The following is a 144,179-nucleotide window of genomic DNA, read 5'->3' as shown; positions in this document are numbered from 1 at the left end:
GTATTTTATAAATGTATGTATTACCTATAAAATCGCATATACTGTGAAGGTAGCAAAACGCGCAATCACTATAGTGCCGAACATTCCCAATAATATAGTAGTTACAATAAAATGCATTGTTTAGAGACGTCATTAAGCCTTATCGAAACTATTGATATTAAGTTCAAACTGTACCGGTCCTAATCGAGACGTGTGATTACGAAGACCAGTTTCACGGCAAACGATTGCGTCTAACGTGATAGCATTGATGAGAATCAGGTTTGCGCTAAGTAGTCTAACAGTACAGGGTTTACGCTTTGCAATCTTCTGCGCAAACTCAAAAAGGATAAGGTTTTTCAATCTGTAGACTTCTTTAAATGAAACAAAATTCCAGAATTTTTGAGATTTCACTTCTCAAGTTTACTCATTATTTTTAGTTTATGCCTATATGTAGGTACTTACCTGCTTATTTCAACCGCAACTATAACAGAGGTGTCGGTGCTGTTTGAGTTAAGTTACTAACTAACTACAAAAATAAATAAAAACTTTACAAATATGAATTGGGTATGTTGTTTAATGATTCAAGAATGTGTGTGGTGTGTTCGTACTAGCAAAGACATATATAACTCCGTATAGACAGATAAAGTCTAAGAAAAAAACGTACCTCACTACCATACAGAAAAAGGTACGGTGGCCTAGATGGCATTACACCTTTGGGGTACGCTCAGCTAGATGGCGCTAATACATATATACCATAGATCAAGCAAATGTATCTACTTAGCGTGTCAAATGAACTCAGTGAAATCCACTGAGTTGTCCGTCTTTGATCGCAGCTTGCAGCTTTCGGGCGTAAATTTTTGTAAGTTGAAGTCAATATAAACATTAAAAATGCCTCGTTACGTGATATTTAATTGATACAACACAAAAATTATTAACACTCAAGGGCCTGAGACAGATTTAAAATCACAGGCAAGTAACAACTTCAGTACAAAATCTGACACGCTCGGCCGCCATACAAATAGATGAACTTGTTTCTTCTACGTAAATCTAATTCTGTGCGCTAATATTAATATTTGACATTTTAAAACATATCAAGCTAAGAATATGGGCCAAATTGTCAAAACGGAGGTTCAAAGTTTTAAGCCTGTGTCAAGAGATGGCAGTCTATGCACTGTGATTACACATTTTACTTCGACAGCAACTCTCTATAATACTCGACTCGATCCTCTTTGGCACTAGTTAAAAATACTCATACAGTTATTATCTTCTTAGGTTTATGTTTAAATGGATATGATGTTGAACACGGCATTTGTTTGTTTTGATACCTTGCCGCAAATCACTGTCAGCACCGACGTATATGGTTAATATGTCTTATGCATCTCGCTCGTACAGACATAATATTGAGATTAGTGCGAACGAGATGTAAAAGGAAATAAGTTTTGTAGACATTTTCGTATGTCTGTGACTCTTGGTAAGGGTAATAAGGTAACTAAAATTGATAAATTATATGTGTTAATAATTGCAAGTATATGAAAATATATTCATTGATGACCTACAATAGCTATTGATAGTTACAAGGAAAAATAACAGTAACAAACTCAGAGATCGTTTAATGGCACTCGTCACCACCAGGAAATCAACATTACGAATATTTGTATAATTAAATTGATAACCTCTAAACACTTATTTCTTATCGTTCTAAATGCACTTTGCCTTGTCACTAGTAGGTATTTTATTATCTTTAGGTATGTTATTGACTGTTATAATAAGTAAGTAGGGTAGGTATACAGTTTATAGTAGATTCGTTAATTATTGGGTACAGTCGAGTTTACAAACATGTTTACAAACCAAAATTACAAATATAATTATGTGTACACGACCTAATTGTCAGTGTTTTAAGAGATGTGTCAATAGATTTTAGGTGTGTGAACTCGACCGTACAAATTAGTTAGATATTTCTTCGGTTGATAAAACATAGGAACATGTTAAACTATTCAAAGCAAAAAGTAGGCACAGCTATTACAATTTAGCTATATTTACCTGTACCATACATTACTTATCAAAGTTTACATCAAAAAACAATATGCAAAAAAGCACTTTTCAACTTGAAGGTAGCTTTTAAAGTCATAACACCACCTACATCATAAAAAAACCCATAATAACGAACATACAAAGTTAAAACCGGTTGTGAATCCTAAATCTTATGTTTCAACGACTTATTAAAATATTCAACTCAACTTACGTGCGTAATTCCATAGCAAAGCAAAACACAGCACTTGTAACTTCATTTTAAACTAAAACAAGGATTTCACGAAGGAGTATTGGTTTGTTTGGTTAAGACGAGTCGAGTAAGCGAGCCGAGCGCGGCAAGTTAGTTGGCAGCGCTTGCCACACTGGTCGTTCACGTTGTCTTCAACACATTTAAGTATAGGATCGGATCATAATTATTATCTTGTTTTTCCTACTAGCGCTCTTGTTCAAAAAACGCGATGATGCAAAAACATTGTATGTAGAAGCTCCACCAATATTACTGGCAAATAAATGTAATAACGTTATGGCTAGATTTAACTTACTTACACCTTAAAACAAGTTTAGTCAGTCAGTACTCAGTAAGTATTTTTATAAGTTCGTCTTGGCTGATTGTACTGCATCTATTGCACTAAGTTTGTAAATAAATAAGTACAAAATACATACATTGACAAATGGAAGGCACAAGAGCCAACAAATGTAATATTTTAGTATGTGCTTATTTTTTGGTGAAAATAATTAACTTAAACATAGCTCCGAATTTTATCCTAACTGATAAGAATCGTGTGTAATAGAGAAAGTATAGTCAATATTGAAAATGTTAACTATAGAATAGTACATTACGATACAAGTGCGTAAAAAAGGAAGTTCGAAACGAGTGGCGATAAATTAAACGTTTTTCAGTACAGATGAGCCTCCGAAGTTTTGACTTGGCATATAATGAACCACTTCTCGCACTAGTGCGTAAAAAAACACCATCTGTACTGAAAAAAATATTAATGTACGTTAATTTTAGATGCCTATTACTAATCATGTTAATATTTAAATAAACATTTAAATACCTAGGTCCGCACGATTTACGATATATTAACAGTATGTAGATAGATTCTCGTCATTTCTTGTGACCTTTTATTCCAAGATGGAGTCCGCGCCCCGCGGCCAGTAACATATGCGTCATCGTCACCTCTAATGAGTACCTAGTATTCGGATTTACCAGTTGAGGATAACGAACGTTTTCCTGCGGTGGCCGGTTCTCAAGTAACTCAAGTATACACATGCAGTTGATGAAACTAATCTGTGAAATCTACAAAAAAATCTAGATATTGTCTAATCAATCATGCTTTTATTTAGGAAGGTTGAGGGGAGTTACAAATGGACACTACAAACGACCGATGCTAAATATTACATAGCATATATCTAACCAATAAATTAACCGCCAGCAAGCTGATATTAATCAGAGCAGAGCAATTTTGGGACCGATCTAAACGAATTTAACTGTGGCCTTCTTGCATTTCCAAAAAAATATATCGATGTCGATCATGCTACCCAACCAGTTTTGTTGCTCACCCAACACAATAAATAAAACAAAATCGAATCGCCAAAATCACGACACATTATTACAATACAAACTAAGGTACAGCGGGGCAAATGTCGACTGGGGGGCAATTATTACTGATCCATTTTTTCCATTATTACACTATAATGTTGAGTTCTACATGTAGTAGTAGTAATAGTAAACACTTTATTGCACAAAACAAATTACAAGTAACAGTGAATAATTATAATAGTTATGTACAAAGGCGAGCTTATCCCTTTAAGGGATCTCTTCCAGCTAACCTTCGAATAACATGTATCCACTGAACACGCCTACCATATAAAACCGGTGGACACTCTATTTAATAATGCAAACATTGTGAAACATGGAGAAAATGGACCAGTTACATTTGCCCCCAGTCGAGATTTGCCCCGCTGTACCTTACTAAGTATGTAATAGGCAGGAACTAACTTTGTATCAGGCACTATAGGTAATTATTACTGATCAGATTTTCTGCGGTTTTATTGTTTTAATATATAACTTATACTTACATACTGACTGATATATATTACGAGTAGTGATGTAAAATATTATCTTTATTATCTTTTGATTGGTAATAAACAAACATTAATCACCAATCATCATTTGAGTGATTATCTTCTTGGTGTTATTTTTAATACATACGTAAAGGTTATTCAACTGCTGGAAATTACATACATAATCCAGCACGCTCCAGAAATTGAGTTGGACCACATAATACCACAAGTAGTTGTACAGTTACCGGCAAAAATATGTGATGATTTCTATACCATGTCACATTAACGTGTTGTTCGAAATGTCATACGAAATTGTCAAACAATTAAAAGCGACAAGGTACAGAGATCATCACGTGTTTATGCCGGTGACTGGACTCCTATCCTACTATGTACGAGAACTATTGTTACAGCCGATACAGACACAGACGTACTGCAACCCTATTGGAACTTGTATGGAACTATGGAAACTGTGCATACACTGATGTCGCAGTTGGCATGCAGTCGGCGCGCAGTTGCCATACAAGATACAGTGGGGTTGCAGTCCGGCTGTATAGGTCTTTAGCTATTAGACAAAGGGGCCCATTTCTCAAAACTGAAAGTTACAAGCGGAAGTTTCAGTTTCTTTCCAACTTGTCATATTAGACATTGATTACTTAACTTGCAGCTTCGAGAAATGGGCCCCAGCATTCCGAAATAGGTAAGGTACCTACTAAGATATTCTATTCTATGTACACAGGATGGTTCATTAAAATCGGTCAGTATGGGCACACCTCGGACACTGGCGATCAAATATATGAAAGAGGCGCGTTCCTAGCACACAGTCTAAGCTCGTGTAGGTGAACGCGTACTATATTTGTATGAGTGAAATATAACAGGTCGACTGTTCGCGTTTTTGATAGGCGGTAACTGTGAGGTAACCGAGAGGGGGTGGGCGGCACTTTCAGCGGGGAGCGGGAGTGTGGCCATACTGTACGATAGTACTCTTTATTATACTGTGGTATGGGAAAGTCTGAAACTTTAGGACATACGAATATCTGTTCTTAGGAAATATGTCATCACCGATTTTATTAAAAAGAAAAACTGCAGTCATACATTTGAAGAACTGTATATTATTATTATTATTATTTAAGCTTTATTTTCCATATATTTTTTGATACATTATATTTATAATTTCTGCTTTTCCATCATGATCTTTAAATGTTTAAATATGTTCTATTTGTGGTTCATCTTGGTGTCCTTTTATATGGATCCCTGAATGGGTAAAAGCCTCCTCTAACCCGTGCCATTTATTTCGATTGGTGGCCAGCTCCATCCAGCTTGGCCCTGCAGCCTTAATAATGTCTTCTGTCCAGCGCTGTTTAGGTTTTCCTCTTTTTCTTTTGCCTTGCACTTTTGGCCCTATCCATGTAGTTGCTTTAAGGGTCCATCTTTTGTCTGTAAATCTTGCAATGTGGCCGGCCCATTTCCACTTGAGACGAAGTGCATGTTGGAGGGCATCCGTTAGTTTTGTTCTTTTCCTTAGTTCTTCATTTTTTGTCTTGTGTATCCTCCTCAAATGTAATAGGCTCCTTTCCATCGATCGCTGACATGTTTGTATCTTATGTTTTATATTTTTGGTATATGTCCAGGTTTGACTGCCATAAGTTAGGCTGGGTAGAATGCATGTACGCGAAGAACTGTATACAAATACAAATATCCGATTATAATAAATCGAGCTTGACAAAATTTGACTTGAAAAATCAATAGGCTTAACAAACATAACAAAGAGAACAAATCTCCTAACAAATAAATGTCACTGTTCTGAACTTAAACGCATGCTGTTCTTCTAAAAATACCAAAGTCACTATAAGTGTGCCGTTCAGATTTGAGGAATTCCGCTCTGATCATCATCAGAAGTTTCACTGCACCAAATGTCACTGTTCTGAACGTAAATGCAAGCTGTTCTTATAAAAGTACCAAAGTCATTATAAGCGTGCCGTTCAGATGTAAGGAGTTCCGTTATGATCTCCATCAGCAGTTCCACTGCACCAAATGTCACTGTTCTGGACGTAAGTGCATGCTGTGCTTATAAAAATATCAATAAGTGTGTCGTTCAGATTTGAGGAGTTCCGTTCTGACCATCATCAGCAGTTCCACTGCACCAAATGTCACTGTTCCGTACGTAAATGCATGCTGTTATAAAAACACAAAAATCACTATATATATGCCTTTAAGATTTGAGGAGTTCCCTCGATTTCTCCAGAATCCCATCATCAGAACTGGGTTCTGATAAAAATGGGACTAATCTATAGGAGCATATACGTTCAATCAAAAACAAAATTCAAAATCGGTCCATCCGCATCCTTGAGATTTGGGTGCAGGTAACGGTTAATTTTTTTAAAATTTTAACACATGGTTACGGGAGGTGACACAAAAACAATTATGTATTATAACAATATCTACCTACGAAAAAAAAAACAAATGTTAATCCTAAATCGGGTAAAAAAAACGTGCACCAATCGACCCAGTGCCCAATCAAGCAATTTGTCGGCAAGTGGGGCGCAATTTCCTCACAATCCGCTTAACGATTAACGACATTAACTTTCATGTCGCGTCTAATTGCATTCGGCCCCCATCTCCAGTACATTGGATTATACAGTCGTTACTTCGCGATAAATATACCTTTAAATATCTTTGAATGTATTTTAGTACGGGATCACTAGAGAAAAAAATAAAGCTAAGTAGTAGTACCTAGTTACTTAGACTTAGTTACTTTTTCAAACACTTGCAGCATTGTTGTTTAAGAAGCATAGCTGTAGTATTGATAGCCGTCGAATATTATGTAATTCTCTTACCGGATCATTGAAGAAAAACTACATTAGTCATTTATATTTAAAATTACAATTGTCAGTAATACTACAATTATATTTAAAAGCTACGATTGTTACTTAGTTAACCAAGAATGTTCATGCAAAACGTGACAGAAATTAACGTAGGAGTAAGTAAGTAGTTTATCTGTGCATCACATAGTTTTTTGTATTATTACGACTACGAGTAATTCGTATTCTATTGATTCTTATCTTATCATTAAGTTTGTTGTGGTATCTTCAGCGCATAATTATTTCACGTTTTTCTTGTATTCCGTTCTACTTCTATCATAAAAGTATGTATATAAGGTTTTATTTCGTGCCTTTTATTAATTTTAACATTTCTCACGAAGAAAGTCAGTAAATTCAGCAACAAATCGTTGTGAAGTAACTGAAGCACGTATTCAATCGAACGCCTGGACAGAGACCGAAAGGACTGGGTGTTACTTTCGGAACGTGCGATAAATATCGCACGTTGGTGTTAGTCGCCCAATATCGTCGTTATGTAGTAAACAGTAAACTATGTGTAGGTTACTTCTCGTAGATATTATAAGGTCAATAAAAATACAAGGTTTTTTCTTCCTCTAGTTACATATTATGTAGCAATGTGCTAAAGCTCATTAAAAGACATTTAAGTAGAATATAATTAGTTACCTAAATATTAGTACCTTCCTATTTAGCTTATTTCTTTGTAAACTTACAAAGCAGAAAGAATCCAGTCACTTGTTTTTTAAATAAGGTATAATATTATGTTATCCCTAATGCTTAATTACTAAGAAATTCAGATTTTAATAATTTTAATATTTTACATAATTATTTTTTCCTCCTTGCTTAGACTTCTCATAGCTTGCCGAAGACAAAACAAATATAAATGTCATGCGCTTCGCTACAATATTTCATTGACATATGCCAAAAGGATATAGGACTTTTGAAGTGTAATATTTTTACAGCCTTCTTATCCTAAACATACAGAATAGTCCTCCGAACGGGCGGACTCCAGAGAATCCATGATAAATTGGCGATCGGCGGCACTGGAGAGGTTGTGGCCTCTTGTGCTGTCTCAAAAGCTTACGTAAATAATTCAGACACGACTACAAGTACTACCTATGACATACCTAAGTTGAGTAAGTATATACTGTGGGTACGGGGTGTATTTACGCCTTATTTATTTCGTTCGTTGCACAATCAGTCTTGTATCTCCTGATGGAGTATGATGCATGGTGATCGGTACTTCCGAAATATTATCATAAATGTGACTCTATTCGCAAATCATTTTCACAACTGGTGAAGACGCTCTTGATTCATCAAAAACATTTATGAGTTTGCATTTTACTCGTACTTATCCACATCCACAAAAGTACAAAGTAACTTCATACAAATTTTAATTTGATGTCCGAAGCGGACTGGTAGAATTGATCTTAAATGATGATTTTGAATCGTCTTTACTTTGATGTTTTAGAGAGTTTGCATTTTATTTGTGTTAATTTAATGAGGTCAAAATGTTGTGTTTCACTCGGTAGCAAAATTTGTTTTAACTTGAAACCCTTGCAACGCTCTAGTATCAATATTAGAACGTGCGACTAAACAACAGCTTTGTCCCCTTGTAAAACAAATAGTTATTCTATTCATTCTGTATAAGTTGTATGATAAAGTCCATAGAATTCTTATCTGCTGTACCTTGTGGGCCGTTGTTTGAGTGGCACTTTGTAGCGGTCTGTGTAAATTGTTTATGTAGTTTTCAATTCATTTCTTTTACCCTTTCTAAGTTTACACTGTTTCATTCAGTTATTTAAAAGCTTTCAATATTTGAAGTGGTTCACAATAAGTAAATTTCAAAATTTTATTTTTAGATCGCTGATGGCTGACAGTAGTGGTAGTAGGTGTAGGGTGTGCAAATAGGTACTAATATTTCGTCACTTATTGTCATTATATGGCCATTTTAAAGTTTATAATTCACTTAAGAGTATTATTATTACTTGAAATAAAACATTAAAAAATATTGTCTAATAACCGGTTATAACCACAAAATTAAAATTTTGAAAAACCTCTGACATAGTGGACCGATCTTCATGAAACATGGCTAAGAACACTCCCAACTGAGTCAGCTTTCAAACAAAAAAAACTAAAACTAAATCGATTCATCCGTTCGGGAGCTACAATGCCATAGACAGACACACACACAGACAGACAGACAGACATACAGACAGACACACAGACAGACACGTCAAACTTAGTGCGTTTTCACATTATCCGATCCGATATTAGATGTCAGACCGCTATCCCGTACATTATAGGCGCCATCTTGGATTTTCTCCATTGAAATCCTTCCGACATCCGATATCGAATCGGATAATGTGAAAACGGACTTATAACACCCCGTCGTTTTTGCGTCGGGGGTTAAAAATAATTGCAATGATTCTGATACGATACGATACTTCTAAAAGCTACTAGTACCTAATTGATTGGCAGCGCCATCTTTCTTGCTAGCTCGGTATCATCTGGTACAGTACAACAGTAAGGTGCGATCAGGAGATCGAACTGATCGAACCATACTATTCTACATTCTACCTTAGGATTGACCAGAGGGCGCCGTAACTGCCATAAGCCTTATAGGACAATTTCCTCGTATGCCGCCGTGACACTTGTGCCATGGTGTGTGGATGAGGCCAAAAAGCTTATATATGCACCTGCCGCGATAGTAGAGGACACCGATTCCAATTAAACCGTAGGCACTGGAGACAGTGGAAACTTTAATAAACTGCGGATCCTAACTATTATGTAAGTATACCCACCAACCCATGCTCAAATGTCATTTAGAATACAGAACTAAACTGATAGAAGCGATCATCAAACTGTCATTTTGGTATTTTTTGCTTTATTGTAATCCTTGACAATCAATCAAATACCCTATAACGCTAAGATTTAAACTGAAAGTCGAAAGCGTCTTAAAATATTGAAATATTTTCGTAACCCGAGGTGTCAGACTTGTTATCGATAGCGTCTTAATATTATTTACGAGCGGCCAGCGCTCAGTGAAGGCGATGTTTGCTCCCGTCTCGGCTTGATGCATTACACTACTGTGCTTGAACGAAGGATTTCTTGATATTTTTTGAGGCAAATAACGATTGTATGCATAAGTATTTTAAGTTTTGTTGCCGTCTCGTATGATTTTTGTGCACACATGTATATACATAGAGGTATGAATCGAGTGATATATTTATATTATCCATTTAAGTGATTCATGATAATTGATACGGTAAGTATTTAGGCCTCAAATTATTTCCCTACAAACTAAATCGATCGAAAATTTTAAATTATTTAAACATAAAACGGTAGCAGACCGATAGCATTAATAATATCAGTAGTAATGAACGTATAACTTTTGAACCGTGAACGAAGACCGTAGAGTTAGAGAATGGGAATAACGAAGTCAAATGAAAACGTGCTGTATAAATAAACTTTTTAACAAAAAATAAAACCGCCTTCAAAAATAAGCGCGTTACAAAACACGGAGAAACTAAAAAGCAAAAAATAATAAACCTTTGAATTCAGATTTCTTATCGGATTGCAATAATCTAAACATCCAAATTATAAACAAATCAATTATTTTTGTAGTCGGTACCAGACCTGTTCATCGCCTTGCTATTTCCTGTTTGCACCACCCAACCATACGCAGGCTGGCACCGACTCCAAAAATAATTGATTTGTTTATAATTTGGATGTTTAGATTACTGCAATCCGATAAGAAATCTGAATTCAAAGGTTTATTATTTTTTGCTTTTTAGTTTCTCCGTGTTTTGTAACGCGCTTATTTTTGAAGGCGGTTTTATTTTTTGTTAAAAAGTTTATTTATTTGTTGATTTTTAGTGGTTCCTATTGATATTCTATGTATCAGTCCGAATATATGTACAGTAGTGAAAGAATTATCCTTTAACTCCTAACCATTGAGGAGTTGACCTTCCATCATCAGCTCAGCCACATAAAGTTATCACTATCAGGCGTAAATACTGGTGTACCTTTGAAAAATACACTAAAAACATTACATGTGCCTATAACATTTGAAGAGTTCCCTCGACTTGGTGCCAATGGGACCATCTCGGGGTTATACCTGATCGAATGAAAAAAAAAAATTTTGAAAATCGGTCCATGATTCTCGGAGATATCGAATAACATACAAAAAAAAATCTGTCGAATTGAGAACCTCCTCCTTTTTTGAAGTCGGTTAAAAATCAGCATCCACGATCATTTTAGCCATTTCGTCAATTGAGTGTTTTTTTTTTTTTTTCAATTTGTCTTTAGGTAGGTATCAACAGCGGCAAGCTGATTCCCACCGGCTTGCCTAAAATTGATTACTAGATGTTAAGGTAAATTTCTTTGTGCTCAGTGTTGCCTAACAGAAATTTTCACCAGCCGCCACTGGTAGGTATATCAGGTAAGTTAGTGTCACGACCAAAGACGTTGACACTGACAATACTAACAACCGCTATGGAATACCATTTTATATGGAATTTGACAGACGACAGCCCACTAACCCTGAGTTAAGTGATTGGTGCAAGTGGCCCTTAATAATTTAGGCACATTTACAGTTTGCTGTAAGCCCGCAAGAGTTGATATTAAATAAATCAATTGTTGCCTAATAATATAGTTAGATTAGTTAGGTACTTGAGCTTTGGAATCTGAAAAACCAGGTATATTCTTTGTCACGCAAACAAAAACACAACAATGCTAAAAGTCAACTAAACATTGTCATTGGCAATGTTTTCGAGCAGGTAGCCTTACACGTAAGTCACGTAACGTACCTATACGGCGCACGACCGATTATTACCATTTTAGTGACATTGCGGACTGTTGACATTTGACACCACTCTGAGCAATCAACGTACTGAAACTCGTATACGAGATCACACACCGTGTAGATAGACCCTAATTCTACGCATCTAACATAAGTATAATTTTTAGGGTTCCGTACCTCAAAAAGGAAAAACGGAACGCTTATTTAATCTAAAACGCATTGGATTGCATTGCTTGCCCTCACTTGCTCTGCGTAACGTCATACACGTCAACACGACAGTGATATTCGTGTTGTATTAATGTCAATATCTGGGCGACCGAGCTTCGCTCGGTTCTATTTTAATATATCACGTCTTTAGATAAAAAGAACTCTTATAAATACAAAAACAAAAAAAAGACAAAAAACAAAAATTTTATTTCTGGCCGGGATTCGAAACCCTGACACCTACGATCTATCTGCGTACATTAGACCGACTTCGTACGACTGAGCTAAGCGGAATCGATGCGCGCGCGGCGAAATTAACGACCATATTTTACGTTTACTACCGCGAAAGAAAAACTCATGAAAACTCGAAAATTCGCGTTTTCCGGGATCTAAGGCTACGCTAGATCGATTTTTCACCCCCGAAAACCACCACATAACAAATTTCGGCGAAATCGTTAGAGCGGTTTCCGAGATCGTCGGTATATATAAATAAATAAATAAATATACAAGAATTGCTCGTTTAAAAGTATAAGATATCAGCATAACATTTCTCTATTCGACCAGTATTAGGTAGTGCCCGAATACTTACGTTAAAAGCTTTCGAGTGCGTGTATTGATACAAATGGGTGTCGTCGGTGGATTGAGCGGGCAGTAAATCAAGTCAGGAGTAGCAACTTTGTTTGTGCAGCGATGTTAATGATTGCGGGCCCGGTTTCTCAATCAGGAGGCCATGTTTGGAGGTAAATAAATGGGTGAGAGTGTAGACGAAATAGACTGAAATTAGAATAGATAATGGCTGTAATAATGGTTACAAATGCTTCTGCGGAAACGGCAATCAAAGCTGAATCCCTTGGCTATGACGATAGGTTCTCATGATAAAGTTAGAACGATTTATTTTTTATGGTGAATTTCCACGTTTTTATTGCATTCTCTACGGTCTCTAGGTACTATAATAATTATGATGATGTTCGTTATTGATGACGCACCATCTCCTCGTCGTGAATCATGACGTAAAGCAAGTACCTAATCGCAAACATTGTTGATGCTATACTAAAACTTGCTTTATGTACTTACCTAAATAAAAAAATTAAACATTATAAAAAAAAATTGGTATTAAAAAGTCTAAAAGAACTGTCGCAGCAGTTTGTGTACCTACTCGTAAAGGGTATGTTGAGTAAAAATTTAGGTAAGTACTAAGTATAAGTAAACGACATACCTGAATGCGCTACTGTAGCATTGCAGCACGACAATACTGCCGCAAAGGCAAAACTCCAGACAACAAACCCTTACATACCCTTACAATCAGTTGTAAAATATACGTAGGTGACGATAAGCAAAAGTCGTTAGCTAAAAAAATCCTTCAATTAGTCAAGCGCACGTTGTTTGTAGACTCAGGTAATTAATAAAAAACATGGTGCGCTTTTGAGCTTAACTTCTATAAATAAAACTTTAGCGAACATTTCCGAGCAAATTTTCACTTAAGTTTGCGTCGGCCTTTCGGAAGTAAAGGAAATAGGAATCATTATTTACCGTCAGCTTTAACAACTGGGTTCATACCGACCGCACAGTCTTATGATTTTGTAATGTCAAATATCACTATTTATTTATTTATGTACAAGAACGGTTTACACCAATTATACTTGCATTACATTTATATATACATACTTAAATAGGTACACACTAATATACTTATGTAACGGTGCAGGAATTTAAGAACTTCAACTCTTCATTCATTCATTCATTCACACTCTCACAGTAAGCGAGGCACCTGGACGCGAGTGTAGTCCATGTATCATAAAAAATATCTACTTGTAGGTCGTTACTCAAAAGGCCGTTTAACAGGTTGATCATGTCGCACAGTGGCGAATGCCGCCGAGCCGCGGTAGCACGTGGTCCTGCGCCGCTCAACAGCTGCAGGTAGGGGCGCCGGCGCGATCTGTTCGAAGGGACAACAAAGCGGCTGAGGCTGTTAATGCAGTTCCATGCTGTTTATTAAATTTCTGAACACCTTGCAAGACGTAGTCAGCCGCGCATTGTCCTACGCACCTCGAGCGAATTGAAGCCCAGCACGCCGAGCAGAAACTGTGTTGGGTACATATATGGATAGTACCCATATATTTTTTTATAGAGAAAACGTAGAAACGTTTTCTGAACTTTTTCCAGCATCAGTTTGTACTTAGCCTCACTTGGACTCCAAACGCAAGCACTAGTCTCTAATTTACTCCTAACCAGGGCTGTATATACTAGCTTTATGACGCTCGGATTGCAAAAGTCCTTCATGTTTCTCGTCACAAATCCTAATCTACGATAAGACTCCTTAGCAAGGCTATTGATATGGTCACGAAAAGTCAACTCGCGATCAAAACTTACCTCACTATGTAAAACTATAGTTCCACTTCCAAAAAATCGAAATAAGATGTCATATATTAAAGAAAAAATGACGAGCACCACCAGTGGTGAAGGCCGGATTCGAACCGGCATCTTTAGCAATCCGGACTAACGCCATGAACCCCTAGGCCACCCCGTCAAATATTTGATAAGAATTATTTGATTTGTTCCCATAGTTGCGTATAGCCTAGAAAAATTGAAAAATTAGACTGCCAATTTGAAAAATGTCCTCTAGTCACCGCTCCCGTCCCGTCACCTATACAGGAAAGCCAAAGGTTTTCCACGTTAAAATTCTGTACTGTCGAAATTTTAAACTATTCTTTCCAACCATCTTGACGAATATGTTGACATTTTTCTCTCTCGCATGACTCTCGTACAATTGACAATATGTAAGTACTTATCTATTCAACACCTTTTTACAATACATTAAATCTAACTAAAAAATAGCTGTAGTGTTTAATGGAATATTTTTGGTGCATTACTAAATAAAAAACTGTTTGTAACATAATATACTGCATTTCACGTCAGTCATCTTTATTCTAACATTTTATTTTCTCTGAGGATTTCCGCAGATTCCTCGATTAACCGCAGGTCGGTCGTCGCGTACCCGACTATGGCTTGCGCCAATGGGCCGGTAATGATGCCGACGCTGTCTAAACCTTAACAACTAAATTAGCTTTCAACATTTACCGGAGAAATTGCTTTGGTTTGGCTTTAACTGCAATTTCTCACAGACTTTCTTAAAAATATTGATATTTGGATATTTTTAAGCAATGCATATTTTTAATGAGCTCTTCAATCTCTTGTATATTTTCCAACCAATACATATTATGTGCAGTCAGCAAATCAATTAGCACAGGTATAGGTACCTCTGTAGTCTGTACACCTTGTATGCAGACATGCTACTAACCCTACTGACTAGTTTCTACATCGTTAGGTACCTATAGAAGTAATGTATAATGATGGAGTTACCTACATTGAAATAATAAATATTTCATCTGCATGCGAGGCATTGCGTAGGACGACATCTGAGGTGAATTGTGAATTCAATGCAGCATTGTTAAATATACGGACAAGTAGAAATGACAGTTGCATACATTAAACAATGATTTTAACATTTTTTGGTACAACGCAACTACTTACCAAGATTTTTTTTACCCAATATCCGCGAATTACCCACTCGTCAAATATCAGTAGACTTGGACACCCTTGACTAAATATAAAATATCGCCCAGATGAATCAGCAGTTGGGCGTGACAATGCTGATATTTTTTATTGATTGTATATTTGCCATACCTTATTGGTACAAATAATTACAGTCCAGGGTCGTACGAAATCCTCGAAAAGAGCATTCGGCGTTTAACAAATGCTGCTCACATTTCTCAATAAAATGAAATAAAATAAATGTAGTTATTATCTTAAAGAGTGTGTCTACAACTTTTGACTATTCAGAATCTCTAATTATTAAGGGTATAATAAATAAACCCACGCAAAGTTGACCCAAAATGAGAAAAACGTATGTCGCCGTTTAGTAAACTTTGTTAAAAAAATTCAATACTTTAGTTATAACATTAAGTGATTCTAAAAGCCAGATAAATGGACTAGAAGTTTTGAGGTTTTTTATATTTTTCCTCTCATGGCCGCTGTACACACATGGCCAACAGTTCCACCAACCCCCTTGGCCATGTGTGTAGAGGGCTACTTGGCCGTAAGTTGGCAGTTGGCGCTTGCGCTTGCCGGCCAACCGATTCGTGTCGGTTTTTTGTCCACACATCAAAGGATCTTGGCGCCAATTGCCAACTGCGTTTACACGTTGGCGCTTCATTCAGTTGGTCGTCAGCCGTCAGAGAGGACGGTAGTGAAATATTTACGAAAATAATAAGTTTATCTATGTCAATAATAGTGTAGATTTTAGGAAATAAAATAACCTTGCAAATGTTTAATGTATTTCCTAAAAAAGATAAATGTTCTTATCATAATATTAAAAAAATTGTTAATATATCAAATAATTAAATTTTACTTCGGGGTTATTATTTTTTAATCAAATTTTTCTGTCAATGTCTATGATCTAGAATTTCCTAGACTTTTCCATTCCACGTCCATCTTTCATGAAGAGCCAATGCCAAGTGATTGGTTCGCCAATGTGTAAACAGCGGCTCTTATCTTGGCCAAGGGGTTTCACAAAGGGCTGGTGGAACCGTTGGCCATGTGTGTACAGGGGCCATCAAAGGCGACACAGAAATTTTACCTTAAATTTAAACTATCGTAAAATTTCCATACATTCGCCATTGCTGTCAGAATTCTCCTTTCGATTAGACGCCGTGAGCGGCTCATCGGAGGCAGACGTGTCGTCGGTCGCTCCGTGTTGACAATTAAATTTGACAAATATTTTGACAGAAAATAGTGTACGTACACGAAAAACCATACCAGTGTAAAACTGTGCTCAAAATAAATAGGGTAAATCAAATATGTCAGGTGGAGATCCAATCTCATTTAAAGTTTAAAGGTGCATGGCTTGTGCATAAAAAATAAATAAAAATATATCACATTATTAAAGAAAATAACGAACACAACCGAATGAGTATAAATTATTTCATTCTAGTTCGGTTAAATTGAAAAAAGTTTCATGTTTTCTTTTACTCATAGGAATACATTTTCATTACGCTGGTATTAACAGTACGTCATTTTAAAAATATATACGACAGCACCTACGTCAAATTTTGTCAACCAAACTTCACAGGTTGTATGTAAACAATTACAATTTAATTTATCCATACATATTTGGATACTTATTAATCGATTCTTACTTAGAATAGAAAAAAAGGGAATGCGAGCGGGTATAGGTATAGTGCTTCTGGTTCAAATTTAATTGTATATATAAAACAATGTCTCAATTTCATTAAAGATTTACTCTGTGCATACCGCGAACACGTAACCGTAAGTTGAAAACAATAATAATTATAAAGTACCTAAATACATCGTTGTTTAGAAAGCGCTTGTTTTGAATGGCACTTCTCCACTCAACTAGATATTCATGGAATACCAGCTGGTGACCAGCATAAAATGACTATGAACGGCCGTGCAAAAATATCTGATTTTCTATAGGGGGCCATAAGTATATGACGACATGTTCCCGGCAAAAATTGGTGATGCTCCGTGACTGTCAAAAACATCGTCTCTCTTTCTAGCGTCTCGCGAGCGTAGCGTCGGGCCAACTGTATGGAAAAAGCCGCCGCGTCAGCCCGGCTTAGTCATACAGTTGGCCTGACGCTACGATCGCAAGACGGTAGATGTGAGAGGGTCCTTATCCGGATAAATATCTGATCGGGTCGCTTAAAAATTTTTGATTTGATTCCTTATAAAAACCTAAATTACACTCTCATCCGCATAAATGTCTATCCATTGTTAAAGCAAATAAATATCTTACGGGCTAGAAATCATTAATATGTAATTAATTTGCAATAACCCTACTTAGTTGCCTTACAGCCGTAAGTTGTATGAGGTGATTTCACAGTTCATGAAAACGGTGTAGACTTATTGTCATTGGATATGTCTGTCTCATCTGTTTTTAAATTATGACAAGTAAACTTATTAGTCATACTTGTTATGGAGAATTTTTGGCCAAAAGCTGCACTTTTGGATGGAAGCAAGCCGCTTTGCATGGTGATAGTAGACATCATAGTAAACGATTTTTTCCGAGGATATCGAAATTTCATCCCTTAGGAAACCGAGCGTAGTGAGGTGTTTTATGAAAATAAAAAAAAATCTATCTTTTTATTGTATCGTCCGATTTTGACAAAACGTATCTCAAATGAAAGATATTGCTTTATATAATTAAAAAAAAATGAAACAAAAATTATTTTAAAAAAAGTAAGAAAAAAATTAAAAAAAGTAAATTTACGTAAACACTGATTTAAACTTTCACGATTATTACACATCATTATTTTTAAAATCGGGACTTAATCGCGTATAACTACATATTAAACTGACCTCCAACGTTTCAAGGACGGCGTTGTCCCCGTGGTCTCGGAAGACTGGCTTGAAATGACATCAACACCTTCTGACAGCCGCGCGAGTTTTTCGAACTACCCGCACTTGGTTTTGATTATCAACTTGAACTGTTTGCGCACTAGGGATGTTACTCTGTCGACATACAACACTGACGATATTTGATTTAACGACTGTCGATATTATTTTCGGCTTACACTTATTAATGACAGGATTCCATGTGGATGAGATCCTAAAACCTTCGTCCCGATTGAAATTGCGATGTTTTTTGATTTCAATGGCTTCACGCACTTTTCTACTGTAGAAATGGCGTTCCGTGGAAAGGACTTTAGGGTCATGTAGTTCGATCCAGTGGTTTGGCCCTGACTCTAACAAATGTTCAGCCACGCGGCCACATCGCGGCTGTGAAAAATCGTCAGGTCAACAAGTCTGCCGTGGCTGAACATTTGTTAGAGTCAGGGCCAAACCAATCGGGACGAAGGTTTTAGGATCTCATCCACATGGAATCCTGTCATTAATAAGTGTAAGCCGAAAATAATATCGACAGTCGTTAAATCAAATATCGTCAGTGTTGTATGTCGACAGAGTAACATCCCTAGTGCGCAAACAGTTCAAGTTGATAATCAAAACCAAGTGCGGGTAGTTCGAAAAACTCGCGCGGCTGTCAGAAGGTGTTGATGTCATTTCAAGCCAGTCTTCTCCGAGACCACGGGGACAACGCCGTCCTTGAAACGTTGGAGGTCAGTTTAATATGTAGTTATACGCGATTAAGTCCCGATTTTAAAAATAATGAAAACATATTTCAGTTGAAAGGTATTGACTCATGTAACTTAAAAAAAAATATTGAAAAAAATTGGGAAAAAAATGTAAAAGTTTAAAAAAAAAACTTAAAAGATTTTCGTATCACACTGAATAACTGCAAAAAACGGTAGACACGATGTATAATATCGATATATGAATTTTTTAAATTAAAGACAAATAGATTCATGATTATAAACTAAAAACCGAATCGAAATGTCTATTACCAATGCATACTTATAACTGTAAGAAAAATATAATGTTTCTGACTTTCTAGCTAAGGAATTTATAAGCGACCATATAAACAAACTAAGCCAACTTTGACAACTCGTATCTTAAAAACTACTGATCCGATTTCAATTCGGTTTTTAGTTTATAATCATGAATCTATTTGTCTTTAATTTAAAAAATTCATATATCGAGATTATACATCGTGTCTACCGTTTTTTGCAGTTATTCAGTGTGATACGAAAATTGAAGTTTTTTTTTAAAAAATCTTACATTTTTTTCCAATTTTTTTTTCAATATTTTTTTTAAGTTACATAAAGCAATACCTTTCAATTGAAATATGTTTTGTCAAAATCGGACGACGTACAAAAAAAACTAGATTTTTTTTTCGGTTTTCGTAACAGACCTCGCTACGCTCGTCGTCCTAAGGGATGAAATTATGATATCCTCGGAATTTTTTATTTTATTTTGAGTTCTGCTGTCACTATGTACTTTTCTGTGTAAGAAAAATATATTATTTCTGACTTTCTGGCAAAGGAATTTCAAAGTGGCCATATAAAGCAAATTTTCCCAACTTTGGCAACTTGTATCTTAAAAAATGCTAATCCGATTTCGATGCGGTTTTTAGTTTTCAACTACGAATTTATCTGTCTTTGATTTAAAAAAACTCATATATTGACATTGTACATTTCGTCTGTCATTCATTGAAGTTATTCAGTGCGAGACGTAAATTTACTTTTTTTATTTTTTTTCTTACTTTTTTATAATTTTTTTTTTAATTACATAAAGCTATACCTTTTATTTGAGATACGTTTTGTCAAAATCGGACGATACAATAAAAAGATAGAATTTTTTTCATTTTCATAAAACACCTCGCTACGCTCGGCTTCCTTAGGAATGAAATTTCGATATCCTCGGAAAATATCGTTTACTAAGACGTCTACTATCACCATGCAAAGCGGCTTGCTTCCATCTAAAAGTGCAGCTTTTTTTTTCATAACTAGTATGACTATATTGCAAATCTAGTATCAGAAGCCTTTATACAAGTTTTTATTCAACGTGCCTTGTTAGTAGGTATGTTAGTTTGAGTCAAAACGTAGAAGCTAAATTTGACCCACTTTCCGGTTTCCGATTGAGCTGAAATTTTGCACACGTATGTAAATCAAGTGACAATGCAATATTATGGTATCATGGAGCTAATCTGATGATGGAGCAGAAAGGTGATCATAGGAACTGTTATGAAACGTCGTATCCCCATTGAGTCAGGGTTTTTTAGACATGTCTCGGAGAGCAATAGATGATTGTTGAATGAAAGGTAAAGTCGGCGATAATAGCTTGTGCCAAAAATGAAATTTTTGCAAAAAAAAACTTATTATAAATTGGGAGGTGTAATTTTTTATTATCTCTTAAGGCTGCTTTCAAAAAAAACGTCAAAAGAATGTAAAATTGATAGTTTTAGTCGGTGAAATACTACACTTTCTGTTATTCAATAGATTTATTTAATTCAAGTTCCAGTTAGAGCATCTTATTATCTTGATTTTTATAAGACTGGATTTTTGAAAACTAACTCACTAAATTAATTATGAATTTTTTTCTAATGCACGTTTAGAAAAACGCACGTATAGAGCTGAATCAGTCGATCTTATTTGTAAAATTTGGACAATTTTGAATATTAAAACGGGTAAATTTATAATTCGTATATCCTGTACCACAATCATTTCAGACTAGATTTTTATTTTAAGTTTTTGAAAAAGAGTAAAGTAGCCTAAGGCGAATTCAATTTTTTTCAGAAATTACCTAAAATTAAGTGACAATTTCTTTGAAAATCTACATCACATCGAAGTAAGTTTTGCACTAAATTAATCTGCAACGTTTACTTAAATTGCTGTTATGCCTTAGTGATTATAAATTGCTATTATTGATTTTTGCGAATTTTTTGAAAACGAGCCTTCACCGGTACAATTATTACCACTTTTGGACATTTTCTCATATTTTGTTAGACCAAGTAGAAAAAGTCCTATAATGTGATATATATTTATAAACTACTCGCAAAGCCCTTTAATTTGATACCACACACGGTATGATCGAGCGCTCGGTTGCGATTTCACTATTTTTAACACGAAAGCCCTCTTAAATAGCATTAAGAAGAAAAACCGATCAAGAGCGCGTCAGTGTAGGGTTCCGTAGTTTCCGACATTTTACATAATGACAATTTAATAAATACCGTATTTTGGGGTGAAAAGGGTTCCGGGGGTATATAATGTTATTATATTTCTAATATATAATGTTATTATATTTCTAATGTATATAATGTTACATATTCCTTCTATTTTCCGCAATCAAAGTAGGAAAATAATATATTTACAGTTTCATGTCTGTCAAAGTTGACGTTCAAATTTATTGGATTTTTACTTATTTTAATCGTTCATTATCCTTTTGAATGTGTATACACTTCTAAAGTTTATGTATAACAGAAAATCATAAGACATATTTTCATTTTTATAATGGTTTTCATGAAGAAAGCGATGCAACTGTGTTGGGAGAATTTTTACGGGATGAATAAATATCCGCGGCCTGAGGGGTGAATGGGATCAGGAATGGGGGAATCGGGTCGCAAAGGGGGTGAATAGGTTTACGAAGGGGGGATTAGGGTCGGATGAGGGGTGAATTGGGATGTATGGTTAATGCTTGTCACATTGTATAAAAGATATATAACTTGTTACCTAAAGTGATATTTTTATGAATGACCTCTCTGTATATGGACGCAATTTATACGTCAATGTATTGCTTCGTAGTTAGACTAAATACAAGAAATTAACACTTAGAAATATTAATCACACTTCTGTCAACCTCTACGTTTCTACTTAAGTCCGCAAAAATCACCCATGGTTGCTATAATATAAACGGATTACTTTAAAATAAAAATCATAAGTATGAAACTATACAACTAGGGAAGAAATAAAATTATTGTTAACCGACTTCAAAAAAGGAGGAGGTTCTCAATTCGACTGAATGTTTTTTTTTGTATGTATGTTACTCGATATCTCCGAGAATTGTGGACCAATTTTCAAAATTTTTTTTTTGATCGTACGGGTATAACCCCTAGATGGTCCCATTGGCACCAAGTCGGGGTCTGATGATGGGATCCTGGAGAAATCGAGGGATATCTTCAAATGTTATAGGCACATGTAATGTTTTTAGTGTATTTTTCAAAGGTACACCAGTATTTACGCCTGATGGTAATAATTTTATGTGGCTGAGCTGATAATGGAAGGTCAACTCCTCAATGGTTAGGAGTTAAAGGATAATTCTTTCACTAGTGTGCATATATTCGGACTGATACATATAATATCAATAGGAACCACTAAAAATCAACAAATAAATAAACTTTTTACCAAAAAAAAAAATAAAACCGCCTTCAAAAATAAGCGCGTTACAAAACACGTAGAAACTAAAAAGCAAAAAATAATAAACCTTTGAATTCAGATTTCTTATCGTATTGCAATAATCTAAACATCCAAATTATAAACAAATCAATTATTTTTGGAGTCGGTACCAGCCTGTGTATGGTTGGGTGGGGCAAACAGGCAATAGCAAGGCGACGAACAGGTCTGGTACCGACTACAAAAATAATTGATTTGTTTATAATTTGGATGTTTAGATTATTGCAATACGATAAGAAATCTGAATTCAAAGGTTTATTATTTTTTGCTTTTTAGTTTCTCCGTGTTTTGTAACGCGCTTATTTTTGAAGGCGGTTTTTTTTGTTAAAAAGTTTATTTTATTGAATAATTTTTGATTTGTTCTTTTTCAAGTTCATATAAATAATAAATTTTCAATTCGCTCAAAGGTTGGATGAGATCCCTTATAGGGATAAGATCGCCTTTGTACGTCATAACTATACTGTATTTTTATGTCCTAACTTGTCTTATGTACAATAAAGTGTCCACATACATACATACATATATTTAAATAGATATCATACACGAAAGAAAAAAACGACAAGGCCCACGGTGGCTGAGCCGGAAATCGAACCCGGGCCTTCAGCTTACGCAGCTAACGTTATTACCACTAGGCCACCAGGCCAGGTTAAAAAAACCGGCCAAATGAGAATCTATTTTCGCACAATTGTAAAACTAAATTATTTTTACTAGTTACCTCCAAAATACCAATTAAAATTGGGCTACATAGTACATCGTTTTCTGAAGATTTTGGGTTCATGGGGTCGGAATGGGTATAAACTAACGTAATTTATTGTGAATATGGCTAAAACCGACTTTTGAACGTCGATAGCAGTTTTTTTATATGTGCCATGCTAATTTTTTACACAAAAAATCTTCCGACAGTGTGAACTTTGGTTTTTCTTTGAAAATATGACGTTTTATTTAGTAATTTTCGCTCACCCTAACGTTGGGGTGAATAGGGTCGGGAAGGGGGTGAATAGGGAAAAGTGCTAGGGTTGACTCTTTCGGATTGCGAACAAAATATGACCTGTCACGAGCATATTATATTTATTTGACCAAAAAATAAGGATTTAATATGTTATGAGTAGTCGGTAATGAAATCTACACATATCATAACGCTTAACCAACCTCTATAGTTAGATGGTGCTCTGACGCGGTGAATAAGTAAGTATGGTCGTGGGCAGTGCGGATAATGTGTCAAAATAAAAGCATAGTTTGTTGCTATTTTTCATGTTTAAATAAACTTCTAAACTAACGAAGTGGGTATTAAAGTAAAAGGTTCACAGTGAATATTAGCTTGCCAGAAATGTGTTTATCTATACCATTGTATTGAATTTTGTATCATAAAGTCAAACTAGGTATTTACTACTAATGATTTACTCTGTGGGGTGTCTTTGATCACTTGCATGGGGTAACATTGACCATAATGACACATAGTTGATTATTGTCTGATTATGTCACGGTACTTGTTGAGTTGAGGCTGATAATTGGATCTCTTCTTATGATAAATATTGAAATAATTGCAAATAAAGTTGGTTTTTTGAAGATGGTAATTTTTATTCTTGATCAAAGTAACCTCAAAATAGCGTTAAAGAGTTGTAATATTTGACTCTGCGAACCATTTTTTTTATCTTTTCTTGAGAAAAATACTTTTGTAAGGAATTACATTCGATTATCATTAAAAAAAATATAGTGTATCAAAGTAACCCCAATGTCAGTTTAAGTTTGATCACATCTTTTTTTTTTCTGCGTACATTATTTTATTTATTTATTTATTCTTTATTGCACATAAAACACTAAGTACAAATGGTGGACATAATGCCTTAAGGCCTTCTCTACCAGTCAACCACTGGGTTAAAAAGAAACATTTGATACGTGCAGGCATCGTGACAGAAAACAATAATCCTGATATCACTTATTTTGTTACCTTTTTATATTTTTAGCAGGAAAAGACTTAAAAAGTTGATAGTCCCATTTTTTTTCTTTCTTAGTTACGTTACGTTGACCAATTTTGGAATTTATAGTTCTCTTACTCCTACATTTAATGGGTAAAAATACCCATTAAATGTAGAAACTAGAGAAGTTTAAATTCCCAAATCGGTCAATGTAACCCCAGTTTACGGTAGACACCGTCAACCTATTCTAATAATTATCTTTTTATTTGAAAGAAAATTCGTTACGATACTAAAATATGCAATCTAAGATAAAAATGCTTTTCATATAGTTACAAACTTAGTTCAGATTTTTTTTGTACAACTTTTAAAAATTGTTCTACATATCAAGTTCAAAATAATTTTCCTAGAAAGTCTTATTAAAATTCTGCTTTTGAGATTTTTTCATATTTGAGAAAACAGCCCTTATGGCCTGAAATACGGCATACGGCAGTTAGTAGGGGGAAATTAGCTAAAATTACGGCATAATTAATGGAAGGTTTTTTTAAATTGAAATATGTACGTTATAGACTGAAGTTATTTTTCATCAACCCTCCCCACTCCTCCCCCCTCTGCGTCACCCCTCTACCCTCCCTTAAAGTGCCGAAAATGCGGTTTTTCTCGATTTCTGACAAAACTGTTGAAGATACAGAAAAAGCGCGTAGGAACGAAGTAATCCTTAATAAATTTACTACAAATCATTCATAAACACTTTGGTTCTAGCACTTATAGTTTTCGCGTGATCCGTCACGAAAGTTGGTCCTTTGCTGCAATTTTCTTTAATGAATGTTAAGTTTTCGCCCAAAATTCTTACGAAATCGTCGAAATTTGTTTGATATGACTAAAATATTGTAACCCATGACTAAAATAAAATTAAGGGGGAAAAATCACTACCATGGGTAGAATTTCCAATATGTCTTGGAATTCCAGTAACTATTTAAGACGTAATATTTTCACGGTAGTAGTCGCTAGGAGTACCATTGATCCATATAGTATATCGATGACTGGGGATGAGCTTTTGGTAGCTGTTGGTAGAGCCCTGGAGTTTCAATCCAGTAGCCGTGAGTTCAAGTTCCACCCATGGTAGTGATTTTTCCCCCTGAAATTCATTTTCAGTTTATAATATTTTAGTAATATCAAACAGATTTCGTAAGCAATTTGGGAGAAAACTTAACATTCACTAAAGAAAATTGCAGCAAAGGACCAACTTTCGTGATGGATCACGCGAAAACTATAAGTGCTAGAACCAAAGTGTCAATGAATAATTTGTAGTAAATTTATTAAGGATTACTTTGTTCCTACACGTTTTTTCTGTATCTTCAACGGTTTTGTCAGAAATCGCGAAAAACCGCATTTTCGGCTATTTAAGGGGGGGAAGAGGGGTGACGCAGAGGGGGGAGAAATGGGGAGGGTTGATGAAAAATAACTTCGGCCTATAATGTACATATCCCAATCAAAAAAAATCTTCCATTAATTATGCCAATATTTTCATACATAACTTTCCAGAAGCAACGTACTAAGTGATATTGACATTGACATATGCTTTTTCGTATTTTGATGGTATTTTGACTGCACTGTATTTTTTGCCATGCTAATTTGAACCTTATCTTTGAGCGATGTTTTTTTAATTTTCAGTTACATCACAGATGTTTATGACATGACATCTAGGTATTTAGCCATTTAAAAGAAACTACAAGGGGCTTTACAGACGTGGCGACTGCAACTGGTACAGGGCCTAAGCCATAATTTAAAATTATATTGTGATTTTTATATGTATTTGTGTTTTATTTAATACTAAGTATGAGTTTCAACATTTTCAACTCAAGGAACTGAAATTAAGAGAAGAGACTCGGAAATTGGGTGAGATCAAGAGTCTGATGCAGATGGCGATGGCGGTATCGGTATTGGATAAGATATGCGTCGATATTCCTTGTCTTTCTTTGTGTCTCTGACTTGACTGCTACTAGCTCTGTACTCTATTCATTAGGTTTAATTTTATACACATGCTTTATTTTTGTATTAAAATAAATGATAAAAACCTAACGACCAAAAAGAATAAAGAAAATATCTGATAGTCTTTAATACAACCCGTATATACGTAATGCGCAGCACGCCTCTGAAGACCTGCAGGGCAATCATGGTCGCGCGATAAATGATAAAACATCGTGCCGTCCCTATCGCACTTACAAATAGTGCGATAGGGACAGCCTGATGTTTTATCATTTATCACGCGACCATAATTGTCTGCCTGGAGGTATCGGCCTTCACACGCGTCTTTGATTAATGTTTTGCAGAGATAGGCAGGCTGACGATTTTTTATCTAAATGTAGAAAAGTAACGCAAAATGAAGTGCAAAGTAATTTGAAATACACCTAGGTAAACAATCAACTGAGTAAGGAACGTTATCTACATATTTAGGTAGGTAAGTAAATTAAATTCACATGAGACATGAACAGAGGAGGAAAGCTAGATTACACGGATTTTATCTCTGTCTTCTTATAAGCGAACCTTTTTACAGTTTTAATTTTTCAAAGGAGGTCAGTAGTTAACTACAAACTCAAAATAACGCCCGTAAAAAAATTAAGGGTCACTGACCTTTCACAGTAAATTGAGGTAGTGTGAGTGAAGGGTGTTTGTGTGTGTAATGGGGTAATTTGACAGATTCTGAAAATTCTCCCTGCTCTACCCCCTCTTAAAAAACTTGCAAAATGGATTTGAAATAAAATTCCGCAAAATGAAACTCTAATTTAACTTCTTTCAAATCAACATTCAATTCGACAGGCATTTTCCGATACACCCGCCGACGGTTTGCCATTCATCAGAAATCTCGTTCCGAAATAATTGCCATTCCCGGCGGTATCTAATGAGACCGCGCCCTAACTTTATTTCTCTTTACGTTTCAGGAATATCAAATCCAATTATGAGTCGCAACTCATTTTATTTCGTGTAAAGGCAAAACCAATTATATTTTGTTGAAGGAATAACAATAATAGTTACTTTGTAAAATTATTACCCGTAAATAGTACCTACTTAAAAATTCATATTTTAAAAAGTTTTCAATTGTTCAGTAAATAAGGTACTAATCCTAACTTAATTTTAGTAACGATTCGGGAATATCAAACAAAATCATGAGTTTCATTCGCATAGCTTAAAACCATAGTTAGTATAGTAATTATGCTTACAAAAGTCACCTTTACAAGAATTCATAATTGATGCGTAAATACTTTTCGGGAAACAAAGTAAGAACACCCACTGGCCTTAAACAAAACACATCCAATTACTTGACATCAGGTGTTAGGCGACAATTAAAGCTATATATTACATTTAAGGCAGTACTTTATAGTGGCATAAAGAAAACGAACCCTGCAAGAGACGTAAATAGCTTATACAGCGCTCGTGTGTGCCCCTAGACATAAAAGGGAATTAATAAGGCCATTTTGCACAGCGATTCGGCAGACAGATAGCCTGCAGTAAAGCCTTAAGATATATGCTTAGATATTGAAACTTATTGATCCTAACCTGTATCGGTATAAAATCCAATTTAGTACGAGTTTTATTGGAAACGATTGTAAGGATTCAGTCTCGAATCTGAACATTGAAAGTTAGTTGTAAATAGTTTGTATTTTTCAGCTTTATCAGCGAGAGAGAATATCAAATGTTTTATTTTAAATGTTTTTTTATACTTTTCATAATATATAATAATTAAGAATGAATCATAAGGCCTTGACTTTTTAATATGTCAGAATGTCAGCATAAAAATCCTGGAAAATTACATTTGTGCAAGCGATAACTTACTAGAACCAACGTTACATAATTTTTTCCTGATTATATAGGTATGTCTCTACATAGCAACGTATTTATTAGTACATATATGTCAAAAAGTAACTCTCGTAACTGATTTGCGGCCAACGACGGCTCCTGAGCATTTTGTAAAGAGTGATCGGAAAGATGCAGGAGCAAACAAAGCGGCTCGTTGCCACCTTACAACCGTAAGGCGTTTTACGACTCCACATCCCGGGCGTACTTAGCCGCCCGTATAAACACGAATTCAGATGCCATTTTATCTGCACTAACTATAAAAGTAAAAAGAATGTAAAACCCACCCTTCCTTTGACGCGCCAGTAAATTCGAACACTTTGATTTGCCCATCAAAGTTTCGGGCACTCAAAAATCCATTTTAAAAATACGCATTTTATATACTGAGACGGGATCCATAAGAGAATTGGTTCGGGAAGGGGTGGGTTTATTTTTACTTTGCTCTGAATTGATGTCGTTTATCGCTGCTGAAGATCTGACGCATTAATGCTGAGTAACAACTGAAGGTGCGCTTAGCTAATGCTATTTTTAATGGTGGTAAGGTTACAACATTTATTTACCTGCAGCAAAGTATTTATATCTATATATTAGGTAATTGCGTTTTTAAATGACGCGTATTTAGTCAATTAACACGTTTGGAATTCCAAGGGGCCGATTTATGAATTATAGGTAGGTACTGAGTTTCGCAACTCGAAAATACATACATATATTATGTGGAAAACAGTGGAAAGTTATTTTTGATAAATTAAAATAAATAAAAATTGAGAATTTAATAGTAATGTTAACCACACGTTTTCAATTTTGTTAGGGCCACTTGCACGAACTAAAATGGAGGGTTAACCCACCATTTTATATGGAATTTGACAGATGACAGCCCACTAACTCTGAGTTAAGTGGTTGGTGCAAGTGGGCCTTAGTAAAATTGTACTTATAGTGGCAATATTATACTTACAAACTACACAAAATCGAGCGGTCGAAATTCGAAAATCGCCCCTCAATAATCTAAAATATCTAAATTAGACAAATTTTATTACTCGTTACACATGAACCGTAATAGCGTAACTATATAACGAGTTAAAATACACATTATTATACACATTTGCATTTAGAACTCCATTTATACAAGGTGTTATTGTGATGTCGGTTTACTTTATGCTTCATTGCCATTGTATTACTCGCCATAAAATTAAAGCATTACGCCAAGAGCCTCGTTTGAGGAAACGCATGTGTGGATTTTATAATCGAATGGGATCCGGCCATTTCTGTTCATCCGACCGAAATATGTGTTACACTAAGAACTATTTTTTATCGAAATTAAGTTGTTCAAATAATTATCATAAAGTTTAAATTGGTACGTACGTAATAATTATGTATTGCAATGAAATTACTCCAACACGACATCATAGAAGCTAGTCCTTCATATAATTCATATTCCTCTATTGGCTATTATTATTGTATGATATACTTTTTTAAACGAAATTTTGAATTAGTATTTATGAAAGAGGTGCACTTAAACATACTTAATATGTAATAGGTAACAAAAAAAAATAACGATATTAATAGAACCTAACCACCACCAACCATTTGTATTGAATCTCTGTTTGGCCCTATGGTTGACTGGTAGAGAATGCCTTTTGGCATTAAGTCCGCCATTTGTACATTTTTGTGTATTTTTGTGCAATAAAGTTTAAATAAATAAATAAATAACCTAATTCCTACTTATACATTATTTGGCATAAAATCTTATTAAAATACAAAGAGGAAATCGAGAACAAATTTTGTACCAGAGTTGCGGTCATCCCCTGTCCTTTTATCCTCTTAATGCTACTCCGCGATATGAAACAGACTAATCGCCCGCAATCTTGTATATCTCAAAATTGCTTTACAACAAGCAATAATAAACACGCCGAATGTACAGTCAAGTTCACTAACATCTCTACAAACCAATACTCCAAATATATGTATACACGACCTTATTGTCATTCCCTTAGAGACGTGTAATTATCTATGGCGTGTTGGCTTGCAAATATGATTGTGGACTCGACTGACTTGAGTCGTAACAGTTGCAATAATAGTTAATTTAATTCCGCTTAACTGAAGTCAGGATCAGGACAAGATATTAATGTTCAGTTTGAACAGTTTCGAGCTTGTTGGCTGTAAACATTTATGATATTGTTATGTGATTTTAAAATCCTGGGGTTGTTGGAGTGAAACTATTATTTGCGCCTGGAGGGAGTCAAAACTTGTCTGAAATATCATGAACTTGATGATTATTTCGGAATACATAGAATATGTTTTCGGAGAGTCGGTCATGTTTGAAACTATATTACATATATGTAACTAATAAAATAACTATTTGTGAATGCCCAGGTATTCCGCTCTTAGATCAGGTACTCAAGACCCTCAGCAGCTAAGGTTCAGAAGGGCATAAGTGTTATGTGTTATGAGGAACTTACATCCTTTTTACTTAGCGAGACTCATACCCCCTTTCACTAGGGTACATGAGTACCAGGTTAATTCAAATGTACACTGACATCAGAACGATATCTGAAAGATTTTACTTCATCATGCATCTCGTCTGCACCAATATTACACTTACGGGCAAGCACAAGCGAAATGCAAGATATTCAAATGAAATATTCAGATGTCCTAATGATATCAGTGTAAGTTAGAATTATCCTGTACAGTTACGTACCTAACAACATGCAGCCCCACGTTGTTGCGACTTGTGCGTCGTAGCAAATGCGTCCCTAAGCAGCGGTGATGTCATCCCATGTGACGTCATCGCCTCCCCTAAGATGTGAGTCAACGGGTCACGCCCCAAATATAAACGGATTAGGATTTCATTTGCTGTGTTATGTTTTGGTTTTAATGTTGTGCAACATTTGTAAGACCGAGGTAAGTTTTGACAGAGGCGAGTTGTGACAACGTTCATTTTTGGGAACTTAATAAAACTATCAGCAAATACGCAGTAGCGCGCGTTTGCTAGTCCTAGATTTAAATTAAAAACCTGAGCTGTTGTGAATTTGCTCATAGTTAATAAGAATAGTAAGTTCCTTAAAATCGAAGTTTACATAACTCTCCTCTGCCTGTCTCCTCGGTCTCCCTTAAACGAGATAAGTATCGCTTTTTTTCCCAAAAATATTACTAAGTAACAAACTTTTATTTCATGTCTGTTTTTATTTTTATAATCTGAATTCTTTGGAAATTTTTAGATGAATAAAATGGGCCACGCCATATCAATAATGATATGGCGTGATCCATTTTATTTATCTGACTGCATTGTTTTTGAAATGTTATTAACTTAGGTATAAACCTAAGTTAATAACATTTCAAAAACAATGCAGTTATATTTTATACTATTATTAATTTACATACCTATAGTTACATTTTGATATAAACATCATCAGTAGGTACAAAACTAATAAACCAAATAAAGAATGTTAATAAATATTCTAAGAGTTTATTAACAAAGAACTCTTAGAAAGTCCAATAAATTAGTAACAGAACAGAAATGAAAGCTTTTCAAACAGTTTAAAAGCGGTCAATATCACTTAGCGATATCGCTGTTTCGCTACACTCTGCTATAAGCAAACCACAGGCGTCGTTATAGCTTAGAAAAGAAAAACTTGTTAGAAGCCACTGAAATAAAAACCAATTGAAAATGGCTCGTGAGTCTTTGTGACAAAGATTTCATAGAGTGGTAAGAACTGCACATTGGACGGGCCGGCTGAGTGCAATTACGTAGATTAAAAGGTTCTTTCAGTGCGGCTGATAACCAGCATTCATCGAATCCGAGCGAAACCAATGCGGCTAGAGAAGAGAATGTTATATCATTTTAATAGCATTAATTTCTGCTGGTTAGTGGTAATTATTACATGTAGGTACTCCTAGTTTACATGTTTTCTCATTGATTTTATGACTTTAGAGCCAGTTCCTGCAACTCACCACCGCGCTGATGCTGCTTACAAAGATAATTGATAGGAAATTAATCCATGGATGTACTTATAACGTTTTTAAATATTATATCACATACCTGCCTATTTCAGTAAATGGGCATTTTCAGAAATTGGCACCCAAAATTAGTGACAGTTGTTAACAAAAATTAATTCGATGACAGTTTTGTGACGACAATTAAGAAAAACCAACTTTTTTTATGTTCTAAACGTAGATTATTGCTTAAAGTTTATGTAATTACTTAACACAAAAGCAATATTTTTATTGAAATTTCATGCTTAATTGTCGTCACAAAACAGTCCCAATTTTTTAAAAGGCTCAAATATCTCGTACAGCTCTTGTGTAGTCGATGACGTACCTAAAGTTGATTTAGCTTTAGCTGTCAACGAAAACGTTCTGTATTATTATTTATTTTATTATAAAGTAGGTAACTAATGTTATCTGCAGACATCGGATTCCGTGGGGCGAAACTTCTTGACAGCTAGGGACTTCCTATATCGATAAACTCATTTATCGATACTAGTTCTAAATACTAGTGATCACACAAAGGTTTGCTTAGAAAATATTTTTTTATTAAAAGAGTATGCGCATGTGACACTGTTTGAGTTGCAGGCGTCCATAGGTTACGGTAACCGCTTTCCACCGCACCGGACCGTATGCTTGGTTGCCACCGACTTAGTATATAAAAAAACAGTATATAATAAAATAAGAACTCAATTTTCTTCTTCTTTTTTGAAAACGTTTTTAAAAGTTTACTCGTCACAATTTATTTCGACGCTATTTATTTTAGACGCTATGTATGAATTTCATACTGGTCTTCAGAACAATAGTTACAAAAAACACACACAATGTTGGGGGCAATCACTATTATACAACGTGTTTCCGGTATCACTCAAAACCTCAGACACCCCAACTGATTTTTATTTTTTTAAACTCACCTAGAGTATTCATCTTTTAATCTGATGATTACTTTTTTTAAATTGAATTTTTAATTTTCTGTACAGCTCTATACTTGACTTTTAGCTCTACACTCAATAAAATAATTGCTAACTACCATCATAAACCATAAAACTATTTATTTGTGTACGCTACTGCAACGACATAAGGTTTACCAATAGACAGCTAAGATGTCACAGTAAACTTCAAATTGGACAGGTAATCGCAGTAAGCAAATTTAAACCCAATATTCAAAATGACAAGGTTGTAATTAGGTACGAGTTCAATTTGTGATGACTTATGATAAACGTTAAGATTAAACTGACAAACAACGTCAAACTCGTAGCGGAAAAAAAATCGTCCAAGTAACCAGCCAGTATTAATACCCCTAAATAGTGAAAAAGGTAAACAACCTCTAGCAATGCGATATACACAATGTTGTATTACGAATACAATAGAATAGGCACTTAAAAAATAACTAATAATACTAATTTAAATAAAAATATTACCCCCATCAAGATATAGCTCAATCGATTTTACTCTCGATTCTGAACAAACGGTTTTCTGGTTTTTAGTGTTAAGTGAAACACGGTGTATAGAACTAGTATCGATAAATGAGTTTATCGATATAGGAAATCCCTAGCTGTCAAGAAGTTTCGCCCCACGGAATCCGATGTCTGGTTATCTGTCAGGCACGTGTAAGTGAATATCGAAATAATCTAAACACAACTTGTTATAAAAATAGGAATGTAACCCAATCACAAACACTTCGCCTGATAGATAGCAGATGGGCGAATCTACTTTTTGGTCGACTCAAATCTGTCCGCCGTTATTGAAATTTGCAAAATCTACCATACCTTACCTTAATTTATGCTTAAATTATGGGGTTTATACTTTTCAATTTATATTTTAAACTGAAACATTAGGAGATTAGAATTTTATTTAGAAGTTCGATTTCTTGGTAACTTCCTGAGACATTTTGAGTAATGCCAAAGACACTCAAAAGTGTCGGTCATAAAGTTGATTCGCCCATCTACGTCTGCAGTTGACTGTATACTGTATCTGACCAAATAAGTTTTAAATTCATTCGAGTGCCAGCATTGCCAACCATCGTCTATATTAGACTGCAGTTTTGCAATTCGCACCTTACTTGTGCCTAAGCTGGATGCTTTTGCGACTTGTTTATTTATACAGACCTCGTTTTATCATTTAGCTGATAGTTATTATCTATTATATGGTAATCGTAATAAACTATACATTATTCAAGCCTCGTTAAATTAAGTTTACACGCCGCACGGACGTTAGACAGACAACAAAAGAAGTTGCCATCTAATACTATTGCATGTATGATTTGTATGGCATGTATGGTACCTACTCGGACGTATCTCAAGCGGTTTGTAGAAAAGTTACTTGACGATTTTCTACTATGCAGTTTCGGATTAACACTAGGTCAGAAAATAAATATTTCTCTACCTATTCCAAATCCAAAATATAAAACTAAATAAGTGTTGCAGTAAATTAAGTTAAACTGTGATAATATTAAAGCTACTTGTAGATTAGAAGATGCAAGGGAAGAGCGAGTCTGATTATTTTATGAAATTGTGTCTTAATAGTTACGATCCTGTATTGAAATTAGGCTGTAGGTATTTTTAAAACAAGAAAGTAACCATAGTACTTAATTGTAGTAGTGTGTGTGTCTATAAATAATTTATATATGGATAATATACAATAATTGCATAAAACTATTATATAAAGTACCTACATCAAACGCTGTTTCCACTAAACGAGCATAATATCCTAAACAAACAGCGCTTCGATGTAATACGCCTCTAATTTCAGTAATGCTTCCCATGTATAAACTTTCTCTAGACACCGGGGCTAAGGCTGAGGGCACAACTTCAAGCTACTCCGGTGCACTGTATGAAGGTCTATTGTATTTAGCATTTTTTTTTTTTAAGTTTATTTAAATTGTATGTTCGTAATACTTTTTTTTGTGTTTTGTTTTGTTTTGTTGGTTTGTTTGTTATGTAGGTATGTAATACTTTTAATTATACTAAACGCCACCTCTATTTAAGTAGCGACATGACAAGCAATTGAAAGATGTAAAAAAATAGATGGCAATATTTAAACCTACCGTAATAGGAAAAAGCCGTCCTAACTGTAACATTATTGAAACCGCAAGAATGGCTATAACAGCAGGATTCGAGCATTGTTGACAGCTCCACACAGATTGGAATTTCTGCATTTACGAACATAGGTACCTAGGCATTCAATCAATGATATTAATGATGGAAATACGAATGATATGAACCAGGTAACTACATCTGGCAGAGAACATAAATCAGTAACACGATACTCAATAAATTGTGGCCATAATTATGGACCGAGGTATGGTACGAGTAGATAGATTGTCTTGTTGCAGGTTTATTTTGCCATTGCAAATGATATTGTTCTTTGGTAAAAGTCAAAGAATTAGAATGGCCACCGAACAATCGGATTTAGTTCAAATTATTCAAAATGTCAGATTCAGGGCATGCACGGCATTTTAACAAAAGGTTAAGTGTCTGTTTACCATTCAACTGTGAAATTAAAATACAACATAGTTTATTTGTATACAGAGCACCCTTCAATTTCTTAAGAAAATCCGCCAAACCAATTTACGGAGTAGGCTATTTATAAATTTATTCTACTTATCATAACATGTATCTAACATCGGAGTTTGAAAAAATTCAAATAATGAAGTCACTAATAAGTAATAAATCTCGGAATTCTTAACAAAGTTGGACGTTTTTCAGTCAGAAAAAGAGCAGTGGATGCAGACCTTTACAGATCTACGTAGACCATTTCCCAGCATGCCCTAGGTAACGTTGTAGTTGGCAGCCAATTTTCCCAAATAGGTTCGCGCATCTTGCGCCGCCGATCGCGTGTTCGGTACGGCACATTTTATGCTTGGGAAGTAAATTCTCAAATCCCGAGTTATAGTAGTGGGCGGTGAACGAGCCTGGATAAAGGAGATTTTTATGGCAAAGAACCCTGAACTTTTAGTTAAGAACATATAAGTATGCATGTTATGGATACGTGGTGTGAATTACCTGGTTCAAAATACATATTTTAGTAAGAAAACCTCTGTCTGTGAGATAATCTAAGTACCTCTGATTACAGTTCAAAATCAACCAAACCGTTAGTAAGCAAGAACAATGCTAGTTGTAGCTTCATCTCCAAATATTCTCTAGAGGCAAGCAATTCCTAACTTTAGATAGTTTGACGGGTCGTCAAAGTTTAATTTAATTATGCTGACATTGACACACGTTCAAGCAGAGCATTAAACCTTGCATTAAACAATATAAACTGAAATTGTATTTGTGTACTTTACACTGTTTCATTTTCATCGCAAAATTGACCAAACTCGCAAACTTGAAAAGTTTAATCCTTAAATGCATGACCCTGACAAAGATTCAAATTTGAATTTTGACATGCTGTCAATAGTGTCAAAAAGAGATGATGCATATACATAACAATGCATTTAAGGGTTAAATTAAGTAATGCTACAACATACTACCTAGAGGTACCGTGACTAATCTAAATAAGTACTTCTATAATAACGAGAATCGAGAAATTACAGTTGAATAAAAAATATATATATATATCTTCTGGACATGGGTAGTTTTTTTTTTTTTTTTATACCACGTCGGTGGCAAACAGGTATACGGCCCGCCTGATGGAAAGCGGTCACCGTAACCTATGGACGCCCGCAACTCAAGGGGTGTCACGTGCGCGTTGCCGACCCATTAGAAACTTGTACACTCCTTTTTTGAAGAACCCCATACTGTAGTTCATCGGGAATACCTCGACAGGGAGCTCATTCCACAGCCGGAGCGTTCGTGGGAGGAAATTCCTCTGAAACCGCACGGTGCGCGACCATTTAGGTTGCAAGGTGTGTGGATGAGCGCCCTGTCGATGGCGAGCGGTGCGATGATGAAAAGTGGCCGTTGGCATCATGTCAAACAGTTCTTCAGAACACAACCCATTGTACAGGCGATAGAACACACATAAGGAGGCGAAGTCCCTCCTTAGACTTAAGGGTTCAATACCGCCTGTGAGTTTGGGATCGTCGACAATTCGTACAGCGCGTCTCTGGATCGAGTCAAAGGGTCCAAGCTGGTATCCAGGTGCTCCTGACCAAAGGTGACAGCAGTACTCCATGTGGGGTCTAACTTGCGACTTGTACAAGAGCAGTCTTTGCCCCGGAGTAAAGTATCCCCTCGCTCTGTTGAGCACACCGAGCTTTTTGGATGCCAACGCAGCTTTCCCTTCCAAGTGACAACGGAATTGGACGCTACTCGAAATGTCGACTCCGAGGATCCCAATACTTCCTGACAAGGTAAGGGCTGTGCCTTGAAACTGTGGAACCACAGTAAATGGGGTTTTCTTAGCGGTGAACGCACACACCTGTGTCTTAGTGGGATTGAAACAGACTAGGTTGTCCCGACCCCACACCGAGACTCCGGACAGAATCCTCTCGATGTCCGACACAAGCTTTTCACGACTTTCTAGCACCACTGAACGAGGGATATTAGCACGGCCCGTGTAAAATGTATCCCCAGTACTGTCATCCGCATAGCAATGGATGTCGCCGATAGACAACATGTCATTGATATGCAGCAAGAACAGCGTTGGGGATAGCACAGAACCTTGCGGGACGCCAGCGTTTATGTCCATGCTATCGGAGCAGCTACCGTCTACTACGGCTCGTATGCGTCTGCCGGACAAAAAGCTGGTAATCCATTTGCATAATCCCTCGGGCAGTCCATAAGATGGTAACTTCGACAAAAGGCCCCTATGCCAGACCCGATCAAATGCCTTCGCTATATCTAGGCTAACTGCCAATGCCTCACCTTGACTCTCAATGGCCGAAGCCCAGCGGTGAGTTAGATACACTAGAAGATCACCAGTAGAGCGACCGTGGCGAAAGCCATACTGGCGGTCGCTTATTAGATCGTGTTCTTCTAGGTATCCAAGAAGCTTCGAGTTAATTACACGCTCCATGACCTTAGAGAGAAGGGAGGTAATAGCGATAGGCCTATAGTTTGATGGATCCGATCTGTCGCCCTTTTTTGGGACAGGGTGCACAAGGGCCGTTTTCCACGAAGATGGAACTTCCCGTTTGCTAATAGAAAGCGTGAAGAGATGCGTTAGCACGGGACACAACTCTGGAGCACAGCGTTTGAGCACAACTGCAGGTATGCCGTCTGGCCCGCTCGACTTGTGAACGTTTAAGGACAGTAGCTCCCGCCGAACATCCTTCTGGGAGATGCGGATTTCCGGCATGGAGTGTGCGCACCGCGGTATGGTAGGTGGCACGGTGCTACCGTCATCGCTCACAGTCGAGTTCGAGGCAAAAAGAGTACCTAGAAGATCGGCTTTCTCTTTTGCACTATGGACCAGATTACCGTCAGCATTTCGCAGTGGTGGTAAAGACGACCGACAAAAGTTCCCCTCGGCAGCTTTGGCAAGAGACCAGAAAGCGCGACTCCCGGATGGGTAGCCTGCGAGTTTCTCACCAAATCTGCCGACAAAATCGAACTTTGCTCTGGCAATAGCTTTTTTACTAGACCTCGAGGCAGCTTTCAGCTTACGTTTCACATCAGTAACGTTCGGATCCTTATCAGCTACGGCCTTGGTCCAAGCCCTGTAAGCGGCTTGCTTACGTGTTGTAGCTTCCTTACAGGGCCGGTTAAACCAAGGTCGCTTCTTTGCTCCTGCAGCGACTAACGAGTTGGGAATGAAACAATCCATTCCCAGCTGTATTGTCTCAGCGACATTTGTCGCACAGGAGTCTGGATCATCTGATGCGAAACAAAGCTGCCTCCATGGGTACGAAGCGTAAAACTCTCGCAATCCGTCCCAATCTGCTGACCCGTACTGCCAAACGCGACGTAGGCTAGTTGGCCGCGGTGGATCAGGCCGCGCGCAAGGCGCTTTAGTCCGGACGAGACAGTGATCGGACGAGCCGCAGGTGCATTCACTGTGACGGAATATCCGTCCGGACGCGTGGTCAGCAGGAGGTCCAGTAAAGAGCTCGTATGGTCCTCGATGTCTGGTATTCTCGTGGGAGAATGTACCAGTTGTGAGAGCCCATAGGCCAGAGAAAATTCATGAGCAGACCTTCCCGCAAAGTCGGTGGACCGAGAACCAAGCCACTCAATGTGATGGGCGTTAAAGTCCCCCAAAATCACCAGCTCTGCGGATGGGTACTGCTCAAGAACTCTGTCGGACGTCAATTGTAGGTGCTCGAAGAGTCGGTTTGTCTCCGTGTTGCCGCTATGAGACCTGTATAGGCACGCGTAGACACGGGTGTGGCCGCCGTAGTCCACACGCACCCACAGAACTGACAGGTCCCGGTCTTCAAAGGCTTGAAGACGGCGACAGCATATATCCCGCCGGGCGTACACACATACACCGGCGCGTCTCATGAACTTATGTTCAAGTGTATAGCCGGGGTACGATAGGTATGATGTGTCCGTCGGGCAGGATATCTGCGTCTCCGTGAGGAACAGTAAGGTCGGCTGCGCAGTCTCCAAATAGCAGTGGACTGCGTTCAGGTTGGAGTGTATACCCCTGATGTTGCAGAAATCCACTTGCGTGGATGGAGATTCCGCTGATGGACCAAACTTTCTTTTTCTACGAGCCATTTTTTTTTTTTTTGTGTACTTATTTCTAAGGAGGGTTAGAGGTGCCGACGACTCAAAGGACAATAGACGGAACAAATCTGGCGGGGGACTATGCAGGTAGTGCGGTCTGCAGGCACGGCGTACGGAAGGGCCCCCGGTCCCCCCCTGTGGCAGCAGCCGAGTCCACTCCGGTCTCCTTCTCCGGCACGACCTCTACCCCAGGGATTTTTCGCAGGTTGGTGGTTCAGCCTCCCAAGGCGGAGATTAAGGTAATCCCTGGGTTCGGGAACCCTACTGACCTGCGGGCGGCCAGCGGTCAGCCGTTTCACCGGGTCTCCCTGATAGCCGAGCCTGCAGTCCGCGCCTACACAGACCGAAGCCAGTATTATTAGTTCCGTGGGTCCTCCAGTCGTCAGCACACCATACCCTCGTTGAGCTCTGGCAGCCTTACTCACCAGCAGGAACACAACACTATGAGTAGGGTCTAGTGCTATTTGGCTGCGGTCTTCTGTAAGGCGGAGGTACTTCCCCAGTTGGGCTCTGCTCTAGGTTCGAGCGAGATGATATACGCTGTGCTGTGCCCTACCACACAGAGCGGGATATCATTCGCTGTGCCCTACCTCTCTTTAGTTAGTTTATATTTTTTGCTGTGATGTAAATACGTAATTAGACTGAATCTAACAATCTTCTGCCATTTATTGACAGAGCCTTATTTACCGTAGGTACGATATTTATTCCACGCTACCTACATAAAATACGGTAACAACAAAATGGTTGGTCTTTTTTTTTAAATCAAGGAGTTCATTTGAAATTTACCACTTTTACCAGTACTAACTAGCTCCATTACTAACTGTTCTTTAAAATACTCAACAGTAAAGTGCAGATTTTCACGCACACGACCAACACGTAGCTAAGAGTTGGTAACTGGAGATTTCCAGTCCACTCGGGGTGACAAACGTTCGAGACTACAAAACTTGTTAGAAAAGTAAAAAGAACTCGTTGGAAGATGTTAAGAGAGCCCCTCTACAGACAAAACTTACTACGAGGGACAGACGTTTCACTTTGTGCTTTATTTTGTTTTATACCTATGCTTAACAACGTCGTGAAAATGATTAACTTATTAAAAGTTTTCGTACATTAATTACGTAGGTCCCTTAAACAACAGAGAAGTGATAGTTACAGGTGATAAATTCAACCCCGAGCTATATGCGTAGGTCTTGTCATTTGATATTTACCTACCACTGCTTTTCAAGGAAGAAATGGTGAGGAAATCTGCACACATCCAATCCTCTCGCCCAAACACTCTCGCGCACGAGAGGGCCCAGCATTGTAGCTGTTTTTTAAATCAGTTATTTTATAAATAACGTGGGTGTATATTCTTCTATCCTTGCCGACTTGGTAGATTCCTAAAGACGCCGGTTCGAATCTGGCCTCCACCAATAGAGGGCTTCATATATATTTTATAGACATTAGTACCTCTGTCCTGGATAGTCTAGTCCCGGGCGATTCCCGCCGCGCCGGGCCTCCAGCCACTCGATTTAATTTACATCTTCGCTCCGATTGTTCCCAACTCCAGAGTTCGACGAACGGACGGCGGCGTCTCTGATTTATTTTCCCTCAACAACCCTTAAATGGATTTTAGTTCCTTAATATTGGAGCGTTAACTTTCTAGAGTTCAGGTCGAGGCGTAAGACTGGAGATAAAATATGACTTAACATCTGAGATTTTATCATTGATAAAGGCGCTTACAGATTATTATATTTAGAAGTTAAGTAACAGTTCCATTTCAAATAAAATAATTTACGTGCCTTTATTTTTCGGTGAACTAGTAATCTGTGGGTCACTTAATATTTTGTTAGCTGTTACATACTCGTACGTAGGCTTAGGAATACTTAACACCGTGTCATGCGCCGACGCCGAGGCAGAGCTACGTATTTGCCAAAAGGAGGTACTTACTTCATTCTGGTATTAAATATAATGGTATATTTCACTTAGGTATCGTGTACTGACTTTATAAGAAAATCTTTAGTTCTTCTTTCGTAATGAAGGCATTGAAAAATGTCAGACTTGACATCACTAGTACCCCCGTAAATTCTTAATCAGATTGTAAGAGCTAAGTTCTTAATGAAAACTAGTAAAATTTCTAAATGGCTCAGTGCTGGAAACGTGTAGTAAAACTTAGAAAAAAAAATGTTAATACATTTTCAGCAGTAAGTTGTATTAAATATCAACTTACATTACCAAACAAACTATTAAAGAAATGAAGGCTAAACATAAAACTTAAGAGCTAGCTTAAATCTAAAATAGGCCTTTGAAGCATTGTACCAAGGATGCCAGCGACATTTCCTCATTGTATCGCAATGCTGATACGTTGTGCGAGCTGCGAGGAACTCGCCAGCTCTTCGATGATGTGAAAAGAAGTGTGTGTCACATGGTACCGAAATAATTTCCTCCTTGGGCGTTATCGTTCGAATCCCTCACTATGCTTTATATAATTTGTATTTAATTAAAGAATCCTTTGCTTCGTTCACGATTCAATTACGCCCTCGCCGTAAATATGATATTTTGCTCCCTTGTGATACAATTTACTATTTTAGTGTCGATATTATCTTAGAAGATCTCAGATATTATTTCAAAAGTTGTGTTGAGTTGTGTTGTAATTACAGCGTCCCATATTAAGTTTTACGATCACTGACATTTCGGAAAGCTGGTTAATATTATTATGATTAGCATAGCAATGCCTTGATTATAATCTTATTTTCGATTTAGTGTATAAAATTGCTAGTCGCAGTAACACGTAATCCGTTAGCCACGATTTTGTCAGCGCCATCAGATATGAGGCAAAACTGTGACATAGGATTTTCGAGCACGATCTCGACTTGTAGATCTCAGAGATACTGAACTCGCGACCGGTTTGTCTAGTCCGATGATATATTACTGTTTATAATCTAACCTTTACAGATGCCTAACTTGGTCGCTATATTTTCTCTAGGAATAAGTAGAATTTTGCGCAAAGTAAAATAAACAAACGAAACTCAATTTATTACACTTACACAAACAGGATCGCTAATTTGAACTCGGACATGACGAGAACAGAAAAAACAACGAAGCTACAATAGAAAGCTGGTCTAATTCTCTTTGAGTGCCTTTGAACTAAATTTTCGCCTAGAGTTTATTTTGACGCTAACAAAGGTTAAAGCTTGCCGTAATTTATACTTCGGTTTCACATAAAGAACGGGCCATAAACTTTGCTGTCGTATTTCTTATTTTTCTTTGAAAACTGATCTCAGAAATTACCGCGGAGGGTCATAAAAAGTCGGTCTATTAATTAGAGAAGCAGTTCACTCCTGGGGCATGACATCAGCGCCCTGGCACAAGGCCCCTTTGTCTCCGAGCTGACAGATACGGTGTAAATCTCAGGCCATGACAAGCGTGTCGTGTAATCCCAAACTGAGAAAATATTATTTTTCGGTCGTTTCTTTGTCCGCCAGGAGCTGTTGCGTCAGAGCTCGATTCGGTCGAATGTCGGCGATACGATGTGTTGAATGACGAAATGGATTCACGACTGCGTTTGTTTGTTTATAATGCTTGATAAATATCCTTTCGTGAGAGACAAATAAGAGGCGGTATCGTAAGAAATCACAATAAGCTTTAAAAATTATTAACTAAGCATAAGTAATAAAAAGCCACCAGAAAATTATTTTTAAAAACCGGGACTTAATCGCGTATAACTACATATTAAACTGACCTCCAACGTTTCAAGGACGGCGTTGTCCCCGTGGTCTCGGAGAAGACTGGCTTGAAATGACATCAACAACTTCTGACAGCCGCGCGAGTTTTTCGAACTACCCGCACTTGGTTTTGATTATCAACTTGAACTGTTATCGCACTAGGGATGTTACTCTGTCGACATACAACACTGACGATATTCGATTTAACGACTGTCGATATTAAGTCCCGATTAAGTCCCGGTTTTTAAAAATAATTATGTGTAATAATCGTGAAAGTTTAAATCAGTGTTGAGCCACCAGAAAGTTTTAAATTTTAAGTTGACGCAAACTTAAAATTTAAAACTGGGTGAGAAATAATTCCGATTTCATCTAAAAGACAGAGCTTCGGCAGCGTCGTCTAGTAGACATGCTTTTATCGAAAGATCCACTGGAGTGTTCTTTGTTGTGACGTTTCATGCCAGTCTTCCGCTGCGTGCAGACTGAGTTTCTATAGCAATCCACTTAACTCGCAATGGTGAAATTCAAACAAGTGCTTCCTCTAAACAAAAGTAAGCAGAGCAACCTAAGTATACGATTCAAGTCACAAAATTCTTCGCACAGTCTATTCTGTGGACAGCGGACTCCGCTTCATTTGCAACATAACATAACATTGATTTTCATAATAGCGCTGCAAGTGCTGCAACCAACAACGGTTAAATGGGGAATAGTTATCATGGAACCGATCTTCAGAATGGGCAAAAGTGGTCCTGTACAAACAACGAATAAGATAAATCGAAATCGCTAAACGCGAAACACCTCGTTGAAAGTTTCGTTCCTTAAAAAATTCGTAGGCACAGGTGGGTACAAAAATATTTATTTAAATCGAGCTTTTTTACGTTTTTTTTGCTCATTATGGATTTAATGGGTAATTAAGAATATAACTAAAGATAAATAAATAAATAAATAAATATTAGGGACACCTTACACAGATCAACTTAGCGCCAAACTAAGCAAAGCTTGTACTATTTGTGCTAAGCGACGATATACATACTTAAATAGATAAATACATAGGTACTTATATATGTACATAGAAAACATCCATGACTCAGGAACAAATATGAGTGCTCATCGCACAAATAAATGCCCTTACCGGGATTCGAACCCAGGACCGCGGCTTAGCTTAGCAGGCAGGTTCACTACCGACTGAGCCAGACCGGTCGTCAATAAATAGGTAGATATCGGTCATTAATGTTTTTATCATTATCTATGCGTTACAACCACAGAATATATAATAGTACAAGTACAGAAGGCCCACTACTTTGATGTTCTCGAAATGCCGCCTTTATAAATGCCTACAAAATTCTAACAAAGAAACGAGCTGCACGTGCGCAGCGTCGGGGGATAGGGTTGCCTATAGATTGAAATGAATTAATACGCAGATAAAATGTTATACTATATCATATTTAAGTCTTTGGTACTTTCTAGGTATATATACAGTATTTATATATTTTTGTTTAATCCCTAACATCACAAAACTTATTGAACTTTTCCGTGGGACTTAATCATTAGTAGATGTGTAAAATTGTCTTATTTATTCATGATGACATTTAACTAAGCATTATTAGCCATTCCACACGCCGACATCGCATATAAACCTTAACAAAAACTCGCGACGTATAGTAACAATAAAAAGTGCGAACGTGCGTTCCGTGAGAACGCGCGCTACCCCTGACTAGGCCGCGAACTCGCGGCCGCCAGCATGTACTTGTAGCGCGGCGATAGATTCGCAGAGTGAGCCGCCCCTGTTACAACTTTGATATTCTGAATGAAAACACACAATCATCACACAGTCTATTTTAGTCCGTTGACAATCGACTTAACAAGTCTACTGTTAATTGATGGCGGCGGGGTGCGGATTTATATTTTGAGCGTAATTGCAAGATGTGGTGTCCTCGACAAAGATGTGCCCTGGAGCCGTGTCAGGCGCAGGAATATGCCCCGCCGGGGGCGCAGTATACAGTATTTTATTTCTGTTTTGCACGGCAAATCTATAATTAAGAATTTGTAGTCCTTAATTAAAAGTTAAAACCCACATCAGCATAATCATTTCATGTATTCCAGTGGTACACGCGATCGATATCCTACATTCCTTTTCGGCGAAAGAGCATTGTGGAACTGTGGACATTATACCTAATAATTGATATAATTTTCGATAAAGAAAATCTATTTTTTTTTAGTTGCACTGAATATTTTTCACTTGTACAATTAAAACGAATGCCTTAGTTAGTAAAAAATCCTGTTTACTGCTATAATTGGCAAGTTTTAACGGTTTTACTTAGATTCTACTTTATTAGTTTTTTTTTTATTTGTGGATATTTCCTGACGATGTTATGTATGCATAGGTACCTCAATATTCTGTGTACTGTGAATAAGATGGTACCAATTGCGCGTCGTCTGTAGCGTGACAAGATTTAACATTTGTATTAATTTAGAACGACCCGGTGACATAAGGCGCTATATTTATAAAAACTCATTTATGTAGCCGGCGACAAATCAGACATCAACTTTTTTGTGACAGATTGGAAATTGTTACAGTAGGTAATTAGTTAAAATATGTAATAAGTTAATATGTTTTGTTTTTCATTTGCGAATTATTAATTAATGTCTCTTGCTTTGCTATTTTATACCTACTTATACCGTTTTTTCATTCAATTTCTCGAATAAGAAATATCACTAGGAGTGTACAGTCAGCTGTAGAGAAAAGTAGACCCCCCTGCATCTACTTTTCTCTGCAGCTGACTGTACTATACAGAACAACGAATGCCTTCTCGTTTTAACCTATTCCACATTAAGCTATCACTTTTCCGCCATTTCAAATACCTATACACTTTGTTCCAAGAAAATACATAACGTCACATATCGGTTCTCTTGGGCACACATAACATATAGTTATTCGTTAATAAATAATGTATCCAATGGACTAATCACAGTAATCATTTTTCATAAAGACTCGATACAGTATGTATTGGCAAAACCAGTTTCGAGTAAACACAGTGAACAATATTTCATATTTTCCAGGCCAATTGATTTTGCAAGACTGCTTACTGCGGGAGTAAACGAATCTTAATTTCTTTTTATTGCACAAATGTCAAGGCACTTAGGGCCTGCGAGTGTGCTGTGTTGACACAATTAACAAGCTGCACAGAGTGCACAGTATGCACATATTGCACATAGTATGGAGGAATGGAGGTGTCGGGTACGCACGCGCTTGTAATTTATAAGCTTGTTTGAATAGTGTGCTTGGCATTCAAGTGTCGCTCATGCGAGTTACGCGCCTCTTTTCAGTTTTAGTATTGGTATAAGTGCCACAATCATATTTCCCATGAATGTATGTGATGAAGGCGTTAGGTGTTCAGATTAATACTCGTATGTAGTAGTTAACCAGGTACACCAGGTATCTAAAGCAGGTACTGGAGCCCCGGAGGATTAAAGCATTTCGCTTAGTCAGAATATTTACATCATTATATTATGAAATAACATTATATCTTGAAACGGGCTTCTATTAAAACTTATTTCAAGCCTATGAAGAAGATGTCCCAATTCCTGAGGCCTGTGAAATGTCAAACTCCTCTACAAAGCGCGGGAGTGTACAGGCTAGACTGTGAGTGCGGCCTGTCATATGTGGGACAGACGAAACGAAGCATTTCCACACGGGTGAAGGAACACATAGCGGATGTCAAGCACCGTCGACAAAGGTCTGCAGTCTCTGAACATGTCATGGATAAAGTCAATCATGCTATAAAGTTTGACAAGCCTCTGGTTCTCGCTAAGGAGAAGCGATATATACCCAGAATGTTGCGAGAGGCCATTGAGATCAAGAAATATCCAAACTTTAATAGAGAGGATGGCTTTACTTTACCACCGGCTTGGGATCCAGTAGTACATCTGATAATGGAACAAGCACGACGAAGGCTGTGAGGCATTTGTGTTGTATGGTGTTGGACATTTGCAGTTTGTTTCTTTGTCAATTTTGTGTAGATTAATTGGTCGTAAACTAGAACTTTCCTTTGCTAATCCGCGAATAGATAACGTGCAAGTCAATCAGTGCTAACCTGTTATAATTACTTGCGTATTTTTTACATGCAATTAATTTTCCCACCCTCCCACCGCAACAATAAAAATAAATACGCAAATAAATATAACAACCCACCACCAAATATACAAAACTCGACACGTGTTTCGCCTCTCTACGAGGCAACCTCAGGAGCTTAATAGTAAACATCCAAAGATCAAGTTTAAGAAGGAACTAGAGCAAGAAAAGTCATTGAATTTTCTAGATTTGACCATTACTAGAGTTAATAATAGCCATCAATTTCAAATTTACCGCAAGCCTACACATACTGATACAGTTATACCAGCTTCTTCTACACACCCTTGGCAGCATAGGTTGGCCGCTTTTCACTGTTATGTGCATAGGATGTTGTCTGTGCCTCTTTCTGAAGAACACTATCGAGCCGAATTGGACAATATTTACCACTTGGCAGTTTCGAACGGTTATGACAAATCAATCGTTGATGGCATCATCAGAAAGAAGCGAATGGTTATGGTTAACAATATGTTGTATGCGGCACGTCCTTCTGAACCGGTTAAGAGGTGTCAAGCGAGCATTACTTATGTTGGCAAAGTGTCAGAGGACATTTATAAGATTTTGAAGTCAAACGGCATTCCTGTGGCCTTTAGGACAAATAACACTTTGCACTCCAAGCTTTGTAACGGCAAAGATAGGATCGAGAAAGGGAAAAAATCTGGGGTTTATAAGTTGAGCTGTGATGTTTGTAACAAAGTGTACGTGGGCCAAACGGGCCGCAATTTCACTACTAGGTATAAGGAGCATATGGCATCATACAGGCACAACCATCCAGAGAGATCCAATTTTGCAAAGCATTTGATAGAAAGTGACCATACTGTATCAGAGAATCATTCTTTTGATGTTTTACATGTATGTGAGAAAGGGCTGCGTTTGGGGGTTCTAGAACAGTTGGAGATAATTAGGTACAACAATAGGGGTTAATCCTTAATGAGCAGTTGAATGTTGCGTCATCGCCGTTATTACGAATTTTTCCATCTAACTTGCTTGGTAGGGGGGTGGACAAAGTATAAATATGGCCGACCATTCTGGGGACGATCAGTCAGTTGCGGGACTTCGGACCGTCAACATCAGCTCCTGAGGATGCCTCGTAGAGAGGCGAAACACGTGTCGAGTTTTGTATATTTGGTGGTGGGTTGTTATATTTATTTGCGTATTTATTTTTATTGTTGCGGTGGGAGGGTGGGAAAATTAATTGCATGTAAAAAATACGCAAGTAATTATAACAGGTTAGCACTGATTGACTTGCACGTTATCTATTCGCGGATTAGCAAAGGAAAGTTCTAGTTTACGATTAACATGGATTTCCGCAAAGTAACGCCTGATTCCATCGATTAGATTAATTGGTTAATTATTTTTTAACAGAGTAATGGTAAAATTTTTTGAATATTGTATAACTAGCTTTATTAATAGTGTGTGAACCTGCCTTAGAAATCTATATTATTTGTGGTCATGGTTCGTTAATATTTCTTGTAAGTGGGTAGCTTTTGCACTTTTTAATTTTTCCTCAGTCACCCGTTGACCACGAACGCTGTAAAGAGTTTCGAAACGTCGGGATGTATTTTAAATTCATTATACGCGATTTAATCCGTTTCCATAGTTTTATTTCATGAGTAACTAGCGCGGTAACCGAAGACAATATTATCATTATATTATTTAAGAGCCAGGCTCTTGTCTGTGGAGTAATCGCCATTCCGTTCTTTTCTTTGCCGCTTTTTTGAGGTCCTGACTCCTGATACGTCACTACGTTGGTCTTCTCTTTAAGTTGGTCTAAAAACGCACGCCTCGGTTTTCCCCTGCCTCTCCTCTTTTCTATTCGCCCTTCGATTATTGATTTTATGTAAGTATCGTGCCGTATCAGGCCCCGTAGCCGAATGGCATTTCTCCGACGCCAAACGAAAGCGATACGCCGCTGGCTCTGTCGCGCCAATACACAAGCGCGATAGAGATAGATATCTACTAGCGCTTCGTTTCGTGAGCGTTTCGTGAGCGATTGTGCCATTCGGCTAGCCACCCAGGCCCCGTAGCCGAATGGCATTTCTCCGACGCCAAACGAAAGCGATACGCCGCTGGCTCTGTCGCGCCAATACGCAAGCGCGATAGAGATAGATATCTATTAGCGCTTCGTTTTGTGAGCGTTTCGTGAGCGATTGTGCCATTCGGCTAGCCACCCAGGTCCCCAACATGTTTCCCCTTTTATTTTCAATTGTTTTAGCAGAGACCTCTTCTCCCCGACTTGCTCCAATACTTGTTCATTTATTTTTTTCTCTTTCCAGCTTATACCTTCCATTCTTCTCCACGTCCACATTTCAAGAGCGTTCAGTTCAGTCTGTCTCTCTCGCGCTGAGTTAGTGTCCACGTCTCACTTCCATACAACGCTATACTCCAGACGTAGGTCTTCATAAATCTCTTTCAAATTTTTCTACAGTACAAATTAAATTATAAGACATAAGGTACTGTCCAAAAAAGGAAGAAAGCAGCAAAGCGGACCCCGTCACTGTACGGGACAAATTATAGGTGGATACAATACAATACAAATATTCCTTATTGCTCACCAATATAACAAGGTGACATTAAAAAAATGATGAGGATGATGATAACGATGAATTGGTGCTAACATAATTGAAAAGTCTTGTAAACTCCTATTTCCTAAGGAGTCTTGGTGAAGTAACATTACTTACTAGCACTCAATTTACCTGATTAGAATATGTTTCAACCACAACTTTACATCAAGTAAAAATAATATTATCATAGCACGTACCCAACCAATGCTATAAATGGAATTTGTGTCCCATTTTCGCACAATAGCCTAAACAAACCGTATTTGGACTCGATTACTCTATTCTTCTAAGTGCGTAAACCACAATTTAACCACACAACGATGACACAGGTCTCCCAAGAAAACCCAATAAGTTTTATCCTTTTAAATTAACATTGCATACAATCATGCACAACGGCAAGGTTAAATGAAGTGCTTTCAGGAATAAACTTGGGCACATAATGCTTTACTCGAAGCTGAAAAGTCGTATCTCACGTACATATAACTGGCATATATGACGAATTGCGAATGAGGTCCTTAATTCCAATGGCAGTCAGATGTGTAAAGAAATAAGACGACTTAAAATGACTCGTGAGTGCAGATTCGGCGCACATGTGCACGTACAATTTGTGCGGAATAATGCATAACGTTATGGAGTGGTGACAATTTAAGCCTTTAAGTTATGAATAAATGTACTACGAGAATTTTGTTTTCCCCTCACTAGCTCGGAAACACGTGTTTTGTCCTTTAATACCAGCGGGTAAAAACGCATTTTATCCACTAGTGGGTAAAGTAATTTGAACTTGAATAAAGTCAAATTAACTGCTTTAAAATTGATAAAAGTAGGTGAATCTATTAATAAATAAGATTTACCACTTGTGGAACTGCTGGAAGCAGTGATAAACGCATTTTTTGCGTTGCAGTTTCCTCGCTATAGTGAGGGGAAAAGTTTTGTGTTACACTCGGGTGCAAATGTATTTTACTTCTCGTATGTTAAAAAACTCGCAAGTTCAGGATTCTATTCTAGAACCACTCGCTTCGCTCGTGGTTCAACTATAGATCCTTTCACTTGCTCGTTTTTCAATTCCACACTCGGCGTTAAAATACAACTTTGCCCCCTTGTGTAACAAATAACTATTATCCTACAAGTTATCTGGTATTATCCAAGCTTAAGATTTGAGGGTTTAAGAAAAGTAACGAACCTATAATAAATATACCTTAATAAAACTGAACTGAATATCTATCCTCATTTTAAAGATTTTTCAGTACAGATGGTGTTTTTTTTACTTTCTAGTGCGAGAAGTGGTTCATTATATGCCAGGTCGAAACTTCGGATGGCCATCTGTACTGAAAAACGTCGTACAATACTCGTGCGTAAAGGAAATTCGTAACTCGTGTCGATTTAAAACACTCCCTTCGGTCGTGTTTTAATTTATCGCCACTCGTTTCGAACTTCCTTTTTTACGCACTTGTATCGTAATGTACTATTTTCGGCAATTTTATTTCACAAGGGCTTTCTTCAAATATTTGAGTTCATTTTCATGATAGAGATTAATAGCGTTACCTATTCATAAAAAAGCATTTACAGGTCATAAATATCAAAAATCGTTTGTCTATTGTCTTTCTTCGTCATTTTGACTTATGCTTTTGTGAGAAAGGGATAAAATGTAATTAAATAAATTCAGACCCTTATTTTTCGTGAATACAACAATACAACTATAGTTGGGTTGGAGGGTTAAGGTTACATGGTATAGTCTCAGCCATAAACACTCTTTACATTCTCATCAAGACGTAGTGCTGGCAAACTAATAAAAAGTTATACCTAATTATGTGCTCCCACAGCATTAATTCATACTTTATAAACTTGCCATTTCACCGACGTAAATCTTGAATATCCGGGAAAACTGTAAAAACGTGTCTTAAACGATGACGCGTAAACGCGTATATTTGTAAAATTTACTTTACTAATATGACATTAAGAGTCAACGTGCGCGTGTTCGTGAATGACACGGTCTTTCCTCGTGAATCCCTAGGTACAATTTTTTGCACATACTATTCCAGAATTTATTTAGAACTTTTACTGAATAAATAAAGTGACAATTACACTGTGGCATTCGCCGCATGAAAACAATGTCAGTTGTCTGGCAACCTACATCATCATACTTCCTTTGGATGAAGGAAGCAGTGCAATTACGCCCTGAGAGTTTCAAATTCAGAAACAAAACAAATGACTGAGTCCTAAGAGGCTTAGGTACACGGACTACCACGTGACACATGACACACCGTCGGCGGGCCAATCACGCCATTTTAATTGCTGCCTAACACGCGACACTTACCCACAGGCACCGCAATAGACGTAATGCAATCAGTACTCAGACTTCACACTCATCTCGTCAACGTCATTAAATTCTCGCACCAACATTGGGACGCGAGTTGATTCACAATAGCACTGCCTGATTAGAACTTTAATATTCGTCAAAAAGTAGCTTTCGATACGCTATGAACAGATTTCTAGACAGGTTAACTAAGAGGAACTGTATGCCTCCTATCGCATAAAAAACAGTTTTCTACAAAACCGTGAGGACAACGCCATCCTAGAAATGTCGGAAGTCAGTTTCAGACCTAAATCTAAATAGTACGCGACGCGACTACTTAAGTCCCGTGGTTCAAAAAAGTCACTGACACACCCTATCCAGTATCCACATTTCAGCTTTCTGTAGTCTGACAATTCTTGAAGGTAAGTAATTCATTATTAATTGCATAATAATCATGTGGTACCAAACATGTAGGTACTAAAATATGGTAGGTTCACAGATGAATCCTGTAAGAGCACTGCAAGTAGGTACTCAGAATGAAATTACTTTCTACTTGAAAATGTAAAAGTACTGATTAGGTAGGTACTAAGTTCCAACTGCTGTGGTCTCAATTCGTAATTATATCGTATGTGCCTCAACGTTGGAGTGACATAAGCCCTTTTTCCCCAAAATCTGCACGTTTCTGAGGCCCATCGCCAATACCCATAAAGTGGATGCAATGAAAAAACTGTAAACGTAAAACAAGGGTGAGTGGTGAGAAAACATAATTCTTGCGGCGCTCTTCAAAGCGTAAAGTTACATAAAATACACAATTTGAAGACTACGTGGCTGAGAGGGAATTTTAGGGTTATAGTTTTGGTCTTACTTAGCTAGTACTGTTTTTAATTAAACGAAGTCGTAAAAATATTAAACTGAAAATGAAGAAAGTACTATTTTCGAATATCAAAGGAAAATAAAACCCGGCTATTTACCGGCTGTTGTAGGTATATGTATACGAAAATAAATGTGAGTGTGCACGGGCAAACGTCCCACTTTGTCGATTGCTATAAAGCCGCTTTGTCAGTTTATTCATATAAAGTAAATCTCGCCTTAATGGTACCGACAAAGTGGAACGTTTTCTAAAAACACTCACAAATGAGTTTGTAATTATGAAGAACAGAATCCGAAAGAAATAGTTTTACACTAATAACAAAACTTCCGGCACTAAGTGCGTAAAGATCACTTTGCATCCATAAGTATGTCGAATTTCGTATGAGCCATCCTTATGTACATCTACTGTAAACAGTTGTGCGATACGCGTGCGAATAAATATTTATCGATTATTTGAATCTCATTCTTATTCAAATCACTCCATGCGAACGTTTTAAATTATATTACCATTCGTTTAATGTTCTCATCGTTTTCTGCAGTAACAAGTTTTATGACAAAATTTTGAACATTTATAGAATAGGAAAATGACATGTTTTACGCTAACAGGGAAAATAATTTTATATCAAATAATTCGACATCACATGAAAAAGAAATCCGATCTTTTTCCCGCCAATACCTGCTCCATTGTCGTTGATGACACAGATAAGTAAAACCACAGATGATTCACTTCATTCTTAATCAGAGAAACCAACAATTCAGACACTTTCACATTGCAAATATTACGTAATTATTCGTGTCTTGACTGACAATCTGAATCCACATGGGTCATATTATTACAATCATAAAGCCATACTGCTTAAGTAAAAGATTAAATCAAATAATAATAATAATAATTATGTATTTCGTAATTAGACCCCCATCTCTTTCGTAAGTACCCCAGTGCCCTATACCACAAAACTTTACAAGTGTACAATTCTACAAAATTGTTAAATTGTATACAAAAAAATGTACCACAATCATTACAAATATGTTATGGTTACAATTTGCGGTAAACAAATATGTCACTTTTTTAAAGCGTACCACAAAGAATAAAGGTATGTCACGACAGCTACATATTTGTAGGATTGTAAACTTGTAAATATACAGGTGAAAAATTGTCACGACACCTACATATTTGTAGGATTGTTAACTTATAAATATACAGGTGAAAAATTGTAATGTTACAACTACAATTATGTCATAACTTATTTCGCCTCTTTGAGTTTGAAGGTAGTTAGAATTGTAGAATTGCATTAAATTATACTTGTAGGTATATATATATGTTTAGTGGAATAGGTATCGATATACGAGTATCCACGGACATAACCTATTACGTACTTACGTCTGAGATTACAATGAACCTACAAGACAAACTAACTGTTTTAGGCCTCATAAATTTATAATCGTTATTGTTAAATTCATACGTAAGTGGATATAATTAATAAATTTCAATTGAAGTGTTCTATTAAGGAAATTAATACTTGAATTGCCTCTATGTCACCATCATTATGAACATCATCTTCAATATTTAATTGAATGTCTTGTTCTGCGTCCGTTATCGATGGAGTATACTGGTAAGCATTTATGCCTAAACGTTTTTCGAGATTATGCAATATAGTAGTAGTAGCAGAGTAGGTCGCTAAATAATTTATAAATTATTATACTTTAATTATATTGCAATTAATGATAATGACTCGTATAATATAAAATTGTGAGAGGGTGTGACAAGCATTGAGAGAATTGTTAATTTGTAGTTACAATTCTACATATATGTATAATTGTTACTACAATTTAATGTAGCACAGAACAATTGTCAGCTACAAATTTGTACATTTTCCGGAAAACATATGTAACGTATGTAAAGTTTTGTGGTACAATAAATTGTAGATTATTGCTACAATTTACATATTTGTAGGGCTTTTCCAGTACAAATATGTAACTTGTAAATTTTGTGGTACACACGCTTGTATTATGACAAATTTGTAACTTGACACTTGTCAAATTGTAATTGTAAGTTTTGTGGTATAGGGCACTGGTATTAAATCTGATACAGTCATACAATCGGAAGTGCGTTGCCTGCCTTTTTAGGGTTCCGTAGTCAGCTAATAGGAACCCTTATAGTTTCGCCATGTCTGGCCGTCCGTCCGTCCGTCCACGGATAATCTCAGTGACCGTTAGCACTACTAGTAAGCTGAAATTTGGTACCAATATGTACCTATATCAATCAAGCCGACAAAGTGGTAAAATAAAAAGTGGAAAAAAAACGTTTTATTAGGGTACCCTCCCCTACACGTAAAGTGGGCAGTGATTTTTTTTTTATTTAAACCCTTTTTTTTAACGTTGGGGAAATGCATTTACGCATGCCGTCCAGTCCGGGGGACCAGGGGCGATGACGGACTAACCAGAATAGGACTACCGTCTAAAACCACCAACGAATTCCGTCTCCGCCTTGGGTGGAGTGTCGCAGGGTCACTATATAAGCATTCCACCACGTACACCCCGGCGGGCGGCCTACTGGCCGCATGCAGTTTGGGCGCCAGTTAGGCACCACCATTCGTGTGGGCGTTTAGGCACGGGTACTCCCCCGGAGCACCGCGCAGCCCATTACGGAGGAGGCATCAGGTGCGCGTAGCGCCTGGCTCTGCCGCCAGTCCGTCGACGGCGGAGTGTGTGCGCGTCAGGGTCGTTCTCGCGCGCACGTTCCGCTGTCTCCTTCTGCGACATAACATAATGGCTGAAGGAGACCATCGCCGTCCATGCCTCCTCGCTATCATGCATAGACTTCACAATGCTTTGCAGCGAGAGGTCTGTACCTATTATTGCCTGCAGGCTGGCCCGCTGGGGCCCCCATGCAGGGCACTCTTCGAGAACATGACGGGGCGTATCTACTAATGCGCCACACTCATGACACATGGGGGATTCTTCCCTCTCTATTCGGTGCAGGTATTTACCAAAAGACCCATGGCCTGTAAGTATCTGCACCATGTGGTAAGTTAGCATGCCTTGCTTCCTTCCTACCCAGCGTTCCAGATGCGGCAATACGGCGTCAATTTATTTATTTATTCTTATTTCAACCCTAACGTGTGACATATTGTTGGATAAGTATTTAAAAAATGAATAAGGGTTTACGAAAATCATTTTTCTGATATTGTTAATATTTTCAGAAATAATCGCTCCAAAAGTAAAAAAAAAAAATGAAGCAGGTCCCTCAAACTTTAAGATCACAAAAGTAGAACTTTATAAAGATATTCTAGGAAATTATTTTGAAAATGATAGGTTGAACAGTTTTTTAAGAAAATACGGGAACCCTACACTGAGCGTAGCCCGACACGCTCTTAGCCGGTTTTTTTTCTTAAAGGTTTGAAGGACGTACCTAAATAAAAAAATAATAAAATATTGGGGACACCTTACACAGATCAACTTAGCCCCAAACTAAGCAAAGCTTGTACTATGGGTGCTAAGCAACGATATACATACTTAAATAGATAAATACATACTTATATACATAGAAAACATCCATGACTTAGAAACAAATATCTGTGCTCATCACACAAATAAATGCCCTTACCGGGATTCGAAACCAGGACCGCGGCTTAAATAGCAGGCATGGTCACTTCACTACCGACTGAGCCAGACCGGTCGTCAATATCTACAAATACCTACGAATTGACCGTCTACATCTCTAATTAATTGTATAGAGTTAACTTTAGTTAGAAATTAGAATTAGTATATAATAGTATCAATTGTAATTTCAACTCAATTTTAAATATTTTCTAAATATGTACATGTGACGTGTAAAAGTGCCCCTGTGGCCTATTTGCTGAATAAATTATTTTGATTTGATTTTTGATTTGATTTGAATATAGTTACAGTAATTTGACTCTATGTCTAACATAACTGAATTGATTTTATTTAATAATTTGACTTCTTTCCTAGTTACAATAGCTAGCAATTTCTACGTAATTGTCGTTGCTCTGCAAATTTACTTTTGTAACTAGTCCCTCTGCGTATCACTTCTCTGTGTCGCACTTCCAAGCGACTTCCTCCTAGTTCACCCTTACAACTTTTATGAATGAACAGATTTCTTTATTAGACTACGACTCGTCTAATTCAATCCTCTGATCCTTCATTTATTTATTCGTTTCAAAGTAATTCACCAAAGAAATAGGCGATGGGATTTTTAGGGTTCCGTAGCCAAAATGGCAAAAACGGAACCCTTATAGTTTCGTCATGTCCGTCTGTCCGTCTGTCCGTCTGTCCGTCTGTCCGTCTGTCACAGCCGATTTACTCGGAAACTATAAGTACTACAGTGATGAAATTTGATGGGAATATGTGTTGTATGAACCGCTACAAAATTATGACACTAAATAGTAAAAAAAAGAATTGGGGGTGGGGCCCCCCATACATGTAACTGAGGGATGAAAATTTTTTTCGATGTACATACCCGTGTGGGGTATCAATGGAAAGGTCTTTTAAAATGATATAAAGTTTTCTAAAAAACATTTTTCTTAAAGTGAACGGTTTTTGAGATATCAGCTCTCAAAGTCGTAAAAAGTATGTCCCCCCCCCTCTATTTTTATAACTACGGGGTATAAAATTCTAAAAAAAATAGAGGTGATGCATGCTAATTAACTCTTTCAACGATTTTTGGTTTGATCAAAGTATCTCTTATAGTTTTTGAGATAGGTTGATTTAACTGTAATTTTGGTTAAATATTTGCTGCTACGGAACCCTTTGTGCGCGAGCCCGACTCGCACTTGGCCGGTTTTTTTCTTATTATAACAGCGAAAAGAGGGAACACTCAGGGGATCGTATTGTTACTCCACCTGTATTTTCTTTAAGTTCAACATAAGTAAACCTTATTATGTACGTCAATGGGCATCGGGTGACTTGAGGGAATGTTTCATTTTAATATTTATGACTCTTTAGAAAAAATATTTTTGAATTGAGAAAAGATTGTACACTAAGATCTGGTGGTACCTACTTACTTATACAACTACTTAGTTGGTTACTCGTGAAGTTACAATACTTTATGCCAGCTATAACATAGTTTCAGTAAAGGCACAGTCAACTAAAATACTATTAGTTACATTTGGTATTAAACATTTTGACATGTTTTGTCTGCAGCTGATTCTACATTTTTTTTAGATACAGGAATGGAAAGAACTGCAAAACTTTTTTGAAATCTTTCCGTGACATATCATTCCTTCATGATCATTCCGTGAAACTTCAGAAATATACGGGTAGAGTTTTCAACTTGGAAATTCCTTATTGTAGGTATCCTCTAATTGGAATTGTCTGACCATACTCTTCAGGTTTGAATATGTGAACTTCTAAACTACTTTTACAATGGGAGCAACCCAGAAATCCAGTGATCAATATTGGCAAGACAGGATTCACATGTCAATCTTTTCTATGTACTGTAATAGTAGATTTTAAAGCAACTTCTGGTCCTATAGTAAAAGTTGCTTAGTAAGTATGACCTACATAATTATCCACCCCTCTGTGCATGGACACTATGGAGAGCGAGAACAAAATCACCCTGAAGCCCGAACATGTTTCCTTTCTTAGCGCTCTTTCTTACAACTTACAACATAAATACCGATCACTACTGTAGTAATGTAACATTTTACACGCATTTGTCCTTTGACCAGCGGTCTAGTGCGTGCTGAGCGCCCTTCGCGTAGGTTTTAAGCACAGGATGGAGGGGCCCTTCATCCCCGCGATAAGTACACGTTTACGACGTCCTCGTAAAACACGGATCACCGACAATTTTTGATATGTTACGTTTCTATTCAAATGCGAACTTTACGACGTTACACATTATAACTTTACCGACGTCATATTTTTTCTCCGAGCCGTGATTATGAGCGGTGCATCAAAAGTATTTCAATAAAAAAACGGTATTCCTTTTTAATCACTTCCCTTTTTATTGCGTCAACGTGAATTTAGTGCCGGGCTTTTCAATTTCGCGGGGTCGGAGAGTAGAAATGTTTATTTGTATTTTTATATGGCTAATTTCAAATTACTGCACTTTATTGTTCCTGCTTCTATTAATTTAACTTTTATACTGCTTTGTGGGTACTTTTATTATACATAAGTAACTATTTCGCTTTGCGTTATTTCTACACGAAAAATGTATACTGTACAGTCAACCAATTGGAACCCTAGGCCACTGTAGAACGATGTCATATATAGATGACGGTATACATCAGATTGTAAGAAATCTCTTACTGCTCTCTTACTGTTCCAATTGTACCAAATAATACAAACATGTATAACTAAATAAATGTTCGTTGTACACGTGTATTCACATTTGTGTTTTCTCTAAAAGAAACCAGCATGAACCATTTAATTTGAAAATGATAAACAATTTAATATTTATATTACTTATACGTAATGTCTAACATCCTCTCGTATCGATAATTTACATCATAAGAGCACCAGTGTAACATAAAACTCTAATGATAATGTATTACAAAAAGTAAACAAATCCTGTTTTATTGCCAACACGAGTTGACTCAAAAATTGCTCTAATTTATAGACATGATTGTGATGTCGTAAGATCTCATTAAGAATAAAAATACGCAATGAAAAACATGTGGCATACAGCGTGAGAACATAAAAACATATCCATAATAAAGAGACAAAGATTCTTTTCATTCTCATCTTATAATCATACAGCTGGTAGACCATTTGTATAAACACGAGAGACGCCTACCTAAAATATTTTGCGTCGTATGATTCACGTGTTAATTATCAAAAAAATATTGATATTTAAACATAAAAGAGACGCCGATCTCGGAATGTGATTTAATGTGTTTATAAATATAGTATATACATATCAACATAAATCAATAGGTATTCTAAATACTTACCTTACGTTATATATTTGATTAAATATGCGCATTCGATTTTTGCAAGTTGGATAGTATAGTAGCAAAATGCAAAGTACTTTGCAAAACTAGTCTTGACTAAAGAGACCCAGTCATATCCTATACTTTTCAGCACATCTTAACGAAAAGCTTGTCCAATTGATGCTGAATAATTTCAACTGAAAATGCTACAATGTGATGCTGAAATCCATTTTCGTACTCGTAGCCACCTCACTTAGTCCCACGCTCATTTTACTCGTGATATCATCTAATCGAGTTGATTTCTGCATATCACAACTTCGTTTTCTACTATGTCCTGTTATAACTTGTCCCCGTGTAGGTGGGCATTTTCAGAATTTGGGACCCCCCAATTAGCGTAAGTTGTTACATAAACTTTAAGCGATAATCGACATTCAGAATGTGAAAAAAGTAAATTTTTAGACAGATTTTATGCTTAATTGTCGTCACAAAACTGACAGCGAGTTAATTTTTGTTAACAACTTACGCTAATTGGGGTGTCTCAAATTCTCAAAATGCCCAGGTACTAGTGGACATGGGTTCCTCCCGTAGGACTCCCGTAAAAGTTGACTATGGCATAGACTATGGGATATGGGTATCATTGTGGCTTGGGCGATGGCAACCTGTCACTGCAACATCAAAATTTGGTTTCTTTCACCAAGAGTGGCACTGAAATTTGATCAGTTTAATGTGCTCTGTGTAACCGGTTTGCGAATACAAGCGTGAGTGTATGTATGTAAGTACGTCATGATCGTACGTGTGCCCTTTTGTGAATTAGGTAGTTTGTGTACAAATACAAAACAAAGCTTATTAATAAGAGATAACCAAAAGAACTGTCTTGACAGTTTCCACGAAACTGATTAAGGTTAGGTCAACAGTCTGCTACATTGTGTTGGTCGTTGCGTAAGCTGAGGGCGTTGAAACTTTAGAAGCCCACCGTTCCGAGAAACGTGCCCAGTAGAAAAACATTCGTGTATTTATCGATTCAAACACGATATGGAAACATAGCCGGGATTCAAAGCATAACTCGCTTCGGTTGAATAAGGCTAGCTTAATTGGCAATTCGGAATGGATCTAAAATTCTTCGACTGAAAAGGTTAGTTGGCCCTGCGGTTTTTGCTGGAAGTTTACAAAACTGAGAATCTGATTTTGTATAGGTAATTAATCCGACCAACAAATTTCATTTAAAATGATGCAACAAGGTTTCAGCCTTAATGCTGATGGCCTAGACTTTTTGACAGTTTAAACTGTCAAAAAGTTATTACTTAGATCTAATTATACGTACTTACGTAATACGTAGACAAGGCTTCTTCTAACTTCACTCGCATATTGGCTCAGTAAACAATGAGATCAACCAATTATTTGTGAGTGTGTATGGGAAAACGTCCCACTTTGTCGATTGCTATAAAGCCACTTTGTCAGTATATGTCGCCTTAATGGTAACCGACAAAGTGGGACGTTTTACTAAACACACTTACATTTAATTTATGGCGAAGGAAAGATAATTATAGAGCAAGCCATGTTAGCCATGGTTCTTAAATTGTAACCAACTATTAAGCGTGTAATATAGTACGTATGCTAACTAGAACATAATCTTATACTTTTAAACGAGCAATTCTTGTATATTTATTTATTTATTTATTTATTTATTTATATATTATACACCGACGATCTCGGAAACCGCTCTAACGATTTCGCTGAAATTTGTTATGTGGGGGTTTTCGGGGGTGAAAAGTCGATCTAACTTGTCCTTAGGTCCCGGAAAACGCGAATTTTCGAGTTTTCATGAGTTTTTCTTCGCGCGCCATCTCGTGTGGAGTAGTTGCATTATTAAGACAGAATTCTTTCGCTCGATGTAGGTACTATTTATTGCAAAAACTAGATGGCGACACAGGTCAAGGCCCCGTATACGAAGCAACAAACATTGAGTAACTTATGAATCGCGGGCGAGGTGTAATAATTTTTTCAAGTCATTTCATATTACTGAAAAAAATACTTACCACGAATAGAAAATTACACAAATTTTTTTAATGACATTTTTTGTGGCGGAAGCGCGCCATCTCGTGTGGAGTAGTTGTATTGTTAAGACTGAGAATTCTTTCGATCGATGTAGGTACTACTTATTATCAAACTAGATGGCGACACAGGTCAAGGATACGAAACAACAAACATTGACTAACTTATGATTCGCGGATGACAAAACTTGCGTATTCATTAAGTGCTTTAATTATTATTACGAATTTTAAGCTTCTTCCGTTATCTCAGTAGTATTTTTAAAATTAAATACTTCAAACAGAAGTGCATTCTAGAATTATCCGGAAATAATAGGCACATACCGCCATCTGTTAATTGTAATCCGTACTAGCAAGTACTGTTATTTTAGAACTATGAACAAGTAAAAACGAGCAATTCTTGTATATTCCTTTATTTATTTATATAGACGTTCGCGGAAACCGCTCTAACGATTTCGCTGAAATTTGTTATGTGGGGGTTTTTGGGGGTGAAAAATCGATCTAGCGAAGCCTTATCGCCATCTCGTGTGGAGTAGTTGTATTGTTAAGAGAGAATTCTCGGGCGGCGAAATTAACGACCATACTTATAGCTGCGCTTAGCTCAGCGATGAGGTCGATCTAATAATGTTCACAGACAGATCGCATGTGTCAGGGTTTCGAATTTCGGCCAGAAATTAAGTTTTTGTTTTTATTTTTTTTACAACAGTTTTTTTTATATAAAGACGTGATATAATAAAATAGAACCGAGCGAAGCTCGGTCACCCAGATATTATTGTATGTACCTGACGATTAAAATGGACATAACGAAAAAATATACCTACTTTATAAATCTTAACAGTATCGGTAGTATGGCGATTACATAAAAATACAGAATAGGTACTTTTGTACGTATACCTCCACGTACCTTTTCAAATGCTTGATTATACATATACAACATCAAACACTATTTCGAGACTAATTTATTTTATCTATTAAACTACCTGTTTCGCGAAACAAAAGCGTGGCCGTTGCCAACTTAATTTAAATTTATAAAATGAAATGAGAAACTAAACTGATAACAGTTTTCTGCAAATAAACTTATAATAAGAACAAGATGAGGCGTCAAATGGAACCAAACGAGTTAAACAGGTCTCGAGGTATTTCTAAAGTATCTTTTTATTAAGGTTTCCAATTTCTTTCACTGAACAAACAACATAATAAAAGAGGGGGTGCAGGCGTGCTAGCGTGATAATAGCGTCGAGTTCTCGTAACAAAGGTATATAACGTCGCTCGGCTAGAACAGAGCTTATCCTGCACAGTTTGAGGTGTGCTACCTTTAACAAACCTGTCAACAGCTTCCACGAAGATTCAATAGTAAAGCGTCATGTGACGGACTGAGAGTAACCAAGCATGAGAACAATACAACCTGGAAGTTTGAACATTTTCGCAGCTGTGCCGCGTAATGCGCGAACCGTCATTATTCCGCATCATAAATAACGTACTCAAACTATACAAAAACGGCTAACCCTTCATTGCCTCTTCCTTTTACGATTCAGAGAAGGAATAAAATATGTGAGAGCCAAAACAAAGGCCATAAAACCAAAATGACAGGGCCACACGCTTTTCACGGGACGGGAGCAAAAAGGCGCACTATAATTTCGCATTATGTAATACTCGGAAGAGCTGTTTGGCTGGTTCGAATGCAAGCGTGGTTTAAAAATAACTCAAGGTTAGCCCGCCGGCATATCGGAGAGGGTCCCTTTGTGAGATCAAGGTCCACCGGTTCCACAGGACAGGATGCCTGTAGGCACCACGGCGTGTTTTCGTCTCGAACAATGCGCTGCGCTGCGCCCGCGCGGGCATCGATCAAATGATTTTTGCATGGGATAGCGTGCTACATCAATTTTAAGCAATAACCTTCGTTTGTGACTTTTGGCGGTTCACCGCCATAAAAGAAAAAATATTTTCATAAATAACCTCCTCTGCTGCGTCATTAACTGCGGAATACCAAAATATAGGTTTCTTAAATACTACTACCAACTATTAAAATTTCGTACTGATCTGTAATTTACAGCTAAAACAGAAATTAACTGTATTATTTAGTAGGTACCTATTATTTATGAATAAACCAGATGATTACCTTACCTACTTAAGTATTTAATTGCCTTACCTACCTACTTAATAATATGATTTCCATGTACGTAAGATTATGAAACACATTATCATATTACGAATAGTCTTCTCATCGCCAACTATATTATAATGACTTACATACCTACCTAATGTTACAATATTACTTATAGTTAAACACTGCTAAATATTTAAAATATAGATGTTGCCTGTAACACCTGCACAAGGCTATGCCTGAATCGATTGATGATCGACTTTACCTGGATTGCCAGTTAAAATGATTATAATGTGTTCACAAGAAAAAAAAAAACATCTCATGTTCTAGTTTCAAAAGGCAACGATGAAACTGTAGAGTGTATAATCGAGAAATGCTCTTAATGCTTGTTATTTAATAAAGTGATATTATAGTTAAATCTACAGTACAATTACACCATTAACACTAACTATAAAATGTAAAATATTACCTACTGAACTACACGGTTCTATTCCGCACGAGCCTAAAGAGAACGATTTGGCAGAAAACATGGTTTGCTATGACAGCGTCTTCTTGCGAAATGTCCGATCTGGCGGCGATATCTAACTTACAGAAACAACTGAGTAGAGATCTGGCGCTCTTTCCCGTTTGCTTTTATACTGCATCCTCACTCATAACAAAAATAAAGAGCACGGGGCGTAGCCTTTTGAACTATGTATACTTGTAATCAACCTTACTCGTACAGCAGAATGGATTTACCCTGGTTTGAAGTTAAAAGACACACTTGAAAACAATAGAAGTTGAACCGACTTGGCCACATAAGTTTGCGATCCGTTTTGGGTTGAAATCGAAACTTATGAAATTCGAAATGTATTCGATTTGACCCATCACTAAATCGCATTGGCAAGATTTCGCTGTAGTATAACACGCATGAAAAATAACAAACGAGATTTTGAATAAAATTTGTTATTTTAAGCAATCCCGGGATCCCGGTATTGAAACCGCCAATACCGGACTGAATACCGGTATTGTATAAGGTCCGGTATTTGGAAGCCCTACTACCTATCCTTTATATGTAGGTACAAGCCGGTTGTCGGTAAAACTGTTATGTGCACACAGTCCGTAGGACTTTACTATATGTTTTACTTGTTGTATAAAAGTTAACGTTAATATAAACAAATAGCTATAGGTGCCTATACTTATCCCTCTTCCTCATTTCAAACAACAAAAGTTCGACGCAATAAAAGCTCTCCTGCGCAGCAAAAACGTGGTATTTGCGCAGACCTTGAACAACCCTCCGTTAGCAGGTGCGCATGGATGCACCTGCTTGTATGCACTGACCTATAAAAGTGATAATTAAGTAATTTATAACTCGACAATTATGCCTTAGATGTGGGTCAAATAAAAACTTTTAGGGTACAAAAGGCTTTTGTTCATAACCAAAAAGTGTTATATTCTGGTTGTATTCTGGTTTATATCTTGTCATTTGATATTTACCAGTCGCTTTTCGGTGAAGGAAAACATCGTGAGGAAACCGGACTAATTCCAATAAGGCCTAGTTACCCTTCGGGTTGGAAGGTCAGATGGCAGTCGCTTTCGTAAAAACTAGTGCCTACGCCAAATCTTGGGATTATTTGTCAAAGCGGACCCCAGGCTCCCATGAGCCGTGGCAAATACCGGGATAACGCAAGGAGGATGATGATGATTCTGGTTTATATCCAGGAAACGGTTGACGCATAATTTCTGCGGGTCAAAGGTGTTTGATTTTGCCAGGTGATTGTAATGCGTAATAGCTTAAAAACTAGGTTAGTGACCCTGCCTGCTAAGCCGCGGTCCCGGGTTCGCATCCCGGTGAGGGCATTTATTTGTGTGATGAGCTATTTGTTCCTGAGGGGTCTCTATTGGTTCCCATATTTTTTGAAGTCCAATTTTTACTATGCATAACGTTTTCCGTCATAATTTTTCTTAGTCATATTATCACTAGTCATAAAATTAAACGCCAGAAATTGTAGTTCCGATTTTTGAAAGTCATAATTATTGTTAGTCATAAAATTTATTAGCCATAATAATAAATAAAGAATTTTAGACATTAAATCTATAGCAGAACAATCAGTAGGGCTTCAAAATATATGCTTAATAATATTTCTGAATAATTATTGTTATAGTTTTCAATTTTATACTCATCAACTTTATGACTTTTGAGATTATTATATCCAATATTATGGTTTATTATTGTTAGAACCATTAAACGTTATTCGTAACAAAAATTATGACCAGTGATGTTTATGACCACAAAATATATGAATAACAACTTCTGACTAACGAAATTATGAACAATAAGTTTATGGGAAAGAAAGGGATCCCGTTCCGGACTGAGTCATGGATGTTTTCTATGTATATATGTATTTTTATATTTATATATCGTTGTCTGAGTACCCACAATACAAGCCTTCTTGAGCTTACCGTGGGGCCTAAGTAAATCTGTGTAAAAAATGTCCTATAATATTTATTTATTTATTCCTAAATTCTTAACCTCTATTCTTGCATCTCGCCTAACGCTAATTCTTTTTTAAAGAGGATTTGAAGTGGTGCTTGAACACACAACTTTGGCAATAAGTCAAATTATTACCTCTATGAATGCAGAAATGCAGTATACATACTTACTAACAAAGTCCGGGGCGTCCGGGCGTTCAATTCGTTCGTAGCACATCTAAATTTCATAGGCTGCGGTAATAATTCGATTATTTTCGACAAGGTGATCCGTTTGCACTTTGAACGATCCGATCTTATTCGAGCCGATCTCCCAAACAAATTCGAAAAAAATCGGCTAAAGTAGGTATAAATATTACGTCAACTTTACCATCTTGAATAAATATGTATGTGTTTATTTTAGTGCTTCTGCAGAACCCCATTACATAAACCACGAGTCATGTTGTACTTGACCAAAATGTTTTTTGTACGACACATTGCATCCGCTCGGTGTAAAGGAAATGGGGGCTGAACATAATGTATGTATGTGAAGTTTCACAATTCCTCGTACCTACAGTACAATGTGGACTGGTCGTTTGTAAGTAATTATTGTGGCACCTTTGTTCTAAGATGTAATAGGTAGGTACGTATGTGGTGTTTTATATACCTGAAATATATCGGTATATCGATGTATACCGTACCTGAAAGGTATAAAACACCAAACCTACATTTCACGGCTCTTCTCTTTATGCACAGCGTATAGTGTATAGTGGTATAGACATTAAAAATGGAACTTGACATTTTGCAATTTGTCAGTGACATCTATCGCTCTGTCTTAAACCCTACATAGAGATGCAGATGATGACTAAGTATGATGAGATTTGATTTTTCGTTTTTCGCGCTGGGCGTGTGGCCTAAAAGTTGACAAAGAAATAATATAAATTATTTTAATATAATACGTAGGTAGGTGATAATGCGTAACTGAACCCAATAGCTATCACTAGGTAAGACAGACAACACCAGGGTCTCGGCTACAATCCTGTTCGCTTCGCTACGCTTCAGTGGAGGGGTCCAAGCTACCAATACACGTAAGAGGCTTTAGCTAAACTTTAGCTAAGCCTAAAGATTTACTCTTATATATCAAATAAATAACAATTTTAAAGGTAAATTTTGTAAACAGTGTAGGTATTTACAATGTTTGCACTCAATACTAACATTCAACAATCTGCATTGCTAATTATATGTAAAATTACTACATTTACTACCTGTAACTAAGACTGTGTACTAAATTGTAGTTACACCTACATCTAAGACACTTTTCCGAACGAAAAAAGAAGCCTAACTAGTAGTAAAGGATCATCGATGTCATAAATAACGCAGGTAAGTACCTAAGTAGTTACATATTCTAGAGTAATTACTGCAAATGCCATTCAGGGCTAGCTGGCTGTCACATTTTTTAGACTCTTAGCCAGCGTTCCCACTTAAGCGTCGCGTGTCTCGGGGCGCGCAACGGACGTCCGCGCCACGCCACCTGAGTGTAATTCAAAAAACGTCTCCTCAGTACATTTTGTATAGGAAGGACGTAAGACGCGCCCCAGGTGGCGTGGCGGCGGCGTGGCGCTCTAGAAGTCCATACAAAACAGATTCCAAAAACCCCTCCGGCTTTACCAACGAAAATTTTCACGCCCCGCCACTGATACCTACTCACCTACTTACTATTAAATAAGTGTGTATTTTGTGTGCATGACAGCAACATTTTTTTTATTTAATTTTAAGTCAACACAATAGTAATTTATACGGCAAAGATGACACATTCCTTTGTTTACCACATTATATTTTTACACAAAATAGCCTTATCGAATTAATTTTACGCATTACATTATACTCCATACTTCAATGGCTATTCATATAGGTCACACAGATGTGCGGACTTCTAAAACTTATAAAAGATATTATTGCTTTGATATTCGTTTGACTGAAACGCAGTTTCTTAGCAAAGTTATCGATACACCTAATCAATGGAAGCAATTTCATTTTGATCTTTACGGCTTTACGGATTAAGTTGTGTCAATTTGTTTTGGCGGTTTCTCAAACGCGTATTATAAGTTGGTGTAGCTTGTTAAGCGGATTGAAAAAGACTGGTTGTATGGGGATGTCGGTAACACTTGTGTCGTTTTGAAGCAGGTCGGTGTGTTCGTAATTCGGCTGGTTTGCACGTGTTACCTATAGCTCCCCTACTGCAGTCACCTGGCTGAGGTCCTCTGAAGGAACTGGGTCACACGTTCCCTCTTCCCTGTGGCCCTTGGACCGGTTTCTGGCTTTGTTCTGCGATGTGTGGCGATTAAAGAGCGCTGTCGGACAAAGAAAAATGTTGAAAACTTGTGTGCTCGAGTAAGTATTAAATTATATATTTTATAATTTATAGGTTTATATTTTGATTGAATGCAGGACTAGAGCATATATTGGTATATAATCTATAGTCTTTATGGGTCATTAAATGTATGTGGGTAGTTTTGCACATTATAATGTTTTTTTCTTAAAATAAGTGCGGGTAGTTCGAAAAATTCGCACGACTAGATGTCGACGTCAAAAGCCAATTTTCTCCGAGATCAGAATGCTATCCTAGAAACGTCGGAGGTAAAGTTCCAAACTATTTACGTGATTACCTAAGTTTAATTAATAATGTGAATATCTTAAGCAACCCTTCTCTTGTAGTCATGGCAAGGTTATCGACAGAATTACTCAACAGGATATCTAAACAAGTAATTAAGAGTAGGCAGTAGGCACACATACTTAAATATGATTTCGGACTGCACCCCTCACGAGCTCTGAATTCCCATGAACACACGTGCGCGAAGAATCGCCCAAACCCGATTCTCAAAGCATCTGATTACTATGAGGGGTGCGCTTACGCATAATGATCACAAAAGAACAACGTCCTAATACCTATTTAAAGTTTTCGTGTTCAAGGCGAGTGCGTAAGTGCATTGAATGGTGTTTGAATACTTTGAATGAATGGCAGAAGTGCGCCGTAGTGGAAATTAAGAATTACGTGAATTTAAATACGTAGGTAGCAGTGGCGGCTGGTGAAAATTTCTTCTAGGCAACACTGAGCAAAAAGAAACCTACCGTATTAGGTACTTTACTGCTTTACTGCTGGTCCATACAAACCGGTGGGAATCGGCTTGTATGGACCAGCCGCTGCTGGTAGGTAGTAAGATATGAAGGCCAAAAACTTAGAAGGCAGCGACTTTAGGAGCTTCTCGTAATAATTCGACAGAGATACGGTTTTGTTGTATTTTTCATGTATGAAAGGAGCTTTGGTGACAGCTATCATTGTTTGAGAAGTTAATAGGTAACTAGGTAATCTAATTTGTCATTGAGGTCACTCGAACTTCATAAACGGTTTTTTTTTTTCATTACGGGTATTAAGATACACTTACACGTTGATTACGAATAATCCACATTTTGACGGACACATCATCGTCACGCAGCAGATGTCTATGGAACTTCCCATACAATAAAAGTTAACTAACGCTTTAACGGTGACAGACGGTTTGATGCAACCGGCCTTATGACGCATTGGAGCTAAAATTGTGGAGTCGATATTATGCCTCGAGCTTCAGTGACAATAGATACAGTGCAGAAAAATGTTTCTAAATGAGGTTTCGTTTTCGACTGTCCTCCTAATGAAATAATCTGTAATTTAGCTTTTGGCTTTAGATCAGTTTTGAATACCTATTTCTTATTATTATTCGACTAGGTACATATTTTTTATAGGGCTCAAGCGCGTTTGTAAACAAAAATTTATAAAAGCACAACGTAGATTTTTTAAATCGATACGACAATAATAATAATGTGTTAGAGAAATCATTGCTCTACCTTCAAAAACTAGAGAGGAAACAGTTCTTTTTTTATAACTCCCCCCTGTTTTTGCAATTGTACACTTAGTGGTGAATGCTCACCTAATGTACAGTCACAGCATTCACAGCGCCAAATCAAATACATCGTACACACAACACACCTTTGTTAGCATACTTAATAATAAAATCTGTTCCGGTATATTTGGCGCTTTGGCTGTCACGATGTATTTGACGCTGACTGTACCTGCATAATAATACATCTTATACTTTTAAACGAGCAATTCTTGTATATTTATTTATTTATTTATTTATTTATTTATATATTTATTTATTTACACTGACGATCTCGGAAACCGCTCTAACGATTTCGCAGAAATTTGTTATGTGGGGGTTTTTGGGGGTGAAAAATCGGTCTAACTTATCCTTAGGTCCCGGAAAACGCGAATTTTCGAGTTTTCATGCGTTTTTCTTCGCGCGCCATCTCGTGTGCAGTAGTTGTACTGTTAAGACAGAATTCTTTCGGTCGATGTAAGTACTATTTATTGCAAACACTAGATGGCGACACAGGTCAAGGCTAAAACGAATAGAAAATACACTATGCGCGCCATCTCGTGTGGAGTAGTTGTGTTGTTAAGGCTGAGAATTCTTTCGCTCGATGTAGGTACTATTCATTTTTGAACTAGATGGCGACACATGTCAAGGATACGAAACAGAACCGAGCGAAGCTCGGTTGCCCAGATATTAAGTAATTATGAGCGGAATGGTCATCGGTCGTCGTACCAGCGTTACCAGACTAGACGGCGAGTCGTGGCCAGGCCGGCCAGCGCAGGTGTTGTGGAAAGGTAATGTCACTAGACTCACTAGGTAATTAAGCGCATACATAACTAGGTATAGTATAAGTAGATAACCCGCGTGGGCCGCGTGTTCTTTCATTCATTGTCTATTTAGTACTTAATTAATTACCTTTTATTTGTTAGATGTTGAAATTGAGTACATATTACCTAAATAAAAAAGCGAATGTGCCTATTGTTGTTGATTGACAATGTAAGTTAAGTACTTAATTTTTACTTTTTCTTTTGTGTACCTACCTAAGACGAGTGGATGCATTTGGTTCACTCACGTATACTTACCTACATTTTAAGAGTAGATGTTAAGTAAAGTTAGCGTCCACCCCAGCATCTCCGTTGGTGGTTGGTGCGGCCGCCTCGCCTACCCCGCCGTGCTCGCGCGAAAGTGAAATGTGCAGCACTTTCCCCACCCCGGCAGCGACGCCCCGCCCCGCTGCACCCGCCCGCAGCCCGCGCCCCGCGCGCCGCAAGGTCAGCCCTGTGCAGAGAACGCGGCGGCGCGGCGACGCGCTGCGCTCTTGAAATTTCGCTTTCGTTCGCTCGCGACTATTAGTCGGCCGCGCGCGCTCCGACAAGCATGTGTCTTTGACGCGCTCCGCACGTTCGATTTCGTTCGGTATGGCTCCGCGGCGGCAAGGCGCTGCCGGCGCGCTCGAAGATAGCGACACTCGAGGGTGCTGCGTCCCCGGCGAATGCTTACGACCCAGAGAACCTGTACGTTTTGAGGACGCGGTACGCGTGCTATGCAACAATGACACGTGCGCCGCCGGCCGGTATATGCACAGAGCCTGCTTCGAGCAGTGGGAAGTCGGGGTGCTGGCTTACTTGAAGTCTTGCGGACGAGCCCGGTCGTGGTCCGAGAGACAGCGGCACCAGAACTTATGGACAAAGAAGGGCTACGATTTGGCATTTAAAGCTTGCGGGTGCCGTTGCGGCCGAGGGCACTTGAAGAAGGATTTAGACTGGGCGCCCCCAGCATCGGCGGTGCGAGCTGACGAGGAGAAGAAGCGTCGACGACGCACGCGGCCGGGGCGCACGCCGGCTGCAGGCGACGGGCGCCCGCGGGCCTTCAGCCTGTCCAGCTCGGGCTCCTGCTCGCCGCCCTCGGCGCCCTCCGAGCCCTCCACCAGCCCCACGCATCAGCCGCAGCACGCCCTGACTCCGGCCAAGAGGAACTCCAAGGTGGAAATCGTTTCCGATAGGATCAGGTGAGCAATCAATTCAAATGTACTTATTACAATTTTAAAGGTACACAGAGGAATGGTACATAAACATCTTATCCATACTAATATTATAAATGGGAAAGTGTGTGTGTCTGTTTGTTTGTTTCACGGCAAAACCGAGCGACAAATTGACGTGATTTTTTAAGTGGAGATACTTGAAGGGATGGAGAGTAACGTAGGCTACTTTGTATCTCCTAACCCCCCACTAAAATCGGGGGTGGAAGTTTGTATGGAGCATTCCGCAATTTTCTAATTTAACGCGAGCGAAGCCGGGGAACAAAGCTAGTTAAAAAATAATTACAATATGAATAAAAATAAGTAGGTACTATTTCTTTTTTATTGTTTGTACTTGTTTGTTATTCGAAAATAGATTCTACTGAGATTTAGATTTACCGGTATTTTCGCCCTACCGGCATGTTGCCGGCATTGCAAACAAAACAAACTTGTCATCTGCCCTCTGCCCGGCCGGCAAGGTTAGTCTTGTTTATGTTGCATGCAGGTACCTACCTATTGACACATTCCAATTATGTCGATTCAAATGAGGCACTTACAACATTTAATCTATATCAAATATGCAAAAAATGTGATAACATGTAGTAGGTAAATAATGACATAACTTTTCTTTCTGTGTGTTCGCTACGTAGTTGAAATAACTTTGTAATTTGTGGATTTAAAAAATAGTTACTTTAGGTAAGTACAAACAATGATGGACTGCCAATTTTACGAGTATTATAAGGTAAACTAATTCATAGGTGGCTTAAAATTCATACTTCATATTCATAGGGCTAGTGCAGACCGAATGCTGAAATCTATTGCAATATTATACTTATATACATACCGTTACCGGCCCTTAGAAAAACATTTAAGACAGGTAGGTAAAATAAATGCATGTACTTAATTATAGTAGAGAGTTTGTAATGATGATGTTTTGACCAGCTTTTAACTTAGGATAGGATACTGGTACTTAATTAATAGTGTAAAACACTTGTTAGTTAAATTATTGACCATTACCTAAAGGTAGCTGTCAGGTAGGTAATGTCAATTGTAGTAGGTACATAATGTTTAGGTTTTGCTTGGGCTAAAGGCTTGCGCTTAGCAAATGCTGTGAGTCGAAGTCGAGCTTACCATAACTTATCAGACGAGACGACGAGGATGACATAGACGCTAAAGCCTGTTGATACGGATAAATTTATTATATCAAGACTTGCCTGCAAGTTGTAATCAAGATAAAGCAATGATTTTTTTTATTGTGCAACTTTTTTAGTCTTATGACTTTTATGACATGACTCATAAGATAAGATCACTATACCTACGTACCTATTGCTGATTTTTCAATACAAATGCTCTAAGCACTGGTCAACAAAAATCTGCATGTACTTTATTTACAACTGAGAGGGACACACACCCTGTTGGGCAGGTAGATAGGTACACTACATACATACATACCTACCTACCTAATGTACCTACTTGTGACCTGGTAGGAGTGGTAGGGTAGCTAGAATGTCCCGTTGTCTTCGGTAGGAACGAGTTGTTGCTGTAAGGAGTTCACATTTCGCCTGTCTTGTCAACGATGCAGGTAAGTGTTCAATATTATAATTAATATGTTTACCCATGTAGGCATATATACTTATTATTTTTTATTACATACAAAATACGTACCTCAAACCAAGGATTATTTATAGAGGATTTACTAAGAATCGTACCTCGATTTTTAGCGCCACCTATTAAAACTATCATAACTACACTGATGATGCCTACAATTTTTTTTATTTATTTTAAGTAAAGAAATATGTCATTTATTCTTATCTTATCTTATCTTATACTTTTAAACGAGCAATTCTTGTATATTTATTTATTTATTTATTTATTTATTTATATATATATTTATTTACACTGACGATCTCGGAAACCGCTCTAACGATTTCGCAGAAATTTGTTATGTGGGGGTTTTTGGGGGTGAAAAATCGGTCTAACTTATCCTTAGGCCCCGGAAAACGCGAATTTTCGAGTTTTCATGCGTTTTTCTTCGCGCGCCATCTCGTGTGCAGTAGTTGTACTGTTAAGACAGAATTCTTTCGGTTGATGTAAGTACTATTTATTGCAAACACTAGATGGCGACACAGGTCAAGGCTAAAACGAATAGAAAAATACACTATTTGAGTTTTTGTGGCGAAATGCGCGCCATCTCGTGTGGAGTAGTTGTGTTGTTAAGGCTGAGAATTCTTTCGCTCGATGTAGGTACTATTCATTTTTGAACTAGATGGCGACACATGTCAAGGATACGAAACAGAACCGAGCGAAGCTCGGTTGCCCAGATATTAAAAAATAAAAACACGCAAAAATATTTGGGGAAAATATGATTTTGGCCACTTTCAGGCTGCGAAACAGCGCCATCTAGTTTTAAGCCTAAAAGGTCCATACATTTCAGGGGTACGCTTTCTTGTGTGGGCTTTGTCAGTCCAGTATTAAATCGTTCTTGCTCAAACTAAAGCAGAGTTATAATAGTTATTTGTTATACAAGGGGGCAAAGTTGTATTTTAACGCCGAGTGTGGAATTGAAAAACGAGCAAGAGAAAGGATTCTATAGTTGAACCACGAGCGAAGCGAGTGGTTCGGGAATAGAATCCTGAACTTGCGAGTTTTTTAACACACGAGAAGTAAAATACATTTGCACCCGAGTGTAACACAAAACTTTTCCCCTCACTATAGCGAGGAAACTACAACGCAAAAAAATGCGTTTATAGTGCTTCCAGTAGTTCCACAGGTGGTAAATCATCTTAATTACTAGATACACCTACTTTTATCAATTTTAAAGCAGTTAATTTGACTTTATTCAAGGTCAAATTACTTTACTCACTAGTGGATAAAATGCGTTTTTACCAGCTGGTATTAAAGAACAAAACACGTGTTTCCGAGCTAGTGAGGGGAAAATAATAATCCTCTGTCAGCCTTTGGCTGATAAATTGATAATGTAGTTAATAGTACAAGAAAACCCTTTGTCCTAAATGAATGCCAAAGGCCATGGTGACCACACAACAGTGGTAACATGGGAACAGACACCGAAATTGGCGGAGCCGTAAAAATGCAATTTGGTGCATTAACCACGCCCCAGTGCACAGCTGGTTTCCGTTTCCCGTCGCTTCCCGAAATTGCACCTGGCCCTCGCTGCCCAAATTGTTGCGGTTTCTTTATATACATGTACCTACTATGTACCTACGTCGGCAGGTCCATGGGAAAAGCTAAAATACAGCGTAAACCTTCACAAAAATGTAGAATGAACCGCTATCCGTAGCGTAATATAGCTGCCCTTGTCTATTCTTAATTGGGCCATTTTTTCAAAGTTGTCCACCCCACTTTTTTGTAACATGGGTATTTTTTACGCGATTCATAGTTTCATACTCAGAATCGCGAGGTCTTTTTTTCCTGATAGGAGAAAACAAATGTCCCAAGATCTTCATACATTTTTCAAACCTTCTATTCCGTTACCGCCATACAAAATGTATGAAAAATAGGTAACGGAATGGGAAAAAAAACCTTGGGACACTTTTTCTCCAATTAGGATTGAAAGAGCTCGCGATTCTGAGTGGTAACCACATATAAAATTCCAAATCCAAAAGAAAGTGGGGTAGACAATTAAAAAAAAATTGGCCAATTCCTTGTTAATCGTTTTGAAGTCTAGTAAAAGTTCTCACTCCCTTAAAAATCGAAATTAATGTATCTATTTACGAATAACCTGTCAACTTGTCAAGCACCCTTGTGGAAAGCGACTAGATTTTTTTTTGCTAGGAAACGAAAAACAAAATTATTCTTTTTAGTATGTATATTTCCACGACTAGCTATAGAGTTATTTATGTTACGTCGCATTTTGTTTTTACATTTATCTATGTACATTACTCAAATATAATTATTTTTTAAGCTTTAAAAATCTTTCATAAAACTGCTTGCTCACCTTTTACATCATTATATGATTACTTCCTATCGAGTCCAAAAATAGCATCAGATAACCATTATCTGTATATGCTTACAAAATAAGAGTACCTACTCGTTACATAACTCGTTATCTTATATTTATTTACACATGCATGCACAACATAGTTTAATCATTAATCAATAAACTATTAATTTTGCTTCGTTACGTTGCTGAAAAAACAATGATAAGATTGATAAGACAGGATTCTGGAGATTTCGATAAACAAGTATTATGTCAGTGCATTTTGATAATGATTCTACAAAATTACTCTTCATTTTATTTATGTTGAAAAGTTTTTCAACATAGGTAATTTATAATTTAACATAACTTCAATTTTTATTTTTGGAATTACAAACCTGCAGTATTCATTATATATAATATGACGCGATACTTCGAATTTTAATAAAAAAAAAATATTTTCACTTTCATCTACCTAATTCAAGGCTCAATACATTTATTCAAGTATGTACTTATATAAAAACATGTAAAACAGGTGCGGATTACTACAAGTACCACTACGTTAAAAAACAATTTGCTGTCATTCATTACCTTATTCTAAACTAAACAATATGCGCGAGCGTCACTAACAGCGCAGGAGCGTAGGTGTCTTAGGTTAGGTGTTTTACAGTACAAGACTTGATTGAACCGTGGGCGATGTGACGTCCGAATTTATTCACTAGTTAACTTGACCTATAAAGATGCCTCGAAAAATAACCTCAAGGATTTTACTTGATATGGCCAGTAATCAATTCATTCTACATAGCAAGCTAAAAATCCTTACTCCTACATTGAAATAAAATAATTATCTGGTACAAAACGTATCGCAATATTTATCCAACAAGTTATGTATGAGTAATTAAAAAAATACTCGACATTTTTAACCGCCTCGTTGTAAAACGACCAAAAAAAAACAATAAATTGTGTCCGAATACGAAAGCGGTAAAACGTGTATTGTTAAGAACAGCAATATTAAAAACAAGTTTTTAAATCGAATGTAAACCTGTTCCACGTAATATTATTAACGATAATAGGTAATAAGCTAGTTTAAATGAGCTGACATTCAGTAATCTCTGATGCTGCATTAATTATATTATTAAACTGCTAGAACTGGTTGACTGGTAGAGAATGCCTTGAGGCATTAAGTCCGCCATTTGTACTTTATTTTGTTGTGCAATAAAGATTAAATAAATAAATAAATAAATTCTAATTGGATAGTCGCATTATGTATAATCTTTTTGTAAGTTTCATGTTTTTAACTTGGAACTTGCAACCTTAAAAGTCATCAACTGTATGGGGTTCTTCAAAAAAGGAGTGTAAGTTTCTAATGGGTCGGCAACGCGCATGTGACACCCCTTGAGTTGCAGGCGTCCATAGGTTATGGTGACCGCTTTTCATCAGGCGGACCGCATACCTGTTTGCCACCGACGTGGTATAAAATAAAAGAGTCACTGTAACTTAGGGCTCAATATGAAAAGAAATGTAAAATTTCGTTTTTAATAAAAGTTCTGCGCTACATTATAGTCTAAAAACTTTGCGAAGGAAATTACAATTTGAAAATAAGGCTATTTGCATTCCACGCTCGCTGCCGCGCCTTACGCCGTGTGTACTCAGACACATTAGGCGATCCTGTATGAATTTACAAAAGAACCTCGAAAACAGCTTTATTCGCCTGCTATAATGCCCGCCACAGGATGTCTCCAATGTCAATAGGAGACTTTAAAACTGCACGCGGACACAAATCACACGGTAACCCGATGCAGGCCCGTCTGCGAATAGGTCACTAGGAAAGTTTTGAGATATCGATAAACTACCTAATGCATAAACGTTAAACTATTGTCAATGATAGCACGTCTCATATAGTAGTGGGTAGCAAGTAAAAAATTAGAATTTACCTACCTCCAACAATTTTTATGAATTTTTAATTGTGACAAGATGTCAGAGTTAACGCGACGCGATTTTCGAGCAATTATGTTCTATAATTTCAAGCGAGGTCTGAGTGCTGATGATTGTGTCAGTGAATTAAAATTTGTGTTTCATGAGAAAGCACCATCTCGTAGCTCAGTGTATCGGTGGTACAAACAGTTCGAAAGAGGAGATTTTAACTTGTCTGACGATTCTCGATCCGGCCGGCCTGTCGAAGCAGTGTCCTCAGAAAACGTGGCTGCAGTTAAGAAACTACTTGAGATAGATAGACATATTACTTACAAACAAATAGAGGAACTCTTGAAGATTAGTGCACCATCAATTCATACTATTTTACATGACCATCTTCAAGTAAGAAAAGTTTGCACGTTATGGGTACCCCACTTGTTGACCGCGGCCCAAATGGAATGTCGCAAGAAATGGTGTCAAAAAATGCTTACTATGTTTGATGGTGGAAAATCATCTAAGGTGAATTCAATAGTAACAGGTGACGAATCTTGGCTGTATTATTATGATGTAAAATCTAAATCTAAAAATAAAGTATGGATCTTTGAAGACGAAGAACAGCCGACGACTGTCAAACAGTCTCGCTCCGTAAAAAAGAAAATGGTCGTGGTCTTCTTTGGCATCAAAGGTATAATAAAGCGAATAACTCTTGAAGAACAGAAGACTGTTACCGCAAAATGGTACACAGAGATTTGTTTGCCTCAGCTGATTGAATCTCTAAAAAACCTTCGGCCAAACTCACGCATTGACACTTGGCGGCTTCATCACGATAACGCACCTGCACATCGAGCTCAATTAACTCAAGGTTTTCTAAGTCAATCTGGATTAATTCTACTAGAGCACCCTCCCTACAGTCCTGACCTCGCACCCTGCGACTTTGGACTCTTCCCAATGATCAAGGATAAATTGAAAGGCCGCCGGTATTCCGATGATGAGCAGTTAATTCGAGCATGGGATTTGGCGTGTGAGGAAGTCCCCAAGGAAACCTGGAAGAAGATTTTGATGACTGGTTTTGTCGTATGGAGAAGTGTATTGTAGCCGATGGAAATTATTTTGAAAAAAAAATAAAGTTTAGTTATTAAATCTCAAAACTTTCCTAGTGACCTACGTATTTAATCACTTGCCGTTTCGTTAATACAGTCATCAAAGTATTCTGTTACTACCTACGCTTAACGATCTTGATTGTTTAACAACAGAATCCCAACTAATTGTTTGAGTCATTCGATATTTGTCTACTGATGCCACCAACTACCTACCTAGTACCTATGTATTTATGACATTTATGTCCTAATAAAATAAACACATTCGCATAAACCTATTACGTTTTTCAATCTAATAACGAAATTAGAAAAACGTGCAATCCATTTGTAAACCATCAATTAAGTATAAAAACGTCTACGCGTAATGGGAGGGCGTGTCTCGTAGATACGAATATCAGTCGAGGCATCTTTATGAGTTTCTTCACAATGAATTAAAAAGAAAAATGAACTTTATGATACATACGTATAATAATGGTTATTGCAGGAAGCTATTAGGCAGTTCGCGAGTTTTTCAAAGACTAAAAGCTGTCAGATCACGTTCAATTCGGCCTTGAGACGAGCCCACAGTACAAGGCGATATTATGTTCTCTTAAGGCGAATGTGTTAAGTGATAACAATCCGTATTCACTGAGATACACATGATTAACTGGGAGATGTGAAAACACTTATGTCATCGCGCTTTTGTAAGTGTTTACAAGGTGGTATTATCTTACACCTCAATCCACATATCACCGCCCACATCCGTAGGAATAATCCTGTCGATACATTTGACGTTAAAACGATATCTAACTATTTTACATTTAGATACAGAGTACTATTGATTCAGAATGATGCCTCAGATACTGGTTCTACGGCCTGTCTTTACTGCACTTCAGTTAATTTAAGTTTCTCCCAATTATAATACAACGCTATCTTACACTTGTATTCCACCCTTAAGTCTTAATTAAACTCATTCAGAGCTTTCCTTTTGCTAAATGAAAGAATCTTTTCACATAAAGTTTTACTTAATTTCATTCCTTTCATTAAGGTTTAAGAAACTGCTACAGACGTCTGATCTTAAAGCTTATCAAGCATTAACGACGTATGTTAAGTTCTATTAAAACTGCTATTTATATCGAGTTTCTTGCTTATCAACTTCCTGCTGACCGCTTTTGATATCTCGGAATTGAAACAATATTAGAAATCAGCGTTTCAACTTACCTTTTACAAGTAGATAAATCAATAATTACAGAAATAGTGTACAAAATAATTTCTATTTGTGATGTACGAGTATCTACTTAAAAGGGAATATTCTCAGTTCGAAGATTAACGAAAATAAAGTCGATAGTAAGATATAATATGTAGAATGTAGCCTCTCCTTAAGACCGAGGCGCGATTCCGACTGAGTCAGCCGGCGGTGAAGCGCGACTAGGCCGCCAAGTAACTAGGGGAGGCCTCGAAAGGGTATCATACCTGGAACTCCGACCAATTAACTTCTTCGGTAACGTCTGGGATAGAACCGTGACGTTTTTTGGCTATTAAAGCTTGACAAATCATTATACCTATTTACGACGACCTAGCCCCGCCTTCGTTTTATTTGTTCTAGATCCCATCTCATTCGACGTTTATCTTCTCAACAAAGCTCGAAGACGACGTGCAAAATCGCTCGGAGCGCCAATATTTCAGTACCGATTTCGCAATGCAAGTACGATTTAAAACTATATGAGCAATAATAAAATAAGTAATGTTTTGGTATCTTTTCTGCAGACTTAATATTTGAATTGTAACGGCTTTAGTACTCTGGTAGAAGTTGTATTTCAAATGGTCGGTGTTCCTGACTAGGGTTTGCTCCCGGGAAATACCGGTACCGAAAGTACCGGGAATTCCCGGGATTATTGGCCAAGCAAAGAACCGGGAAATCAACTTGAAAAATCCCGGTACTTTCGGTATTTTCGGGAAATTTAATATAAAGAGAAATAAATAAATTTTTGCTACAAAATTTATTTATTTCTCTTTATATTATTTAAACAGTTAAAAAATAGGCATAGGTACAATAACACGCGCTTAGTCACTATTTAATAGCGGGTGGCAGTGGCTGCCTTGCAGCCGTGGCCACCGCGATACCCTAGGACCCTAGCTAGCCCCAGTAGCCAGTTCAGTAGTCGAGTTTTGTATTTTTGGTGAAGGTTTGTTATATTAATTTGTGTATGTGTTCGCGAATTTTGCAATAGATTCAAAAACTACTAAACGGATATTTATGCGTTTTTCACCTATGTATGATTTGTTATTATAAATTGATTATTAAAACATGACTATATGTGCTAAAAGTCGGTAAAAATCACGCTGCTTAAGAGCTTCAATCAAAAACCCTGCCCGTACGTACCGATCAACTTATAACAAAATAATGTATGGAATTGTCGCTCTTATAAATCTTATTATCTTATATATCTTATTATCTTATATATCGACGACCAGTCTGGCTCAGTCGGTAGTGACCCTGCCTGCTAAGCCACGGTCCTGGGTTCGAATCCCGGTAAGGGCATTTATTTGTGTGATGAGCACAGATATTTGTTCCTGAGTCATGGATGTTTTCTATGTATACATATAAGTATGTATAATTTATCTATTTAAGTATGTATATCGTCGCTTAGCACCCATAGTACAAGCTATGCTTAGTTTGGGGCTAAGTTGATCTGTGTAAGGTGTCCCCAATATTTATTTATTTTATTTTATTTATATCTTATTAAAAAGTCGGCAATGGCTTAAGTCTAACTTTGAAGGATAATTGCTATAAACATGCTTAACTTTTAAAAAATGTTTACATATAATGTGGTATATTCCACAGAAATTTCCAGAAAATGACTAATTTTCTCGAGAACGTTCCCTCTGACTAGCAAAAAAATAGTGCACCATCTGAAATGTTTTGTTTCCTTTAGGTTACATTCTTAGCTTCAAATTACATGTTTGGGGAATTTTGTGAGGTTTTACTGCCAGTCTATAATCAATTATTATATTTCTTTAATAGTATTTGTCTTATTTATTTTACTAAGCGATTAAACATCTCCTAGTAATGGCAGGTCGCTTAATCGGAGCAATGTATTGCAACGGTAACCATTGATGCCTATGGTTGCCAGATAGGCGGAATACTTCACGATTTTTAGCTTGTTCTCCCGATTCATTATGATATTAATAAATAAAAAAGGCAGATAAAATAATACGCCGAGCGAAGGCGGTGCGGTTCGGTTATGGTAATATAATAATAAAAGATATAAAATGCCAAAAAATATGTTGTTTCATTTGAAAAAGCGAAAAAATTAGACCAGTCCCGAAAGTACCGAAAATCCCGGGAAATCCCGGTTCCATATTGCTTCGGTACCGAAAATCCCGGTTCTTTAAAACAGTACCGGTACTGCAATCCCTATTCCTGACTGTCTGAAGTGTGGTCGAGACTGAGACGACGGCTTCCTTTCCCATGGCGGTGGTCGTCGGCAACTTGCCATGGCTCGTTAGCTACGTTTTTAGGGCGTGATCGGTGCAACGGCGCATGTCTGCATAAATTGCACCCGAATATTGCTCGTTCTCGTTACCCTTCATTCTACTCGTTCACATAAATCCTACTAATAAACTGTCTTGTCACGTAGTCATTGTAAAGCGACCTTGTATTAATTTTTGGACCACAATAAGGGACCCGGCTATGCGGCGTCGACCACCTTCGCTCGCCGAGACAATGCAGAGTTTTTACATTTGCAAAACTTAAAAAGTGCCGTGTCGCGTCATTTTACTTGCAAATCTGTGTGATTATGCATAGTGGAGTTGGCCGAAGATGTATTTACGTGTGCATTGTGCACGGTTACGCGTGTGGGCACGCAGGCCCCTCGCCGCATACAGCGGCTCGACGCTCCCCTCGGTGCATTTTCACGCGATGTCTGCTTTTGCGCGTTCGTCAAATGATCAATCGCAAACAATGCGTCTACCAAAACATGTCGTTTAAAGACTGAACACGTTCGACGCTTAAATGTATTCGTATGTGATTTTAAATGCAATCCGAACTTAAAGTACACGATTATTATAGAGTTTTTATTCATTTCATTTTGTATTAGTACGTACCTTATAGGCATCGGTTTGGTCGGTTTCCATTGGTCCCCAATAAAGTTTATTATTGGATTGTATTTTGTCGTCTGACCACGTACGTACTTGGCTGGCGATTCAGTTAAGTTCATTAAGCAGTCGAGCGGCGGACCGGCGACAATTCCGACCGGACTATGCATAATTTAGCCATTAATTCTCAAAATGACTCTTGGAAGTTCTGCGTTCAGCGTTCGCCAGACGGGGCAGGCCATCGTTATAATAATGTATGTGTCAGCTTTGAATGCAGTTTGAAGTGTACTAGACTAATAAACAAATATTTATCAATTTTACTAGCAATTTAATAATTCTTTATTGCGATCGTTTCTATTAAATTCCGCCTATGCGAATCGCAAGAGTGAGAAAGTAGCCTGGCCTTTAAAACTGCTCTCTCGATCTCGCCGAGACCGACCGGCGAGAGCATTACTCACGCTGAAATGCACTCCGTCCGATACAGCCGACTCTTAGCTTAACAACCCGTTTAAAAACAAACTTACAAATATTTTCTCGTCGTCGGCGCGCTGAGATGGCGATGGCGGGAGAAAGTTCGGGTAGGTTCAGGGGCGCGTTGCGAGTCTATTTGCGTCCGCGGCGGGCGATCGCCGATGCAATTAAATTTGTAAACGAAGCTTTATGTTCGTCCGAGCTAAATATAAATTGCGCGACGTTGCCATGCTGCCATACTGCAGGCTGGAAATACTATCTGATCTGATAAATCTGATTGCTTACGTTGCACAAAAAAACTAAAAATTAAGGACCGCTATCATACATTATCGTGGTCGGTAATGCATTTCCTGTTATTAAGTATTCCTTATATGCATGCTTGAGTCATATGTAAAATTTGCACCAAATGCATATGATAATTGATAGCTTACGATGAATGTCATTACGGTTGTAATGCCAACAGTGAGGCAACGGTAAGCAAAGTTCAGTAGTTCAACGAGCTCCAGCACCTATCGCGTTCATTGTCCCTATAATAAAGGTCAAACCGATTGTTACACTAACTGCAAAGAAACAGGACTAAAGTGTCTGTGAAATAAATTTCAATTATCTCAGTTTTCGTTAATAAAACGCAGTTTAAATCGCGCAGTGTTCGAGGCTCGCACAACGCTCGAGGGGCTAGTATGGCGGGCAATATTTCATCAACAGGAGCTTGCTTTACGAGCTTCGTCTGACTTTTGACTTGAGGGAAATGTTTCATCGAAATAAAACCTTTAAATTAAACTCCGCGTCATACGTCAGCTACAAATTCATGATGAAAATCACAGAATACGTACTTGAGAAATGTTTATTTACTCTGGGTTAGAAAAATGAGACATTAAAATAAACAACAAGAATTGTATTACGTAATGTAACGCAACCTACCTATTTGTTATATTTGGCTTGAGCCAGGGCCTAGCTTTGAATTGCATCTAAGGATATTTGTAGTTAGTCGTGCCATGCTATCTGCCGGTGACTTATCGCAGTACTGTCCGTGACGTCCAAACAAATTTATTGTCGTGTTGACTGCAACTGATATTAGCACTCTCTGGATTAGGTACATGTAGTGTAATTGTATAGTAAATATCAAAAGTAACGTATCAGACTGTCTTATTTCTTAATTTAATATATGACAAAGCCAGACTGCGTTTCGATTGGCGTCTAGCGTAAACGATTGCACAATCTGCCGTATCATATGATATGATCGTTCGTCCACATACATACAATTTAAAAATTTTGGAGGGTAAATGGTGACAGATGGGCGTGAAGTTTTATCCGTACATTTGATGCAGGCTTATACATATTATTATTACATACTCAAAACAAAATCAAATTAAAGTTAGTTAAAAAGTCTACGTATGTCATGTCACAGTCTAAATAGCTAATTAGAAAAACTACATAGTATGTAAGCAATGTATTACATTGCTTGTATCGCCAATTCTTCACTGATTATTTAATTTTGATGCACGGCGATGTTCTTAACTTCTTACGCAGTCAACTAATAAACACTGCATAATGTTCAAACAAACCACTAACGCTACTGAATATGAGTAAAACTTTGACCTTCGATTTGCCGTAAATAATTGAACAATGTTGCTAAAACGCAATAAACGGTGGCACTAACCATACTCAATAAATACAAAGTTGCGAACAATGCGTTACGTGACCAGCGGATGCACTCACGCGCAGCTACGACGCAAAACCACATAAAACGTTTCATGACTGCGCCCTGAAAACTATAAAAGATTAGATTGGTTCCATATTAAATAACTGTATTTGTATGCTTGGTTGATAAGAAATAGACTTGTATTTGACTGTATTCATTTCGGTGCATGCATATGCATTTAAGTTGTTGGATGGACGTAGTGATGTGCCATGGGAATATTCCCGGGAATGGGTATATTCCCTTTGGGAATATTCCCGGGTATATTCCCTTATTTCCGGGAATATTCCCAAAACAGGGGAATATACAATTCAAGTTAAATACATTTAAAAATAAATAAAAAATTGTTGAAATTAATAGTATGTTCAATTATTAACTGACTCTCATTAAAAACAACGTCTTTAATATTATACATAATTAAATATAAGTTTTTGTTCAATCATAAAATAATTTTTCCCTTTCGTGATGCACTTATGTGCAATATTTCTTTGTTTTGTTACTAGAGCTTTCATGTCTCTATCTCTTTCTTTCGATATATAGGTTATCTCGCTTCCTCCAAAAGCATTTACCGTGTTGCACTTATTTAGTTATCCAATATATCTGGTGCTTGTAACACGTGCGTAGATGTGCTCAAACCATGAGACCGAAAAGTAAAGTGTTCGAACATTTTACTACTCACACAATGAACAATAAAGTCACGTATTGTTGTAAATACTGCAATAATGTGTATTTATTTAAAAACGCTACAAAATTCGCGTGCCATTTAGGCAAATGTCCCAAAACACCTTGTGACGTTCAGTGTTTATTTAAAAACCGTGAAAGACCTAAGTCCACCAGTGATTTTAGTGAATCGTACGGTGAATCGAGTTCTTCACCACCCGGCAGTCAAAATCGAGAGACAAGCCAAGCCTCTGGTACAATGTTTAAGATACTTAGATTACTTAGTGAGATTTTAATGATTGTTATTGATTTATAATTTGAAATGCAACTATGATTGTACAATGTTTTAAGATACTTAGTGAGATTTTAACAACTATTATTATTATAAATTGAAATAGATATCATACACGAAAGAAAAAACGGCAAGGCCCACTGGTGGCCGAGCCGGGAATCGAATCGTTTTTTCTTTCGTGTATGATATCTATTTCAATTTATAATTTATATATACCTAGTAGTGTGACTACTTGAAAAAAGAACAAATCAAAAATAATTCAATAAAATAATTTGATTTGTTCCCTAGTTGTAACTATTATTATTGTTTTATAATTAAAAATGCAAACTACGATTATACAATTTTAATGTTTAAGGATCTTATTGACATTTTAATAATTGCTATTGAGTTATAATTTGAAATGCATCTATAATTAATGATTATACAATGTTTATGATACTTAGTGAGATTTTAATAATTGTTATTGATTTATAATAATGTCTAACATGTGAAACGTTTTAGTAACGGTGCAATACGACAGCACAAAATAATGCCAGATCCGGCATTCATTATTTAATTTAAGTGCTAGTGCTACACCGTTACAAAAACAAACAAGGCACATAATTTACTGTGATTTATAAATTCAACTGTGATGATTTGTATTAATTTAGTGAATTAAAAAAAATATTTTTTTTTAAATTGGGTTTTATTTCAACTTTCCCAGCAACTATGGGAATTTACCCGGGAACATTGGGAATAAACCCCGGGAAGAATGGGAATTTACCGGGGAACATTGGGAAATTACTTTTGTATGCGAGTTACACTAGTTAATGTCTCGGTATATATATATATATTATAATGTTTCAATAGAATCTTCGACAACATAACGTATAAACATATTCAATTTCAAAATTCCCCAATATTTCCTTACTGAGGGAATATTCCCGGGAATATTTCTGGGTATTTTCCCACCTAGGGAATATTCCCGGGAACGGCACATCACTAGATGGACGACATTTGGAAAATATCGGTTCACTTCTAGACACTAGTGTGTAGTGTGACAAACTAAAGTTGCAGGGACGCCTTCCCTGTAATACGCCCGGTAATATGTATATGGGAAACCATATTTAAACATGATCGTATTAAACGCGTTCTATTGTAGTGCGAAAAGGACCGCCTGATGTGACGGCTTTATCACGCGACCGTGCTTGCTCGCCTGCAGGGTTAGCACATGATTGCCGCGGGAGTATGTCGCCGCGAGATAGACTACCCGTCCTTATGTCATTAATACAGTTAGAAGAAGATGTGTCATCTATCTCGCGGCGACATACTCCCGCGGCAGTCATGTGCTAGGCCTATTGGATGAGAACAGCTCGTGACGTGACAGGGACAAGTGCCGTATAAAAAGAAAGGCCTAATGCTCAGCGATAAAGGGCTAATAATATGATGATGTTGATGATTATTATGCATTACAAAGTATCGGTCTACACCTATTACTACTGGCGTGATGACATTGTCATTCAGTTTCATTTTTATGCATAACAAACAAGTAACGTGCGTATTAAACAGCTTTTGCATATTATTCAAGATTGTCCTCTATTAATAGCTGCATTACTCAACGAGTTGTTTACCAAGAAACATTCAATTATAGGATAACGATTGCATATAGACGAGTCTGAAAATAAAGCTTATATGTTTGTCTATGGTTACATAACACCTTCCGACATACAAGCGATATGAGTACTCATATGTTACACGTAGGTACATGTCTAATATTACTCATTCTGATAAGCAAACAGTAAACTGTTAGGTGTTTGGCTTATTTTCGGCCACTTTACTGTCGGAAATTTATGCGACTATTTAGATTACTGCTATGAATGCCTAAGTATTCATAAAGTATGGCATAATATTGATGATTAATTATGGAAAGATACACAAAATATAACGATAAAATATAAGTGTTTTATGATGCGCCCTACCTTAAAAAACAACAATGGGTGTATTGTTTGTTTAAACGATCAGTTAGTCTATGGTATCATACATATGCCTTTGTAATGCTATTAAAAATTAATAAATAGTTCACTATCAATGAATTATGTTCGACTAAAGTCGTTATCAATTTCTGAGTAGTCGTACTACGTACTGACATTAATCGCGTTGATATATTCATTATAAAAAGCTCTATTTAGTTGATAACATGCAATTCCACTTATTATTTATATTTCACTTACTACTAGGTATATGTATATGACTTACGATCTTAAAATAGGTACCTATTGGTAGAATAAAGTACCTAACCGGTAAAGCATAGGCTTCCAAACGTGTTTTCATTGGTATATATATGTCTTGTTTATAGCAATATAATTGAATAGTTATGGACATGGACGAAAAGTGTAAAACGTAACTAAAAAGTATTTCAGATTTTTTAAAGAAGGCTTGGTTGTACCAGTATTAATTTTAAACTAGTATATACAAGTACGACAAAAAAAATCTACTTGAAAACTGTTAATAATAAAAGTGACACAGCCGTGTACCTAATATAATAATTACAATTGATCGATAACGAAGTTATAGTTGCTTAAATGTGGCGTGTCATGTCTAAAGGATCCTTATTGGAACTTTTTGCCATTCCTGTTTAAAATTCTCATAAAAAATGTTGCACATAAAGCATTAGAATCCTTTTGCGATAGAAAGCCACGAATGAACTATTAATGACATTAAATTCAGCATTTCCTTACGAGGTTGACTCCGGCATACCGACAGAAGCCGGGGTTGTAATTGATTCCAATAATGTTGCGATCACGAGCTGACCCGGCGCACACCGCATTTCTCTCAGTGACATTTAATCGGTACGACGTACTAGAAACTGTATTACGATTTATAGGGAACGTATGTTATATTAATGATAAGTGCTACCATGTTATCATTATATCTTAGAACCAGAAAAAGGAAAGATTTTTAAGTAGGTAAGTATGTACATGAATATAGTAAGTAAAATGATACCTCAGCTAAATTAAGGAGCTGCAGACTAGCTGCTTCACTTATATATTTGTGTATGGATAAAAAGTCTCGAAGTATAAACCAAAGGCGGCCTAGCCGAATGACAATCGTTGGAGCTAGACGCCGATTGAAACGCAGTCTGGTTCTGTCGCGATTACGATATTAGCGTTTGTGCATTTAGCTAAACGTTGTGCATTTCGCTACGTAGTTACTTACCCCGGTCAAAACTTCTAAGGGCCATATATACTGAAATTTCCTCAATTCCGTACGTACGTGTATCGTATTGTACTAATTTATGTTTGATCAAATCGTATCTTAGTATCAAGGGTCACATTTTTATGACTAAATACGTCATGTTTCCATGCGATCCGACTCTAACATTATAATGCCCATAATGAGATCGATTGCGATTGTCTACTCGTACATGTGAGATATAGTGGCGATATAAGATGCGATTGGCTATAAACGTGGGCAATAAGTGGGTGGCGAATGATAGTGATCAGTGATGCATGTCTGCATACCACTACTTATTTGTTTGTTTTGATACATTGAAAGGTCTTTTGATAATACATTTATTTTATTTATTACTATTATGTATATCACAAAATGTGATGGGTCAAATTACTCACGGGCCCCGTGACGGGGCATTGGAAAAAATGTGCTTCCAGGATTGGACGCCTAAAACTTTCGTATTATGTATAACTACGGAAAAAGTTATGTAGATTGTAATATAAATATATAAAAGAAGAAACTGACTGACTGACTGACTGACTTATCAACGCACAGCTGAAACCACTGGTCCTAGTCACTCCAAATTTGGCGCGTAGGTTCCTTATAAGGTGTAGAGGAGCACTAAGAAAGGATCATTCAAAATTCACATCCTAAGGGGGTGAAATGGCGGTCCAAAGTTCAACGTTTTAATAAGATTACTTTTAGTACGCGGGCGAAGCCGCGGGAAAAAACTAGTAAGTTATAAAGTATCAGTGGTGTGTTACCTATTTTATTCGGTTTTATACTGAAACGATATTAATTATTATAAATTTAAATAGTAGATATTTTAATAATTTTTAATCTTTACTTACTAATCTTTCTCGATCTTCCCTGTTGTCCGTAACAATATTGCCTAGATATTGTTCATCCGTTATATACATATCAAACAGGTTTTCCCATCGTCGCGAGGATACCGCGATAGAATTTTAAATTGTATGCTGCATTATATAAATGGACACACGCGAGTAGCCAATAAACAGACCGCCTACCGAGATAATTCTAATCTAACTCGTTTTGTGAGTAGTAGGGATTGCAGTACCGGTACTGTTTTAAAGAACCGGGATTTCCGGTACCGAAGCAATATGGAACCGGGATTTCCCGGGATTTTCGGTACTTTCGGGACTGGTCTAATTTTTTCGCTTTTTCAAATATATCAACATATTTTTTGGCATTTTTCATCTTTTATTAATATATTACCATAACCGAACCGCACCGGCTTCGCTCGGCGTATTATTTTATCTGCCTTTTTTTATTTCATAGTAAGATTATACCGTGCAACAACAAAAAATCGTGAAGAATTCTGCAACCTACTACTACTACTATCTGGCTACCATAGGCACCAATGGTTACCGTTGCAATACATTGCTCCGATTAAGCGATCTGCCATTGCTGGGAGATGTTTAATCGCTTAGTAAAAGAAATAAGACAAATACTATTGAAGAAATATAATAATTTATTAACGACCGGCAGTAAAACCTGACAAAATTCCCCAAACATGTAATTTGAATCAAAGAATGTAAACTCCAGGAAACAAAACTTTTGGGATGGTGCACAAATTTTTTGCTAGTCAGAGGGATCGTTCTCGAGAAAATTTCTATGGAATACCGTAATATCACAATTTATATCTAAACATCTTTTTAAAAGTTAAGCATGTTTATAGCAGTTATCATTAAAAGTTAGACATAAGCCATTGCCGAATTTTTTTCTAGACCTACCTTTATGTATCAGAGCGACAATTCCACCACACATTATTTTGTTATAAGTCGATCGGTACGTACGGGCAGGGTTTTCGATTGAAGCTCTTAGCAGCGTGATTTTCACCGACTTTTAGCACATATGTCATGTTTTAATAATTAATTTATAATAAGAAAACCTTAAACATTCCTCAAGAATCACTAGGTTGGTAGTTTTTGAGTCTATCGCATAATTCGCGAATACGGTTTTATAACATGCAGAGAAATGAGTCAAATGATATTGAGAGAGAAAACATAAATAAACAACTTAATATAACAAACCTTCACCAAAAATACAAAACTCGACTACTGAACTGGCTAGTGGAGCTGGCTAGGGTATCGCGGTGGCCACAGATGCCAGGCCGCAACTGCCATACGCTATTAAATAGTGATTAAGCGCGTGTTACTGTACCTATGCCTATTTTTTAACTGTTTAAATAATATAAACAGAAATAAATAAATTTTGTAGCAAAAAATGTCACTAAAAAATATTTCCCGAAAGTACCGGGATTTTTCAAGTTGATTTCCCGGTTCTTTGCTTGGCCAAAAATCCCGGGAATTCCCGGTACTTTCGGTACCGGTATTTCCCGGGAGCAAACCCTAGTGAGTAGGCTGGAACTTCGTTACTAATTATTGATATAAGTTTGAGAGGACGAGTACCTTTAAGATGGAGGCACATGTAAATACCGAAGTATCAACTTACAACCATTAGTTACTATTTTATTTTGCTGTTCATGTAGTTTTTATTGCACATGTGTTGTATTTGAGTTTACTTGTCTATGATACATATTTGTTTATTTATTGGCAACAGCAATGCAGGTTAGTTAGAGAAACAAGCTGTGGTTCGCTTCAAACCCAGTGTAATCTCGGTTTGTCTGCGAGTTGCCTGTGTACATATATGTAACGGTTAAATATCTCGAGTTGTTCCGTCCGTCTATGGTTGGCTTATGGAGAATGGTCAGAGCTATGGGAATAACAGCTCAGGAATAAATAGTAAGTAGTCACGGTTGATCGAGCCTGGCTTTACATACAATGAGTCCCGATCGCCGCGCCCCCGCTCAATTCAACTAATTGCCTAATTATTTTTATTACCCGTTGCTTCAATTGCCATCCTTTTTGTACTTTTCTACGTGTGGTACAGTTCCATGTGAATCTTTGTGATCTAAACTGCGAGTTCGTATTATTTATTCATTACTATAATTACTATAAACGTAAATCAGTCCCATCCCCATTAGTCACTTAGCATGCCACTCGGCTACGCCGCACCAAAAAAAAATTAAATTATTTTTCTTCACCATTAGTTGGTACAAACACACATTATTTAAGGAGTTACATTCTGATTGAATTCTATACATAGATATTTATATGGGGGCCGAATTTGTGATGAATACAAAGCGGAGATCAATCCTGACCGACTCGATTAATTAAGCCAAAGGAATTTATTTAGCGGCAGCTGCGGAATGTATTCCAAACATAGTTTATTGTTGAAGGGTTAGTTAGTTACATACCTAAAGTCCGAATGGAATTCTAATATTTTTCCTTGTGGAATCATATCAGTTTATTAATTAGTATATTATCGAGTTGAACAAATTAATAATTATTGACATATATGCCAATAACAAGAGCGCTTCAGAAACAAGAGACGAAATTCATAACATAAGTTTCATAACGAAGGTGGTTATTATGTTAGGTTATGAATTATGAAGGAGTTAAATTACTGTACCTACACAGAGAAACCAATATAATACATGTAACATGCTGATCTGTATTTTATTTTCCTAAAAACGATACGTTATTCCAAAGGCAAAGCGCGTGCGGTGCGCTTTTTTTGGGCAAAATCGTGAGCGAAATAACCGAGCGATTGTGTAATAGAATTTAGTGAGGCCCATTGTGCGAGTGCGGGGCCAAGGCCAGCTTTGTTTAGAAGCTCGCTTTGCTTATTATTATTATCACTATAAATGAATTCCAGTCGATAAGCTTCTACTTGCACTACATATTTACGAACTGTTTTGTTGGTTGCATAAATCGCGATAAAAATGTACCCAAATAATCACTTGTTTGTTTCAAATGCCACAGTAAAGTATTTGAACAGTAATGAAGGATCATTGCGAAGGTCAAATTGATGTCATTCGCGCGCCAAAAATGTTTTGTTTATATTAGTTTGCACTGACCCTGGTAAAGCTATCGTATCAATTGTTTTAAACATCCATAAAACTCATTACACTGAACGTTCAACAGATGTGAAACACGATTACGATCTCTTTTTACAATTTACATTTTAGTTCAATGTTATTGCGATCTGGCAATAATTAGAGGCACTATGTATGGGTGTTAAACTACTATTATGTTAATTAACATGCGATGTTTGTAAATGATTTGACAATATGGGCAAATTCGAGTAACGCCTAATACGCTCTAAAATATGGCTCGCGGCATAAGAAGTAATGGGTTTTATTTAAAACAGGTTGTATTGTTCAAATACCTACACAAGATGCACAACACTGCACCGAGAGTCAGAGTTTGAGAAAAATATTTGTCATATAATTATACCATATCATACCTATGTATGCAATGTTAAATTGACTTAGTGTTCTTGCGATCTCGCCCACTTACTAGAAGTCGTAAAATCTTATACTATTAAACGAGCAATTCTTGTATATTTATTTATTTATTTATTTATTTATTTATATATTTATTTATATATACCGACGATCTCGGAAACCGCTCTAACGATTTCGCTGAAATTTGTTTTGTGGGGGTTTTCGGGGGTGAAAAATCGATCTAGCGTAGCCTTAGATCCCGGAAAACGCGAATTTTCGAGTTTTCATGAGTTTTTCTTTCGCATTTGTAAACGTAAAATATGGTCCTTAATTTCGCCGCGCGCGCATCGATTCCGCTTAGCTCAGTCGCACGAGGTCGGTCTAATGTACGCAGATAGATCGTAGGTGTCAGGGTTTCGAATCCCGGCCAGAAATTAAGTTTTTGTTTTTTGTCTTTTTTTTTGTTTTTGTATTTATAAGAGTTTTTTTTTTATCTAAAGACGTGATATATTAAAATAGAACCGAGCGAAGCTCGGTCGCCCAGATATTTGAAATAATGCCTACCGAACTATGAAAACAAGGGATCCTATCCTATTCAGACAAATCGCTCACTCGAACGTTGTGAAGGTACACTCGACACTTCCATCCATCAAAACTATTACAAGCCATCTTTGGTATCGCGCGCGGTAGGGGCAAATCAAAGTGCAGCCTGTACTTATGTTAAAGGGTGAAATTAGTTTCAATAGATCGGGTTCGCCATGCGGCCCGGTTGCGTGGCGTGGGTCGGCTCATGAATGAGAAAGTCTGGAACCGGTTGCTAACTCCCACTGAGGTGTCTACTTTCAAATCACAATAGACGTGTGCATTATTTTTAGTACTTGGCGATTTTATAGCGACGCTGCAGCTTGCTTTCTGTGAAACTCATCGTAAACAGATAGAATGATTCGTAGAAGTTTATTAGTGTTTATGACAGCAATTTTATGTATTTTCATATGTCAAATTATTTAATTGAATCACGGACGATTTTGAGGCCAAACGCATTATTTTACACATTCATAAAGTTAATGTTGTTTGACTTCCTCGACTTGACCTTAGGTTTTTTTTTTGTTATTTGAAGGTTTTCGTGATACCTAGGTACGGACCGAGCCGGTCGTCCTCGTGTATAGTTAAACATGTTTGCCGAATGTAAATGTTATGGATCTCCAAACAATCTTGGACTAATCGTGTAAAGTGTAAACGGATGCATGCAGCTTTTAGCGCTGGAAAAACGGCCGTAATAAAATTGAGTAATATGGTCGCCCGCACCTTGTACGTGTGTGTGTCTATGTAGCAACGTAGTTATGGTTACAGTCCTAAGTAAACATGAAGCTAGCGAGGCGCGCCCGCGCATGTCGTTTATCGCCACTTTGGCCGCGCACTCGGCGATCGAACGACCCGAACCATATCGTAACACTTAATAAATCCTAGGTATTATCTACAATCTAGTTTAAATAATTATCTAGTAGGCTGTTTTGAATTAATTAATATTTTTATATGCACAATGCTCATTTAATTCGTAAAGTAACACTTAGTCGTACTGATCTTCTTGCACTGTGGTATGAACGTGGTGCGCAAGCGCAAGGCGGCCGCACCACACTTCATAATATAAAACCGTGTCGACAAAAACAACTTTATTTTTATTCAAGGCCACGATCGCTATATTGCATTCGCTTTGCAAATAAATGGAACGCTTCCCGTATCTAAAATACAGCTATAACTATCAGTTTGTTGAATTTCGTAAACAAGGCATTATGTTGGCTTATTAGTGTCTACAGAAATTAATGATATAAACACATCCTCTCACGAATACATATATACGGGTAATTTAAAAAAACCGGCCAAGAGCGTGTCGCGCCACGCTCAGTGTAGGGTTCCGTAGTTTTCCGTATTTTTCTCAAAAACTACTGAACCTATCAAGTTCAAAACAATTTTCCTAGAAAGTCTTTATAAAGTTCTACTTTTGTGATTTTTTTCATATTTTTTAAACATATGGTTCAAAAGTTAGAGGGGGGGGGACGCACTTTTTTTCCTTTAGGAGAGATTATTTCCGAAAATATGAATATTATCTAAAAACAATCTTAGTAAACCCTTAATAATTTTTAAATACCTATCCAACAATATATCACACGTTGGGGTTGGAATGAAAAAAAAATATCTGCCCCCATTTTACATGTAGGGGGGGTACCCTAATAAAACATTTTTTTCCATTTTTTATTTTTGCACTTTGTTGGCGTGATTGATATACATATTGGTACCAAATTTCAGCTTTCTAGTGCTAACGGTTACTGAGATTATCCGCGGACGGACGGACGGACGGACAGACATGGCGAAACTATAAGGGTTCCTAGTTGACTACGGAACCCTAAAAAATAGACATTGGGATCCCTCATCAACATTAAAATAAATGTAGGAGTCTGGCCTGATAGGCCGTTGTCAGCGTTAACATAGTTATTTATCAAAAGGTCACATTACAGTCAAGATAAGATTAAACTTCTGCGCAAATTGTACGGTTAATTAGTTTGTTTTCCCTTAACGCTAGCTTACCTGCCGAACGAAACCTAGCCAAACACGACCCCACCACACGTGACTAACAAACAAACGATTAAATAACAATGATTAAGATCGCGTTACGAGGTAACTAGGGCGGCTAAGTTAGTCATCGTTTTTTACGAAAACAAAGCCCCAAGGTCACCTGTCTGGCAGAACGGCGCACTTCCGCCGCCATATTGGAGGCTCCGACGGTTACGCGACACGCAATTCTATAGATAGACATTCCAAAATTTACGTGCCGCCAGTTGGAGATGATTTTAAACATACTGTGAAATGACCTCTAAGATACATAGTCAATGTAGGTACCAACCAATTATTCTGGACGCGGCCAATAATCCGTATGACATTTTTGTAGGGAGTAACTGTTATTTACAGCCTGTCGTGTCGTGTCCCACTACTGGGGAAAGGCACATCGTATTGGTATGTACTACAACACGTAATTTATTTAGAAGTGTAACAATTAAGTATCCAAAATAAGTACAGTAAAAACCTGATCCATATTTTTTTTAATTTAATCTATGCTAAAACCTAAAACGAATTGGATGAACTGTCATACTAGTCATCGTTCGCAGTTTGCCGCTTCAAATAGGTAGACAGACAGTCGGCCTAGTCAATGCCCTCCGTGGCGAACGTCGCAACTCGCAAGTGGCTCTGTCGCACATTACGAATACACAAGAGAGATAGAGAGCTACGATGGGTTATGGAGCGTGATCGATTTGCGTGCGTTGAGCGTGATGATCTTGTCTACGCAACCAGCAGGACCCGTACGGCACGGACCACTCGACCGCTCGCCCAACTCGCACTTGGCGCGTTTTTATCTGCGCCTGCATGTAAACACAATGCGATGTTGACACGTCCCGCCAGATACCGGCTATCTGTGGCCTTGGCAATGAAAAACAACTCCACTTTTAAAACCTTGGCGGTTTATTTCTGTTTTGCACGGCGCCATCGCGGCAAAAAACTGGTGATTTAGGTTTCTGTTTACTCTGATTAGATTTTTTGCAAATGTTGTTGTTTGTTGTATTACGTATGAATCGTATTTATGATATACCTAATCTTCAAATGTGCATTTGTACCTATTTATACCTATTTTAATTATATTGTCAATTGAACTTCAAACGACTTTGTTGTTCGGTTTTTTCCTTATCTTATCGTATTTGGTACCTAACTAGAATTTCTTCTACCTCTATTTAGGTACCAAAGCATAGCATTTGTAGGTATGCTTATGTACTATTGCACAAATGCTAGAAGCAGTATTCGGAACGAATGGCAATAAATTAAATCGCTACCGAAGGGAAGTTAAAGATCTCATTTCGTGATCTCCCTGATTTGTGATACTGTGATACATAACAGCAACACACATACATATACAGCAATTGGCAGAAATGCTGTAATAGTGAAGGAGATGCAGTTTGTAGTAATTCTGCACTGCAATGTTACCGTAATATACAAGTGTTAGGTTTTTTTTTATATCTTTCTGCAAAGTTTGCAATTCTTTAGGAATAGAAATATTCCTTTTGTTGGTTTTTTTTTCACATTTAAGTATGTAAGTAAGTAAATAATATTTACCAGTTTAATATTCTTTTCACCACCCCAGCTGGTAAAGGCTCTCTTTGCTATTCGAAAACATAGCAAAATGGCATTTTATCCACAAGAGTGAAAAGTAATTTCATACAAATTTTAACTTGATGTCTTAAACAGATTGGTAGATTTTACTTATAAATTATGATTTTGAATCATAAATATTGAATAAATTGATGGATTTCATTTAGTTTCATGTTGTATAGTCAGGTTCGTGTTGGTGTGGTGAAAAAAATTGTGTTTCACTCGGTGGCAAAGGCCTTGAAACCCTCGTAACGCTTAAGTTTCGTTTTTTTAAAATATTCCATTCTTTCGCTAGCGTCGCGTCTCGTGCGGTTGAACAACTATTTTGCCCCCCTTTAAAACATATAACTATTATTGCACCACAAAGATAACAGATTTACAAATAACAGAATTACATTAAACATAGGTAGCAACAGCTTAATATAGTCATTTAAAACAGGCGTGACGTTTATGTTTAATAGAATTAGGTAAAATAGCAATCAAATCATCTTCACACTTCTACTAATTACTTTAATATTGTTTAGCGGCTACTTAACCATAATATAATAATTAATAGGTAATCGTTTTACTACAACGATTACCAAGCTAACTGTCACGCAAATCGTAAACTGCATACTTGCGTGTCGGCTGCAAATCCCAGTAATTTGATTAAGTGATTAAAACTTGTGTTATGAGTTACATTTACAATGTCTGGATCGGTGATATAACCTTAGATTTTATTTTAGTATTTTAGAACATTAAAAAAAAAAGTTTTGTTTCTTGTACCTCTATATCCTACACATAGTTTTTGAACAAAAGCAATGCATTTTCATGACACTTAACGCTACCTAAGTTAAAAGGGCACTTTTGACGGCTGTAATTAATTGTTCACGCCAACGCTGACACCCTCAAAACGTTATATATCCCCGGACAGAAGCTTTGACCCGCCTAGCTGCTGTCGGGCCAACCCACCCCGAAATAGTCTAGTCTGGTAACGACTGAAATATTTAAGCTATAATGGATCGATTGTCATTTCAGAGCCGGCGCTGGTGCGAACGGGATTTTCTCCAGGAGGCTCGACTTCTCCACCTTCAACCTTCTGCCGAAGCACAAAGTCAACTCATATCAGATAAAGGTAAGCTCAACCAATACCAGTGGCGTGAATTGCATTCAGCAAGAATGATCTTATCAAACAATGTATGTTTTCGTTTCGATGTTTTGCAATGTAATTTAAGATACAGATAAAGCGCTACAAAAATATAGCTTAGTTTGAAAAATGAGGTATTAAATGGAGATTTAGTGAATGTAGATTGCTAAAATGTCCCTTTTCCATTCGTTCTGGTCAGAGGTGTAAAAGAATAAAATATTTTCATCGCTGAAAAGGTTTGCAGAGGTGAAAGTTTGCTTTTGTTGTCGCCGCCATAAAAACACAGGCTGACACTTTTCGCGATAAAGCGTTGTCAGGGAGCCGCACGGGAGGCGGTCCCGCCGAATAAATGCAGTTTCTCTCTAATATTGTCGCCGGCTAGTAGTTTAGACATGACTTTTTAACCGTAAATTGTATTTTGCCGTCTATCGTCATGTGGTTGTATTTGTTATGCAGTGCTAGCATCTAATCTCCACAGGCCTTGAGCCAGTTGTGTGTCAAGCGACGGTCATTCCCCCGACGGCGAGCCGCTTCTATAAATACCAAGCGTTTATTTGTTATTTATTGCAGCCCAACGCTTGTTGAAGTAGTACTTATTTTTACCGTGGCAACGATTGAATAATTGTTCCCAGCTTACAATTTGTTCTGTAGATGTACAACGCTCCACTTGCCCTCTAGGAGGTGCAAATTGTAATAGATGAGCTCGCTCGGAGCCCCAAGTGGAGCGATATCTTACACGAGATCAGTGATAACTAGTAACTTGGTATACATTCGATTATCTAGGAACTTGAAGATTCTCGTACGTTACCTCCGAGGCGTTATAAGTTGAAGATGAATTATTGGTCATGGTCAGTTATTTATAGAAATCGGCCGAATATTCGGTAAATATTCGATATTCGGCATATTCGGCAAGTTTTTCAATGTTCGTGTTCGGCCGAATAATTCGGTTGCATTGCCGAATATTTGCCGAATAAACAAAGTAAATAACTAATGAAGATCTTACGTATTCCATTGGATAATAAGCTTCTATTTTAGTAGCTTTCTAAGGAACTACTAAAAATATACTTACCTATGCATCCAAATATAAATACAATTGTTTTGTAAAAAAGTTAAAAAAACCGTAATAGTTTAAGAGTTGAGAAGAGTTCAGAGTTGTTTTAACTAAGTTTTAGTTATCCACTAAATCATAAGAACATAGTTGTAGTATGTCAATCAATAATTTCATAGTAAATAGTTTCATAGTAGTAGCCATTTATCAATAATTTCATAGTAAATAGTTTTAATCTTAACATCCGCTTTAAAAATATGGCGTAACCGAATGTTCGGCGGAATATTCGTATTCGGCAAAGTCCGTATTCGGCCCATCTCTAGTTATTTATAAACGATATTTGTAAAGTTTTTCCTAGTGTAAAATTAATGGCCGATAAACAATTATGATCAGTAACAATTAATTATTTTCTTTCTAAAATACATGAATATCTGACATTATGGCCGGTTAGGTATATTAAAGCAATTTTCATTAATTATATGTCTTGGGCTCCTCCATAACGTGATTATGATCGGCAGTAAACTAGGCGTTCGGGGCTTGTCTACCTTAATTTATTGTACGTTCTGGTATTTTGCTTTAATTTAGGTTGCATTTTAACGACTCCCAGCGGCAGTGATTCGTGTCGCGCACGCCGCCATTGTACCGGTGGATCCGATCGTGCACGCGAGATAATTTCAAACATTTTCTTCACTTATCTACCGCGTAAATAACACCAGCAGTATTGTCTTGTAGCCGTCTCGTTTCGCTCCGCGTCGCGTGACTACACCCCGTTTCCACTCCACTAAGGGAAACTTCATAATTCTTAGATCCACATACATTACTGTAATATGTTTCAACCTTTTAAACAGACAAGAACGACCGAACGAGTCTGCGAGATGTTACGATTTCTAGAAACTAATATGTGGCCGTACCGGTCGCTCTAAGGAGCAATAAAATCTAGATAGTTACAGTTACGCTCCGAAGTAAATATCTCTCGAAGTCTTCGTGCATTGGTACTGATACTGGGTTCTAATAACTAGTGAAACGATAGCAGCCGTTTGCTTGATTGATAACAGCGCAGCGTCCGCGGCGCGGCGCAGCATCATTAAACTGGGACCACTTCTTCTATTTATGGTGGCCCGCTGTCTACCAGCATATTGATTGCGAGGACCGGTCGCCGCAGCCCGTAAAACCTTAAGCCGGGTTTATGAATTTATCAGGTTTGCAATTTTCACGTCGCACACAAACAGCATGCAGGTATCTCGGCCCAGAAACAGGCCCGACCGCCTCGTAAAATGTTTGAAGGTTACTTCGCAGTTCGTCGCAATCCAAAACTACTGTTTTTACAACGAAGGGATGTCTGAGTATCTGCCTGATTGTTGCGTATAATATCCTAAAAAGTTGAAAGTTGGAGTTGTGAAAACATGTAGATAGAATCTAAATACAAAAAAAATATTACATATATTCTGTAAACAATCATAAATATGGAAGTCTAATTAAATTAATTTATCGTCTTCCCCGTTTTCCCGATATACAAAAGTTAGGTACATTGTTACATACATCCTACATCGAATATGTGAATGAATAAAAAATCATAGATTCAATGTCCGGAGACAATCCAGAATGCAAACTACCTAAGCATCCGTTTTTCTCATAATTCTAAATTAGTAAACTTTTGACAGGCAGGCAAGTGGCAGGCAAACTCCCGCCTCGCCTCCATTGTCTGCTATTAAATTCGTCTGCATTAAAAGGTAGACTAGAGAGAATCTGCGTCACTCGCAGCACGCAACTCGCAGGTCGAGCTCGAGATGAGGCGCGGCCCGCGGGCGACGCGGCGTTCAGTGGGTAACTGAATCCTACAGCGTGCCACCCGACACCGTGCTCAAGGTTTCCCCATGTGGATTAACTCTGTTTTTCTTTTTAAAATGTCTCGAGTACGGGGCACCCACTCGATTGTCTGCATATAAATGCTTACTCTACACTCATACCTAATCAAATCGTAATTATGAAAAATTTTAGTTAGTGTAGTAAAATTTTAGTAATTTTAGTAATTTTAATTTAGTTTCTGTTGTTCCCATCTCAATCCTTGCATTTGACGTGATAGTTCTGTTAAAGTTACGTACTACTGTTATTATACTGTTCCACTGCTCATGTTAAGGATCTAAAAAGATAATGTTCCGTCAGATCAAAATGCATCTATACAGCAACATCTGAGTTTTCTCAGCGGACCATAAACGGCATGGAACGAGAAAGTAGCCGTTTAATAGATACAATAGGGCTGGATAGCTGATAGGTCTTACATTGCAACTTTCTTTCCCTGCAAAAAGTTGCAGAATGGCATTGCTACGCATAACTTCTTACCGCGAGACCAGCCGCGTGCGTTTCGTAACCAGCCGATGAAGGTAATTACTCCATTACGAAGATGTATGATAAATAATTGCTTCTCGAAATGGAGCCCTTAAATCACACGGAATTTACGAAGGTAGTGAGGTAGTATGACGACACGACATATCGGACTTGCGTATTTCCTTCGGCTTATGTCTAGCTTTCGACACTGTCCAGGTAGCCACATCGTCCATATAAAGGCAAACCGCCGTGCGAACTTTATCCAGCAAACTTGCAAAACCATTTCGTGTGCCTCCGATCAACTTTTTATAATGTTATCGCAAGTATCCACTTGCAGGACAGTATATCCTTATAAGGAAGTGACTCGGGAGCTGGTTTTTGCGCGGCCCTATCGTAAGCGCGTTCAATTCGATCTTGATAAACGCTTGTTTGCGTATCACATGGTCTCAGTTTCGTCGTTTATTTCGGATTACAGAGCTCTCTCAGTACTATGAGAAACTTTTACGGGTAAACTATCGTAAAACTCCTTGCTAGATAGTTACGACCGAAATTTGCAACTATTACGACTTGAGAAAGTCGAGAGTTTTCCGTAACTTTAGTAGCTATGAACCAAATGTATAAACTTGCTTATGTTATTACGGAAAGTTAATTATGATGTAGGTTTATTATTGTATGGATGCACCGCATAATGCGAGGTGTTCGGCCCACGCGCCGCTCGCGCCCACGCCTCGTCGCTGTGCACTAGCCGCCAGCGCCGGCGCAACCACATTGAATTAAGTATGAAATACTAGCTCTGCTCGCAGCGACGCGACGCTTTTGATTCAATATTAAATTTAACGCACTTCTCCATGATAAAACTATATTTGCACAAAAGATAGACAGAGTCAAAGCATGTGAATAATGTTGTTATTTGTAACTAACGGTTATGAACATATATTTCTGGTATGATTAAAATATCAGGTGCCGTAGCCGAATGGCATTTCTCCGACGCGAAACGAAAACGAAACGCCGCGAAAGGTAGCCTGGCTCTGTCGCGCCAATACGCAAGAGCGATAGAGATAGATATCTACGAGCGTTTCGTTTCGTAAGCGTTTGTGCCATTCGGCTACGCACCCTGAGGTAGTAACTGGCAGACTCTTTTTCTCAGGCGATGACTCGTTATGTGGCGTGACGCAATTATTAACAGAGAAATGTAAAATTAAATACTATCCACAGCAGTCACAGGAACGATCTTTTATTTTTAAATCACCTTGGAAATGATTAAAATGAATGGACATAATAAAGAGTAATCGTACAGTATGGCGACTCCCGCTCCCCGCTGAAAGTGCCGCCCACTTCCTCTCGGTTATCTCACAGTTACCATTTTCAAAAACGCGAACAGTCGACCTGTCATGTACGCGTTCACCTACACGTGCTTAGAGTGTGTGCTAGGAACGCGCCTCTTTCATATATTTGATCGCCAGTCACGCCATGCAGTGTCCGAGGTGTGCTCGTACCTTACAATTTCTGTTTCTTTACGTTTCTTGTAGGTGATGAATTCTAGTACCTATGTATAAACTGAAAATAGCGCAGAGTTGAACTAGTTGAAGTGCCATTCGATTTGCATCTTAAAGTTAATTAGCATTCCGTTCCAGTATTTGAAAATCAAATATATACCGATATTGTTGTCAATTGAATTCAGATTATTATACTTGGAATAACAATACGATTTCAGATAAATAGCAGCGGGCAGGTATATTTACTAGTCACAGAGAACCTCCTATAGAGTAGAAATCTTGTATATTTTGTGCGCGATACGAGTCGCCAGTGTTTGGGGTGCGAGGAGCGGGCGGGGAATGTGTTAAGCGCGCTGTGATTGGCCGTTTCAAGGACGGCGGGCAGTCGCGCCAGATGAAAAGGGACAGAAGTATGACTGTCCCTCTACTGACGCGTAAGTGGCCAATGTAAGTTGACCTATGCCGGCTCTGAATAAATTATAAATATGACTTATTTGTGGAATGTAATGCCGTCTGTTTTTAAATTTGAGCTTCTTGTTACCTTTCCACACCATTTCACACTACAGGTGGACATCTTTAAGGCATCAAAATACCCTTTTCCAATTTTTTTGTGCGAAAAACACGCGCTGCTTTCGGGTCTGTTACTTGGTCGATACTGATCGGGCACGGCGAGCGCCCGCGCTTATATCAGTGCAAATACTAGGAAGGCTGGCCACTGCGAGTCGTCTTGTAATAGATGTCTATAGGGGTTGGTCTGTGTTACTAGTACTACTTCGTTGTTAATGCCTAGAATATCTAGAACTAGAGCGGTCAATGAACTCCCCGAGTTTAATATTATCGAGATAGATGCAATTTTGAGAGAACGTTGATTAATAAACTAACTAATATAGGAGGGTGGCTAGATAAAATTATTAATTTATAGAGCTATTATAATAAATGTACATAATATTTATACACTAGTCGAGCACACCATCATAGATATTGTATGCATGTCGTAAATCGTAATCGTTGTTAACGTCCGGCGTAAAATCATTAAATTTATATCCTGATATGTTTTAGTCGCTGTGTGACTTTTAATATACCTAATATACCTACTATACACACAATTATCAACGCGGTATATGCATTTAAAAAAATGCAGGGTACACTAAGAGAAAAAACAACCAGTTTTCATGTTCGTTCAACATTTTTTTTGGTTAAAATAGCGCCTACGTGCTCTTTGGTTCAAACAACAAGTTAGATTTTGTTAAGTGTAACTACTACATTCTACAAGTTACTTGTCATTTGAATCAACAAGTCGATTTTATAAAAGCAACATGACAATATTGTTTTAAACATATGTTTGGCTGATTCAATCAATTATCTTTCAACGAGTTTGACCTTGTTGTTCGAACAAATTCGACTTGTACTATCAATATTGTGATTCGTTTACTAAAATACTTTTGTTTCAAACGGATAAACCCGCAACAAGTCGAACTTGTTAAATTCACTATGCAAATTTCTCTCAGTGTAAGATAGAATTATCCATAGATAAAATGGTTTTAACACATAAAGTAAGATCTATTTTATCGGTATGCTAAATAAAAACTTCGTTTCTCACACTACCCGCACAAAAAAAATCGGACATGGACGTAAAATGGGCTTGTAAGTAGGTATGTATTTCTATTCATATGCATTATACACTCCTAGTTTATATGTAATTCATTTTGTAGTCAGTCTTATAAAGATGTAATTTAATAGTTTCTTCTGTTCTGATTATGGCACTTTTTCTACGGCGGGAGACCATTATTTTACCTTATAAGCATATCGCAGTCTCTTAACAGAACTACCATGCACTCAATAAAAATTCTAGCTTTATTAGTGCAGATATTAGAATTCCTGAAAGGCGGTAACCCTAGGCCGGCGTTAACCCTGAAGTCGGGCGAGGGGTCGGCGCCCGCGCCTAACCCACTTACAATGCGCGTCGCTGCAGCGAACGCTTGCAAATCTCCGGTGCACAGCATCGTAACTACTAATGCCGCCGTATTGCAATTTGTTACGTCCATTGTACTTGCTGGCTGCTAAGCGCGAATCAGAATGCCATACTCGTACCAGCGGGCGCTCCAGAATATAAACCACTAATAAGATCGCATGTGCTTATCTCGTGGGTTGCCTTATGCGGTTCGATTGACTGCTTTAATTATAGTAAGTACGAGGCGATTCACATAATCGAGGCCTAATTGCGAGGTGTGGCTTGGACCTTATTGCGCTAGTAGATTATAAATATTATAATAGTCTGCCTGATAGTCAGGTGGTCGTACTGGTTGGTGTACACGCACACGGCAACACTTACTAATATCTTCAATGTTTTTAAGTAGGCATGTATGTGTCATATCCGTAACTAAGATAATTACGGACAGACTTATCTATTAAATACTTACTCTAAATATTCGCAACGATAGCTTACGGCACAATTGTAGTCAGTAAAATTTTATAGTAATTAGATATTCTTAAGGTAATAAAATCAAGTACTTACAATATTTCTTCTTCGGTATGTTCATAATCTACTATTATTCACAATCCAAGCAAAAGTCTAACATGATCTCACCGATCATGCACCTATTGATTATTAAGTGAATAGAAGACTACACTGCACATAAAGTGGTCGGACATTGCTTGAAACGGGCGGGCGTGATGACTATCACATTTGCCATTTATTACCATTTGACGTGTATAAAAATAAAGGCCTCTTGGCGCATAGCCGCGCTGGTTATGGCTAGTCTAATGTCAACAACGAACATTGCTTACGTGACCTATCCCCACGTTGCGCGACTTGTGAACACTTACATTAGGTATACCTACAATCTACATTACTTACCTACTCAATGCAAAAGTGCCACAGGTATTAGTCACACTCGCGATGCAAACTCGTTGAAGTACCTTTACGACAATAAAGAATTAATGACGTGATTAAAAAGCATTGTTATCAAACCATTACTCAACCAAGAGTCTTAATTGTACCTACAAGATTCTGTAAAATTGCCGACGTTATGCTAATTGTCCTAGAACCTGATATTCTGACGTTTTCTGTGATTCGTGAAGAATTATCGCCATGAACATTTTAATTGAGACTGTAATCAGTCTCAATTAAAATAAATTAATAAATTAATAAATAAATTAATATGCTATGTTGCAATTTTTAATCAAGATCGGGCGTCAATATTGTTTATGCAACAACGCCATGAAAACATTACAACCTAGCAAAATAATACTGCATTAAAAACAATGCACACTTTGAAATGAACCAGCAAACATAATAACAACAAAATAGACCAATCACCGCACCAGGTTTATTTTAAGTTTGAGAGAATATTTTTGAGGAGAAGCGGGAATTGTGAACCGGAGAGACGGTCGCAAGCGGACCATTAGCCGTATTGTTATTGCCATCATTCCCCGTAATGAAGCGCTCGTTTTCGTCCTCTAATATTACCGCTCGCCTCCCTTTACTCACTCTAATTGCGAACGGGCTTCATCCTACACTTATCTCATCAATTTGCAGCATCAACTACATTAATTAATTCACTGATTTTGTGAAAAATGTTTTACTTTTTTTGCTTTTAAAAATACAACCCTTTTGAGCTGTAAATAAACAAGAAACCACAAGTACCTATTTCTCGAACGTTGTTTTACATAAAATAAAACATTAACGATGTGTGCTTCAATTCCTAAGCTGCTTACCTTTCTGCAGCGAACACAAACATTGAGAAAAGTACAGACTGAGCGGTTGGCTGATTTTCTTGGAAAAAAGTTGGGGATTGAATATTGAATGTTTCTAGTTGAAGTGTAAGCGCGATATCCATGCTGATGAGGTATAAAGCGCGGGGATATTGGCTTTTCAAGTGCTTTTACAGTCTAGGTAAAGGAATTCACCGCAGTTGTTTTCCCAATCTCTTACTTTTAGAAACAGTTTCTTCGCGCCAACGTACCCAGAGGAGAGCGATTTACATGAAAACTTAGTGAAATATGCACATCAGCTGCCGATTGTCACGTTTTATTGGGATATTCAAACTTTCTCCGTCGGGGTTTGTGCATCTCATTTAAATAAAGAGACGCTCATTGCGAGCAAGATCACAACTCGTGGAGCTGGTGATTATTCATTTAGAACGCCACAATGCACAATCTCTTATTAGGTGTCATGCGATTTATTATCTGTATATTGCATTAGATACGCCTCTTATAAATGAACTAAGGCTGATATATTATTAGGCTTGAATTAAAAATAAACATACATATATTAATAGACAGAGTCGGGACTCGAACCATAAAGAGACATATATATGTAATTACAGAGTGGAAAATCGTACTGCCTCCCAATAAATTCGGCGCTTTCAAAACAATGATTGAGCCCTAACTAACGACCGTTCCCGACTTTCTCCAATCCGGGCAACGAGGTGAAGTTCAAGACTATTTATAAATTCAGCCAGCACCTTCCGCGGCGTCTATTGATCGGTAAGACACGCACATTACGGTAGGTTAGTGTGCCTGCTCGTAGCTCCCGGAACTCCCCGAGAACTGCCGAAATTTTACATCCCCGGGTCCGTATTGATCGTTCTTGACATTGAAATCGTAATAGAGGAAAACAGCTGGGGTGCGTGCCGGGCCGCACGCAATCCCTCGTTCTCCCCCGGCTCGTATCACCCGCAAATGACTCGTGATATAAGAAAATGCGATGCCAATATGGTCTGTGATTCAGTTGCTGTTTGCATACAAAGTTGATCTCCTGCATTCAAATGTAGTTATAATCGCTCTAGTCTGTCTGGCATTTAAGCGAATATCACAATAGCTTAGCCGTTAAATTAAATTTTCCAAGTTACGAATAAACATTTAAATGCAATGGCATGTTCACTTGTTTTAGATTGTCCATTAAAGTAATTAATCGGCGCTCAATATCGCTGCGAGTATGTAAGTCTAGTAATTATGCAGGAGGGATCTAAGACGGTCTAAACTCTCATTTATATGCAGTGCGGTCGGAGTTTCAATGTTATCTAAAATCCGTGTTTAGGTGTCGGGATTGCTCTAATCTGAAAACTAAGCACATTGTCGCCTCGGCCGAGGCTTTGTTCGCTCTTAGGACAATACTCATCCACGTTCTAGACATAATAAACTCTGTTCATTGAGATCCTATCCAGAAAATTGTTCATTTGTTGAAAAAACTTCACTAAATAAAATAAAACCCATTTTATTTATCCCGTAATGTTAACCTATCCTGCAAAGTCCATTAAAGAGTTCTGTAGCTTATTTATGTATGAATTTTACGCCAGAAGTGTTTTCAACTTATAAATAATATAATATTATTATTGAACACGTCCTATTAAATCCCTTATCTTAAGGCCACCGGTTTATCGCGAAAGGTGCTGTTTTCCGCCTTCCATTACAAAAATAATACAGAACTCATTAACGTGAACCAACTCCAATAGCCGAGTATTGTTGGAAATATATGTGTTTCTTGAGAGTTATCTTCGGTTCTATTTTTAAGTGTTTCCTGCAGCGGCGACAAGTTACAGCACTTACCTGCATTTCCTGCGCTGCACCTCGCTTGTGCTTCTTGTCTATCTGGTATCAACTTTCGAACCTGACAACAGTGCCGATAAAATTGTACGATAACACATAACATGTTTTTACACGCACTGTGTAAGCATAGCGTTTCTAATACACTTAAACGATCAAAGATTTCTATGGTATCTATGAGTACCTTTTGAGAAATTTACCCAAATGACTCCAATCGTTTGGAAAATGCCTTTTGTGCTATAAACTCACTGCCTCAGACGTCATTGTTCTCAAACGAATTTAATGGTCCGTGTCGAATTCTGAAACTCGCGGCTAATTTCTTTGAAATAATATAAAAAAATAAAACAATGAGACGTGGACGTGGATACGTTTAAATTGTATATGCGCCCGAGAAAAATAAATGGTAAATATGAATAAAAAGTAAAGCCACACTTCCATTTTCCTATCACGGCAATGCAAATAATGTTTTAATCAAGCTCTAATCTGTGCAACGGATAGTCCCGCCGATCAGACGTGCAAATCTGAGGACTAGGGAATTTTTACTGAATACTGATCAGCTCCATCGAAATTATTCCATTACCTCGGCTATTGCGATAGGAAATTTTATAAATAAAAAATGCGCGCGACGTCTGCTGCGATGCATTTCTATGGAATCACGGCACCTCCAAGTTAAATAAGTGATCACCGGCCGGGCGACGTGATCAGCATTCGCACAGTCGCTGCCACCTGCGCCCTCCCGGCGGCCAGCTTCTGAAGGACTGTCGGGCTTTTGAAGGACAGAACAGAACCAACACCGAGACCTACTTTGTTTTATTGATGACCAATGACCATTGATGTTTCGACGATTAATAATTAGGCAGTTAAAATTTAAAAATAGAATAGCAAAGGTCGATAGATTGGCTGTGTCAGCTAGCGGCGGCGGCGGGCCGGTAGGTACCCGCTAATCGATCGATGTCTGTGTGCAGTGCTTGCTGCACCCGCCATTCGTCTCGCTCGCGGGCCCGCCGCGACCGATACACCGTCCTTCTCGCTTCGTTATTCATCGTCCCTAACCACCCGGTAGTCGGCTGCCTCCCGGTGTCCTCCCGTATTTAGACACTGCACGATCTAATTTATGTTTTAAATTGTAAGCTTTTGAACTCCTCTTCGGGCAACGGTAACGGCTATATCTAGGGTTACTGTTATGACAGCCGGCGAGGTAATGGGCTATATCATTATAAATTTGTCTGGCTTTAGAATGGTGTTTTGCGTTTAGACAGCGCGGCCCTTGTTACAGATGTGCTGCAATTTTCGCCCTTTGCGAGTGACCTTTTGATTCGCTGGTAATTCGGTTAATAATGCCTATCACTGGGTGTTGGTTTTGAGTTTCACAATCACAACTGTACTCTGGCTGCTGGACCATATTGCAATAATGCGCGTACTGGTACGATTCCTAACAACTTACATAATTTATAAACGCCAAACAAATATTTAGTAAAAACTAGAGTAAACACTGAAATATTGTTTAGCACCTCTGGACTACTGTCTGTTGTTTTTGTGTATTAATCCTGCACGGGTAGCATGGTTGCGCGATAGACGATAAAAATATCAGGCCGTCCCTATCGCACTATTAGTAAGTGCGATAGGGACGGCCAGATGTTTTATCATTTATCGCGCGACCATAATTGCCTGCCTGGTTTAAAAAATATCACTCTATTGTACTAGGCAGCCTCCTGTAGACTTTCTAGCCTTTGTCAGTTAAAGGATCGAGTCTCGATAAAAAAAAAACTATAAATTACCTACTATGTAAATCACTAAAACAAATATGTAGCCATTGCCTCTATGATTCTCTGTAATTATCCTTTGGCATGGACCGTTTTGGTAGCAAAGTGGTTTGAATCGTGAATAGTAACGAGTCAATGTTGGCAGCATAACAATTGCTGCAGCGTTTGTATTTTACTACTTAAGCCTTATGTTGGTTTTAAACTTTATGTTGTGATAGTGTCAGTCGTATTTTCTATGGAACAAATTAATTAGATACGAGGTTGTGAAAGCCACAATTGTCGACTGCGCTAGCGCAGGTTACATAACGCACCTGCCATATCGAGCTGCCCACCATACCGCACTCGCCCATTCTATGAATTACTTATAGGTCATAGACCTTAGCCATTATCGAGATTAATGTGAACGTACCTACGCTACTACTAACAAATTACAACACATATGGTACGCGTCAACGTAGACATTTTTTGCGGCAGTAGAAATAAAATATCTGGATAATTCGTAAGAGCGAACGACACCTCATACTCGGATACCGAAAAGCTTGTAAAAGTTGTAAGACAAATAAATACAGTGGGAAACGACGCTATCTTCGGGGGATCTCCGGATATCTCCGCTCTTTCGGCCGGGGTTAAGCGCAAGACGTAGTCAGGTTTTACTTCGTTTTTTCTCTTCCAACAAATGCGCCAAATCCTATAACATCCCTCAGGAGCCGTCGGTCGCGGGTAAAACGAGAACTGCCTCCTTAAATACTGCGAGTTCTCAACGACTGTGCCAACACTCGCGGATGAAATTTTAAACTTGCTTTAATCTTGTTACAGTCGGATCTCGTTTAGGTCTGAATTACATTGAAGAGCTCTCTTTAAAATTTAATGCTCCCTATTAGGTACCGATTGTAAATGCAACATTGTTAGCATTTCGAGTCTACTCGTACGTATTTAAGCCGCATAGTCGTTGCGTTTCATCTATGTTTCGATTATGAGAATCGATTACTTGTAGTTCGTGTAACAAGAGAACAGTTTTCGATTAGTGGAGGAGTGAAATAAATGTTGGTTGTAAGGACAATGTAGCGATGGCGGGCTGAGGCGATAAATCTCAGGTCGCACCGCCGGTTAATACTCCGGATTAAGAGCGAGCGAAGGAAACGCAGATATGCATCATCCTGGCGCACGCCTCGATCCCACGACATCCACTATAAATTAATTGTTAGCCTAATCCGCTGAGCGCACCTTAAAACTAGATCCCAGCTCCTTTACGGCTAAATTTGTTGCATTAATTTACATATTCAAGTAATAATAGATTCATTACTTTGGGAATGGAATGGACCAACTGCTCCGTAATGCGAAGGCCGGTTACTCTAAACCTATTTTGGCCGAGTAAGGCTCGCCGGTTACACGCGTTTATTGCGCCTGCTCTGCCTAAAGCTTTATTTGAACATGCCTATTTGCTGTTTTATTTCGTATTGCTAATACCCTGCCCCTTATTTGGGTTTATGAATTCATTTTACATCAGAAATTACAAAAGTTAATAAAACACAAGGTAACTAGCTCGTGTTAAGATCGTATCACTTCATAACGAATAGGCTGATTATCATTGATTTTCTAATTAACACGAATTTCAGATTGATAACTTTAGCTATAATTGGAAAACAAAAATTATGATTTTATACAACAAAGAAAGTTTATTAACATAACTGGCAAGTTATGGTAAAAAAAAAAATTAATTATCACTTTTACATTAGTCAGCTGGAATTGCTAGTCAGCCAAGTATTTTCATAGTACAGATACCCACTGGTTCCCAGGAAAAGAACGTACTTGAATTTACAGTCAGCCTAAAAAGTGGTTTACCACTTTTCGGCCTTATAAGTGGTAAACCACTTTCTTAGCTGACCGTTCGTAGGTACTAAAAAGACTGAGCGACTAAAATTCTGAGAAATTAAACTGTAATGAAAACTAGCCAATGTGATAACCAGAAGCAAGTGTTCTACGCTTAAGATAAGGCTAGTTATTAGTTTAGATAGAGAACAGGATAACGACAATGTATTGTAGGGGCATTGGCTGATAATATTGTTGAAAGCTATTAATACCAAGGTAAATAGTTGCTTTAAATTGTTATCGGCAAGAAGTTATTGCACTGCATCTTTAAATGCTTTGACATAAAATTTATAAGGTATTTACTTACCGATTCGCGTCGTTTGTCCTAATAAGAACATGTCGGACAAAAAATCGAAGTATTCATGTCTGTTCCTCTTTTTTAACTCCCGACGCATAAACGACGGAGTGTTATAAGTTTGACGTGTCTGTCTCTCTGTTTGTCTGTCTGTCTGTGTGTGTCTGTTTGTGGCATCGTAGCTCCCGTACGGATGAACCGATTTAGATTTAGTTTTTTTTTGTCTGAAAGCTGAGTTAGTCGGGAGTGTTCTTAGCCATGTTTCATGAAAATCGGTCTACTATGTCGCGGTCGGGGTTATTTTCAAAATTTTAATTTTGTGGTTAGGTTATCTAGCCACGCCTATTGATAAACTCCATACTTTGTTACCTAAAGTGTTATTTAGATAGAACAAAATAAGATCATACTGAATATTAATATACATTGTAGGTATTTACACACAAAAATAGAAATGAAGTATCATTTTGTTGAGTGATATGTACTTACATAATTACATATATGATTTTACCAGGCACTTAACCCAAGAAGTTGTTTATTTTATACCCACTTCAGTTAATTACACATATTCAACTTATTATATAATCGTAAAACGCGAAGTTAAGGTGTATGAAACCCAACTACATTAATAGTGTCAATTAAACCCTATTAAATACTAAAAGTTCTGTTATTATATGTATACGACTATATAATAAAGGTCGCTACACTCACCAGCCAGGCAAGCATGGTCGCGCGATAAATGATAAAACATCAGGCAGTCCCTATCGCACTATTTGTAAGTGCGATAGGGACGGCCTGATGTTTTATCATGTCTCGCGCTACCATGCTTATGCGGCCTGGCTCTTGCTGATATATAGATAGTAGGGATGTACCGACTAGTCGGGAAAGCCGACTATCCGGCCACATTTGTAGTCGGCGATTAGTCGGCGACTAGTCGGCAAAAAGGGCCGATTAGTCGGCACTTCATTAGTGATAGAAAAACAGTACAAAATTAAATTATCAGCTGAAAATTATGGTTGTATTATGTAGCTATTAGTAATTCCTTTTTTTCTCAAACCAACAAATACGAGTATCTGTTATTACCACAGAAATAAATTTCCTACCTAGGATTATCGACTTCATAGGCAGGATCACTACCCACTAAGCCAAGCCGGTTGTTAAAAATGGAAAATGTATATAAATATTGTCATGAACCTTTGCACATCTGTAAAAAATCATGAAAAGCGCGAACGAAGGACCAAAAATGACATTCAAAATGTGAATTTATCGAAAATTATGTTCTGGCCGACTAGCCGACTAGTCGGCCAACTAATCGGCCACCCAAGCGCCGACTAGTCGGTAGTCGGCCTAGTCGGCCAAATCAATAGTCGGTACATCCCTAATAGATAGACACCAACATGTTAAAAACGCACTCAAGCTAATGCATTGCAATAAAATGTGTAGTATTCGGTAATCTGTTAGATTAGTATATGCAGGCTTATTTTTATAGAACATGTCTTCAAGCATCGAAGAGCACCTTTTAATTTCTTGAAAGCTTATCGCCTTATAATCGATAAAGGTGAAGAAAGGATAAAAGTTACTTGATCCATTATTTTTTCCATCAAGCCCAAACTAGTTTCGAAAGGAATACTATCTATAATAAGTAATTAAATGGATAGATATGAACGGTTATAGGGATCAAACATGACCTATAACAGCGTTAGATGTTGTGCCGTCCACTACCTACCCCAACATTCCTGTTTGTGATATGAATACAGCGACCGCTGCCAAGAACTGGCCGGCCAATGTCGTCAGTAATAAATGAGGATATAATCGTGCAGGAAGGGACTGAGGAATTTTTGTTATAAAAATATCTTGAGGAACTATTTTAATGTGTGTGTTATGTTATGGGGTAGGTAACTAGGTACGTCCTGGTCGGAATATTGTTGTTTATTTGTTATTTTACATTGATGAATAAAGAGTTTTCTACAGAGAACAATGTTTTTCAAAATTATCCAACCACCACTGCAATAACAAAGTACTTACTTACACTAACTATTAGACATATCAGACTGCTGATACAGGACCAATTTTAAATCAATATATTTAAACATATAATACCTGTTCCATTCGTCTCTTGATTTGACGATAAGGTACAGCCGGGCAAATCTTGACTGGGGGGGTCAATGTAACTGGTCCATTTTTTAATGTTTGCATTATTAAATAGTGTCCACCGGTTATATATGGTAGGCGTGTTCAGTGGATACATGTAGAACTCAACATCATAGTGTAATAATGGAAAAAATGTATCAGTTACAGTTGCCCCCCCGTCGAGATTTGCCCCGCTGTACCTTAAAGCAAATTATATCTATTGAATGAAAAAACAACTAAATCTATTTTTAACATGTAGAAACCTAAATAAATACCTCCTCAAAAGATTATTATGCGTCAGGCAAACATTTGGAGTGGAGCCCTTAGGCGCGTTATGTAACTATCGTGAGTAGAATGACATGTTTTATTTGTTGCGGCGATAAGTTCGCCTTGGCTCGGCCGTTAGCCTCTGCGACCCCGATAAAGTACATACATACACATACGCGTTACATACGTATATATACCTAACACTAACATACATACCCTCGCTTATCGCGGCCTGCCGTATCTTAACTTTGTTTACCTGCATGCGGTCGGCTTTATCTAAACTTTTTTATTTACAAACATAAATTAAAATATCAATGAAGCAAAATACGTGCTCACTATGGTGTACCTATTTTTTACAAGCTTAAACGTCTGCGTAATACGACGGATTAAGCTTAGAATAAATTTTAAAGTGGCAAAATACTGGGATGATAGGTACTCGTATTCACGGCCTCTGTTTCACTATTATAGGATCGCTTTTTAGGCCTATAAAGAGAAAACGATCATGGATCAATTTTCTAAGCTGCCCCCCCTTTGACGCCCCTTGTTCTTTCCCGTGGTTTGTAATTTTAACCGCCTTTACTATTATTTCTATTTTTGGCAAAATGTACCTAAAATTATCTACGTAGACTAGGTAGCCTATTTAATGGCCTACAAGCGACTCAGTTTGAGGCCAAAGTGCAAAGCAATTCGAATGGTGTATTGTGATCTTTATCATAAAGCTGATTGCTCAGAGCGACCGTACAATCCGTACATTAGATAAGTATTGTAGCTTCGCCAATTTGCTGGACGATCCGCGTATAGCTCCCGCTCTCCTGTCTGACGACCATAGAATCATCGTCTTTTGTTTGGTTATTTTTCTAAAAATAGACTTAAGGCTGTGCTACCTTAATAAATTCCAGTTCGCCGTCTACTGGACAATTTATAAACCTTATATTTATATAATATAATATTATAATATATATAATAATATTTCATTCTGCATCTACACCGTACAATTGATAGGTTTCTATGGCATCTCATTTTACACAAAATCGTTAGGCTGTTGACATGTATAAATGGTCGTTTAGTTTTACTAAAGAAGCCGACAGTTTTATTCACAACCGAGCAACCATTGCAAGCGAGCATCAAACTCAAAACTAACAGAAAGTCGAACATGCCGCTGCACAGTCACCTGCAAAAGTACATGACCAAATTTTGTTATGTCCATGCAATTTTGCTCCCAGTCCATAACATAGTTCTAGGGTTTGCAAGATCCGCCGATTTTTCGGATCCGGATATTTCGGATCTTAAGATTTGCCGGATCCGGATATCCGGATATTTCGGATAAAACGGATCCATGTTGAAAAGGTCACTTTTTATAGGAGTTTCGTCAAATCAAAGCTGCTGTTACCGAGCTGTGTATTTTTGGTTAACATACATAAACTAATTCAGGGTAATTTAGTGTTGTTCACTAATACCTCCGTTTTACTGGGGCGTCTATCTGTAACCACAGCCAATAAATACATCCATGCAAAATTGTAGATGTAGGAAAAAAGTTAAAATAATATAATTTTATTGCGTTACACGTATTAGACGTGTAATAGTACATTATGATACAAGTGCGTAAAAAAGGAAGTTTGAAACGAGTGGCGATAAATTAAAACACGACCGAAGGGAGTGTTTTAAATCGACACGAGTTACGAATTTCCTTTTCGCACGTGTATCGTACGACGTTTTTCAGTACAGATGAGCCTCCGAAGTTTCGACCTGGCATATAATGAACCACTTCTCGCACTAGTGCGTAAAAAAAAACATCGTCTGTACTGAAAAATATGTTACACATATTTAGTTATCGTGTACCATTTTCAAATTGTTTTTCTAAAATTATGTGGAAAAGTCATTTGATATTTGCCAGTCGCTTTTCAGTGAAGCTCTAAGGCTGGCAGTGCACCTCCAATCCTTCTGGTGTTTTGGGTGTCCATAGGCGGGAGTGATCGCTTGGTAAGGCGACCTGTCTGCTAGTTTGCCTCCCATTTTATTAAATACAAAAAAAATCGGATCTGGATTCAGCTTATAAAATAATTACGTATATTATATTAATTACTTCCATGATCTCTAATTCATCATTAAGCTTAAAAACATCCATGGCATACGTTTCTGCTTTATAGAAAATTAATAATTTATCGTTATTCCTGCGGGATGCATCCAGTTAGAAACGAAAGTAGTTTTAAAAACAATGGTTTACTGTTCATTTTATTTAGCTTGTTAACATATAGTTTTATGAGTTCATCGCGTGGCGTAATGTACCAAACCTAACCTAGCTTGATATTCTGGAGTATTTTAATTAAATAAATGTGAATAAACATTTTAGGCGACAAAATACAGGAAATAATTCATAAATTTCATTCGAAAATTCTTTCTGGCGTGGATAGATATCCATAATTAACGGATCCGTATTATCCGTTTTATCCGGATCCTATGAGACCTCGGATCCGGATCTCAAATTCAACGGATATCCGGATAATTCGGATATCCGGATATCCGGATCTCAAACCCTACATAGTTCGCTAAAGGTTCTCGAGCAATTTGAAATACCTAAGTGTTGTTGGTCAATACGATATGGCCGCCGCAATTAGTAACTTTGAATCGTTATGAAGTAAATTAATTGGTTTGATCGAGGCTTAAAAGACATGTTTATTAGCTATATATATTCCTACTGAAATGTCAGCCACAGCCATAAATGCAGCACTGCTAGTCGTGACGGCCCTGTTTGTATACCATTGCACAAATATCGAAGGCTAGTGATAGACAATTAATTATTTAACTAATTTAGTAATAACTACTTTAATCGTAATTAAAGTATTTATTTATTTAAAAGATTTAATTGTAACAAAAAAATTAAAATATAAGTAACTACTAAAAGTAGGTACATAATATAAAAGTAGGTACTACAAGACAGACATTTAAAGTGTAGAATGGGAAACGAAATTGCATACGTAGACGTGATGCTCGCGTCTTTAATGCATTCGCTTCACCGCGACTTGAAATAAATCACATCTCCAGACGAACAGGGGCACACAATACCACCAAGTTCACGCCACATAAGACATTACTCTCATCGGCGATCCAAATCCACTTCTTGCACTCTCGACATTCCCAGGTTCGACGGTTGTTTTTCACGTTTTCACCTTCCTATCTTTCGCGCTGCAACAATAAAAGAAATTTAGATAACGAATGCCGTCCGTACCTAACCCAACACACCCATTTAGATATCCGCTGTAAAACTAGCAATGAGGCATTGTTTATTTACTGAACAATTATCTTCTATTGTTTAACGGCTGCATATAGCAATTAACCAGTTATTTATCGTGTTGCCGTTTTATCTGCCACATTACTGTCGCTAGCTACATTGATAGCAACTTTGCAAAACACCGATAACTGACACGGTAGGCAAGGTTATCGTCGTATGGCAAATGGTTTACTCTCTGTCGTTGATAATGCAATCGCCGAGGAGAAATTTGCTACAAACTGTCTTCATTAACCTACGACCGTGGGCAGGCTGCGTCGTCTACGTCAATGGTCAGTTTCCGGGACGGCTAACCTGTTGCTTTCTCGACGATCTTATTAATGGAAAATATGAATCTCATTCAGATAACAAATGCTTATAATGCGCTGTGTATATATGCCGCATTAGATTCAACAGTGGTAATTATGTACCTACAATTTTTGACTTGCAATGACAAACTGTATAAGTAGGTAAATCTCTGTAAGGTACAGCGGGACAAATCTCGACTGGGGAGCAAATATAACTAATCCATTTTTTCTATGTTTTACAACGTTTGCATTATTAAATAGAGAGTTGCATTATTAAATATGGTATTAGGCGTGTTCAGTGGATACATGTAGAACTTACATCATAGTGGAAATAATGGAAAAAATGGATTAGTTACAATTGCCCCCCAGACGAAAAGAAATGTTTCTACAAATTTGAACTCCGTAAAATATTATGAAGAAATTCCTAACAAATAAGCAGTCTTTAGACGTCCTAAGTATCTTATCTTCCATCAGTGTGGACTCAGCTGCGCCTGCGCACGTGGCCCGCCACGACGAGTAATAAAATCGACACTCCACTGTCGATGTTTGTCAACAATCAGTACAATATCCCTTATGTAAGGGCGAAATTACGAAATCTTTTACTCGATACTCGTAATATTCAGAATCTAATCTGTTTAAAAATGGGAAGTTCTCATACTACTTGTTCAAATTGAGCGAGCCTCGGTGGCTTATTTGAATTACTATATAATCTTTATCTGTTATTGATGACACCAACCGAACAGATTAACTAAAACATTATGTTGGGGACACAGTAGACACTACTACTATATAGATGTGTAAACCGAGTAGGATATTTTTCGACAGCAATTTGAGGCTTTTAGTGTCCGGGGGCTACCATAAAATACTTTTAGGATTTATGTTCCAAAAACAACTGCGTACAGCATAGCAAACAAAATTGTGTAAACATAAACACCATAAAAATTTCATTAGTAAACACAAACATTACTATAAAAATTGCGTTTGATAGATTTGCCAAGATTAAACTGATATCAAAAGTTCCGCAAACAGTTTTGCGAGGAGCTTTAAAAATATTAATAAAGTCAATTCATCTCGTCAATGAAGAAGTCAAAGGTAGATCCTAAATTTTATTAATAATTGAATAGATTGCGGTCGGGCGCATGCGGTGTTCAACGTTCCACTTGCAAACATTGCCTACCTTATTTGTTCATGTGCAAGCCACTGCCAGGTTATTTCGACATGGTCGGTTGAAAAAAAAAATCATAGTTTGATTATTTTTACAGTGCTTAAGACGTTATTGATGCTTCTATTTGACTTAAATACTAGGTTTTTGTCGTAGACGGCGTGATAATAATGGCTTATAGATTATTAAAATGAGAAATAGTTGACATTTGTAAAACGTACCTGCTCCGTTAGACAATGTGTCACTGGTCGTAAATAAATGTGAAATACATATTTCTAATATTACAATATTGCTTTCTGAATATTTTTCAGTCAGATGGGGCTTTTTTACGCACTAGTGCGAGAAGTGGTTTTTTTTCTTGTTAGGTCGAAACTTCGGAGGGCCATCTGTACTGAAAAATATCGTACGATACACGTGCGAAAAGGTAATTCGTAAGTCGTGTCGATTTAAAACACGACCGAAGTATCGTAATTCGTAATATTATACTATTATATCAGTTCATCTGGTTAAATGTAATTTTAGCACTGACTGCAGGCTTGTCAGTATTAACTATGTTAACGCTTCGATAATTATCATTTAAACGCATTTTCGTTCATAGTATTATGTGCTCAGTAAACTATAGCCCCACTGACTGCTATAAAAAGCTGTTTCAACAACCCAAAAATGCGTCAATAAACAATATAGAGATACTCTAAGTAGTTGCTTGTACTGGTTATATGCATTGTATAATTAGCAAAATTAAAGTGCTAAGTTAACTCACAACCATTCCATTACGCACATGAGTGATGACTCTTTTGTAAAAGAGCCGGTCGTAGAACACGCCGGCGCATTATCTAGGTGGCGTTAATGACGCCAGTTGAATGGGCACTAACTGACATAACAATCCAGCTAACGATAAAACGAAGTTAGGATAAGTAGTTTCCCATGTACCGTATTAGGTACTAGCAGTACCGTCTCGTCTCGTCTGCACAACTCCACTACAAATACTTTCAACGGAATTGCTGGCGTTCTTTTCCGTCAAACTTTGCACAACTGAATTTCGTAGATATCGAGTCGCCGGCAATCAATTTGTTTTGACGGATTTATGACATTTCATTTATCGTGAAAACATCGTGGTATTGTCGGCGAACATTTTTAATAAAAAATCGTCGCCGTCAGGCGGTTAGTATCGGGCGGGACCTCATCAAAATCGCATCAAAGCGTCCGCACACCCACTTGGTTTGCACTCGAGCATTTTTAACACCCATTTGAATTTAAATTTTACTTTATTCCCGTCGTGACGAGACACGATCTCCTTTCCATTTCATATTCTACGAGACGGAAAGCGATAAAGTAATGAGCGTTAGTGCCTCGAATCTTGACCCCAAACGACCGTTTGTACATTTTATGCAATACAGCCATAAAGGCTGAACAGACGATGCGCCATCATTAAATATGACAAAATTTACGAATTCTTGCATCAGTGTATGGAATTTCAGGAACCTAATTCACGTGTAAAAATTTATGGCGAGTTACACACGCAACATTTTTGCAACACCTCGCACCTGTAATTTTCTAAATGACATATTTGCTTCACGTATTTACATAGCGTTAGAAGCTATGCGAAGTATTTGATTGCTCGTGTTTTCATTTTATGAAGCTTTTGTGCGGATTAACAAATTGTTGGCTTTTATGAATTCGTCGAGCTCCCCCGAGTATCGGCTACAAAGTTGCGAGAGCAATAAATGCACGAGATTTACATAAAACCGACAAGACCCTTTGACAGACAGACGCTGATGAAACGCAGACAGGTTTACAGCAGAATAAGGATGATAATGATAATTATAAGCAGTCATTATGGTCTGTAGAGCCGGGGCTGCCATTGCTTTTGAGAGACTTCGTTTGAATTGCATGTTATAGTTACTGTTTATGCCAGGGTGTAAATGCGACTATTATGGTATTTGCAGTTGTATTTTTAACATGCGATCGCGTTATAATTAAATAATAATAAAAAATGTTTTATACATGTTATGTAAGTTTCGAGTATACTCGTAAATGTTAACAAGACTCTTTAGACAATGGCAAATAATAGGCGGAGCGGAACGCAATGTTGCTGCCACCGCCAGAGCAAATGTATCGAGCCCCGCAAATACGCCCGCAGACTTATTGTTTGAGACGGCGGGCGCCATTGAAAAATTGCTAGTGTATATGTCAGCTTAATGTTATTGGTAATATTGGCCGGGTGACAATGCCGTATCGTCATACTGGGTACCTGCTTGAACATCAGTAAATAGATGAGATTATCTAATTATTAACATAATTTTATCACACAGATCACACAGCAAAATTAAGCTCAATCGCACAAATTGATAATGTAAAGTACTTAGGTACTTAAAAAGCATACCATATCTTCGCAGTATATAGCTCCATAAAAAAAGACTTGAGCGCTAAAACATCCGTTGCTTGCTTTCTTTAATGCTTTGATCTGCACGATAACTACAAAGTTTGTAGATAAATTCAGTGACATTAAATCCGTATTTTATACGATGTTTTTTAAAGATAAAGAAGAAACAAGCCCTGGTAAAGTTTTCAAACACCCAACATCTTATCTTCTTGCATTTTGCATACAAACTCGACGTTTGGTTGCCAAACTTGTAAAGAAACATACCAAATAGGACACCGATATGTAGAAATGTATAATACAAATCGATATAAATAATTGAAGTTGTTTTCCAGAGACATTGTATTAGTGTTAAGTATCTGAGAGCGACTAATTGGATTGCGGTGAGGTTTCTCATTTTTGCTCGGCCTTCCAGCTCTCTCCCTTGTGCCGTTTCGCTTTTTGTATTTAATTTTTATCTGTACGAGCTACTTACTACCGAGTGCCGGCGACGGCAGAATATAATAGGAAAAGTTTCATTTGGCTAATTAAAAATAAGCCACCCCTGAGAACAATCCAGATTTATTGTCGTTACTCAGCCTTTAGGTCGCCGGTGTCTGCTGGTTTTATTAAAAGATCGTTTGCAAACATTTTACTTAGTAAAACGGGAACAATGAGAAACGACGACAGCGATAATGTAAATAACTTCAACTGTTTGTTATAACTTAACATAAGAGAAAACACGAACAAAAGACCCAGGAATTATGTACTGTTTGAGTCATCACGCTGAACACTGGCTGGTATTAACCCACGAGTGTCTGGGAACTCAGATGTTTACGTAATAAGTTCTTGATATATCTTTTTTGTATTATTTATTACTAACTAAATAAGAAAATGTGTTAAAAATAAAATTGATTTATATATCCAATTACATACGGTACTTGGCAGTTTTCGTATTTATTTGGCTACTTCAAGTATACCCTCGGGACAGTGGCGTCCCATGCAGCTCTTTAATTACATCACATCATCTTCAAATTCTTCAATTCGGAAACTTTTAATGTGTGTACATTATTTTCCAGCGTACGGGACGTGGAGTATTTGAAGTGCACTTATTCCTACGGCTCTTCGTTTAACTGACTCTTAGCCTTTGTTACCGATCTATCTGAACACCGAAACAAACATCAGAACCGCGATTTAATTTGGGAGTCAATCTCAACTTCTCGGTATGTTGTATTACTAGAATTGAAACGCTTTAATTAAAATTTTAACTCGAGTGGAAAACCAAAGTGCTGTACGCGGAAGTACGCCGAGGACTTCTAATCGAGAAGGCACCATTGTGAGACTACTGACGGGCAAGTTTCTCCACACTACGTAAAGTCGGCATAATTAGAGACAGCTACGAATGTATTCTGTTGAAATAACCCAGTCCTTTTCATACCAAATAGCTTTTTCCACCTTTGCTATATTTGTTACTTCGTTACTTTGCTGGAACCACGCTAATACAATGTATAATATTGTACCTACATGATTTAAGTCGTCACAAGTTTTATGTATCGGTTTACTGCCTCGCCGACTCATGGCGAGTTGTAAAGGCGACGATTGCGAGACAAAGCGTGATCGGATTGAGTAAATAAATAGTCTGCGTTGGAGTGCTCATCAATCTTACAGTACAAAAGTAAATTGTGTAAGTTTGCAGCGCTCCGGGTTCGTCGGCCGCGCCCTGCAACCTCACTAAACTTTCGTGAGCGCGACACTTAACAATTTAATTGTCACTCATTAGTCCTTAGGCGACGTCTCTAGCGCCGTTTTGCGCCGGTTTAATTAACTCTGTAATTCATAGACATTTCATTAGCTCTGCGCCCGCGCTAACTCCTCTCTTTTTAGGTGCATTTAGCAAATCGCTTTATTGCTGTTTGGTGTTATCAATCACAAAATATCTAAAGCATATGTCAAGTCACCAGCTGCTCGCTGGAATGAATCAATCACAGGCGAGCAGACCTCGTACTCTGTTATTTATCACTCGGAATTGACGGCAGGTGTCTGAATTACAGTACGCAAATGGGAGGGCGCATTAACACCCGGCAACAAATTTTCGGTATGACTTTAAATGTTTGTCGTAAACGGAACGCTCGTGTCGGAGTTGGGAAGTAAGATATTGCGGCGGTGTCCGGATGGCCCGCCCCGCCTCGTCTCTTGGCAAACTGCACTGTACTGCACTGCAAATCATACTGAGTTTGTTTGCGTAGGTCAACGCTCCCGCCGGGTACGTTTATGTGTTCCTGGTGTCACGTCGCTCTCTAATAATAGAATAATAGGAATGTTTAACATCAATACATGCTGACTAGAATGCGCAAGTTCTGCGGATGATGCGTTCTGCATTCATCGCTGCCAATCGCTTTAGCCGCGATGCAACTTTGAAATGTTTGCCTTGTTTCCGCCGACTTCCAAACCTAATTGTTAACAAAAGGGTTTACAGAAGCTGCGCTGAAAATGAAAACGCGTGTTTGATCGAGCGCTGCGTTCCACGCACGCTCCGGCAGTTCATAATATGTTTAATCAAGTCATACGTTGGCGTAGTCTGAAACAGCAACTCGTTAAACTTTCATTATTATCCGCTCTCACAAATTGGTCGTACGTGAACGAATCCGCGCACAATCGATCTCGCTCGCGAGCCTTTGTTTGACTTCGACTCCGAATTCAGCGTAATTGCCTTTCAGCCTTTCATTATTCAACTTTATGCAGTCATTTACTTGCGTTATTACGAAGGGATAGTTGCTGCGGTAAGTGTCGTGGGTGGATGCATTAATCGTAATATGTAAATGTGGGGATATGAAATATTGAAATTGCGAACAGGGTTTTACAATAACGTCTGTGCTAGACGCGATGGGGTCTGTCCTTGTTTTCTTGTTCGTACACCTGAAACACGTAGACCCTCGTTCTCTTATGTTATTTCACTATCTTATCTTGTTTTGAAGCATCTCAGACGTTCAATCGGATTTGCTATGCAATACCTGCATACGTTTACATTCGTATTCATCGAATTTATGAATCTCATTGATATCTTGTCAAAGCTTTTTATCCCGTAGGTACCTATCTGTAAAACGAAATAAAATTATCGTTTTACCACAGAATATATAATAGTACAAGTACAGAAGGCTCACTGCTTTGATGTTCACGAAATGCCGCCTTTTAAATGCCTACAAAATCCTAACAAAGAAACGAGCCGCACGTGCGCAGCGTCGGACGATAGGGTTGCCTATTAAAACCAATTATTACTCAGATAAAATGTTATACTATTATATTCCAGTCTTGGGTACTTTCTGGGTATATTATACAGTATTTATATATTTTTGTGTAAGTCCCAACATCACAAGCCTTATTGAACTTTTCCGTGGGACTTAATCAATAGTAAATCTGTGTAAGATTGTCCTATTTTATTCATGATGTCTATTTAACTAAGTATTATTAGCCATTCACACGTGGACATCGCATATAAAACTTTAAAAAAACTTGCGACGTAAAGTAACAATACAAAGTGCGAACGTGCGTTCTATGAGAACGCGCGCCACCCCTGATTAGGCCGCGAATTCGCGGCCGCCAGCATGTACTTGTAGCGCGGCGATAGAAGCGCGGAGTGAGCCGCCCCTGGTTTTACCTACAATCAGACGCTCCGATTTAAAAAGCCTGGATAACTATCGGTCCTGTAACTCTGTTGATTGTACGGGCTTGATTATAATATGAATGTTGTATTGTTGCAGATCGAAGACGAGGGTAACCACGGCAACGACGACACGCGGCTCTTCATCCTGTCGACGCTGGCCGGGCAGCACAAGCCGCGCGTGACGTGCGCGCTCTGTGAGGAGACGCTGCACGTGTTCGACCGCTACCCGCTCGTGGACGGCACCTTCTTCCTCAGCCCCAAGCAGCACATCAGCGGCGCTGTCGAGGTATTTACTGACCCTAGTGTCATGCTGTCTTCATTATCAGGACAAATACTAAAAGTCCTTTTTAACCGACTTCAAAAAAGGAGGAGGTTCTCAATTCGACTGAATGTTTTTTTTTTTTATTATTTTTTTGTATGTATGTTACTCGATATCTCCGAGAATCGTGGACCGATTTTCAAAATTTTTTTTTTGATCGAACCGGTATAACCCCGAGATGGTCCCATTGGCACCAAGTCAGGGTCTGATGATGGGATCCTGGAGAAATCGAGGGAACTCTTCAAATGTTATAGGCACATGTAATGTTTTTAGTATATTTTTCAAAGGTACACCAGTATTTACGTCTGATGGTAATAATTTTATGTGGCTGAGCTGATGATGGAAGGTCAACTCCTCAATGGTTAGGAGTTTAAGGATAATTATTTCACTACTGTACATGTATTCGGACTGATACATATAATATCACTAGGAACCACTAAAAATCAACTGAGCTGATGATGGAAGGTCAACTCCTCAATGGTTAGGAGTTAAAGGATAATTCTTTCACTACTGTACATGTATTCGGACTGATACATATAATATCACTAGGAACCACTAAAAATCAACAAATAAATAAACTTTTTAACAAAAAATAAAACCGCCTTCAAAAATAAGCGCGTTACAAAACACGGAGAAACTAAAAGCCAAAAATAATAAACCTTTCAATTCAGATTTCTTATCGTATTGCAATAAGCTAAACATCCAAATTATAAACAATTCAATTATTTTTGGAGTCGGTACCAGCCTGTGTATGGTTGGGTGGGTCAAACAGGCAATAGCAAGGCGACGAACAGGTCTGGTACCGACTACAAAAATAATTGATTTGTTTATAATTTGGATGTTTAGCTTATTGCAATACGATAAGAAATCTGAATTGAAAGGTTTATTATTTTTGGCTTTTTAGTTTCTCCGTGTTTTGTAACGCGCTTATTTTTGAAGGCGGTTTTATTTTTTGAAGATTTCTGTTTTTAAAGTGACTTCTGGATCCACAGAAGAGCGACAGAGAGAGTTAACTACGATATGCTACGTCGCGGGAACTATTGACTTTTGTCTATGCATCTAGAACTGGGGAAAAGGTCTGGTCATAGGGAACTTTAAATTTGCGCATTTTGCCTAGCATACCATATGCGTATTAGAATTACTTGACGCGGCGATAAAATTTATCGACCTGGTAAATACTAAATTTATCTCAACACTTAATATAAACGCATCTGTAATCACCACTTACTTGGAATGTAAATAATATTAGTATGCAGAACGTGACTTATTTCATCGAAACTCGCAAAACGGAGATTTATTGCCGACGTTCAACCAATACTAATACAATGTCAAAACGACATAACAACACTTAACTGTTGTGAAGTCGCTGCAGCCATAGAGACATAGCATGAATGTATAATTTAACATGTTATCTCAGAGAAGTGCAACGAATTAAGAATTATATTTGCTAAGCACATCGTTTTAAACGAGGGTTTTAATTTAAATCGTTTACTTGGATTTCAGCAAGCATAAAACAAATAGCAGGTTCGCTTCATTGTTTACCGTGGGGATTTGTAAGCATTCACTTGTCTTGATATTCTTATTTGTCACACGGCACGGAAGATACCAACTTTTCCTAACTCGAGTGTTTGTTGGGTGGAGTTCAGAAACTTAAATAAGATCCCGCAGAGTTTATTTAAGTATAGGAATAACATACGTCTGTAGCAGCTCATATGTCGGAGTACGGAGTAACTTCTCGACCGTGTTTGCTTATGGAATTAGAGACGAGCACGGGCTCGGGGATACTCGTGTTTGTTTGACAGCAGAATTAGCATACGTGCACTTACGTTTACGACTACGAGCGCTTTTTACGTTTATTACTCTGAAATAAACTGTTAAGGCGTTGCATTGAATAACAGGTTTTTTGATGCGCAGCAGTGGTTACATTGATATAGAAAAATTAATATGATTAATAGATTAGGTATTATTGAAATGAATATGAATTTCGGACATATATTTCTTGACTACATGATGTGCTAAAACTCCTGTCACAAACCGAAATACGGAAACTTAACATTTTATTGACATAAAAAACAAAAGCTGAAAAATGATACGTACTTCATTCGAGGTCCTCAGTTTTAATTATTAAGCCCATATCTTAACACTTTAATATTCGATCTTTAATAATGATGTAGGTACTTAATGGTACACTTTCTTGTATCCAGGTAAAAGTGGAAGGGCGCACGCAATACCTGACGTGCGTGTGCATGGGCTGCCTGGAGCGCTGCGACCCCGAGCGCACCATCCGCTGCCGCTTCTGCGGCCAGAAGTGGGACGGCGCGTCGCTCGTGCTCGGCACCATGTACTCGTACGACATATTCATGGCTACGCCGTGCTGCGCTGACAGGCTGAAGGTATATACCTCTATTACTAGATACTAACCACGATCTTAAAAAATATTCTTAATGCAGCATTCCAAATCATGTTAGTTTTAGAAATTTAAGCTCTAATAGTAGGTATATTACTAAACTACACATGTTTTTGTCCTACAGTGCAACAGTTGCTACAAGCCGCTCCTGCACCCCCAGCAACGGCTGAACTACTCCGACTACTCTCACCCGGTGACGTGCCCGCACTGCCGCGTCCTCGACACGCATTTCGTCAAGCCGCTGACGTACTGCTTCACAAAACGGGCGTACCCGGTATTCCAGCAGTGGCCATAACAGACGGCGGTGCCGGGCCACTCGCCCGGCACCCCCACTGAAGGCTGGAGCCTGGCGCCGTCGCCGCCGCGGCGCGCCTCGCCGCCCGCGCTGCGGCCCGTCGTCAACACGAGCATGGCCACCCGCCCGCCGGAGACCGGCACGCCCGAGGAGCCCGCGGTCACCAAGTACGCCGCGCCCACGCTGGCCAGCATCACCGAGTCGCTGTCCCTGCTCGGGCTGAGCCCCGAGACGCTCGCGATGAGCTTCGGCGAGACGCTGGCCGACCGCTACCTGGCCGCGCTGCGCCCCAAGCCCGCGCCGGCGCCGGCGCCCGTGGAGCGGCCGTCGCTCGGCGGCTGCGGCGCGCCCCGCCGCACGCCGCTCGCCGACCCCTCGCAACTCCAACTCTTCTCGAGTGACTTCATCGACTACTTGAACCAGATCGCGTAACTCCTCCGTGTCTGTACAACTCTTTCGTGTTACGGTGTGATCCTCAAAGACTATATTCATAACGCGTCTAGTGACAGGCGCTAGGAATAATTTCTGTTAAATTAAGTTGGTATTATTGAAAATAATTTTATATGTCGGTTTAGATCGTAATATTATTGATTTTATTTTAATTTTATTGAGCACTTTGTTGATTAGATGTTGATTTTTAACAAAAACGATTAGCAGCGGCACCAGAAATTGCATTTTTTGTTTTTCTTTCGATCGAAATTAAAAACTCGAATCGGTTTTCTTTCCTTTTAAAGGAGCTTAAAGTGAGTATTTAAATTATTATTACCTTTTCTATGACAGTGATACAACCCTATCTGATAGGGCGATCGAGTGGTGTGTTATTTAGTTCAATTTAGTTTATTAGTTATGTTTTATTTTAGCAAAATTTTAAACCTAACTTAAGTGTTATACAATAATTATTTTTGTAGGTTTATTGCGATCTTTTTTATTTCTTCCCACCAAAATGGCTCTTTGTAGAACTTCATTAAGATGCCATGTTAGGTTATGGTCTTGAATCAGTTTTAATTTCTAACACTTCACATTATTTTAATCAATATGATAGAGGATTTTAACTATAAGTCATTGCTGTGTCACCAATAATATGATTAGCTTGTCTATATCTATTATAATTATTATATGTACCTATAAGGTTATGTATCGTAACAGTTTTTTTTTTATTTGTTTTTTTCGGTGATTAGTGGAGTGCCAGCACCAACAGGAACACGAATACCTCTGTGCTGTACCAAGTGAGACGTCTGTGTCGTGCCATATCACAAGATAAATTGCATTTTATACAATACAAATGACGTGTCAGCAATCCGCTAATCATTGATCTTTTTGTTTTCACAGGCTTGAATTGATAGGAAGACACGATTTTTATTTATTTTATGTTGAATATGAGAACTTATTCTTTTTATTTCCGTGGTTAGGTTAAGGGTTTTCTTATAATTATCATGAATGTCTATTTAATTTATAAGTTAATAGCGCTTTAAAATTTACTAAGCGTATAAGTGATGTGCACATTTACTCAGTAACTGTTTAAAGTTAATATTTTAGGTAAGGTTTTTATACTTTGATACTTATTACTCGCAAAGTGATTGATTACAAGTGATAAAACGTAGTACTAGTGCGTGTTTAGGATAACAAGTGGTGCGGATCAGTAGGCGTAGGGGCTCGCACCGTGTACGCCGCTCCGGCCCCGGCGCCCGTCCGGCGCCCGTCCGGCGCACGTCCGGCGCCGTCCGGCTCCGGCGGGCCTCGGGACGAGGAGCGAACCTCACTGGGTCAACGTGATATCTGCGAACTCGTTCGCTACATGTTAGGCAATAATTCTAAAAAAGACTTGACACTTTTATAGGTAAAAATTTTGCATTAACATCCTTAATTGTAACTGCCATTTACATTTTAATAAAGTAATCGCTGTTCATTAAAGTAATTAGTTCTGATTGTTGTTGCGTAGTAAGTAGCATCAGTCATCATCACGCACGTTATCACGCCATCATCCGCATCACTGCACCTCATGAGCGTCATCTTCATCCGGCACGGTTTGAGTGGGGGCGAGCTGCGCAACTGTGCCCGCACGCCGCGCCGGCGCCAGCCCGGCCGTCGGTCCCCGGCCCGGCTCCCGGAGCCCGGCACTTCTACTTAACTACCATGTTACCCATCTTTATTGGCAATACCTACAAATTACTTCTTAAATTACCTAATATCAAATCACATCTATCCATGGGTCACAGTTGCCAGGTCGCCTTGTGTGGTTGTAGTACCTCCTAATATTTTAAGATTAGTGTCCTCCGCTTAAACGTTATCTACTCTAAGAATATATATTATATCTAACTGAAACAGTACTTTATCATAGCGCGGTGTATTAATAATGTAAATAACACCGTTTCGTGTACTATTCGCAGAAGCTTATCGAAAGTTTAATAAAATACATTGTACTATTGCATAATTCTAGAGTAGCCGTAAATCGATAGTACATAATTTCAACAATATCAAAGATCCCTAATTATTTTAGCAATCGCGGCGGCACTGTAATGACGTTTCATATGTTATACAATTTTAATTTTATCGAAGTTTGCTCGTTCGTATATAGAATTATATTTAAAAGTTTAATGTGCATTTACTTAATGCGTGTTAATATGATATCGTATCCATAAAATATTTGAAAAATTAAAGTAAAAAAACGAGCTGTTGTTGGTATATTTAGGAAAATATTAAAAATGATACCAGATCATCTGATGGTGGCCATGTACAAATGAGAAAAGTGAACCGTCATTACAGCGCCCCCTAGTGAAGGCGACACAAAGTATAATATCATATTCTCTAATAGTCAATACAGAGCCATCTACGTAGAAGAATAATCAACCTCGCCGCGCGGGCCCGCCCGCCGGCTTGGATCCCTTTCCGGTACAAATTCAGAATATGCTATTTTGGAGTCATGAGATCTGTTAATATATCATAGTCCTCCGTAAGCAAGGATGTTTATTTAATAGATATTTAAAATCTATGTCATTACCTCTCTAGATACTATAATAGTAAAATTATAGTTGTATCAGCATAACACAAATTAAAATTCCTTTTTAATAAAGTATTGAAAATCCCATATTTTAAAATAAATATAGATATGTCTGTACTTTCAGTTATAGAGTACAACACCAAAAAACCGTAATCGAATGTTCAAATCCATATTATATCATATAAGATATGATCATTTTTCTTAAATGAATCTTTACTAATGTTACATTACATGCGTCTTGGCAAGCCAAATAATAACTTTATACCTATCGGTACTCGACCGTTTAAAAGTAAGATACTAGTATTTATGTATACAATACATTTACCAAACTAGTCTGTTTTTTTTCCGTAGAGTAGGTAGGATCGTAATTATAGGTAGAGTCAGTCTCAACCAATCACCAAATTGAGGCTCTATCGCGATCCAAGGTTAATAGTTATATTATATTCGAAAACAATCCGGGCATGCTTCACATGATATAATTACGTAACATTCTGGTTTGCCAAGACACTTTTGTTTTCAGTTAAATTGAATCAATGAGTTAAACTTTTTTAGATATAATTTGACGATTCCTTTCTTACAAGTACTTGATGAATAACTACTTCCGTACGATTTAAATAACTATTGAAGGTTGTGTAGTGTACCCGGACGCAGTAGAAACCCCTCCTAATACATCAGAGGTACATAATCGAAAGTGTTTGATTATTCACATTTTAGTCACTTAGTTACTTGTTCAGTTTAAATATATTTAATTACACGACGTTGCAAATTTTCCTAGTTTATTTGCACATATTTGTTAAATTTTGTACCTAATGACAATTTTATTTAGACACGACATTTAAATTTCTTCATGTTGAATTTAATGTGGTGTAATTTAGTGAATTGCTTAAAAGTACAAAGAAACAATTTGTTACTTTTGCAAATTTTATAAAGTAAATACATATTAAAGATAAATCAGGACTAGGTAATCTTTACGAAATAGTTGCTGTGAATCCTAATGTAACCCGCAATTGTTCCAACGCGAGAGCGCGAACAGTTACATTCATTTTTATATAAACATTTTGTTTTTCGTTGGTTGAAATTTAGGAGCGAAAATTGTTACTTATTATAAAAGCTATATCTTGTATTAATTTTTATTACTTTATCACTAATATTATCATACAAGTACATAATTATATATAAGTAGTAGATGCGCACTGTAAGTAGGAATCATCATCGGCATAATATTCATTGATCTTACTATCTCTCGCTTCCTAGGTTTAATCTAACCTCGTTTCCTCGTAGTCCTTGTTTAGCTTGTAGGGTTTTCTTTACGAAGAGCGTGCGAGTGGGATGAGTGTATGTGGTCACATTTAACATTAATTTTAGTCATCGTCATAATTCTTACATAGTACTTTTTATTGCTAATGCATCCTCGTGCCAAGCGAGTTGTTAGTAAATCGTGTACGTTCTGGTCATAGGTGCTGCGTTCGCGCAGCATTTACGTTAAGATGTGAACTAACTTAATATCTTTCCGTGATATAAATAATGTAGTTTAACGAATTATCTAAAGGTAGGCCAGCCTTTTTAACAAATGAATGTTGGCTGAGAATCCATGCCTAACTTGAGACATTTCGATACGTAAAAAAACGTAGGATGATCGAATATGTATCAGCTGGGATATCAATTGCCAAATTTTTTAATCACTTTTCAACTGAAGCATTTAACATTTTTAATGACACCAGTGAAAAATATAGAAATCTATATCCATCCGCTTAACTTAAATCATGGTATTGGCGTGGTATTGGCTTTGTATTTTATACCTGGCCCATGGAAAAGGGTGGCCCACATTTCACATGAGGTTTCCGTCAATTTGACATTCAGCCCCGGCGACCAGTCGACGCTCAAGTTCCACTTACTTATCCATTGGCTGACTTTTGTATACGGCTGTTATTGGTTAGTGAAAGATTCAAATCAAACGTGTTAATTATATTTTGATACTCGATGTTTTCTACACTAATGTAGTCGTTCATATTTAACTTTCGTATTTACGTAGTGTAGGTAGGTTTCATCAGACGTTACACTCGATCGCATTTTAAAGTGTCGATGGACCAGATAAAAATGTGATTTTACCGTTTAGCCTAGTGAACAGACTGCTTATCGACCTTTACAATTAGATTTATATAGACTGAAGCAATGAGCATCAACAGTTTTAATCGAACTTGCAAATGCGATATGAGTGAGGAAGTGATATTACCGTCGGTAGATTCCTACAGATATTTCTAAATGTTTGGCTCTTAAAGCCGTCTTTCCAAAATCGAGACAGTCGAAGCACTCATAAATGTTAGAGGTAAATAATACACGTAAGCTTCAGGTTGATCTTCAAAAATGTGAATTTTGTAATGACGATTAAATTGGTGATAATCTTACGAATTGGCTAAAGATAATAATTAAGTTATTGCGTGGCAATTAGATTAACATTTTTACTACGTAATGCGCGGGGTGCATCAGGGTATGAGTGTCATAATTTGTAAAAACTGAAATTTTTTGTACTTTGGTAACAGTAACGAATAATTTAGTGGTAACATTTTTCTATTAATATGTATAATGCATAAAATAAGCGTCAAATAATATACGTTTTTTTACTGGAACTGTAGATGTAGTATTTTTGTAAGACTATGCGAGACATGGGCTCGCAGTACGTGTATCACGGCGATAATAGGTATGGTATTGTGTAAACCGACCGCGGGTCCCATTTCGAGAAGCAGCCCGGGACGGCGGGCGGCCGTCGGCCAGCTGCCGGCTCCAAGCTCGCGGCTCCAAGGCTTCTTCTTGATCTTTGGAAATACCGCCAAGTCGTTATAATAGTTAGGAAGTAAGTTTTTTACTGTCTGTGCGTTTATAACTGATCAGATGCTTTGTAAAAGTAATGTCCACCGTTCTGCGAGTCATCGCATTTAATTAGTCTCCAAAATGGAGACCGATCGCAGAATACTTTAAGTGTTCCTGTGACTTTTTAAAGGTCCTGTATTCTGGCACTCGTTTCGACGGGCCGGTTGCCACTTGAAGGTTGCAGATGTCCTAAGACGGTGTCGTATTAATAGAGCCAAAGCATCTCATTATTCTAAAAGTTTCTTGTCGTTTATTGTATGTTTGAGAGAATGAATAACCTCCTTGATTTATTGTGTAGATAAAGTTAACTATCTACACACATCAATTAATCATTAGGTACTAATATTCAGTGTGGTAATATCAGAACTGTTTTTACGCAATCTCCTTGTTTACTTACAATTTGATGGAATATGGATAAGGTGTGATTATCAGGGAAAGAGAGAAGCTCAGAAGGAAAACGCCAATTTATTAATTTTAAGTAACTTTTAAGTGCTTGAATTACTTGTAAGAGTCGCTTTAAAATATTCATTAAAATATACCATTGAAATAAATATTTATATAAACTTTGATACGTCTTAACGTATTATTTTTGTACATTTGGAGTCGATGCTTAAGGAATTGGCACAAAAAAGGTAGAATTAAGAAATTTCAGAAAGTAAATAAGAGGAAAAGTTCCATTTTGTAATTCAAAAATATTGAAAGCTATTAATTTGTAACGATAGTGAGCGTTGTATTGTCTATTTTGTAATGTTGGTGAAGCATGAGTAGATTGTAAGTTTGTTTCAGAAAATTGTAATAAAACTGACGGAGGCGAAAAAAAACATGTTATATTTTATACGGATCCTGATATTGCGCCCACGGGCTTTGTGTTACTTTACGAATCTAGTTTGTAAGTTTACTCTTTAAAAGAGTTTTCGCAGGTAGTAATTTTAGTAGGCTTAGTGTTTTTATACTGGCTTGATGTTGTGACATTTATTATATGATATCGATAACCGACTACTGAACAAGCGGCCAACACTGATTCATAGCAGAATGTGTAGTGGGCACTATCTGCGCGCTGCGGCAGGGTGCGCACGATTCGTTTTAGTTCGCGAAAGGCAACAGGGATTGACTCCGGATTAATGTGAACCAAATTGCAGCAGCATTGCTTTGACTGATTACCTGTAAACAATACGGAGCATGAAGTTCGGAGAGCAGGCCCTGCACCTGCAGTGATCCTAACCAAAGTGTTGCTGTTCGCAAGCATATCATTTTAAAACGACGCTAGATACATTTTCGATACTAACCTTAGCGAAGTTTTATTGTATTCAATTTGTACAATTATTAATAATATTGTTAGAGAATTATGTGTTGTCAGTTTTGTAGTGGACGGTTTGCCTATTAAAGATCTCCAAATAAATACTACAGTGAATGTCGTATCTAGTCGATTTCATTGGTTTTCAATTCGTCTACTGAACAGGACGCCAAAGTCGATTTGATCCATTACAACTCTGGTAATCACCCTGAATTATTTCAGTTATTTAGCAGAATTATATTATTGTCTAGTATTTCCGATTATGTTACGTTTTATATTGCTTATATTATATATTATGGATACAATGTTTATTAAGTATTTAATATTCATTTGATGAGGACCTAGTCGATTCTCTATATATCACATTTCCCAAAGTACAAATTCCTTGTTGTTTAGTCCAATTTTGTTTGACTGTTATTCAATGGAAATTATTTTAGAGAACACCCCGCTTGCGGGGCTCGGTCGGCGTACGCGGCGCTCGTGGCAACCGGACCCGCACTGCGGGCGCGGCGCCGTGCGCTACGTCGCCAGACCTTCATAGCTGGCTAAGGGCGCAAAATGTTGTAGTTTACGTAAATCTTAATAGTTCAAATAAATCTTTAATGTTTCCATACAACCTAGGTACTTGAGTGCCGCAATAGGTGAAATAATACAAGTAATGTTTAGCAGCTTTTAAATTAAGTTTTAATTTAGATTAATTTGTAATAATTTACCTATTTTAGTTAATGCACAATTTATAAGGCGGTAGTCCATATTTTTGTTTTATAAACCATATGATTGTTCTGTGCGCAGTAGACGATACCGTTAGCATCAATAGCAGTGTTGTCGCTAGCACGTCACCATGCTAAGCAGTCATATTATATTACATTCTTACCATGTTTAATTTATGCTACACGTATTCGCCTACTACACATTATTCGAATTGGAATGCTATTAGCAGTACGATAAACCATAAAACCTTTCTAAAAATACAATAAAAAAAACTTAAAAAATATTGACGTGTTTTTATTTTTATATTACTCTGGCACAACTAACTTGCCAGTAGAAAGAGATGGAAAATGAAACGAAACTTGGGTGTGCAGGGAAATCCCATTCCCCATACCGGGTAATGCAATAGAAACAGAAATTTATTTTTCCTACCGGCAGGTGTGTAGTATACCTATCATATTACACTTACTTAAGATGCTACAGGAGCGAAAATGCTAAAATGGAAAGGGACTCCTTTCAATTTGGGAATTCTAGTTTAATATACTAATGTTATTAACTAGATTTATCGAAAGTAATTGTCCATTAAGTACAACTCTGTTAGAAGATATTGCGAAAAAATCTTTAAAATCGAGGTTCCGCTCTCGACTGTTTCCTTCAAAACTTAATCAATCGTAAGATCGTAACTAAATTTGAGAATCTGAATAACAATGAAATAATCTGTGTCGGACATTTAGTTTTTTTTGGCTAATTGTCACCAATTACCTTTACACACCGAATACCACACCTTTTTTTACGCCAGAATCAATAACGCCTTTTTTAGAAATTTTTGATGGGCTCTAGCGTCTTTAAAAAAAAATATCAAAACGGTCCGACACTGATAAAAATAATAATAATTTGTGTTGAAAAAATCACTGCTCTATCTTCAAAAACCAGGGAGGAAATAGTCGAGAGCGATTGTATGGAGAATTGACCTGTTGACGGTAGGTACTAGGTAGCATTGGACATCGCAAAGGAATCTGCCAGTTAAATGAGTTACCGTTGAAGTGGTCATAGGATCATGGATAGAACACACCTGCCGGCCTAGCCGAAATAAACTACAGTGGTCATTGTTTGTTTGTTTGGTTTGTTCACTATTGATTATTGGTATGTTTTAAGATCAGTCTTATGCTAATCGCACTATTGAGAGCTCTAATCTCAAAAATATGCCAAGTGGTCTTGTGTGAGAGACATTAACATAATTATCATTAATTGCTTGCCTATAAGTAGGTGTTATTTTTTTTCCTAAGGGAGCATTGGAGCTTTAAGAAAATTAGTCAAGAATGTTAATCAAATTATCCCAAATTAAACTAATCGGATCATTATCGATAGTTTACAAGACGATGCACATCGCTGCGCAAATTTTACGTCAGGTCGAGTTCGCGTTCAAACTAAATTCTAAATATACTAATCGACCCCGTGCCGTGTGGTGACGGGTTAAGAATTTCACCACCACCTTTCTTCCCGTTGGTGTCGTAGAAGTCGACTGTGGGATATGGGTTAAATTGTAGCGTAGCTGAGAGGCGGGCAACCTGTCACAATTTGGATTTCTTTCAACATCTTTTTGCCAAGAGTGGCACTGAAACTTGGTAGTTCATGTGCTCTGCCTACCCCTTTATTGGATACAGGCGTGATTATAAATGTATGTATGTATGTACTAATCGACAAACTTAATTATTTTAATAGAGATAGGAAGGCAAAAGGTCATGAAAATCCTCTCCATAGCCGTTAGCCCATGTAATAGCCTACCTATTTAGAGGTACATGTATCACGATTATCTACTTAGGTACTTATTTAGGTTGATTGTGACACCTAAGTACTAGCTACTAGTTTGAGTAAGTACCTTACCTTATGTACACATTAGAATACGCTGTAATCGCTGTTTCATTTAGAATTCTCTTGGTATATTTATTTGCAGCTCGCCAACGATATCGCTTTCGAAATGCTTTATGACTTAATCACAACTAGCTTAATCAATGAGATTGCTTAGAGCATGAGAATACTTATACGTTTTGCGAATATGCTAGACAAGAAATTCCTGATATTTAATCGCTTTCTCAGTATTTTCGAAACTTCCTATTAGAAAAATAACACTTTGAGCGGCTTTCTCGTGAAATGCTCTAATAGTCAATACTACATACATAGAACCGTAATCTAGGCTGCGTTCTTCTGACACAGGATAAAAAGTCCAAAACCTCTGGAAATATCAAATCGTGCATTTTCCCCGTCCACGAAATACTTACCTATAACTAAAGTCAAGCTCCTGCTAATGAAGTACGAGCAACGTGATTTCTGCTGGGCCGTTAAGGACTCTTCTAAGGCGCAAAAAGGAATATCTAGTCTGGGTACGTAGCCAAATGCACAAACGCTCACGATAATATCTGTTTCGTAGCTATCTCTATCGCTCTTGCGTATTGGCGCGAGGCGCGACAGAGACAGACTGCATTTCTGTCGGCGTCTAGCGTCGACGATTGTGCCATTCGGTTATGCTGGCTGTTCGAAAAGAGACGAGTCGTACCTAAGAGTTGAGGTTGCAGTGCTTTTTTTTGTTTTTTTTGCTATGCTGATCCCATAATAGTTTTTGATCATGGATAGGAAAGCGATCAAATATTACCTTTTTAGGGTTCCGTAGTAAACTAGGAACCCTTATAGTTTCGCCATGTCTGTCTGTCCGTCCGTCCGTCCGTCCGTCCGCGGATAATCTCAGTAACCGTAAGCACTAGAAAGCTGAAATTTGGTACCAATATGTATATCAATCACGCCAACAAAGTGCAAAAATAAAAAATGGAAAAAAATATTTTATTAGGGTACCTCCCCTACATGTAAAGTGGGGGCTGATATTTTTTTCATTCCAACTCCAATGTGTGATATATTGTTGGATAGGTATTTAAAAATGAATAAGGGTTTACTAAGATCGTTTTTTGATAATGTTAATATTTTCGGAAATAATCGCTCCTAAAGGAAAAAAAAGTGCGTCCCCCCCCCTCTAACTTTTGAACCATATGTTTAATAAATATGAAAAAAATCACCAAAGTAAAACTTTGTAAAGACTTTCTAGGAAAATAGTTTTGAACTTGATAGGTTCAGTAGTTTTTGAGAAAAATACGAAAATCTACGGAACCCTACACTGAGCGTGGCCCGACACGCTCTTGGCCGGTTTTTCAACCTGTATGGGCTGTATGTTGTTTCCAAAATTTTCATTAATTTGAATTCGGGACGATCTTCTAAGGCCGTTTAAAAACTAATTAATTGGCTTAGGTACTGATACCAATAATTATACTATATCATAAATAGTTAGTTACATAGCGTAGTAATACAACGTACAGAATCGTAGATACTCATACGCCGTGATGCATAGTTATGGCTCAACTGGGCGGGGTTATCGGAAGCTGTTCATCTTCTTAATGCAAGTAGATACGCATTAACTAAGCCGAGCGGCATTAAGGGTCAATAAATATTGAACCTTTGGAGTGGCAATACCATAGTGTGGCTTGTTCCTCACTGCGCTCATAGATGGGCGAAGCTTACGCGATTTAAGCGCTCGGTCTGTTCAAACGCTATGTTGTTTTAGGTATTTTATGATTGACACCGAAACGGAAGCAAAGCAGAGATAGCGACTATCAAACTAACACAAACACCTGTTACACATTAACTTAACACTTAGGAATTTATTTAAGTAAGTAGGTATCAAGGTAGGTATGTAACAAAATGATGCTTCAGGTATCAGTATCACCATCACATTAATGATAGTTACGCTTGTTTTGGCATAGTTTTTGTTTTATTGCGCATAATCTGTAATGGCAAATCTCTGAAATCTGTAAAATAGAGAAGTATAATAATTGACCTAGTATGTACGATATAATTATGTAAAATAAAACTATGGAAACGGATTAAATCGCGTATAATGAACTAGCTTTTGCCCGCGGCTTCGCTCGCGTTAGAAAGAGACAAAAAGTAGCCTATGTCACTCTCCATCCCTTCAACTATATCCACCTAAAAAATCACGTCAATTCGTCGCACCGTTTTGCCGTGAAAGACGGACAAACACACAGACACACACACTATTCCATTTATAATATTAGTATGGATTTACAACTCATCCCGACGTTTCGAACACTTTACAGCATTCGTTACAGTTTCGTTTTATTTCATGAGTAACTATCGCGGTAAACGAAGACAATATTATAATTATGTAAGTTAGTAGGTATTGTAGAAATAGTACATTACGATACAAGTGCGTAAAAAAGGAAGTTTGAAACGAGTGGCGATAAATTAAATGTTTTGAAAAACGTCGTACGATACACGTGCGAAAAGGAAATTCGTAACTCGTGTCGTTTTAAAACACTTCTTCGGTCGTGTTTTAATTTATCGCCACTCGTTTCGAACTTCCTTTTTTACGCACTTGTATCGTAATGTACTATTTTTCCAACAATCGACCAGCAGCATCAGCCGGTACCAGGAGGAACAAAGCAGCAAAATGGCAACTCGTACACAATAGTACCTCTCGTATCTCCTCGGGATTAGTGGCCGAATTTCAACAAGCTGCAAGGTACTACAGGATCCTACCGTTGCTAATCCCTCCGTTGCTAATTTAGATAACAGGACGGGTTGACACGCGTGTAACGATGGAGGATTTGAATAAAACTGGGGTGAAGGCAGTGACGAGTAGAAGCGTAAAGTGTTGGCACCAGTAAGTAAGTACTAAAGAGTGGCTTCCGTTGGAGTAGGTATAGGTATAGTTCACACGTGAACCGCCTGTTGTTCACAGATTATATAAATCCATAACAATTATTATAGGTACCGCATAAGAATCCTTCTATTACCCGCACTAATTAAACGCATGAAAATCTGTTTTCAGTAGTTTTTCAATGCAAAGTTTCAATAAGGTATATATATTTACCTATTGCTGCGATTGCATATAAAAATAAATATAAGAAAGCAATTAGGTACAAGTCTTTAAATTATTAGCTGCCTACATTGAATAAATGATAAAAATATACTTAAAATTATCTATAAACCTAAGTAAAGTAAGTAACTACTCTAAACAGGGTGTTGTAATTTTATAACAAGGACCATGTGTCCAAAATACCTACTCATGCTCGACGTTGCGTAAAAATTGATACACCTCAAACACCCATCTTATTTTATGGAGACATTTCCACGTGACATACTCTTTTATAACAGGCTTAAAAATATTACAGCCATTGCCATAGTTTATAGAAAATTTGACAATCGTAAAATGAGGGTGATATACTAGCCACCGGGCATCAGTGGGGTGTTTTTATCTGGACTTACAGGGTACATAAAACATTTTATTGCGTTCGATGTGTGTGCGTAATACCGATAGTGTTATGCATTTCAGGCAGGCGAGCATGGTCGCGCGATAAATGATAAAACATCTGGTCGGCCCTATCGCACTTACAAATAGTAGCGATAGGGGCTTACTTACTATACTTGCAGTACACGTAGAATGTAAAAGTGCAAACTCGCTTCACGAATTCTAAGAACTTTTGCGTTTTATAGTACCTACCTATATACCTATCTGTTTACATAATTAAGGACGTATTACGTGTCTAAAGTATATTGAGAAGTGATCAAAACTCCCAAGAAACATTATCGGCTATCCGCACCACCTCTGTGTTTATGACGCGTAAC

General features: G+C 37.6%; 3 protein-coding genes across 3 annotated transcripts in view; 1 reads left to right on the top strand and 2 right to left on the bottom strand.

The window, feature by feature from the left end:
* LOC125229662 (phenoloxidase-activating enzyme 1-like) overlaps positions 1-2,389 on the bottom strand; it is an 8,430-nt gene extending 6,041 nt beyond the window's left edge. The window contains exon 1 of the mRNA XM_048134553.1: positions 2,222-2,389. Coding sequence (XP_047990510.1) covers positions 2,222-2,267 — 46 coding nt within the window. The 5' untranslated portion in view covers positions 2,268-2,389. The remainder of the gene's footprint in view (positions 1-2,221) is intronic.
* Positions 2,390-56,340: 53,951 nt separating this feature from the next.
* Positions 56,341-56,721, bottom strand: LOC125230658. Its single transcript, XM_048135929.1, has one exon. It carries the CDS (start codon positions 56,719-56,721, stop codon positions 56,341-56,343), a length of 381 nt encoding a protein of 126 aa, XP_047991886.1.
* A 15,652-nt stretch (positions 56,722-72,373) lies between these two features.
* On the top strand, positions 72,374-130,769 carry LOC125225510 (headcase protein). The gene is made up of 5 exons (XM_048129295.1): positions 72,374-73,112; positions 99,999-100,095; positions 127,697-127,885; positions 130,123-130,311; positions 130,450-130,769. The coding sequence occupies exons 1-5, from the start codon at positions 72,523-72,525 to the stop codon at positions 130,618-130,620; spliced, it is 1,236 nt and encodes a 411-aa protein (XP_047985252.1). The 5' UTR covers positions 72,374-72,522; the 3' UTR covers positions 130,621-130,769.
* Positions 130,770-144,179: the final 13,410 nt, after the last annotated feature.

Source organism: Leguminivora glycinivorella, chromosome 1, assembly GCF_023078275.1.
Source record: "Leguminivora glycinivorella isolate SPB_JAAS2020 chromosome 1, LegGlyc_1.1, whole genome shotgun sequence".
Taxonomy (NCBI): domain Eukaryota; kingdom Metazoa; phylum Arthropoda; class Insecta; order Lepidoptera; family Tortricidae; genus Leguminivora; species Leguminivora glycinivorella.
This window is presented reverse-complemented; position numbering and strand designations above follow the sequence as displayed.

What these genes read in the sequence shown, in the direction of transcription:
- LOC125225510 (XM_048129295.1), top strand. Translation starts at nt 72,523, where the DNA reads ATGGCTCCGCGGCGGCAAGGCGCTGCCGGCGCGCTCGAAGATAGCGAC. An exon ending in TCAACTCATATCAGATAAAG is followed by an intron (nt 100,096 to 127,696) that starts GTAAGCTCAACC and finishes GTATTGTTGCAG; the next exon opens with ATCGAAGACGAGGGTAACCA. An exon ending in ACATCAGCGGCGCTGTCGAG is followed by an intron (nt 127,886 to 130,122) that starts GTATTTACTGAC and finishes TCTTGTATCCAG; the next exon opens with GTAAAAGTGGAAGGGCGCAC.
- LOC125230658 (XM_048135929.1), bottom strand. Translation starts at nt 56,721, where the DNA reads ATGGTGCAGATACTTACAGGCCATGGGTCTTTTGGTAAATACCTGCAC.